Source organism: Clupea harengus, chromosome 3 (genome assembly GCF_900700415.2).
Source record: "Clupea harengus chromosome 3, Ch_v2.0.2, whole genome shotgun sequence".
Taxonomy (NCBI): domain Eukaryota; kingdom Metazoa; phylum Chordata; class Actinopteri; order Clupeiformes; family Clupeidae; genus Clupea; species Clupea harengus.
Genome location: NC_045154.1, coordinates 16253738 through 16397602, shown reverse-complemented (window position 1 = coordinate 16397602; position 143865 = coordinate 16253738). Strand labels below are relative to the sequence as shown.

The following is a 143865-nucleotide window of genomic DNA, read 5'->3' as shown; positions in this document are numbered from 1 at the left end:
TGGTAAGATAGGGGCAGAAGTTAAAGTGGGTGATGTTTGGAACATGATTAAAAAGATGGGAGGCATTAGAAGGGAATTCTCTATACCTGTGATTAAAGATAATGATGAAGAGGCAGTGACTAATCAAGAGAAAGCTGAGATGCTTGCAAAAGGTTTCGTCAAGGTTCATAGCTCAAAAAACCTAACAGCTGAAGAATTATCTTGGAGACTTAAAGTAATGGAGGAAAATAAAGGAATATTAGGAAAACAGGCAAATAGTGAGAGCGTACTTGAGAAGGAGTTTACTTTATTTGAGCTTAAGAGAGCATTAAATGGGGCCAAGAATACTTCACCAGGGAAAGATGGTATATGCTACAAAATGATTAAGGAGATAGATGACGTGGCTAAGTATGGGATTTTAAAACTTTATAATAAGATTTGGGAGCAAGGGAAATTGCCTTTGTGTTGGAAACACTCTGTAGTGATTCCAATTGGAAAACCAGGAAAGGACAGAACTGAAGTTAAAAGTTATAGGCCAATTGCATTAACATCTAATTTATGTAAGCTGATGGAAAGAATGATTGTTAGAAGGTTAATGTATGAGGGTGAAAAGAAAGGTCTATTCTCCAACCATCAGAGCGGGTTCCGTAGTGGACGGACTACAATGGACCCTGTTGTATGCATGGAAAATATAATAAGGAAAGCACAAAATAGCAAGGATTTAGTTTTGGCCACATTATTTGACATAGAAAAGGCATATGATATGCTATGGAAGGAGGGGTTGTTAATGAAGTTAAATAGGATGGGCATTGGTGGGAAGATGTTCAATTGGATCAGGGACTTCTTAAAAGGAAGAACTATAGAACTATAGAACCTGGGAGTGTGGTTTGATGTAAAGTTAACGTTTAAGGAACACATTCAGAAGATGATTGAGAAGTGCAAGAAGGGTATTAATGTCTTGAAATGCTTAGCAGGGTACAACTGGGGAGCTTCAGGAACGTCCCTAAAAAGAATTTATATTGCTCTGATTAGATCCGTTTTTGATTATGGATGTATTGTGTACAGATCTACATCAAAGACACGCCTTAACGAACTTGACAGAATGCAGGCTAAAAGTCTCAGAATATGTTGTGGTGCATTTAGAACTTCTCCTGTACCAGCGCTGCAAGTAGAGACAGGAGAAATGCCATTACACCTCAGGCGTCTAAAATTGAGTATGGCTTATTGGGTCAATTTAAAAGGACATAACGCATCTCATCCTACTAAGGAGGTCCTTAATGAATGTTGGGAATATGGCAGGTCTCAGATCTGTAGCTTTGGCTGGGAAGCTAACGGATTAGCAAGTCAGTTGGAGATAGAGGACATAACATGCAGTAAGACTTTGCCTCTGGCCACAACCTCACCTTGGTTATTTAGTTCCCCTAGGGTGATTATAGAAACTAAAGAAAATGTAGGGCAGTATCTGAGTATGTGCTACAATACAACAAAAATATATACAGACGCATCAAAAGATTGTGAGGGTAAGACTGGCATAGGGGTGTATATTCCTGAATCGGATATATATATTAAAAAGAGGGCTACTGATCAGTTATCCATTTTTGCAGCTGAAATGGCAGCCATCATAACTGCATTGCAATGGCTAGAAGAGACTAGGCTCCCTAAAGCAATCATTTGTTCTGACTCAATGTCATCTCTCAGTTCTATTCAAAATGGAGAATCAACATGTAGACAGGATCTATTGAATGAAATAAATCAAACCATTTTTGCAATTAATCAACAGGGAAGGACAGTCCAGTTTGTGTGGGTTCCAGCTCATAAAGGTGTTGAAGGGAATGAGGAAGCAGACAAGCTGGCAAAAGAGGCAACGAAAGAAGAGGAGGTTCAATTAAGCATTCCACTCAGTAAGTCAGAGATCAAGGTACTCATCAAACAAAAAAATAATACAATGTGGCAGTCTGAATGGGATAAGGAGAAAAAGGGTAGGCATCTTTACAAATTACAACAAGAAATCGTAGGGAAAAAGAATAGTTATATAAACAGACAGGAGGAGGTATGGTTCTACAGAATGAGGATCGGTCACACTGCTCTTAACAGTAATTTATTTATCATGAACAAACATCCATCTGGAAATTGTGAGGTTTGTGGAGTAAGAGAGGATGTAGAACATGTTCTGCTAAGTTGTGAAAGATTTTCTAGACAGAGAGAAAAACTGAAAAGGACGGTTAGTGCAGAAAAAAGAGTTTTCTCCTTGGAAACGTTATTGGGTGAGCCAAGAGCAGGAAGTATTACTGGGTCCATAGTATCATTTATTAAAGAAACACAATTAGCGATTAGGATTTAGAACTCTTGTTTTGTTTTGATTGATTTGGTTATACTGGTTTTGTTATATTTTATTTTTATATTTTATTTGATTCAATTTTCTTTAAAGATCCCCAATGAACTGCACCTCAGTCCAGTAGATGGCGGTAATACACGTAGCTTGTAAACCGCCATAAAACTCTACAGAAGAAGAAGAAGTGTATCACCATCAATTCGGCTTCATTTCCAGTCAAAGACTGTTTGGCATCTGTCGGCAATGACCGCTTAAGAGCTTCCTTATCGTCGTTGTTGTCTGAAATGTGTATTGGATATGCCATTATTTATTGTAGGTTATCCGAAACGGCGTGACTCGGATTTGAACTTTAATGCTAAAAGCATTCACTAAGCCTACTCTGACTGACTATGCCATGAATTATTGGTCTATTTTAGTCACTGTACTAAAAATCTTTGCTGGCATGTGTTGCCTGTCTCTCATCTCGCGGAGGTTCGCTTTTACTATTTCGTAAAATGCTTTTTCATGTAGGAATGAAGACATGCGGAATTTTGCTGTGACTTTGCTAAATGTGAATGCAATTTCTTTATCGATTACGTTTTTAATCTGACATTGTTACGGATTTCATTTGTGAAAGAGACTATTTACTCAGTGACCAGATTTTCAGATTTGCAAACTAACTGAATTGTTGCCCCATGAACATGTCAGATGACGCTCAGTATAGCTGCCCGAGTTATTCAGGAAGCGCAATGTCTAAAAGCAATGACATTGTGAGATTTTGATGTCATTTCCGTGATAGCAATATTAACAATACATTACTAAGTAAGATTATGGTGGATATATACCTGCATATCAATCCTGCATAACATAACGCTAGTTTTATAGATGAAATAAAGACATTTGGCACCTTTCATCTAACTGTGAACCATTTCATTGAAATTAGTTGAAGTTGTGTCTAAAAGGCTTACAAGAGAAATCTGTGTTGATTCACACATTAATGTGCAACGATGTCCACATTACGACCAAGCAAATCCAACAAAATATGTTTTAAGTGCATGTAACTTATACCATAAGACACAGCGTGGTGAGGGAGCAACAGATCCCTACAAGGCTGGAAAAAGCAGACACGATCTCTCTCTCTCTCACTGTCCTTCACACACACGCACACACACGCTTTGAGAAATGGTGAAAGATTAGGCTATGCCTCTATCAGGGCTCGCCCCTCCATGCTTTCGTCATACGTAATGGACGTAAAAGCGTATAAGAATGTCATACAGCTTCGACCAAGGCATATTCTGTCGATATGGCTAGTGCTCAGTGCAACAACTCAATTCTTTCTTTGAAAAAAACTCCTTTCGGTCGGCGTACTAATGACGAAAAATTGGCAACAATACAATTAGGACCTCCTAGACCAAATGTATCCATTCAACAGGTTTTCTACAAAGGGGGGGAAATCCTACAGTAAAACCCTCTGGGATGCCAAGCAGGAGTCAATTAAGTTTTTCTCAGCACCAGAATCAGTCAAGGCTGAGACAGGGACATTCCTCACCTCTGCGGATAATTGTTTATCGTCGGAGTTTAGACAACCCGCCTGGTCGTCCTCAAAATAGGAGCCTGCATGTGTTATGTGATAAACTGCAACTTGCAGAGGCCTTCTGCTGTGAGGTTTCTGTCGCTGTATTATGAAATATTTGACAACAATTGTTCTATTCAATTGAAAATTCAATTATACTATATCAGAAAACAATTGTATTTGACAGAGGCGAGGCAACGTTATAAGGTGCCGGATTCTGGGTGTCATGGGATCACAAACTAGCAAGATTTGATCAGTACTTGTGGTGAGTTCATGAGCAACTGGGAAGTTGCAACATCTGTCGACCACACTTTCATAGGCCAATTCATAGTCCTTGTAACAATCCTCCTTGTCAACTGGTTCATTCTGATCATCATACCTTATATGTACTTCTTTTCTTTGCATCATCATTTGGTGATGTTTGTGTGTGTGTGTGTGTGTGTGTATGTGGGTGTGTGTGTATGTGGGTGTGTGGGTGTGTGCTTGCTTGTAAGTTTGCCACAACTATCCTCCACCTTCTGCCTTTGTCATTTTGCCTTCCAAAAGTTTGAAATGTAGGCAGTGAAAAGTTAAGAATAGAAAGTCATCTGCAAGGCTGGGAAGTGTAGTGTTTTTTATCTGTAAACACGGAGCAGTTCTAGTGTGTGAAGCAGGGGCACTCATACTGAGACCGACTGATGTTAGACTGAAAGACAGAAGTGAAACAAATTCTGATTGGCCAGGGCAGCCACCTGTCACACACACAAAATTATAGGAGGGGCAGAGGCCTCTGAAACATCCTGCTCAGCACACACACACACACACACACACACACACACACACACACACACACACACACACACACACCGAGATGCTTCATGAACCACCTCCATTGCTGCACGAGACGACAGCAATAAACTTCAGATCTACACATCCAGCCTCCTGACTCTTCGAGACTTACAGGGGTATTTCAGACACAACAGAAGCTATATCTGTTACCTTGTGCTTCTTGCTTGCAGTTGGAATATTGATTTTGGAATTTGCCAGTACTGCTGTTTGCTGTACTGGTACTCAGCTCAAGACTCAAAGAAGCTCGGTTTGGGCTAGGCACATGGTTTCAGCATGGCCCCATTCAGTTGCAGTCGAAAGGGCCTCTGGCTGGCGATAGTGCTGGCTGTTCTCACGCTGTGCTGGTTTTGGATTCAGGAGCGGAGAGTTGACTCGAGTAGGCGCAAGAGTTTTGTGCTCATGAGTAAAATCATTTCATTACTTCAGCTTCAGCCACAGTGGAGGAGGAACGTCACAAACAGCGAGGCACTCAGGTAAGGTCTCGTCACGAGTGTGAACATGATCATAGTGGTGGAGATATGGAGGTGATTATGTAACCCTGCCCAATGCAAATGCAAAGTAATGTCATACTGCTGAATTTAAGAAAGTAGATTTTTTAAGAATTACAATCCTCTCATTCTGTGGCTGCAAACCTCAGCTTTGTTGAACTTTTACCTGCACTATGTGTGTGTGTGTGTGAGAGTGAGTGAGAGAGAGAAAGAAACAAAGAGAGAGAAAGAGAGCCTAGCCTCTCCTTTTAGATGTGTGTACATTCTACCTGCCTAAACAGTATTGCGGAGACAGGTACACTATCAAGGCAATTGCATTTCCTTAAGGGCAGTAGCATAACATGCGGTGCAAACCTGTACAAATTGTTAGGGATGGTGCGAGGAACATGATGAATAGTTCAAGGTGTTGCCATGGCCTCCAAATTCACCCATTTCATCCACTGAAGCATCTGTGGGATGCTGAGGAACACGTCTGATCAATGCTGGCTTCCCCTCACAAGCCACCTTACAGGATTTAAAGGATCTGCTCCTAACCTTACAGGATTTAAAGGATCTGCTCCTAACTTTTTGCTGCCAGCTACCAGAGGTCACCTTAAGAGGTCTTGTATTGTCAATGCCTTGGTATATTGGACAGGTGGTCACAATATTGTGGCTCATCAGTGTATATTACGTGTCTCTGTCTGTGTGTTTTGTCCCTGACAGGAGGAATTTGAAGGAGTGTTGTGATGCAGAGAGGCTGTTTGCAGTGACACAGCACAATGCTCCTCTTGGCTCCGTACTTCAGTTCGATTTGGACAGCTCCACCTCACACACTGTCGACGCACACACCTATTCGCTGTTTGTGAAGGTAAACTTTCTCTGTCGACGTACACACCTATTCGCTGTTTGTGAAGGTAAACTTGCTCCCACTCTCCATTGGTTTCCTCTTGAAGGATTAGCCTCTTTTGAAAATTCAGATTCCAGAGATTTTTGTGTGATCTTTTGAGGAGTGTGTATTTTTTTCATCCCACAATTACACTGTAAAGATCTAGAATTTACATGAACTGCCATTTATTACGGTCGCTTGCGTTCATTATTACATCATCAAATGTGACCTTCAGTTAACAACATTCTCATCACATATTTGTGATTGTATTCGTCAAAGGGTTAAGTTTGATACCTACTAGTATTTTGGAAAGGGTATGAACGAATATCAAATCAAATCAAATCAAACTTTATTTGTACGGCACATTTCATACCAGGAGGTAACACAATGCGCCTCACAGAAGTAAAATGGGGGGTGGGGGGGGGGGTTACAAACACTTGTAAAGAGACACAGATTTTCCAAAGATACAAAACAGGAAGTTACGTACTAACAACACACCACATTTTTGTTTGTCAATGTCTTGCACAAGAATTGCTTTTCATGCCTTGATTTCATGCAGAGTTTAACTGCTCAGGGGTATTTCCCCGAAACTAACGTAGGTAAATGATAGAGAGACTACGTTTAGAACACTCTCTCTCTCTCTGGTTACCATTGTGGTTGCTGAATGATGCTTCAGTTCAATACTGGGGGTCTGCAAGATAGAGGCTGCAAAAGGCTGTAGAATATGTAGACTGTGCACAGCCTCCTCGATACAGACATTTCCCCTCATTCAAAGTCCCCTAGTAAAAGGCTCCTTCCAGCATCTGTGAGGAGATGCTCTTGTGAGAGGTTGTTCAGAGTGTTGCGCCCTCTGCAGGACACAGATGGCTCAAACAGGCTACAGAGTCTTACAAACAAGGAAACTAAAGAGTGCAGGTGGATGGCAGGAGAACTGATTTGCCTGATCAAAACTGATCAAAAGGAAAAGGTATTCTTTGCTTCTCTTGTTTGAAAGTGTGCCACTCTTTCCAGATGTTTCTCTTAGTGAATCCTCCAGTTGCTTGAAGGAAATGGTTTAAGCCTAAGACAGTCAAATGAAATGATGCCAGGGAATGTGCTTGTTCACCCAACTGCCTCTTCAGACACGTTACTGCCATACATACTCAGTGGTGCTTCTGCCCTTCACCACAGAATAAAGACTGAGGAACCATTGGAACCATTGTTCCACTGAGGAACCATTGGAAACCAGCGTTCCACTCATCAGCGTTCTTCTCTTGTGCTCCGGCTCCACCATTAGTAATGTCCTCCATCTCAGCTGTGTACTTGCCCTCTGTCTCCTCATAGTCTGGTTCACATTTAGAAAGTGTTGTTGTTGCTTCAACATCAAGAGTGTGAATAGATGAATGTATCTGGAATCAAACCATTATGATATTGTTTGCCTACAAATGCAACTTTAACTGATACGTGTGTTGTCAGTTGGACAGTAAACGGAATGTGATTGTGTGTGTGTGTGTGTGTGTGTGTGTGTGTGTGTGTGTGTGTGTGTGTGTGTGTGTGTGTGTGTGTGTGTAGGAGCCTCCCCTGCCACGTCGTCTGAGCTCCTGTGCAGTGGTTGGGAATGGGGGCATCCTGAAGAACAGTGGCTGTGGCCAAGAGATCGACCGAGCCCAGTTCATCATCAGGTACTACGAGTCCACACACACACACTCTCTTTCTCATACACACATACACACCACCTCCACAATCAGAGAGGTCTGAATGACCAAACATCACATCTGATGATAAATTGTGTGTGTGTGTATATACAGTAAATACTGTATATATACTGTATATATACTGTATATATATGTGTGTTTGTGTGTGTATATAACACACAATATATAATGTATTCCTATTACACCTGTATTTCCCTACGGGGATTAATAAAAGTTCCCTGAAGGGAAATGTAGGTGTAATAGCAGCAAGGTAATAGCAATACATTATATAAATAAAAATAAAATAAATAGATAAGTACAACGCAGCTGGCGTATATTAGATAAAAGTTATTATGTGGGGGGTCAGTCCTCGGTTAGTCTCTGATAGTCTGGACACCCTCTTTGCAACATGAATCGCTAGCCACTCTGATAGCCTGGAGACCCACTTTGCAACATGAATCGTCAGCCACTCTGAACGCTAGCAGTATAAGTACTGCTATAAGTAGTAGTAGCAACACTACATCGAATAATTGAAGCTAGAGCAAGAAGAATGTACAGTGCCCTCCACAATTATTGGCACCCCTAGTGAATATGAGCAAAACAGGCTATAAAAAAATATGTCTTTGCTGTTTATCCTTTTGGTCTTTCACTCAAAATATTCACAAAAATCTTACCTTTTCAATGAAGTAAAACTATTGAAAGAAAAAAAAACTGTTGACATTAAATAAATATTTTTCCCCAAAACATGTGTGCCACAATTATTGGCACCCCTTAATTTAATGTTTTGTGCAGCCTCCCTTTGCCAAGATAACAGCTCTGAGTCTTCTCCTATAATGCGTGATGAGGTTGGTGAACACATGGCACGGGATCTGAGACCATTCCTACATGCAGTATCTCTCCAGATCCTTCAAATTCTAAGGTCTACGTTTGTAGACTCGGCTTCAGCTCATTCCACAGATTTTCTATGGGATTTAGGTCGGGGGACTGTGATGGCCATGGCAAAACCTTTATTCTGCGGTCGGTGAACCATTTTTGTGTTGATTTTGAGGTGTGCTTCAGATCACTGACCTGCTGGAAGGTCCAACCACAGCCCATTTTAAGCTTACTGGAGGGGGCTGTTAGGTTTTCATTTAATATCTGCTGGTATTTGATGGAGTCCATGATACCATGTATCCTAACAAGATGTCCAGGGCCTTTGGAAGAAAAACAGCCCCACAACATCAAAGATCCGCCACCATACTTCACATTGGGTATGGGGGTCTCTTCTGTATGGCTATCTTTCTGTCTACGCCAAACCCACCTTTGATGTTTGTTGCCAAAAAGCTTTATTTTGGTCTCATCTGACCATATAACTCGCCCCATTGAAAGTCTGACTTACATTTGGCAAACTGTAGGCGCTTTAGTTTGTAGTTGATTGACAGCAGAGGCTTTTTTCTGGCAACCCTCCAAAACAACTTGTGGTGATGTAGGTCGCGTCTGATGGTAGTTTTGGAGACTTTCTGACCCCAAGACTCAACTCACCTCTACAATTCTCCAGCTGTGATTCTTGGAGATTCTTTTTCCAGTCGAACCATCCTCCTCACGGTGCGTGGGGTCGATGTACACACACGTCCTCTTCCAGGCTGATTCTTAACATCTCCTGTCGCTTTAAACTTCTTAATTATTTCCATGATAGTGGAAATGGGTATTTTCAACTCTTTAGAGATTTTCTTGTGTCCATTTCTTGATTTGTGCAGCTCCACAACTTTCCGTCGCACATCGTCATTGTGTTCTTGGGTCTTTCCCATAGTGATTAATGACTAATGGAATTTTGTTTGTGTCACCTCATATTTGTACGCCAGTGGAACAGGAAGTCATGGTTGACCTCTTAAGAGTTCCTTATCAAACAGGTCAACTTAAAAATTTAAAACATGACTGGAAATATACTTCAGTTAGATTTTAATTATAAGATTTTTCTAGGGGTGCCAATAATTGTGGAGGGCACTGTACATGTATTCATCAAGGGCAAACACATTGTTTCCTTACTGCCACAGGGTTTGGGAAAAGGCTTCAAAAACTTGCACCGTTAGTGGCGAAGTAGGAAGTATAGCAATCTCATAGCAGTCAACGGCGATTGGTTAAAGGCTGGTCCAATGGTTTCAAAATGAACCTGAAGTCTACGTCCATCAACAAATGGAAACGATCCCCTATGGAGCGTGGCCAGACCCTATCAATCACCTATGGAGGGTGGCCAGACCCTATCGATCCCCTATGGAGCGTGGCCAGACCCTATCGATCCCCTATGGAGCATGGCCAGACCCTATCAATCCCCTATGGAGCGTGGCCAGACCCTATCAATCCCCTATGGAAGGTGGCCAGACCCTATCAATCCCCTATGGAAGGTGGCCAGACCCTATCAATCCCCTATGGAGCGTGGCCAGACCCTATCAATCCCCTATGGAAGGTGGCCAGACCCTATCAATCCCCTATGGAAGGTGGCCAGACCCTATCAATCCCCTATGGAAGGTGGCCAGACCCTATCAATCCCCTATGGAGCGTAACCAGACCCTATCAATCCCCTATGGAGCGTGGCCAGACCCTATCAATCCCCTATGGAGCGTGGCCAGACCCTATCAATCCCCTATGGAAGGTGGCCAGACCCTATTGATCCCCTATGGAAGGTGGCCAGACCCTAGTTCTGGCTATTTTGGTTGTAGCAATGCAGAAGCCATGTCTACGGTCTTTCTCTTGTTTAGCTGTTGATTTTGTGTTTCTAAAGCTTTAAGTTCCCAATTTAAGGATGGAGCGTGGCCAGACCCTATCTATTCACAAAGTGAATTTGGGTCTGGTTAGACCAGGCTACACACCCAATGCCTGTTCTTTCCCCCGTGTGTTTATGTGCGTGTGTGCATGTGTGTGTGTTTGTGGATAGGTGCAATCTTCCTCCCTTGACTACAGATTCTGGCAAAAGGACACACATTGTGACAGCGAACCCAAGCATCATAGACAAAAGGTAGATAGACTCACACACACATACACTCGCTCATGCTCTCTCTCTTTCTCTCTATTGCACAGCATAAACACGAGTGCACTGGCACACAACATAATAACATGATTTGTTTTGTCAGTACTTTAATGTGAACGTGCTCCCCGGTCAGTCAACACCTTCAAGAGACACTCTGACATACAGTATAACCCTCCACACCGCACTGAGCCACCTGGAACTCAGAGGAACCTATGTAAGAATGCTCTTCATAGACTACAGCTCAGCATTCAATACCATCATTCCAGGCATACTAGTCAGCAAACTAACTGCACTAGCCCCCCCCCCCCCCTCCATCTGCACCTGGATAAAGGACTTCCTCACAAACCAAACCGCCCACAAACTGTGGAAATCATTGCACGCTCCCGCAACCTTGGCAGGGCCAATAACATAATGAAAGACTCCTCTCACCCAGGCCACCACCTGTTTACTCTCCTGCCCTCGGGCATATGGTACAGGTCCTCTAGAGCAAGGACCACGCATCTAAATGACAGTTTTTTCCGGACGGCCATCAGAACATTGAACACAGACATGCACTAAACATAGAATTTCATTGTGCATTATTAATACACTAATCACTTTATTGACTGCAAGTCACTTATGCCATCTCAGTCACCTTACACATGTGTATAAACAAAATGTTACTGTATTTATTGTAAAGCACCTCAGGGAAGTACTGTTTATTGTATTTATTGTTCCTCAGGGAAGTACTTTAATCTATACCACCGCACTTTGCTGAACTCTATTTTTACTGTTTTTTTTTTCCAAATTTGTTTTTATTGTTTTCTTGAAGTAACAAAACATGAAAACATAAAATGAGACGGATTATTTGTACTGTTTTTAGCTAGTTGTGTTGTGCTATATGTTGTTGTAGTTGTGTTATATGTTGTCCCTCGTCACAACAACAGGAGCAGCGCTCCAAATTTCGTTGTATGCGAATACAATGACAATAAAGGCTTTTCTATTCTATACGAACACACATTATGCACACACTAACTTTATCTGTGTGTGTGTGTTTATTTGTTTGAGGTTCAAGGATCTGAAGGGTTCCAAGCTATTGGAGTGCTTGAGTGTGTATGACAGAAGCTTCATCTACATGCCAGCCTTCTCTTCAAGTATCGGCATAAAGCCATCCTTTTGGGCTGCTCAAACAGTTGCTGATGCTTCAGCCAATCAGACAGTCCTGTTCGCCCACCCGGAGTTCCTGCGGCGTGTCAGTGCCTTCTGGGCGGCCCGGGATGTCAGTGCTCAGCGACTCTCCACCGGCCTCTTCATGGTGACACTCGCCCTCTCCCTCTGCGACCAGGTGGACGTCTACGGCTTCTGGCCCTTTTCACACGGACCGGACAACAAGACACTCTCTCATCATTACTATGACAACGAACCTCCCAACAGTTACCACGCCATGCCGCAGGAGTTTAAGCAGTTGACGCAGCTGCATGACAGCGGAGTCATACGACTGCAGCTGGGAAACTGTGGAGGCGTTGAACATGAACTGAGTCATTGACTACTACTGCAACAGTCACAGTAATTATGTCACAGTCACTGTAATGATGCGTTTAACCTATTCTTAGGTCTTACACCTGCAGCAACATTATGCAGGTTTTTACCATTTCTTGTTTGAGTAGTAGCTTGCATTCTCAAAGTCCTGATGGTACATGGTCATGTTCAGTTAGAGCCAGTATTATTTCTGATGTAAACGCAGATGGCCTCAGAAAACACTGTAAAAAGATGCAACCATGGGAAATGTCACCTGGATCACATTGATGGATCTTTGTAAGACTGTCACTGAGTGCAACTCCTCCACCTCATGTATTGACCCTGTACCTACAGCATTTAAGCGGGTGTTCGACAGGGTTTCAAGTCATGTCCTGAAGATTATAAATACATTTCTTCAAACAGGCATCTTCTCAGATGCAGGGATGGATTAACGAACGGGCCTACCGGGCCCAGGCCCAGGGGCCCATGAGCTCAGGGGGCCCCTAGGCCAGAGCCTCTGTGTGAAGTCGCTGTTATGTATCTCTTATTTGTGGTTGAAAAAGGTGTTTTTATTCATTTGCTAATGGCTTTAATTGAGTGTACCTGTGCTGTGTTAGAAAAAGCTAGTATAATGCGACAGTGATAAAGCATGATTTTTTTGGGACTACAAAGGATACCTTATGCTATACATCCCCTCAAAATAGCAAACCTGTCTCTGTCATGGTTTTCATCATTTTTAGGGGGAAATCGTCAGTAGCAATCTATAACAAAATTATATGCTTATCGTACATACACTATAGAAACTATTAAAAAAACGATTCAATTAAATTAATAATTTCTTATTTTCTTTGTTATTTTTGTCATATACAGATATGCAATGATGATTGCTGGGTAATATGTATCTTGTTGTCCAATGTCAAGTCTCTATTTGATCATGTGATGAGACGATACGATATAGCTAGTTTAGGCGCAGAATCTGAAAGTCAAGACCTACAAGCAGGCACAGTAGGCTACACCTGCCGAACGACGCCTTTCAAACATAAAAGTGGTAATGCATGATTTGATTTTTCAATGGACAGGATAGCCAGCCCATTCAGCCTCTCCTGCCCCATGCTGCCCCTCAGGTAGGTCTTAATCAGTTTCAATTTGGAAAAGAATCACTCGGCTGTTGCCCTGTCACATGTAATGTCAGAAACAATAGCAGGGCAGTGCACACCTCACCGAAGGTGGATGTTACGGAGTAAACTTTGACCTGTTTACTTTCCCAATACAATAGCCAAATCTAATCTATATCTAATTCGACCGTAAAATCCAACACATTGGTTGTGTTTGTGTGTGTTTGTTTTTTCGCGGAGGGTGCTCAACATGTCCAGGCCCAGGGGCCCGTGGTTTCTTATTCCGTCCATGCTCAGATGCCTTCAAAACAGCTGTTGTAAAACCCTTACTAAAGAAACCCAACTTAGATGGTAATTCACTAACCAACTATAGGCCAATTTCCAATCTTCCATTCATTAGTAAAATACTTGAGCGAGAATATTCTGATTGGCTGAGCTTAGATTAAATGTATGGGTTTGAGAGAATATTCTGATTGGTTCAACTTGGATACGTTTTGGGTTTTTGATTGGTTCAATTTGGATACGTTTTAGGCTTTTGATTGGAAAAGCATAGTGACGAAATAAGCCATTTAAAAAGTTAGTGCACTGGTTATTTGGCTGAGCTGCTCCATGGACTACCACTCCGATTGAATGAAAAGTCTGCAAGAGTAAATAAACTTCAGTTTATCGCATTCGGTCTTCTTACTCTCATTGAAGTATCAACTCTAAGATTTGAAGAGGTTGTTTTCGCTACAACAACACCTACCCAGGCAGCCTCTCTCTCTCCCTCTCCTTTTATATCACATTGCTAATGTCTATATTAAAACTAATAAAATGGCCATATTGCTTACTGTTAATTGACTACCTAAAAGTATCTCCTTATCTGTTTCCCAATGTTCTCTCTTCCTTATAGCATGATCCAATTGCTGATGGATGTGGCAACATTGCTCCTCACCACCACTACTCCTCATCTACGCATATGGACAGGCAAACTCTACCCACTCACTCTGTCTTTTCTTTCTCTCCTAGTCTAGACTATTTTCGCTATGGGACGCTGCTGTAGTCTCTCCACCCGATCTACCTGTAGCACCCTCGGCCCACTGCACCCATCGGCACCGTACTGCCGTACACTTACTCTACCCCATACTCTATGCTACCATTTATATGCAATATATATTATTGCCACCACAGACATGTTTTTCTGTTCCTACTCTCCTTACCCCTGTAACAGTAACCCTATGGGCACAGTGTATACCAACTAAGCTGTTTTTGTATGTATCATGTATATACCACCTGATGTCTGTACGTATATTATGTACATCTACCAAATGCATGCTGTGTACAACACTTGCTGTTTCCCTTCCCCTTCTGCCACACAACCCTCCCCCCTTCCCCCCTTCCCATCTCCACCCGGCCGACCTCAAGCAGATGGGTCCCCCCTTATGTGCCGTGGTTCTACTTAAGGTTCCTTCCTGACTAACAGGGAGTTTTTCCTTGCCCCTGTAGTCATTGTTCTTGCACTAAGGGGGTCCAGGCTCTGGGCTCTGTAAAGCGCCTTGAGACAATTGTATTGTTCTGGCGCTATATAAATCAAATTGAATTGAATTAATACCTCTTTAAATAAGGTATTTTGGAGGAATGTCTTCTATCGTTTTTGGCAAGTAACCGTATAATAAGCGGGATAATGTATTGTCCGTCGCTCATTATCCAAAAATAAATCCCTTCAGGACGAAACAACACCCCTCCGCTGCGCGTCGGGGTGCTGTTAGCCCCGTCGGGGTTTATTTTTGGATAATGGCCTCCGGACAATACATTATCCCTTACATAATGTCACCGTACATAACTGGTTTCTACCAACTACTGTAGTAAGTTACCGAATTAATAACTTTATGAAATTACGAAATTAATGAAAACACGATTTATGGCCACACTATTTTTATGCAATAGCATGCCATGCTAACTCCGCCTGACAAATGTATTCCCCCAACTGCCTCTGCCACCTCTTTCCAGGCATGATTCCTCCAGTTTGTGTCCCGGTAGATATACAAACTTTGGTTGTACAATACAGGATTGTTACCAACCACAATAGAAGGGGCAATACTAACAGCAATACTGAGCAAAGGGTCTGAATACTTATGACAATGTGATATTTCAGTTTTTATTTTTTAATACATTTGCAAACATTTCTACATTTCTGTTTTTTTCTGTCAAGATGGGTTGCTGAGTGTACATTAATGTGGAAAAAAATTAACTTGTTCGATTTTAGCAAATGGCTGCAATGAAACAAAGAGTAAAAAATGTAAAGGGTTCTGAATACTTTCCGTACCCACTGTACATAAATATTATACCTTGTGCCATCCGGCGACAATATGACATTTTTACCTTCGTCGAAGAACACTTTGGCACCGTGGCGGTAGCAGACTTCACTGAGAAGAGTTCTTGGGGGTACGAGGGGATGTAGAGAGCGTTCTTTAAAGTCACTGCACACCGGCGCTCCTCGCGGTTTATGAGGCATACCTGTGCGTCTCCCCTGCCTTGCGCCACCCCGACGGTACGCTTCCTGTCTGCCAGCTCCATGCTGTGTCTCTCCGGCTTGAAGGTGCTGTCGAAGCGCTTGAACTTGCTCCTGTCATTGATGATGTGGGACGACGCGCCCGTGTCCACGATCAGTCCCTTTCTCTGGATCTGCAGCCGTTGCCCTGAGAGGCTGGCATCTTCTGTGTGTGCCCTGAAGGTGCGGTCTTCTCCTCCCGCGGCTCCCCGGGCGGCATCTTGTTCACGACCTGCTCTCCAGTCACCGTCGTCGCCGCCATCAGGGACACACGCACACCGGGCGCTCCGTTCCCGCTCCTTCTTTGAGCATGCCTTGTCTCTGTGTCCCCTGCTTTTGCAAAAACTACACCAAACTTTCTCTGTGCAGTCATCCCTTCTGTGGCCCTTTTCTCCGCACCGCCAACACACCATCTCCACTGGCCCGGTCTTTTTCCTTGGCGCCGCTTGGGCCCTCAGCACCCTTTCTCCCGCCTCTTCTGCGACTGGGTCTGAGTCTTCTGAAGCCTCGAAGTTCCTCAACTTTGCCTTGAACTCTCCCAGCGTCATGTCTGCTGAACCATGCGTCACCATCAGTGTGAACGGCTTGTACTTCTCCGGTAACCCCCTCATGATCATCGCCATCATCAGTCCCTCACTCGGTGCTTCACCTGCACCCCTGAGTGCCGTTATGATCTGCTCAGCTCGGATAACGTATTTGTTTACAGTCTCGTTGTCAGCTTTCTTCAGCGCAGTCATTGTTATGTACAGCGAGACAATCCGGGGTCTACCTTTTCCGATGTAGTGTTCTCTTAACACTTTGAGGCTCTCTCGGCCCTTGTCCTTCGTGTCTCTGAATATCAGTCCCAAGCTCGTATTGTCAAGTAGCGGCGCCAATGCACAATAGGCGTCAGCATTCAGCTTGTCATCATTAGCCTTTTCTCTAACCGTCAGTGGTCCACTGGGCTCTGTGAGGATCGTCTGCTTCAGCCCCACTCCGTGCATGCAGCACAGCATCCTTTCTTCCCAGAGCTCATACTCCTCTGCTCTCCCGTCAAACGTGGGCCACTTGCTTCTGTTCATCATGGCTTTTTCTGTTTGTAGCTCAGTTTAGCTCCTTTTCAGCCTAGCTTTAGCTTCCCGGTACTCCCGATGCTAAACTAGCTCTTTTGGATAATCCTACTTCTGTATGCTAGCGCAGTCTTGCTAGCTATCTACGCACGTGTCCGTCAAACTTTATCATCATTCTCCGTTAGCTGGGCCCATAACCTGTTAACAGGTAGGCTTATACCTTCTGCCTACCTGCACAGCGGAATAATGATTCAGAGGAATGAACGGACGTTTAGACGTTTGTGTCTTTAGCCATCAATGCGTGGCATTATTTATTAAAAGTACAACATGCTGCTCTCCGTGAGAGTCAGGTAACAAGTGAATGAGAGAGGGTGAACATCCCCCTTTATAAGATCATCAGTCACACGTGATGTGCAACAGTGCCTCCTGCTGGACAAATATAATTACATACATACATTCATACACTTATCCACTCTCAACATAAATGAACGAAACTTTGTTCTTGCAGATTGCATTGATACATCCATTAGTTCCAAAAAAAAAAAGTTTGACTCACAGAATCGTAGTGTCTTTGCAGCCTGGTGTCGCCTTCGCACATCGTCTCAAAGTTCGCACTTCCCACAGAGCTTTATGCACGATATCAGCCTCCCCAGTACATAACGATTCTCCTCCGTCTGTTTGTTGTGTTCTAAAATGTTCCGCTGATATGCACTATCTAGCTGTGCCATGATGTTGACCTGCCCCAATTGCAGGGCACAATTGATTATGGGGTTTACAGCTTTCGTGTTTCACTGTTCTTTCTGCCAGATGCTTCAGGTCTTTGAATCCATCCGTTGTCCAAACTGAGTCTGCATTAGTACCAATTCCAAAAAGAAGGCATGGGAAACAGAACAGTGCTCGTTTTGATGTGCTAGCTGTTAGCCATGTCTTTCTGTCATACCATTCCGTCTTGAAAGTTCGAGTCGCTTTCTGACCAGGCTGCAGCAGGATCAAGTCGTCTGGTCTGTGTGGTCCCAAACGTTTGATTTCTAATTTTTCTTCCAGCGGCAATGTACTAAATTGCACCCTCAACAAATAATCTACTTTATTCATTGTATGAATTAAAAAAACACTTCCAAAATAGTCAAAATCTAGCGATAGCTAACTAGCAGTGCCGTTACTGGCATTGATCTGACTCACTGTATGTTTTTTTTTTCTTAGTCACGGGGTACAGGTCTCGCGGTTTTCGCATTTTTCCAGTCTAGTTGCCAGGCAGATTTCGTGGGGCACATCTGAAAGTGCCCCACTGCTCAATGTTAACTTTGGCCTGTGTGGTTCACGCTCATTGGTGTTTCCATAGTAACGGTGGGGCAGCGTGGGCCGTTGCCCCACCGGAAAGGGAGGGACAGCTGAGAGCAGCATTTCACAGAGCAAGCACACAGACAGAAAAACACACGAATCAAATTACTCCAAAACAAGACTATAATGCTTGTGAGTCAAGTTTATTCACACACATATTCACGCTACTTTGCATAAAAGAAAATATATATATATATTTTGCCGCGAAGTACGAATGTATTGCGCTTTCTGCACAACAGCGTCATCTGGATCTGGTGGGGCAGTGCCCCACCTGCTCCTAATGTAGAAACGCCACTGCTTGTGAGTAAAATGTTTCACTCCTGCAGCCACCCACACTGCTTCTGCTGTCTCACCTGCTGCCGCTCACCAGTCGAACTGCATCAGGTAGCCAGTGCCGGATTAAGCCTCGGCTGACCCTAAGGCACATTTTGAAATTTTAGAGAATGGCCTGAACAATTAAAATTAGATCTCGGGCTCATGGAAATAGACCCCAGACAAAAGATGAACCTATTCATGAACAAAATATTTAATACAAAAAAGACAAATATTTAATGTGAAAAGAAACTACTTTCAAACTAGTTTAGTCTATACAATTTGCAGTGTATGAATATATGCATGGCAAAACACGCACAGATTTGGCACTTATCTTTACATTTGACTACAGTCGGGTGATGTAAAAGTGTAAAAGATGTACAATGGGTTCGTTACACGGGTAGGCAGTCCAGTTACAGTATTCAGAATCAGAATCAGAATCAGAAAGGTTTTTACTGCCAAGTAGGTTTTCACCTACGAGGAATTTTTGTGGTACGTTGGTGCAAACAATAAACATACACAATAAACAATAAACAATACACATATTAAGTTACAGCAGGAGTGTGCAAATAAGAAATCGGGATTAGAGTCCGTGTTGGGGGGCGGGGGTCCCGGGCCTTGTTGATGAGGCCAACCGCAGACGGGAAGAAGCTGCTCAGGTGGCGTGAGGTTTTGGTCCTGATGGACCGCAGCCTTCTGCCGGAGGGGAGTGGCACAAGGAGTTTGTGTCCAGGGTGGGAGGGGTCGGCCATAATCTTCCCTGCACGCCTCAGGGTCCTGGATGCATACAAATCCTGGAGAGATGGCAAATTGCAGCCAATCACCTTCTCCGCAGAACGAATGACACGCTGCAGTCTGCTTTTGTCCTTGGCAGTGGCAGCAGTGTACCAGATGGTGATGGAGGAGGTGAGGATGGACTCAATGATGGAGGTGTAAAAGTTCACCATCATTGCCTTTGGCAGGTTGAATTTCTTCAGCTGCCGCAGGAAGTACATCCTCTGATGTGCCTTTTTGGAGAGGGAGAGGATGTTTAGCTCCCACTTGAGGTCCTGGGAGATGATGGTGCCCAGGAAGCGGATGGACTCCACACTGTCAACTGGGGAGTCACTCAGAGTGATGGGGTTGGGAGGGGCTGGGTTCTTCCTGAAATCGACAACCATCTCCACTGTTTTCAGCGCGTTGAGCTCCAGATTGTTCTGTCCACACCAGGTCACCAGATGGTCAATCTCCCACCTGTAGGCAGACTCATCACCACCAGAGATGAGCCCAATGAGGGTGGTGTCGTCCGCGAACTTGAGGAGCTTGACGGACTGGTGACTGGAGGTGCAGCTGTTGGTGTACAGGGAGAAGAGAAGAGGGGAAAGAACGCAGCCTTGAGGGGAACCGGTGCTGATGGTCCGGGGGTCAGAGACATGTTTTCCCAGCCGCACGTGCTGCCTCCGGTCAGACAGGAAGTCTGTGATCCACCTGCAGATGGAGTCAGGCACACTCAGCCGGAGAAGCTTGTCCTGTAGCAGAGCCGGGATGATAGTATTGAAGGCAGAGCTGAAGTCCACAAACAGGATCCTGGCATAGGTTCCTGAGGTGTCCAGGTGCTGGAGGATGGAGTGAAGGGCCATGTTTACTGCATCGTCTACAGACCTGTTAGCTCTGTAGGCAAACTGGAGGGGATCCAGTAGAGGGTCAGTGATGGCTTTGAGATGCCGCAACACAAGCCGCTCAAATGACTTCACAACAGAGGTCAGAGCAAAGGGTCTGTAGTCATTAAGTCCTCTGATCTTTGCTTTTTTGGGGACGGGAATGATGGTCGAGGTTTTGAAACAGGCTGGTGCGTGGCATGACTTCAGTGAGGAGTTAAAAATTTCTGTGAACACCGGTGACAGCTGTTCAGCACAGTGCTTTAGGATGGATGGAGAGACAGAGTCTGGCCCGGTTGCTTTGCGGGGGTTCTGTCTCCTAAAGAGTCTGAAGACATCCCTCTCCATAATGGATAGAGTCGTCACTGTGGTGGGGGAGAAGGGGGGGTGCTCTGAGGTGGGCAGCTGTGGAGAGGCGTAGGCCTCTGCTGTGGTGGGGAAGGTGAAGCTGATGTAGGGTGACCAGCAGTGGCGGTTCTACACGGAGGCCTGGGGTGGCCCGTGCCCCCGTAGACATGTCCCTGTCCAAATACAAACATGACCAAATACAAAAATTATGAATTTATTATGATTTTACACCCGAGCGCCAAAAGCGGAACTATTGCGTATATATTAAAACGGCGCACCCAAACACTGTAGTCTGCCAAGTGTGGTGCTCTTCGGTGAATGAGAGCTCAGCAACTACTATTCATGCATACCATGTGACGTGTGTCTAATATTATATATATATTTGTTTCCAACACGGACACAGTAGTCTAGCTGTGCGTCGGTCACAACCCACAGAAAGTTCAAATGCCCGGGATATGTTGTGCTGTTCGATGCGACAACTGTCGCCAAAGAAACCCAAATATACAATTTCGTTCTATTCCAAAAGATTTAGGGAATGACTGACCTGTTAAGTGAAATGCAGCACATTGATACAATCGTGAATAATTACTTACATCACCTGTGATCACATACATATTTTTTGTCTCCAGATGCCATATCTTGGTGTCGTTCACCCATCCTGCAACTGCATAGGCTATTGATAGGCATTTGTAGCCTACTCTTGAAATCTCCGGTGTATGGGGATGGATTATGTACAAGACAAATGTAAATGTCGGGGAAAGAAAGTTGGGGCAGACACTTTGCAGACTTTAAGGGGCAAAATAAAGTTGAAGTTAATAAATATGGATCGCAGTCAATAATCAATGCCTTTTCCAAATATCGCTGTCCTTCTGTCTCATTTAGATGTGCTATCAGCTACAGCTCCCTAGCTTGCTCAGGATAGTTTAGGTTTGATAAGACAGTAATTATTCACGATTGTATCAACGCAAAAAACAAATCCTAAAGGAGACATCACATAAAAAAAGCACATGCTTAGATTTGAATAGCAGTGGCGATTTTAGCCCGAAATTTCTGGTGGGGCAATTTTGTATGATATATTCGTTGTCATGACTGTGTTTGCCAGCTAACCAACCACTAGAATGAGAAAATACTACATTTAAAAAGTCTAAATTTGAAGAAACTAAACAGAAAAAAATACTATTATAATATTGTTATTATAATTATTATATTATTACTATATATTATTATATATTACTACCTAGCTACTATTGGTTACAAAAATCTTATAGTTTTGATGTGCCCCTCTGGTTAAACACTGGCCCCTCCTTGGCCCCCCTAGTAAAAATTATCTAGAACCGCCACTGGTGACCAGACGTCCCGGTTTGACCGGGACAGTCCCGATTTTGAGTTGCGTGTCCCGAGTCTCGACAAAAACCTGTCGGGACGCTAAAATGTCCCAGTTTACACCAACCACTATGAAATTGTCCCGGTTGTCAGCGATTACATAGCCGATTTGGTCTTATTATAGCCCGATATTTAACTATGTAGAAAGACTAATAAAGCGCCCAGCGTATGATTTGAACAATGTGTGTGTGTGTGTCAGTCAATCGTAGCGGTCTGCGTCTGCATAATCTGTGCAGTCAGCGTTACAATGTATATTTGTAAACATTGTTGCAAAGCCTCTTCTTATCTGTCTCGTTTTAACGGTCAGGCTATATCAATAGCTAGGCTGCACTATGACAATGCCGAAGAGAAAGGCCAATTATGCTGACACCTGTGCGCAATTTCACAGCAGGCTTTCAGCCAATAAAGTGATACTTCATCAAATTCACCCCTCTGACAAATATACGGAATGAATGTTTCCAATAGGGTGTGTGTGTGTGTTGTTGGAATAACATTGGTAACACTTTACGCTAAGGGTACAGGATACAATTATCATGAATTCACGCATGAATTCATTGATGTAGTATATGTATTATTATGCATTATGTCATTAATGATTTATGTATTACTGCATTCCTTAATATCCCATGAATCATCAGGAACTGACGTGTTCATAGTATGTAATTCGTGACCTCATAAATGAACAACACAACTAAAGCATTAGGTACGGCACATCATTATGAATTATGATTTAATAAGTTTGATCATGATTATTTATTTTTATGCAAAACAATGTGGTCATCACTGCGCAAATTCTGATTTGAACACAACTTGTGCATAATAATGTACCCACCTAATGCTTTAGTTGATGTGTTGTTCATGCATGAGGTCATGATGAATGAGAGGCTATGAACTCATGTCAATTCCTGATGATTCATAAGATATAAAGGAATGAAGTAAAGCACAAAAAGAATTCATAATTCCTGTACCCTTACTGTAAAGTGTCACCATAACTTTAGTTCAAGCCTGTGGCAGCAGTTCAAAATAGTTCATTTATTGCCATGCAATGAAAAATAATGCTTTAATTCTAAAAAAAAAAAGTTGGTCCCACACAAAACTCACTCAATGTCTTTTAATATTATTTCTTAGATATGTAGGCTACATAGAAAATGCATGAATATTAACTGAGATACCCCATTATGTTGTGAACAGTAGGCCTACGTGTGCTGTTGGCAAAATCCATGTCTATGTCTGACCTGGGCTGGCATATGTTCAGGATAAAAAGCTTGTGCGTGCACGAGCATTACGGTCACGCGCAAAGTGTCCCGGTTTTAGGTCCAGGAAATCTGGTCACCCTAACTTATTAGTGGTTCCGTTTATCCTGTAATAGTGAGTTAAGATTAGTTAGATAAGAACCCCACCTTCACGAAAAAGATATCAGAGGAGTGGTCCCCTCCATAGCTCTGGATGTTCTTCTGGACCCAATTTTCATTCCTCAGACACTTCAGGAAACTCCATTTTATTTAGGTTTTGTGAAAAAGTTATAGGTTAGGGTTAGATGAACTGTAGGAACATAGGGCCTAATTTTGTAATGAATATTAGAAATGTGGCAACATAAGACCTAATTTTGAAAAAGCTCTTAAGTAGTCTTTAGAGGAGGGTATGTGTCATAATTGGAGTAATGAGGGATCATAAAGGTCATAAAGGGTTATTAATATGACAAATCGGATGGATGGTTAGTTTTGATCTAGCTTTGGGTGACAGCTTGCTTGTCATATTGGATGGATGAGACCGGCCCTCTGCCCTTTCTCCCCCCTCCACACAGGCAGTTGACCCCCACAAATGGTATGAATCATTTTGATAGTAAGGTGTTATCTGAGAGGGTGAGATTTCCCGGCGTAGCAATGGTGTTTCTGACCAGGATCTATCCTGTTGGCATAGCAGGGGTCAGGATGACTGGCTGCTCTAGGCGTGAGCACGGGGTTGATAACAGAAATTTGGTGGTGAATGATGTCGTAAACCGGTGTTACCCAAGTAAACCATATGACTTATCAGGCGCTCAAGCATAGCAAGGTCTTGTCAGCCTGTGAGATGGCATTCTTTCACTCTATTATAGGAAACTTTAAGATGATATATACATAATCCCTATGGTCTAATGGTAATGATACCGGCTTATTCAAGTTTAAAAGACTTAATTTTGTAAGGCTTGACCCATAAGACATTTGTTCATGAGATGGTAGCTCAACAAAAGAAGATATACTTCAACAGCACACACACACATGCATGCACGCACGCACCCACAGATACAGACACACACATACACACATACAAACACAGAGACACAGAGACAGATACACAGTATACTAATAGTTATATTATAAACAATAAAACAGAGGTATTGTGTAATATGTGACTATATTTTAGTTTAATCCCAAAACAGCGTGATACATTGAAGACATACAAACACACACACACACACACACACACACACACACACACACACACACACACCCACACTCACAGTAAGAGATGAGAAAGGTGTTAAATCCACTTTGTTAAGCAACGGTGTATACACAACACATTCGGGACCTACTGGAATGACTTCGATAGAACAAAAAAAAAAGAAAAAAGTCACCCCATTAGTTGATGGTAGAAAATGGATAGAACATTTGAAAATTATACAAAAAGGTAACCTAAATTCTGAACAAAAAGCCTTAAATGCTCAGTTGAGAAAACAAATTGAATACAAAATTGAAATACCTCAAGAACAAAAAATGATGTGGTGTAGATGGAGGGTACAATCAAATGCTGAAACACAGCACACCTAAATTAAGAGAGAAAATCTTGAAATGATTCAATTTAATCCTGTCGTCAGACCCCTTTTCCAGAACAATGGAAAGGTGAGCCCAGTTCATAAAAAAGGTGACAAACATAAACCTGATAACTATAGAGGCCTCACACAAGGCCGCAATTTAGGGAACTTATTTTGTGCCATCCTGAACAACAGAATAACACAATTTTTCCAGAATAATAATATCATAAATTCATCCCAGATACGTTTTTCACAAAATAACAGACCAACTGTTCATATATACACATCCCATACACTCATAGAGGAACATGTACAAAATGTTAAAAAGGTCAAATATTTGGTTGTTTCATAGACTTTAGCAACGCTTTCCACTCAGTATGGCATGATGGACTTATGTTGAAACTAATTCATAGTGGAATTGGAGACTAAATGTATGACATCATTAAACACAGGTATAAAAAACAATAAATGCTGTCTAAAAATTAACAACAGAATAACTGGTATTTTGACCAGACAAAAGGAGTTCGACAAGGCGGTTGAGTAAGGCCAACCTTATTCAACATATAGATCAATGATTTGGCTACAGAGCTTGAAAGATCTATGGCCCCAGGTCTTATATTTCTAAATGAAGAAATGAAAGGCCTGCTTTTTGCTGACAATCCTCTCCTACACTCCCCTAGTGTAGAGGCGCTTCAGGAAAGTCTAAATATTCTTAACTAATACAGTCTAACAAGGCCTCCCCTTCCAATTAACCAGGATAAGTCCAAAATCATGATATTCCAGAAAAGACACACCATACTTAATAGTGTTTATAGGATCACAACTGGCGAACAAAAACTTGAACAGGTAAAAATATATTGTTATTTAGGATTAATGATTTCATCTACAGGACATTTTGATGATGCAATAAGATATTTAACTGAAAAGGCAAGAACAACATACTACATGCTAAGGAACTCATCACTAAAATATAACCATCCTATAAAACACTGCTTACACATTTTTGATTCACTACTGAAACCAATACTATGTTATGGTAGTGAAGTTTGAGCAGAGGGGGTGGACACCCCGAGAGAGAGCCTATCTATTAAAAAAAACAGGGGCTCAACTAAAAAAAAAAAAAAAAAAAGATTCAACCATTGCTTCAAAACTGAAACAGCTAAAAGAAAGGAATAAAGAAAATTACATTAACTACGGGTTTTCCCTTTTTCTAACTGTCCATTACGTGTATCTGCTATATGTATATCTTATGAAATTTAACTTTACTTAATTATATTTACTTAATTATTATTATTACATTTTTCCCTGTATTACTATTATTATTGTTGTTACTGCTTAAGTGCTTGGGTAATGTTGTATTGTACAGTCATGCCAATAAAGACAATGGCATTTAATTGAAATGCAGAGAGAGAGAGCAGAGAGATGCAGAGAGAGAGATATACAGAAGAGCGAGAATCAAAGAAATGCACTCCACTCTGTATAAAAAACAACAACAAATTCAATAACTCATATTGCAGCATGAAACAATACGAATCCTTTGTAATTAGTCAAGGGAACGTCCAAGGGTTAAGATCATCAGCCTTTGGACTAAAAAGTAACGAGTTATTTAATGAGTTCAAGGGGAGGGGGAGGGGGAGGGGGAGAGAGGGACACTTACACCAAATGGCTGCCCTGGAGTGACACAGGGAACGACCTCAGGGATGGAATCCTTATCTGGTTTAAAGCTAAATATACAAATTATATTGAACTTGTTAGAGGAGGTGAAAATTATATATGGCTTAAGTTAAAAAAAAAAAAAAAAAAAAAGACCTGAGCTCCAATACCCAAAACATATTCCTATGGACAATCTACATCCCTCCAATTGAATCACCCACTTCCAAACCCAGGGAAACATCCTAATTGTAGGTGATCTGTATGCACACACAGCTGAAGAAGCACACACTACTAGCACAAACAGAGACAAATACATGAATAACAAAACTCACACCAGTCTTACTCTTCCATTAAGGAATAACTATGATAAAATTAACAAATAGAAAGGGGAAAGAACTACTGCAGCTCTGTTGGTCCCACTGTCTGTACATAGTCAATAATTGCCTAAGAGGGGGCTCCTTTGGCCGCTACACCTACAGCGCCTCTCAGGGCAGTAGCACAGCAGATTACGCATTAACATATTTGGACCCTTTCTCGCTCAGAGCAGTCACAGTCAGGCAACAACCCCACTTTTTCAGACCATAACCAGCTCAGAATACACCTAAAAAGACTCCACTCTAACCAACCATGTTCTAACTCCAGTAATTTATATAACATAACAACTCAATAAAGATGGGCGCAAAGCAGAATACCTGAATATCAGGAAGCAATGAGTAGCCATGAAACTCAAGAACAGCACTAAAGAAGGAGTAAACATAGCCACAAAGCACATCTTGTGGCACAACAATCAAACTTATCTTTCCAAAAACCAAACCTACCCCCTAAAAAAAAAGAAAATGCAAGAAAAATGGTTTGTAAAAGACATTAGGAAAAACTAAGACAATTATCCAGCCAAAAACACAGGCCTCCAGACAAGAAAAGTCTGGGCCCCGGACTGCATTCTAAATGAGATGCTTAAACATGCAGACTATGAATTCAAATCAAATCAAATCAATTAAAACAAACTTTTCAATTTAGGGCTTAGAACCGGCTTCTTTCCTGAAGTATGGAATGAAGGACTGATAACACCCATATTTAAAAGTGGAGACAAGACAGATCCACAAAAGGGGGATCTATATAAATTCAGGTGTAGGAAAAGTCTTATGTAGCATCCTAAATTCACGAATCATAGACTTCATCACAGAACATCACACAACACTAAATTTAGAACTACACATCATAGCTTCACATTAAACACAGTAATTGACAATTAAGGGCACACAAATAATGCAAAGAGTTAGGCCTGTTTTGTGAATTGTCAAAAAGCCTTTGATTCAGGCTGGCACAGCGGCCTTTTCCTATAATTACTTGAAAGTGGTATCAGAGGGAAAACATACGATCTGATAAATTCAATGTACACTAATGGGTAGTGCTCAATTAAAGCTGGAACAAAGAAAACAGAAGCTTCCTTTCAGAGACGTGGAGTAAGACAGGGCTGTAAACTTGCACCTCACTAAATTAAATTTCTTCTCTTTGCAGACGACTTGGTTTTGCTGTCCCCATTAGCAGAGGGACTACAACAGAACCTGAAGCTCATACACATGTTTTGGCAGACTTGGGTCCTGACCATTAAATCCCAAAAAAGAAAAAATACTAACTTTTCAGAAAAATCCAGAGGTCAGGGAAAGAAATTCACTATGCAGGAACATTTTAGACAAGTGTTGTGCTCCTGAGCAGCACTCAGGGAACTTGGAGGCCCGATTCCAGCCCAAATCATCTGGCAGAAAACTGCATTTTGTATCTGGAAGTTGAACTGTTAGTGAAGAATAGATCAGATGTACTAAATGTTTAGAGTTTCAAATGTTAACAACAGGAAGAAAGAACAACATAAACTCGAAAAACACAAATGAGAAGTTTGAATGTATGTCAGTGGCAGAATAGGAGGTTAACAGTGTGAAATGGAGCGCCGAATATTGAGACTTGTAGTAAGGAGGATGAGAGACATTTTGGTCACAGCACCATAAATACGATTTCTAAGACTAGTCTTTTTTCCTTTGTGTATTCATTTTAGAAAACTCAATGCACTGATTTCCTGTCCCCCCTATAATGCTGCAGGGGCCGGGAGCAAAATATTATTTTGTAGTATTTTAACTGGGCATTTGTTCATTCATGTAGATGGGGTCATCTAAAAGGAAAAGCTGTATGGTTTGTACAGTGTTCAGTAATTGTAAGGCTCAAAATATTCCAACCAGTCATAGAACTAATCGCAAGATATGGCAGCAAACATTTAGGTCCTCTGATGTATAAAGGATTCGAAAATGGAGACAACAACCAGTTGAAACCTCGGTATACAGTGATTTTGTTATACTCAAGTTATAAAGGAGTACCCATAACAATGCATGCAGGGCTGAATTACGCCAGTACCCTTTATCAAATAAAACTGAAAAATGATCCATCAAATTCTGGAAACATATACAAGTGACCCCAACTCCTATTGTTTTAAAACCCTTGATAGCCAAGAGATGCGCAAAAACACTGCCTTTTAGTGCTAAGGCTCACACAAACTAACACAAGAAACGAGCACAACCAAACTAATGTGACTAACAACCAGCATTAGATCTATGCCATCCTTGCACCACCAAACCAAATTGTGAACAAAGAAAGAGAAAACTACATTACATATTGAACTGAACAACAAAAAGACAAAACACACTTCAATGCTACACTAAAAAGTTGATCAATGTACTTAAACTAGTTATGTCAACATTTTCCATATACATGAGTGGTGTTCAAACTATTTTAATACTATTATTACAGAGGAAATAACTAACTTAAGTGAAACCAACAAAACTTTAGTAAGTCATTTAAATATTTTCTGGTCAAGTCAACCTTAATTGATCAGACAGTGTTCATCTAACTAAACAGACATCCATTACACTGACCAAACTTACATATGTAATTCTTACTCAAATGCATGTACTTACACCACCTGAACAACTCCTTGAAGTTCCAACTTAACTGACTTGGATAAGCAGTACTTAAATAGTTTTCATTGTTGTAAAGCTAGTGAATTCACGTTGGACTTACTAAACCTAGTTATGTCAACAAATTCCACCCCCATGTAGTTAAGTAAATTCAAATCACAATACGTTGATTCTATATTATTATTTGTTACCACAATCACAAATATTTAAAAACCACAAGCTTTGAACTTGTTTACCATAAAAACACTAATGGTAACATGGTTAGTATTACAAACGTGAGTAATACCTTAAAAAATGTCCTGCATATCAAATACCCCATTTTACAACATGTATAGTTTATATTTATCTCCCTAACCTTAAATATAAATGTGTAGATGACCAATTAAAGAAGGACAAAACTACCTGACATTTTGAACTGAAACAACAAAAAGACAAAACACCCTTCAATGCTACACTAAAAAGTTGATCAATGTACTTAAACTAGTTATGTCAACATTTTCCATATACATGAGTGGTGTTCAAACTATTTTAATACTATTATTACAGAGGAAATAACTAACTTAAGTGAAACCAACAAAACTTTAGTAAGTCATTTAGATATTTTCTGGTCAAGTCAACCTTAATTGATCAGGCAGTGTTCATCTAACTAAACAGACATCCATTACACTGACCAACCTTACATATGTAATTCTTACTCAAATGCATGTACTTACACCACCTGAACAACTCCTTGAAGTTCCAACTTAACTGACTTGGATAAGCAGTACTTAAATAGTTTTCATTGTTGTAAAGCTAGTGAATTCACGTTGGACTTACTAAACCTAGTTATGTCAACAAATTCCACCCCCATGTAGTTAAGTAAATTCAAATCACAATACGTTGATTCTATATTATTATTTGTTACCACAATCACAAATATTTAAAACCACAAGCTTTGAACTTGTTTACCATAAAAACACTAACGGTAGCATGGTTAGTACTACACCTGGGAGTAATACCTTAAAATTACTCCTCCATACCTAGGTTTTAACTGGTTGTTGTCCCCATTTTCGAATCCTTTGTACATCAGAGGACCTAAAAGTTTGCTGCCATATCTTGCGATTGGTTCTATGACTGGTTGGAATATTTTGAGCCTTACAATTACTGAACACTGTACAAACCATACAGCTTTTCCTTTTAGATGACCCCATCTACATGAATGAACAAATGCCCAGTTAAAATACTACAAAATAATATTTTGCTCCCGGCCCCTGCAGCATTATAGGGGGGACAGGAAATCAGTGCATTGAGTTTTCTAAAATGAATACACAAAGGAAAAAAGACTAGTCTTAGAAATCGTATTTATGGTGCTGTGACCAAAATGTCTCTCATCCTCCTTATTACAAGTCTCAATATTCGGCGCTCCATTTCACACTGTTAACCTCCTATTCTGCCACTGACATACATTCAAACTTCTCATTTGTGTTTTTTGAGTTTATGTTGTTCTTTCTTCCTGTTGTTAACATTTGAAACTCTAAACATTTAGTACATCTGATCTATTCTTCACTAACAGTTCAACTTCCAGATACAAAATGCAGTTTTCTGCCAGATGATTTGGGCTGGAATCGGGCCTCCAAGTTCCCTGAGTGCTGCTCAGGAGCACAACACTTGTCTAAAATGTTCCTGCATAGTGAATTTCTTTCCCTGACCTCTGGATTTTTCTGAAAAGTTAGTATTTTTTCTTTTTTGGGATTTAATGGTCAGGACCCAAGTCTGCCAAAACATGTGTATGAGCTTCAGGTTCTGTTGTAGTCCCTCTGCTAATGGGGACAGCAAAACCAAGTCGTCTGCAAAGAGAAGAAATTTAATTTAGTGAGGTGCAAGTTTACAGCCCTGTCTTACTCCACGTCTCTGAAAGGAAGCTTCTGTTTTCTTTGTTCCAGCTTTAATTGAGCACTACCCATTAGTGTACATTGAATTTATCAGATCGTATGTTTTCCCTCTGATACCACTTTCAAGTAATTATAGGAAAAGGCCGCTGTGCCAGCCTGAATCAAAGGCTTTTTGACAATTCACAAAACAGGCCTAACTCTTTGCATTATTTGTGTGCCCTTAATTGTCAATTACTGTGTTTAATGTGAAGCTATGATGTGTAGTTCTAAATTTAGTGTTGTGTGATGTTCTGTGATGAAGTCTATGATTCGTGAATTTAGGATGCTACATAAGACTTTTCCTACACCTGAATTTATATAGATCCCCCTTTTGTGGATCTGTCTTGTCTCCACTTTTAAATATGGGTGTTATCAGTCCTTCATTCCATACTTCAGGAAAGAAGCCGGTTCTAAGCCCTAAATTGAAAAGTTTGTTTTAATTGATTTGATTTGATTTGAATTCATAGTCTGCATGTTTAAGCATCTCATTTAGAATGCAGTCCGGGGCCCAGACTTTTCTTGTCTGGAGGCCTGTGTTTTTGGCTGGATAATTGTCTTAGTTTTTCCTAATGTCTTTTACATTCTGAGTCAAACCATTTTTCTTGCATTTTCTTTTTTTTTAGGGGGTAGGTTTGGTTTTTGGAAAGATAAGTTTGATTGTTGTGCCACAAGATGTGCTTTGTGGCTATGTTTACTCCTTCTTTAGTGCTGTTTGAGTTTCATGGCTACTCATTGCTTCCTGATATTCAGGTATTCTGCTTTGCGCCCATCTTTATTGAGTTGTTATTTTATATAAATTACTGGAGTTAGAACATGGTTGGTTAGAGTGGAGTCTTTTTAGGTGTATTCTGAGCTGGTTATGGTCTGAAAAAGTGGGGTTGTTGCCTGACTGTGACTGCTCTGAGCGAGAAAGGGTCCAAATATGTTAATGCGTAATCTGCTGTGCTACTGCCCTGAGAGGCGCTGTAGGTGTAGCGGCCAAAGGAGCCCCCTCTTAGGCAATTATTGACTATGTACAGACAGTGGGACCAACAGAGCTGCAGTAGTTCTTTCCCCTTTCTATTTGTTAATTTTATCATAGTTATTCCTTAATGGAAGAGTAAGACTGGTGTGAGTTTTGTTATTCATGTATTTGTCTCTGTTTGTGCTAGTAGTGTGTGCTTCTTCAGCTGTGTGTGCATACAGATCACCTACAATTAGGATGTTTCCCTGGGTTTGGAAGTGGGTGATTGGAGGGATGTAGATTGTCCATAGGAATATGTTTTGGGTATTGGAGCTCAGGTCTTTTTTTTTTTTTTTTTTTTTAACTTAAGCCATATATAATTTTCACCTCCTCTAACAAGTTCAATATAATTTGTATATTTAGCTTTAAACCAGATAAGGATTCCATCCCTGAGGTCGTTCCCTGTGTCACTCCAGGGCAGCCATTTGGTGTAAGTGTCCCTCTCTCCCCCTCCCCCTCCCCCTCCCCTTGAACTCATTAAATAACTCGTTACTTTTTAGTCCAAAGGCTGATGATCTTAACCCTTGGACGTTCCCTTGACTAATTACAAAGGATTCGTATTGTTTCATGCTGCAATATGAGTTATTGAATTTGTTGTTGTTTTTTATACAGAGTGGAGTGCATTTCTTTGATTCTCGCTCTTCTGTATATCTCTCTCTCTCTGCATCTCTCTCGCTCTCTCTCTCTGCATTTCAATTAAATGCCATTGTCTTTATTGGCATGACTGTACAATACAACATTACCCAAGCACTTAAGCAGTAACAACAATAATAATAGTAATACAGGGAAAAATTTAATAATAATAATTAAGTAAATATAATTAAGTAAAGTTAAATTTCATAAGATATACATATAGCAGATACACGTAATGGACAGTTAGAAAAAGGGAAAACCCGTAGTTAATGTAATTTTCTTTATTCCTTTCTTTTAGCTGTTTCAGTTTTGAAGCAATGGTTGAATCTTTTTTTTATTTTTTTTTTTAGTTGAGCCCCTGTTTTTTTTAATAGATAGGCTCTCTCTCGGGGTGTCCACCCCCTCTGCTCAAACTTCACTACCATAACATAGTATTGGTTTCAGTAGTGAATCAAAAATGTGTAAGCAGTGTTTTATAGGATGGTTATATTTTAGTGATGAGTTCCTTAGCATGTAGTATGTTGTTCTTGCCTTTTCAGTTAAATATCTTATTGCATCATCAAAATGTCCTGTAGATGAAATCATTAATCCTAAATAACAATATATTTTTACCTGTTCAAGTTTTTGTTCGCCAGTTGTGATCCTATAAACACTATTAAGTATGGTGTGTCTTTTCTGGAATATCATGATTTTGGACTTATCCTGGTTAATTGGAAGGGGAGGCCTTGTTAGACTGTATTGGTTAAGAATATTTAGACTTTCCTGAAGCGCCTCTACACTAGGGGAGTGTAGGAGAGGATTGTCAGCAAAAAGCAGGCCTTTCATTTCTTCATTTAGAAATATAAGACCTGGGGCCATAGATCTTTCAAGCTCTGTAGCCAAATCATTGATCTATATGTTGAATAAGGTTGGCCTTACTCAACCGCCTTGTCGAACTCCTGTCTGGTCAAAATACCAGTTATTCTGTTGTTAATTTTTAGACAGCATTTATTGTTTTTTATACCTGTGTTTAATGATGTCATACATTTAGTCTCCAATTCCACTATGAATTAGTTTCAACATAAGTCCATCATGCCATACTGAGTGGAAAGCGTTGCTAAAGTCTATGAAACAACCAAATATTTGACCTTTTTAACATTTTGTACATGTTCCTCTATGAGTGTATGGGATGTGTATATATGAACAGTTGGTCTGTTATTTTGTGAAAAACGTATCTGGGATGAATTTATGATATTATTATTCTGGAAAAATTGTGTTATTCTGTTGTTCAGGATGGCACAAAATAAGTTCCCTAAATTGCGGCCTTGTGTGAGGCCTCTATAGTTATCAGGTTTATGTTTGTCACCTTTTTTATGAACTGGGCTCACCTTTCCATTGTTCTGGAAAAGGGGTCTGACGACAGGATTAAATTGAATCATTTCAAGATTTTCTCTCTTAATTTAGGTGTGCTGTGTTTCAGCATTTGATTGTACCCTCCATCTACACCACATCATTTTTTGTTCTTGAGGTATTTCAATTTTGTATTCAATTTGTTTTCTCAACTGAGCATTTAAGGCTTTTTGTTCAGAATTTAGGTTACCTTTTTGTATAATTTTCAAATGTTCTATCCATTTTCTACCATCAACTAATGGGGTGACTTTTTTCTTTTTTTTTTGTTCTATCGAAGTCATTCCAGTAGGTCCCGAATGTGTTGTGTATACACCGTTGCTTAACAAAGTGGATTTAACACCTTTCTCATCTCTTACTGTGAGTGTGGGTGTGTGTGTGTGTGTGTGTGTGTGTGTGTGTGTGTGTGTGTTTGTATGTCTTCAATGTATCACGCTGTTTTGGGATTAAACTAAAATATAGTCACATATTACACAATACCTCTGTTTTATTGTTTATAATATAACTATTAGTATACTGTGTATCTGTCTCTGTGTCTCTGTGTTTGTATGTGTGTATGTGTGTGTCTGTATCTGTGGGTGCGTGCGTGCATGCATGTGTGTGTGTGCTGTTGAAGTATATCTTCTTTTGTTGAGCTACCATCTCATGAACAAATGTCTTATGGGTCAAGCCTTACAAAATTAAGTCTTTTAAACTTGAATAAGCCGGTATCATTACCATTAGACCATAGGGATTATGTATATATCATCTTAAAGTTTCCTATAATAGAGTGAAAGAATGCCATCTCACAGGCTGACAAGACCTTGCTATGCTTGAGCGCCTGATAAGTAGGGATGGGTATCGTTTGGTTTTTATCCGATACCGGTACATAACCGATACTTTTAAAACGATACCGGTGCCTAAACGGTGCCTGAACCGATACTTTTTTTTTTTAAAGCACAAAGCGACGATTGACGACATTAAAGAAAGGCTTTTTTTATTGCCAAGGCAATTTTTTTTCTTCAAATTGAACAATATATTAACTGTTTAAAGTATAATATAAATATAAATACATACAAAACACTTGGCTTCCAACTACAGCTTCAAACATTTTAACTTCAAACTATGAACATTATATTAACTGTAAACAACAGTTTATAGTATACTTAAATACATATAAATAAATACAAAAAAACAGCTTCAAACTTCTTTTGCAAAACTATGAGCATATTTGCCTTTGGAGTCAAAAATGTATTATTTTGTTTGCATTTATTTCATGAAATTTCACCATTTTATGATTTGTTTATACCTATCTTTTCTATCTTGTTTATAGTTAATCTTGTTACTTGAACACACTGAGTATGAGAAAATGTGTACTGCCCCTTTAAGAGACCACCGTTGGTATTTTAGCTGTCATCTCCGTTTATTTTTCAGTCTTCGGTTGCTGATCTGCCGTTGACTCTTGCCTTCTCTCCCCTCTTTTCACGCAATTATTTTGTTGCATTTGCTGCACGTCGCGATGTTTGAATCTTTTTGTGCGAAATACAGCCACACTTTTGACCGTTTACCTTTCGGTTTTTTTCTCTGTTAAAAGGTTGATGGCTAGTTCTGTTTGTGCTTGCCTGCGCTTCACTGTCATAAGACTGTTGCTATGAAAACACCAATGAGCGTGAGCGACAAAGTTTACATTGGGAGCTGGGGCAGTTTTACATGTGCCCCACGGAATCTGCCTAGCGACCGTGTTCAATTGGCTCAGGCACCGAAATGAAGCACCGAAATCTGCGTTGCATTTCGGTCCGGGTAGGTACCGGTTGTATTGGAACCGGTTCCATATTGGTACATCATTCACCACCAAATTTCTGTTATCAACCCCGTGCTCACGCCTAGAGCAGCCAGTCATCCTGACCCCTGCTATGCCAACAGGATAGATCCTGGTCAGAAACACCATTGCTACGCCGGGAAATCTCACCCTCTCAGATAACACCTTACTATCAAAATGATTCACACCATTTGTGGGGGTCAACTGCCTGTGTGGAGGGGGGAGAAAGGGCAGAGGGCCGGTCTCATCCATCCAATATGACAAGCAAGCTGTCACCCAAAGCTAGATCAAAACTAACCATCCATCCGATTTGTCATATTAATAACCCTTTATGACCCCTCATTACTCCAATTATGACACATACCCTCCTCTAAAGACTACTCTCTTAGAAATGTGGGAACATAGGGCTGTGGGAACATACAGTAGGGCTGTGGGAATATAGGGCTGTGGGAACATTGGGCTGTGGGAACATAGGGCTGTGGGAACATAGGCACGCTCCCAAATAGGCTAGCCAGTCTTCTTAAAGAGAAATGTAAACTAATGACTGTAGAAACAATAATTGTTTACATTTTATTCCCCCGTAGGATAACATTGAGAAGACGTTTTGTCTAATGTCTACTCAAGTTGCTTGTTATACCGTTTTAATACTTGACCGATTTCTATCGTTTTTGTTCGTAGTTAAAAATGCGACCAAAAACATGGGAAAATTGGCACTAGGTTAAAAAATACAGAAGTCTGCTTGGGCTCTAAACTTGCTCATTACATACAACTTACAAGACATTTAATATTTAAAAATGACCTTGAAAAAATTTGAATCTGTCAGCTTTTGTTAGTTAAATGTTGCATTGTAGGGGCAACATCAATGTCCAGCAGAAGGAAAACCAAAGGGTAATGTCATTTTTAAACTTAATTTCTAATATATAACCAACACTGTTTTACCCCTGTCAAAACACACTCTAATACTCAAGGTCACATTGAAATGATGCAAGAAGGGTTGTTAAAGCAGACTGGGTAATCTTATCATTAAATGATGTTGTGCCAGGAACAACAAAAACCCAAGAGGATCAGGAAGTGTAATGAACAACACTGTTCCACCCATAACCCTAAGTGATTCTCATGTTGTGAATGAGAAAGCACAAATGCAAAGTGAATAGCATTGATCACAGTAATGTCATTAAGCCACCTCATACACAGAGAGGTCTGTTAGCAAACCAATGACTCACAGGTAGAACTATTCTCTTTTTAAAACAATGATAAAGGAAATGTAGGCTACATCCACAGGATCACCTTTTGACAGCTTATGGTACAAAACACTTATTACTGTAATGATGGCAGCTAAATTCCAACATATATAAAAACATACAATGAAAACGAAAGTGTAAGGGGAAAAGTCTCACATATAGAGGGACAGAAATGATAGTCAAGGTATTTTATGTATTGAGCACTTCTTTATTTTCAGTCCATTTAAAACTCAAAACAGAAAAAATGATCACCCATGGAAATATTCAGTTTGTTCAACACCTTAATAACTGCCACTGGTTTTGCAGGGCTAAGTTGAACCCAATCGCTGCACAACTCTGCATCTACAGTACTATTCTTATTGTTAGGGGTTTGAATAAGCGCAATTTGTGGAATTGTGTCACTTGGTTTACTTTTTACAGAGGGTACATTTTAACCTCTTCAAACAATAAAAATTGTTTCACTGATGAATTATCACACTACATCATTTATGAATCAGCCGTCTACAGCTCATCGCTGCGCTGCTTCTTCTCCTGGATCTTCTTGGGAAGTGTCTCTGTCCAGAAGGTGAAGCGGTCGGCCCTTAGATGGTTTCCCACCTGCTGCTTTAGCCCAATCTCCAAGTACTCTCCCCCTGCACCGTACATAGGCCAGTGGGTTAACCCAGCACCATTGGGAGATCTGAAATAATGACACACACACACACACACACACACACACAAATACCAGAATAAGGATGTACACAGGCAAAGAATATACACAAAGTACACAAACACACACACACATATGTACGCTTTCCACAAATTGCAACTGAGCTAAGGTGAAACATGTCCTGGCAGCACCACACTAGGATGAGCAAGGATGACTTTTCTACGAAGGTGCTGTCAGAAGCATCATATCATAAACATTGTCTAGCTTACATTTCAAAAATGTCTTTGAAAAAGAAATGCTGCATTTTATTGCTTTTAAGGATGTAATTGTGTTTCCTTCTCAAAAGGTGGAGTTGAATTACCCGGTGCGTGCAAAGTTGCCCCAGTAGGACATGACTGTTCTAGAGAGCTCATCTTCCTCCTCTGTGAAAGTGCCTGTTTGAGGGTAAAGAGACAATATTGTATAATATAGTGTGTATAGGTTGAGGAAACTTTCTGTTCATTAAAAGTACACATTGCTAAGGTAGGGTAACAGCAATGTGCAGCCAAAATCATGGACAAAGATAAATTACCTTTTATCTTGACATGACTTCTCATGAAGGTGTTTCCAAAGACATATAAAAGGTCATCTGAATGGTCCACCTTGACAAAGCTCGGACGCTTGTCCAAGAGTATGCTTGGAGTGTGCTGTTGTAAGGTCTGTGTTCTGTCCGTGTCTAATTTCTGTGTTTGTCTCCCTTGTGTGGTCGCATGTTTGTTCCCGTGTCTAGTCCTCGTGCTTCCTTGTTCCCGCCATGTGCTTTCCCTGTGTTTGTTTGTCTGTGCCATGTGCCCTCTTGTTGTTGTCCGTGTCTCCACCCCTCACCTGTTCCCAATCTCCCGGGTTGTGTGTATCATTGGTTTCACCTGTGTCCTGTTGGTTCCCCTTGTTTAGTCCACCTGTGTCTTTGTCTGCCCCGCCTTGATTGTTCTCACCTGTTCCTCGTTATCTGTTGCCTGTGTGTATATATAGTCCTTGTTTTCTTGTTCCTCGTTGTGTCGTCGTAAGTTTGTGTTTGATGGTATGTTCCTTGTGTTTCCACTGCTCCTCGTGTATTCCTAGCGTTTAGCGCTTCTGCCTTGTTCAAGTGATTACTCGTGCTTCTGACCTCTGCCTGCCCTACTACTATTCTCCTGCCTATTCCCTGTGTGGATTTGTTTGCCTATTTTTGGACTGCCTACCTGTGTACCGAACCCTGCTAGTAAACGTTTATTCTTCTGAATCTACCCCTGTGCTGAGTCGTGCGATTGAGTCCTGCACAACACCCACCAGTCGTAACAGCTGTAACTCGTACTGGTAAACTGGTGCACCAGAATCTGTGGGGGGTGAAATTGAAATGTTCATAGATAGGTGTTTTTTGTCTGTGTGTCTCTAAGTCAGAGCAATGCCTTGTAAGTATTTCATTTCCAAGAATGTGTTCCCCTCAAAGCAGAATATCTTCAATTTCAGTGAATAAGTAGAGCAGTTATGAACTCTTGTTTTCCTTAATCATCTGTGAATGCATATATTAACTCTATGTTTTTTAATATTTATTTATTTATGCATTGCAGAGGTTTTATCCGAAGCGAATGACAGTACGGTACAGATTTACATGGCTATCAAAGCCATGACCTTGGAGTTAGCACCTTGTTAGAGCTGTTGAGCTAAAGAAGCACACACAGCCATATTGCCCTGGACTCAAATCTGTAGCCCTGAGGACGGGCTGATCATGTGAACAAAGATGCTACAACACATCGGTGCCACCGTCACTGACCTCTGTCACAGTGTACAACTTGCTGGCCTCTGTTACACTTGTCTCTTACCTCTGTGATCATTTGACAACTGGATGGCAGGAACAATGAAGATCATGTCTGCGGTGAGCTCTCTGAATCCATCCCTGTTTTTGATGCTGTCCTCCCCACTCCCCAAATACTCATCCAAAATCAAGTCAATGGCCCAGTCTTCTGCCTTTAAATATACATTTGCATGAATGAAGTACAAAGCATCAGGAGATCAGAGGCAACACACCTTCATGACATTAATGTTCAAAAACTAGGCTGGTTGTACTAGATGATAAAGAGGAGCATGAGTAACTGTGCTTACGATACGGACAAAGGGGGTCAGGACTTTTTTGACCGTCTCACGATTCATTCCCTCTGTCCAACCAGGTGGAGAATGAAACTGAAAACCAACCAGATTACCAACTCACTACCAGTAATGCACATAGTTACCTGTGTTTGAAATCTCTGATGCCCAAAGAGTGCATGTGCTTACTCACCCCAGGCAATAACGACCCGCATTCATCACTGGTGACACCATTAATTAACGGTACTTTGTTGAACTCCAAAGACTTATAAGTGTCCTCTAAACTTTTTGGAATGAAATATTCATCCTTTGTAAGCCCATAGATCCAGCTCGTACTCTGTGAAATAGAGGACATTGTGAGGAACAAGCAAACCTACCGATTACACAAGTGCGTTGGTCTGTGCTGAGGTTTGGGTCATTACAATCAATATGTCCATGTTTAGACAAGATTTTACAGATGTGTGTGGAGATTAAAGGGATATCCTTGTTTGTTCAAAATGACTGGAAGTACCCAATGAAGTCAGAAAAAGGCTTTTGAAGAGTGAATGAATGTTCCAAAGTCCATAACTACTCACCTTGATGATCTTTAAAATATCCTCAGTCGACATCTGCATCACAGTCAACAATCTGGTGTGGCTTGGTGCCAACACAGTTCGATACATTTGCCACAATCTAAGGGAACAGTGAAAAACATCTAAGAAACATGGGAAACCACCAAACACTTCAGTATTACAATGCAAATCAAGGTGCAGATGGTGCAGGATGCCAACCATAGCTGTGTCCAAAGGCTGAAGGTTGGTGAGGACTTCCATGAATGCAGCCCCACTTTCTGCAATGGCGCGGTGGAAAAGTCCAGTGCTCAGTGGTGAAAGAACCTGAATCAGATGATACTAGATAATGTCAAGGTCAACGAGAAACTGAATACAATTTAATTTTTTTGTTTTGTTTAATACCACAGTTGCAGTATTTACACAGTTTATCTAGATGTCTACATTATTTGATCTTTCTTTTTGAAGGGTTCTGAAAATGACATTAATATTTTAATGGCAAACATCAAGCACCTAAGCACAGCACCCACATGCAGAGACACGCTCACTCCACCTGCTGACTCTCCGAATATGGTGACAGAGGAGGGATCCCCTCCAAAGCTCTGGATGTTCTCCTGGACCCACTGCAGTGCAGCCACCTGGTCCAGGAAACCCATGTTTCCTGGGGCGTTATCATCTCCTGTGCTGGTAGGAGACAGAAGAAGAGAACATGCTGTGGCTGTGAAATTAAACTAAACAAACTGTAATAACTATAGTAACTGCAAACTGTAATAGCTTACAGTATTTTGTGTAGCATAACATTAATAGTCTGTAAACTCTGTGGCACCAAATTACCTGAACTATTTAGGAATCGTACTTTTCAAAATAAAGTAAAGTCTATTTTCATAACTGCAACCTCACCTGAAAAAGCCCAGCATTCCAAGTCTGTACTGAATCTGCACCACAACCACATTCTGATAGGCTGCCAGGACAGATCCATCATAAAAGGAGGCGGAGCCAAAGACTAATGCTCCACCATGGATCCACACCATGACCTGAAGGACAGCAGCACATTACCTCAGACAGACACTCTGATGACTATGATCAGACTCACAAAATTTGCTCATAACAGCTCATAACAGAAGTTCAACAGAATACAAGCAAAAGCTCAAAAACACAAGTTAAAGCCGTGGCCAGTGCTGTCACTCGGTACCGGAACTTACAGGTAATTTAGCATCTTCAGCAGGTTTGGCAGGAGTATAAATATTCAGATAGAGACAATCCTCGGACACCTCAGGAATCTCAACAACCATGCTAAGCGTTTTCGCAAGTCCTACAGATGCATGTCGATCCTGTAGACACCTAAAAGCAAACTGGAAATTAGGCTGCACTTTCTTAGTTTGGTACATTTTGGACATTGTTTGAGCGGCAAGAACTCATTCTTTGAGACACCAGTGTTTTACTGTATCATATTTCTATATATATGTTTATTCACATATTCATGTACTAGCCTCATAGTGGTCAGAATGGACTGTATCAAATTGGGCTCAGACAACACACAGGACACACATTTTGTACGCACATGTTGTTCTTCTGCAACATTAAGTAAGGAGCATTGTTCTCTCTGGATCACATTTTGACACATCTTCTCAAGTCATTGGACTGGTTTAGAAATTTAATTTAGCATTTCATTCTTTCGACTCCCGTTGAAGCCAAATCATCTCAATGGTTGTCTTTAGACTTATGTCTGGATCAGCCACGCTACTCCCAAGGCTACTGGATCTACTCAGGATTGTGTCCTTACCATGAAACATCTTCAATAACAATATACTGGAATGATCATTCAGGGACTTAATCTCCACAAGGCATATGAGTGATACCATAAAGGATCATTCTGATACTTTGGCCCCTCATAAATATTGAGAGTATGACCTCATTAACTTACATATATGGCTGCTTGGTGGCATCCCTGATCCCCTCCCATCCCTGCACAGGTTGGGGACGGGCCAACCTGAGGGGTCCCACAGGTGGTTTAGCGAAGGGCAGGCCCAGGTATGAGTGGATTGCTGTTGTCTTTCCTCTCACGCGTGTGTATTGGCCTCTAAGGGCTCCCAGCTTGGTGTGGATCAGTGGTCCTGTAGTTATCCAGACAACAAGACCATGTAGTGATCAGTTTTTTTAGAAACTAAACAGAAATGAATTATTGAATACAATGGCATCTATTACAGGCAAAATAGATCAAATTAATATTTTCATGTTTCTTGCTTTCCGTTGAAGTTTCTGACAGATAAATCGGTAAAGTGTAGTAGCCCTGCTTTGCAATGAAGACGATGCAACAGAGCATGGCTTGAACGTACAGGAGAACTATGCTGCCGTTTTTGTCCTCCACCTGCCAGGGTACACTTTCCTTCATGCGCAGTGGATGAACTCAAATATATAACACTAGGTAGCATTCCAATGACTCACAGGCAGAAACATCTATTTTAAACAACGATAAAGAACTACATCCACATCAGGAACACCATATGACAACATACAACAGCATATGATACAAAACACTGTTATTACTGTAACAATGGCAGCTGAAATCCAACATATACAGACTTTACCATTGCAGCTGGGGGTTCACTTACTTTTGCACATACACTAATTCCATGTTTCATGTAGTTTTTAGGCTACTCACACAATTCCCTCTAAACAAGTACATGCAATTGATAAACATAAACCTGACATTTCATATATGGAAACTGGTGATGATAAAATAGAAAAATCATGGTAAAACAACAGAAAACTCTAAACTGCTCAAGGGGTTCACATACTTTCAAGCAGCACTGTATATAGATAATACAATGAAAAAAAAGTGTAAGGGGAAAAGTCTGTCACTGTTTCGACCAGGCTCATTAGCCACAACATAAATTGGAGAAAGACCAGAAAGTATACAAAAAAATGTATTCCAATAACACAAAAATAGAGAATAAAATAGCGACTGCAAAGCACCAAAAATCCCATAGTGCACTCCAGCATCAAACACATGATGAGAATGCCTTGCCTCTTCTGAGGGCTAACAGGCAAAACTCTGTTAAATATATTGGCATCTATTACAGGCAACATTAAATAAGATTAAGATAAATCAGTACAGTGCAGTAGGCCTGCTTTGCAATGAAGACGATTCTGTCTATTCCTGAATAGTCCTGTTATATTGCAACAGAGCATGGCTTGAAATGTTAACGTCCAAGACGGGGAGAACTATCCTGTCCTTTTTTCTCTCCACCTGCCAAGACACACTTACCATCAAGCGCGGTGGATGAACTCAAATATATAACACTTGCTGCGAAAAGTAGCTGTAAGAGACGTTCCATCGTAGCAACAAGCGATCGTCTGACTGAAATGCACTACAGGTTTTAAGCATTTTATTGAAGGACTTCGGTTTGAACAGTGGATTGCGCAACACTGCTCCGCCCATACCCCTTGCTCTACATAGCAGTTGGTCGGTTGGTCGCTTATTGCATGTGAGAAAGAGCGAAGACAGAGCGACGCTGTACGTATTAGTGCTCCCGTATATCCTGTAATAGTATATTTATTTACCTTTTTCGCAGAGAGATATCTTTTAAAATCCAATCATAGTTTTGGCATGTAGCATTAGCATCGTTATTAATATTATTGTTGTTTTGTTGTGGTCATACTTGATGGTTTTACTTCAATATTATATTTAATATTGTAATACACCTTGTTGTTGCATTGTTTTCACAGTTTTGTAGTTAGTCTGGGCAAAAGTGTCTGCTAAAAACTTCAGAATGTGACACAAATAACAGATTATGTGAGATGATAACCTTAGCTGTTCTCATAGGTTCAAGGCTGATAAAGGTATCTATAGTGGTGGCACCCCTCTCCAATGGCACAGTGGAAAAGGCCAATGCTCAATGAGGAAACAACCTATCAAATGAAAATAAAGAATATCAAGAAAGGTTGGCCGGGCAACTGCCCATCTGCCCTCCTCTACTCAAGCTGCCCCTCCGAGGGGGAAAAAAAACAAGTTTTAAAATAGTATAACGGCTGCAGACTTTCATGTAAACCTAGATTAAAAAAACACCACCCGAAACATTTCATAAAGTAGCCTATGGGCAACGAGATTGAAGTGAGTAGGGGCAGGGTAAAGTAGCTAGTTTGCGAAAGCCCCCTACTCTGTTTACGGTACCTGCGGTGCTGCACGCGACCAGCACCTGAGAGCCTGCATTTTTGCCTCGAGAGACGGTCACGGTTGTCTTGTGTGACTTAATCGACCGCTTTTGACGTAGTAAGAAAAGGTGAGTTTGAAGTTGTAGAAATGAATAACAATATCAAGTTATATGAAATGTATTAAAATATTCATAAATCCAGCTCAGTTTGCCACGTTTTGCCTAAAGAGTCAGGCAGCTAGCTTGCCTACCAGACAACCAGCCCGTTACCACATGCACATTTTTTAGTAGGAAAACTAAGTTACATGTCTGCTGATGGTGAGTTTCTAACATTTCGTTTTAACAAGAAGATGGAATGCATCACATGAATCATTCCATTCAAAATGGTTAAATGCCTAAATCATATCACTGCTTTGGTTGTTGTTAAGTGTAGAGTGCGGTGAAGTTAGAATGCCTACGGAAAAGAGAAGGATTCAGGAGAGAGAAGCAGCTAAAGGAGACAGCAAAGGGGAGCACATCTTTGCAGAGTTGGTTACAAAGAAGCAAACCAGCAGGTGAGACAGAGACATTGCATTGTGATAAAGATGGCAATGTGTAGGCTAATTAATTACTGTGCTCATATTTTCAGACTCATATTTTTAGCATACTAATGGCAATTTATTATAATTACATTACATTTAAAATGAGGAGAAACCACAAGCCTCCAGACCAGAGGAAAATGTGGACCAGGAAACACATGGGACAGGTAGTGCTGATCACCAAATATGAGATGAAGCTATTTGAGAGATCCATTCAAAGATATTGCCTGAGCAGAACAAAAATAACATACCACTGCTTCTATTGGGCCTTATAATAGTAATGATAATGGTAATAACAATAATATATAATTGTACAGATGACGAGCCAAGTACATCAACTGCAAACAAAGACAAAGACAAAGAGCCAGACCCAGATGGGAACAGAACAGACTTGGAGAACAGGGAAAGGAGAGACGACACAGAAAGTCAGGACAGGATGCCAACAAGGGAGGATATTGAGATGGAGAGTGAGGCATAATCCATGAATACAGAATTTAGTACAATCAGGCCATCCTATTGTGAAGTTCCCAAAGAATGCAGAAGGGCGCTCTTTTCAAGCCCACTGGTATGATTCTGGAATTTTCTCCACAGAATGATGCCATGCACAAATGAATTGCTGTATTCGAGTGTTCTATGTATTACTATTAATAAAGACCCTGTTCTTCTCAGTTCTCTATTCAGTCCGGGGGGGGGGGGGGTTGCCCTTTTTTCCAGGTCAGAGCAATGTCCTCCTCCCTCCACTTCAGGAAGCTTGTTGTTTTCTATGTTCTGTGAAAAAGTTGATATAAGTTGTACAATCTTTATCAGAATACAACGTGTTATATTCAAATAGACTCAATGTCAATAGACTCAATGTCAGCAAAAGGGGAACCACATTGTGAAAAGCATTGAGTCATTATGAGTCACAGGTAGGCCTATTCTCTTTTTAAATAATAATAATAAAAAAGTAGGCTACATCCACATCAGGAACACATTATTGACAGAAATAATTGTGAATCACTGTTATCAAAGAATGTATTAATCAATGACTTAGTATTAATTAATACCTTTGTACGAATCATATGCCTCTGTGCGCTGGAACAAGGCTTTTCTGTGTTCCTAGGTGTAACCTAGATTCTTGAGTGCTGGCGCCTCTTAGTCTGTACAAGTGTGTAAACAACTTGCACAAAGAAAGGGACCTTCTGTGCATGCGCATGTGTGGATAGGGCCGGAGGTGATATCAAGGGACAAACGGTCCCTCTCTTGCCATACCTGGCTTACGTGTTTGCATGACAGAAAGCCCCACAGAGACGACACAAGAGAGGCCTCTGACCTCCAACCTAATAGAGTCAGATAAAACTTAACCCTGTGCAATGTTTGTGAAATTGCTTCACTCTCATCCTCGAGTATGAGTCAGCCCGACATAAATATGAATAAATATAAATATAAACTCCGGAGTCCTGAGGTAATTTGAGTGAATTTTCACCTAACAATTATGACAACAAAGAAGCACATGATACAAAACACTGAACTTACTGTACTGATGGCAACTAAAATTCAATACATAAAATAATACAATGAAAAAAAAAAGGGTAAGGAGAAAAGTCTGTCACATGTTGAGTGACAGAAATGATGGTCAACGTATTTATCACTTCTTTATTTTCAGTCCATTTCAAACTTTTGTGACGTCAAGTCTGTCTTTTAAAAAATGAACACAAGTGAGGCGTGCAGTTGGAAAATCATTTGTGATTTTACCACATGAAATAAAATGAAAAATGAGATGTATCCCACAGACTGACAAGTAGCCTATTGTTATGAAAACAAATAACAATAAAAGGTTTGCCTATTGTTATGAAAACAAATAACAATAAAAGGTTTGGCACATTTTACTTGGCTTGAGGAGGTCACATCTCAAAACAGAAAAGATGATCACCCATTGAAGTATTCACAGTTTGTTCAATACCTTAATAACTGTCACTGGTTTTGCAGGTCTAAGTTGAACCCAATCGCTGCACAACTATGCATCTACAGTACTATTCTTATTGTTAGGGGTTTGAATAAGTGCAATTTGTGGAATTGTGTCACTTGGTTACATTTTATCCTCTTCAAACTATAAAAACTGTTTCACTGATGCACTATGACACTACATCATTTATGAATCAGCCGTCTACAGCTCGTCACTGCGCTGCTGCTGATGCTGGTGCTGCTGCTGCTGCTGCTGCTGCTTCCTCTCCTGGATCTTCTTGGGAAGTGTCTCTGTCCAGTAGGTGAAGCGGTCGGCCCTTGGATGGTTTCCCACCTGGTGCTTTGGCCCAATCTCCAAGTACTCTTCCCCTGCACCGTACATAGGCCAGTGGGTTAACCCAGCACCATTGGGAGATCTGAAATAATGACACACACACATACACACACACACACCAGAATGAGCAATACGCCCGCACACACACACACCTAGGATGCAACCTTCAGCTTGACAAGCGATCATACAGTGTGCTCAGTGAGATCAGGGAAATGTCCTGGCAGCACCAGACGAGGATAAGGAAGGCAGCTTCTCCGTTACGGATGCTGTGAGTAATATATCAGTCAGAGCTCTAAGAGGGCTTAACTATGTTATTGCTACTGTTAAATGTTCTGATGTTTTGTGTTCTGTCCTTTAATGTACTTAAGTGCCTTCCTTATTTTCTGTTTCTTTGTCTTCTGATGTACACCAAAATCTTCTCATCACTTGGTCATCAAGTGTTATTCCTTCTTAATACACATTTGATTAAAAATAAAAGTGCACTGTTCACAATAATGTAAATTACCCAGTGCGAGCGAAGTTGCCCCGGTATGACATCACTGTTCTACAAAGCTCGTCTTCCTCCTCTGTGAAGGTTCCTGATAGAGAACAAAGAGATAGGCTGTGTGTTAGAATATCAGTCTTAGAATAAAACCACCAACCATGTAGCTAAAGCAGTCGACGAAGCTAGAATGTGAATACAGTTTTTTAAATGTAAAAGTAGTGTAGAATACTGTATGTGGCCTAATTTAATGGACTATAATGTTTTATCTCAAATGTATTTGAGGAAGAGTGAAAAGTATTCTGCATTAAATGTATTCCTATGAGTAGCTACAATTTATTATTATTAAGTACATGTACAAGTAAACAAGTGTGACTACCCACCTCTGCATAAACCTTACCATTTATATTGACATGGCCTTTCGTGAAGCAGTCTCCAAACACAAATGGAAGTTCGTCTCCGTGATCTGCCTTCACAAAGCTTGGGCGCTTGGGCAAGAGTATGCTTGGAGGATGCTGGAACTCATACATGTAAACAGGTGCACCAGAATCTGTGGAAATTAGTGATGACTTAAAGGGTTTGTTTATGTGTGTGTGTGTGTGTGTGTGATAGACATCCTGCAGTGGACAGGGATCGAACTTGGGTCGTCCACTTAGAGGGCGGTGTGTGTATGTATTTTGCTACCACATTTGCTACCACGTCAACTCATTGAAAGAATCCCGAATGGAGATGTTTCTGTCATATCCTCAAGCAAGACACTCCTGGGTCCACTAGATGGTGCCAATGAGCTGTCACTACTCAAAGTCTGGTCTTTTCCAGCTTTGACCCAAACACCACAAGCTAACCTGGAAACCTTTACCTATCCAATGAGTATTTAACATGGTGGGCTGTATCTCACAGGGCCCTGCCCTTGTAGTCTTATTTATAAGAGGATTCATGCCCAGTGTGTCATTCACAGTAAGTGCTCAAACCGAAATATGACAGTGCTTGTAGTTTGAGACGCTTAGTTTGAGAACTTTTTTGAGAGAAGCACAGACTCTGGACTCACACCTAGCCGTGTGCATGGGAGGCTAGCATTCTGTCGGCGGGGAAAACGCATTTCCTAAGGAATGCGTATTGAAACCGGATATCGTCACTTTACTCCGGTCTCTGGTTGGATAAAACTTGTCAACAGAAATGGACAAGGACCTTTGATTTATTCTTTAGGAACCATGCCGATGCCTGACTTTTAATGTTGTGTGACGTTGTTGAAGTTCAAGTTCAACATTAATAGCGATTGAATTACCCTTGTGTCGTGTAATCGCTAGCGGTAAATAAATGTTAATAACTTGAATGACTGATTAAGGATATATTTTACACATCACAAACACACGTAATCGATGGGTTTTGGGGGAAATGAGGTAATTGGTTAGCTTAAATTGCAGTATCTTAGGCGAGCTAATTGACCTGGCTAGCTATAGCGGAATTAACAGTGCTAGCTTTGTGTTTGGTCATATAGCTTTGTAAAAGTTCGGTTAACAAGTCACTTGTGTGTTTAGTTGTATGACTTCGTAAAAGTTCGGTTAACAAGTCAATTGAGCATTAAGCCACCTGACTATAATGGGTCTATTCATATCAGCATGCTGACGTTAGCGAGGCTAGCTAGCTACTATGTGTTCCAATGGACTGGCCTATGTACGGTGCATGGATTGTTGTCCAATGGCGTTAGCTTCAGTTAAGACCTACAATACTCTGCAACATTCGTGTACCACATGAACAACTAACCGAGTCAATGTGGACATATAAAAAGTTGTGTAGATAGCTTTATTCACATAAGCCGTATAACTTCACAAAAATAATAATAATTTAAAGAAAACCGATCGTTTGCATGTCAGGCGATCAACACAACTTCTCAACTAAAAAGTAAAGGTCCTAATCAAACGGAGTAAAGTGACGACTTCCGGTTTCAATACGCATTCCCCGCCGACATTCCCCGCCGACACATGCTAACTAAAACCCGGTAGTGCTAGTGCCAGTCGTTAACAGCCCGTCTCTTAAAGCCTCAGGGAGTGAAGTTAACCCAGTTAACCCAGCACACAGCTTAGAATGTGAAGTTAACCCAGTGCACAGCTTATAGTATGTGAAGTTAACCCAGCACACACCTAAGTATGTAAAGTTAACCTAGCACACAGCTTAGTATGTGAACTTAACCCAGCACACGGCTAAGTATGTAAAGTTAACCCAGCACACAGCTTAGTATGTTAAGTTAACCCAGCACACAGCTAAGTATGGGCTGGCCTATCTTACACTGTTCTCTTACCTCGGTGAGCATTTGATAACTTGATGGCAGGAATGTTGAACATGATATCCCCAATCAGCTCTCTGAATCCATCCCTGTTTTTTACCCCATCCTCTCCTGTCCCCAGATACTCCTCCAAAATCAGGTCAATGATCCTACTGTCTTCTACCTAAAAGCAGAAATTTGCATTTGTTGCTGTTGATATAAAAAACCTTCATGCCATGACACTTGGTCAACTATGCAGATTACTTGATGCAGAGCCTTACATTTGGGAAGAAGAAGGCGACAGACTGTTTGATGGTCTCAGGATCCATCCCATCTACCCAGCCAGGTGGGGCAAGAAACAAAAAAAACACACATCATCCCAAGACCCAAGACCAATTCAGCTTAATTAGCAATACACTGAATGATGATTATGGTTCAATCATGTTTTCTTATGTAAATGGAAAATCTGATTTACCACACAATCTCCAAGGCATACTCAATGCTTGTGCATACAATTTTACACTCTACTCACCGCAGGCAGTAACCATCCACATTCATCATTGTTGATGCCATTAATTAATGGTACTTTGTTGAACTCATGGGATTTTATAAGGTCTTGCGCAGGTTTGGGTAAAAACATTTCGTCGGCTGTTATCCCAAACATCAAGACAGGATTCTGTGAAATCAGGGACATTGTAAAAATAGATGAGAAACATCAACTCATTACACAAGTGGCCATGGCTTTAGGTAATTACACTCATACTATATAACCTTAGACCCATTTTCAGACAGGATTATACACATGCAGGAGATTAAGCATCTTTAAACAGACGGACATCTTTCTTCTGGGAGCTCCATTTTTCTCCTCTAGAAGTTAAGGACCATAACGTCTCACCTCTGCAATTTTTAAAACATCCTCGGTCGACATCTGCATCACACAGTCCACTATCTCATGTGGTTTTGTGCCAACACAGTCTGATGCATTGGCCACCATCTAAGGGAACAGTGAAAAGCATCTAAGGAAAATGGGCTATGATCTGAGGTACCCACCCAACACTTCAGCATCACAATGCAAAACAAGGCACAGATAGTGAAAGGTCATCACCATAGCTACGGCCAATGGAAAACAAGGTACAGATAGTGAAAGGTGATCACCATAGCTACGGCCAATGGCTGTGCGTTGATGAGGAAATCCATGGCTGCTGTACCACTTTCAGCAATGCCCCGGTGGAACAGACCAGAGCTCAAGGGTGAAAGAACCTACAAGAAGTAATTCAATAAACATAATTAATGCCAAGGTCATTGACCAGTGCATACCTGTATGTGTAACTTGAGTTTCATGTGTAAATTGAGATGAATGTCACGGCATCACAAGTCCTTCAAATTATTTTGTAAATAAGCAAATATACTACACACAAATACATTGGCAAAATACTGTAGGTGTGGTGCACTGACAAACAAACATAAATATTGCACCACTTTTAACTAAATGACAAAACAAAAACGCTGAAATCCAATTTCAATATGTAGCCTAGAATGTATGATCTTTCTTTTTAAAGCTTCTTAAAAAACGAGAATCATATTTTCATGGCAAACATCAAGCACCTAAGCACAGAACCCACCTGCAGTGACACGCTCACTCCCCCTGCTGACTCTCCGAATATGGTGACAGAGGAGGGATCCCCTCCAAAGCTCTGGATGTTCTCCTGGACCCACTGCAGTGCAGCCACCTGGTCCAAGAGGCCCATGTTTCCAGGGGCGTTATCATCCCCTGTGCTGGTAGGAGAGAAAATAAAAAGCATGCTTTGACTCTGAATAAACATGACACTTTAGGACTGGTGTAAAGAAGTATCCTACACACACGTTCATAATGACCACACTGATATTAGTGACCATGCGCATGTGTCTCATTGGCACATTCTGTCTACTGACTGACTAAGAATATAAAGGACCATGTCTCTTCCAGGACACTGACTACAATCTCACCTGAAAAAGCCCAGCATTCCAAGTCTGTACTGAATTAGCACCACAACCACGTTCTGATAGGCTGCCAGGACAGATCCGTCATAAAAGGAGGCGGAGCCAATAGCAAACCCTCCTCCATGGATCCACACCATGACCTGAAGGACAGCAGCACATTACCTCAGACAGACACTCTGATGACTATGATCAGACACATATCAGCACATTACCTCAGACAGACACTGACAATCAGGATCACATTACCTCAGACAGACACTGACAATCAGGATCACATTACCTCAGACAGACACTCTGATGACTATGATCAGACACATATCAGCACATTACCTCAGACAGACACTGACAATCAGGATCACATTACATCAGACAGACACTGACAATCAGGATCACATTACCTCAGACAGACACTCTGATGACTATGATCAGACACATATCAGCACATTACCTCAGACAGACACTGACAATCAGGATCACATTACCTCAGACAGACACTGACAATCAGGATCACATTACCTCAGACAGACACTGACAATCAGGATCAGACACATATTAGCACATTACCTCAGACAGACACTGACAATCAGGATCACATTACCTCAGACAGACACTCTGATGACTATGATCAGACACATATCAGCACATTACCTCAGACAGACACTGACAATCAGGATCACATTACCTCAGACAGACACTGACAATCAGGATCACATTACCTCAGACAGACACTGACAATCAGGATCACATTACCTCAGACAGACACTGACAATCAGGATCACATTACCTCAGACAGACACTCTGATGACTATGATCAGACACATATCAGCACATTACCTCAGACAGACACTGACAATTAGGATCACATTACCTCAGACAGACACTGACAATCAGGGTCAGACACATAGCATTTGTCATTACATTTAAGAACCTACATACATTTAGCAATTCATTGGAAGGGGATCTGGACATAATTTCAAAGACCCAGATCAAAGCTATGGCCTGTGCTGTCATTTTATGGTTGAACTCACAGGTAACTTGGCATCCTCAGCCGATCTGGCAGGAGTGTAAACATTGAGGTAGAGGCAGTCCTCAGATACCTCAGGAATCTCCACATCCATGCCGAGGCTTTCTGACAAGTTGAGAGACATCTATCGGTTTTGTACACACCTAAAACACATCAGAAAAGAGACCACCCTTGCTCATAATCGATGATTGTGGACACACAATACGGTTTGTGTAGTTCAGTTATAAGTGCGAAACCCAAACAATACCTAATGTTTTAGTTTTGAATGTTTTAGCTTTCTACTAGGAGCACAACTGCAGAATTTGACCTTCACCATGTTACAATAATTACTATACATACATGTGAGGGATATAACAATTGTGCTATCTTTAAAACATTTGATTTGGGTGTTTAGAAACGTGTGTGCTAGTCTGACTGGAGCCTGAGCTGACTTTATCTGTGCTCCATCTTTGCCCCATCTGTGCTCCATCTTTGCCCCATCTGTGCCCTATATCTGTGCCCTATCTGTGCCCTATATCTGCCCTATATCTGCCCTATCTGTGCCCCATCTGTGCCCTATCTGTGCCCTATATCTGCCCTATCTGTGCCCCATCTGTGCCCCATCTGTGCCCTATCTGTGCCCTATATCTGTGCCCCATTTGTGCCCTATATCTGCCCTATATGTGCCCCATTTGTGCCCCATCTGTGCCCTATATCTGTGCCCCATTTGTGCTCCATCTTTGCCCCATCTGTGCCCTATATCTGTGCCCTATCTGTGCCCAATATCTGCCCTATATCTGTGCCCCATCTGTGCCCTATATCTGCCCTATATCTGCCCCATCTGTGCCCTATATCTGCCCTATATCTGCCCCATCTGTGCCCTATATCTGCCCTATATCTGTGCCCTATCTGTGCCTGTGACACATTACACATGTGAGGGATATAACAATGGTGCTCTCTTTAAAACATTTGATTTGGGTGATTAGAAACGTGCCCCATCTGTGCCCCATCTGTGCCCTATATCTGCCCTATCTGTGCCCCATCTGTGCCCTATCTGTGCCCTATATGTGCCCCCTCTGTGCCCTATATCTGCCCTATATGTGCCCCATTTGTGCCCCATCTGTGCCCTTAATTATAATAATAATAAATACGAGAATATTTGTATCATAAACAATTACGTTTCACATTTATAGTCATGATTCTACGAGGCATCATGATGTCCTAACATAAATAAAAGCACTACACGAACACTGCAAATGGCATTGAATAAATAAATAAGCACTAAACTCAATTGCGTGGATATAGCCATGGTGGAATAGCATGGACACATCTACATTCTGCAACAGTACCTCCACCTCTGCACCGGTGAAGTTAGGTTACATGTTGAAAGTCACTCCAGTAAAAATCAAGCAAAACCCACGCTGACCGTGTGAGAGTAGTATTTTAAAATGCACTACACGACATAACAGACAGGTGTTCGCTTTCCACTTTGGCAAGTTGCAAAGGAGCGTATGGGAGAGAGAGAGGGAGATAGGGCCAGACAGCAATCCCCCCCCCCCCCCCCCCAGGAATTACTCTCTGAAAATTCTACTATTTATTGTCCCCCCAACAATGAAATGGGATCTCCGCCCCTGTGTTTGGCACTTCATATACATCTACTAGATTATGTTTACTGTTCTCAGGTTTGAAAAGAAAATACACTGATGATCGTTAAATGAAAGGACACGTTTTATGGCAAACCTTCACAGTCTTAACATAACAATCAATCAAGTAGTAAAGGATGATTGTAGTGGCAACAATGGCCCCTCATAAATATTGAGAGTATGACCTCATTAACTTACATATATGGCTGCTTGGTGGCATCCCTGACCCCCTCCCATCCCTGCACAGGTTGGGGACGGGCCAACCTGAGGGGTCCCACAGGTGGTTTAGCGAAGGGCACGCCCAGGTATGAGTGGACCACTGTTGTCTTTCCCCTCACGCGCAAGTATTCACCTCTAAGGGCTCCCAGCTTGGTGTGGATCAGTGGTCCTGTAGTTATTCAGACAACAACACCATGCAGTGAATTATGTTTACTCTGCAGAATCTTAATACTATGGACAAAAATCCATTATTAGAGAGAATACAAGTCAATTCACTATTAAATGCTGTTTCATTGAGCCTTATAGAGGTCTTCACGTTTAATTACGTCAATATGTTAACTTTACGGCATCCATATTAGGTAAGCCTATAGCTTATGAATTATGCAGCTAAACATTCAGAGTTTAAGGCCATATAAAGACGTGCTTTGTAATATAAATCTTGTATTTCTTACAATATTTACAAATCTTTCCACTTATGCAAAGAAGGGACAAGGTGTTTTACAACAATAATGTTTTACAACAGTTCAGCTAAACTTACCATCATGCGCTGTAGACGAAGTTACAGATGCAACACCTGCTACCAAAATGAGCTGAATCAAGAGTTTCATTGTTGCCAGAGTCCGTTGTGAAATGAGAATGAGCTTCATCGCGACTTGCGACTCATAAACTTTGCTCTGAAGTGGTGTTGATCACTCTGTACCTTCCACGCCCATACCCTTCGCCCTAGAAAGCAATTGAGCCCGAGGCGTGTTGTAAAAGGGGAGGGATGAGCACAGTGCGAAATGTCATGCATGACAGCCTCGTGGAGTTTCTGCACCTTACTCCACGTGAAGGGAAATTGGGGGTCCACAGCCAACTAGTCAAATATGACCAGTGAGCAAAACCAGATTAAGAACACCAAGGGCCCTGTATAAACATGATTCATCTGGTTAAACTTATTTATCTACTTGCTACAGTAAATCAAATACTATAAGACACTTTGAGACCTGTTTCCTGAAAATGTATGGTTGCGCAAATAAACAATATGCCTCTTAATCCTTCATCAACATTAAAGCCTCTTTCCTTGACTGACAGCCCATTTCAATAATGTGGTCTTTAAAATCCAGCATGCTTCTTGATGATGTTCATAAATGGGGTGGATCCGTGTTTTTTTTTTATTAATTCAGGTAGCCAATAAAAGAGCTTCATTGTCATTAATCCTGAATTTGACCAAGCACCTTTAAACACATCTGAATTTAGATATTGTCGCTACACAATGGTAGTCCTTTGGGGGATAGTAGTCCCTCACATTGCGCATGCGTCATTTTGCGACACTGTCGACAGCGAAGCCGTGCATGCGTCACAACGACAGATCTGTTTTCAATCATGGAGAAAAGCGACGAAAGCCAGTTTTTTGAAAACATGACCATTTATTTAAAAACAAAGATGTTGTCACAGTGGACAAAACAGATGAGGTGGAGGATCAAAAAGTCTCTCCCCAGTTTCGTTTCATATGTTGACGTAGAGCCTTATGCTGTTAGTCGTTTACAACATAATTAAATATAACATTAAATATACCCACATTATGCGTTAAGACAAGTCCCATATGTTGATGTTTAAACCGTTTACAACATTATTAAATATTACGTTAAATAAACCTACATTATGCGTTAAGACAAGCCAGATATTTTGATGTTGATGTTGAGCCTTATGCTGTAAACCGTTTTGTTGTCTGAGCATGCGCGATTATGTTGAGCCTTATGCCATAAACCGTTTGTGTCTGAGCATGCGCAATGTGAGGGACTACTATCCCCCAAAGGACTACCATCGTGTAGCGACAGATATCCACTAGGCGCCCCTTTAAACACATCTGAATTTAGATATCCACTAGGCGCCCCTTTAAACACATCTGAATTTAGATATCCACTTAATACCTTTTCACAAACTTTTTCACAAGTTCAGTGGGTACATTTTCCAAAATAATGCTTTAATTCTGAAAAATAAAGTTGGTCCCACACAAAACTCACTCAATGTCTTTTAATATTATTTCTTAGATATGTAGGCTACATAGAAAATGCATGAATATTAACTGAGATACCCCATTATGTTGTGAACAGTAGGCCTACGTGTGCTGTTGGCAAAATCTATGTCTATGTCTGACCTGGGCTGGCACATGTTCAGGATAAAAAGCGTGTGCGTGCACGAGCATTACGGTCACGCGCAAAGTGTCCCAGTTTTAGGTCCGGGAAATCTGGTCACCCTAGCCTTTCCCCGAGTCCGGTTTATTCCGTCCAGAAGCCATTTCTCAACCGAGCATTCAATAAACTGTTGCTGATACGATAAAATAAGTATAAAATGGAATATTATGCCAAAATTAATTACATATAGTCACTTAGCCTCGGAGCACTGAAGCACACGTCTTACATGTTCCGTATCCACGAGCGCCCCCCTAAAGTTTATTTACTCTTGCAGACTTTTCATTCAATCGGAGTGGTGGTCCATGGAGCAGCTCAGCCAAATAACCAGTGCACTAACTTTTTAAATGGCCTATTTCGTTACTTGCTTTCCAATCAAAAGCCTAAAACTTATCCAAATTGAACCAATCCAAAACCCAAAACGTATCCAAGTTGAACCAATCAGAATATTCTCTCAAACCCATACATTTAATCTAAGCTCAGCCAATCAGAATATTCTCGCTCACTTGTTGCGGAGAAACATTTTAGGACAACGGTAACTTGTGAGAGCAGGTTGGTGTCCTTGCCAATGTTGCAAAGAGCCTGTTTACAACTTTTTGGGAGCTTCGCTTGTCCTTGACTTGTCTGCATCTCTTATCCCGAGACCCCATGCTTGGCTGTTTCCACCAGCCTGCACCTGTAGGCCTGTTTTCGAAAACAAGTCTCATTCCGGGAAACAGGGGTACGTTCGTCGTAGGATTGAAGCTAAGTTAATCAATTGGCCTTTTAGCCCGTTAAGATTAGCGAGCTGATTGAGAACAGCAAATATCGGTTCGTTAACGGCTGACCCGCATCCTAATCATGTGGTTAATTTCAAGCAGGCTAAAGTTATCATGGCATTTGCGCGTGCACGTCCTACTTCAAAAGGCAGGAAAGGTCGATCACCAAAACCATGATTTTCTAACGGTATAATGGTTCTAAACTCAAAGAAAAGGGCTCTTTTTTTCTCCGCTGGCGAGTAGGAGATGAACATGAACGCTTATGAAGAATACAAGACCATAATCATGGCAAAATTCAACACCACCACCGCTGTGAGAGCAAGGTGTGTTAGGATGTTTATAGGGTGATATCTATGTATGAATACCTGACAGCAAGTGTCAGCTGGTACAGAGGTTACCTCTACCCATGGACGGATTAAGAAACCACGGGCCCCTGGGCCTGGACATGCTGAAGGCCGCCCCCCCCCCCCCCCCCCCCCGAAAAAAAGAAATTGTGCGCCCGCAAAACACGCACGCACAACCACACAACCTATGTGTTGGATTTTACGGTCGAATTAGATACTTTGGCTATTGTATTGGGAAAGTAAACAGGTCAAAGTTTACTCCGTAACATCCACCTTCGGTGAGGTGTGCACTGCCCCACTATTGTTTCTGACATTACATGTGACAGGGCAACAGCCGAGTGATTCTTTTCCAAATTGAAACTGATTAAGACCTACCTGAGGGGCAGCATGGGGCAGGAGAGGCTGAATGGGCTGGCTATCCTGTCAATTGAAAAATCAAATCATGCATCACCACTTTTATGTTTGAAAGGCGTCGTTCGGCAGGTGTAGCCTACTGTGCCTGCTTGTAGGTCTTGACTTTCAGATTCTGCGCCTAAACTAGCTATATCGTATCGTCTCATCACATGATCAAATAGAGACTTGACATTGGACAACAAGATACATATTACCCAGCAATATCATTGCATATCTGTATATGACAAAAATAACAAAGAAAATAAGAAATTATTCATTTAATTGAATCGGTTTTTTAACAGTTTCTATAGTGTATGTACGATAAGCATATATTTGTGTTATAGATTGCTACTAACGATTTCCCCCTAAAAATGATGAAAACCATGACAGAGACAGGTTTGCCATTTTGAGGGAATATATAGCATAAGGTATCCTTAGCAGCTCCAAAAAAGTCATGCATGATCACTGTCGCATCAATCCAGCTTTTTCTAACACAGCCCAGGTACACTCAATTAAAGCCATTAGCAAATGAATAAAATACACCTTTTTCAACCACAAATAAGAGATACATAACAGCGACTTCACGCAGAGGCTCTGGCCTAGGGGCCCCCTGAGCTCATGGGCCCCTGGGCCTGGGCCCGGTAGGCCCGTTCGTTAATCCATCCCTGCCTCTACCGGTTAGAAGCTGCATGGTTGCTAGTTCAAATCCCCTAACCTCCTTCCTCGATGTAGTTTTACATTTCCTTGGAAGTCGTTTTGAATAAAAGCGTCTGTTAAATGACTAAATGTATTAATAACAAATACAATAAATTGAAGCAGTGAAAATAAATTGTCTGTATTTCTCTCTATTCTTATCATGAGTCCACCGTAATCATTTTCTACAATAATGATATGCTATGGTGTACTAATAACACTCATATAATTATGAGTGCTTTGTTCTCCGCATCACCGACACTACAAAAATGTACCACTCGCAAAAAAGCGCAAGACAGTCAATGTGGTGTTTGCAATAAATTACTCGAGAAGGTCTTGTAAATTAATGATTCCTTGTCGGCTGAATCGGTAGCGCTCATACAAGAATAATGGATCTTGGCGATCGCAAAGAACTCTCTCCCTCCGCTAATCTAACTCTAATATCAGTCCTTGGTCAATGGGATCCCTCCTTTTTCCGGGGGTGTGGCAAGCTTATCCAGCTACACTTAAGTTAGCCTGCCCTGGAGCAGGTTAGTGCTAATCGATATGTAACTATGGTGATTTATCAAAAGTTGCTTCCACGAACCAAAAAGAGGGGCGTTTTTTATCTTAGCCTGAAAATTAGCTCGCTAAACCGTTTAGCGAGCTACGAAGAATACCCCCCAGGCCTTTCTGTTTGACCTTACAAAACACTCACCTCTGCACATGGGCCTCATGACACTTGTTGTTGCAAAACTGCTTTATGTTCACCACACCACTGTATTACAGCCATTTCTACAGTGTATGGTAATATTATTTAGCATTTAGTTTTGTTATGTTTAGTTATGGTTGGCTGACATGGTGCATGCATATTTTAGTTAGGATGGCAGGATACACAACAGTGCCTAACTGGCTATTACTGACCTTTTTTTCTCAAACTGTTTAGAAAACTATAACAGCAGGACTTGCTTGCCAAAATCAAGAACAACACACCTGACACTCATTAAAGGTAATTTACACTGATGTATTTGAGTGACATTTCTCATCCACAAGGATTGGGTTAAGGTGGTTTTTCTTTGACTCTCAAAAAAGAATGGAGGCTAGTGGGAACGGCAGTTGTGTTTATCTCTCCTTCACATAATAATAATAAAAATAATAATAATAATAAACTTTATTGGTATAGCACCTTTCATACAACACAATGCAGCTCAAAGTGCTTAACAGCAAAGAAATTAAGTGCACAAAGAAATTACATGCACAGTGATCCACAAAAAAATAGACATTAAATAAACATAAAACACAAAAACTAGGGTAGAGTGCATAAAATAAAATAATATGAACATAAAAACAGGGATAGAGTGCATAAAGTTTTAAGATCAAAAATAAAATACATAAAATGCATAACATAAGATAGAAAATAAAACTCTGCAGAGATATAGTTTTTCTAACCCCTTAATATCACATTATATCACAATGAAGATCAAAGTAAAACACATTAAATAAAAAAAAGGAAAGAAAAGAAAAATAAATGTTAAATATTTATATACAGTGCGAAGTCGTAGCTAGTTAAAGGCTAAGGTGAAAAATACGTTTTTAGTTTCCTTTTAAAAATATTTAGCAAGCTGGCTTCCCTGATATCTATAGGCAGTATGTTCCATAGCTGTGGGGCATAATTGACATTGTGGACAAAGGCTGCGTCCCCGATTTTCTTACGGCTGTTAATGGGAACCTCCAATAAACCAGCATTAGATTATCACAGTGTTCCTGAAGGCAAGTATTTGACAAGGGAGTTTGCAATGTAACTTGGTCCTAGCCCATTAAGGGCCTTGTATATAAGGAGCTTGAAATAAAGGCATGAATCAGTTTTTCAGCATCTTTTTAATTTATAAATGGTAGTACTTTAGCTATGTTTCTAAAGTGGAAAAATTATGTTTTCGTCACCTTGTTAATGTGAGACTTGAAGCTTAGATCTGAATCCAAGATAACACCAAGACTTGTAACCTCAGATTTAATCCAGGGAGTTAATTTCCCCAATTTTTGTTTTAGGGCCGACTAGTAGGATCTCAGTTTTGTCCTCGTTTAACTTTAAGAAATGATTGCTCATCCACTTATTTATCGCCAAAAGTCAGGTAGTAGCCTAATGGAGTTTATAGCTGCAGCATTATTTGGTTCAGCAGAGATGTACAGTTGCGTGTCATCCGCATAACTATAGAAACATACATTGTGTTCTCTAATGATGTCCCCAAGTGGCAGCATCTATAGCAGGGGTATTCAATTAGAAACCCAAAAGATCCACTCGCCAAATTTCCATTCAGTCCAGGGTCCGGAACAGTGACGGTAAAAATCCAAAAACATTCGAACTATGCACAAAAGGTGATGTGGTCTGGCCTTATTTGTGTGAAAGGTGACACTTTTTTTGTGGTTTAAACTTGGGCATAAAAGGTGTGAAGGCCAGGCGGAGGCACTGATGTAAGTGTTCATTAGTGAGTGTGCTCCTGTATTTGTTTTTCACCATATTCATGGTTGAAAAGGCAGACTCACAACAGGCACGCTCTTGTTGTGTGGCTGAACTAACTATTACACACTGCATGTTGCTTGGTATCAGTGCTGGTAAAATTAGAGGTGGGTAAACTATACATTTTGGGATCAGACAGACCTCGACGCAATGTAACACGACGCGATGCAACACGACGCGAAGCAACGCAACACAAAGCGTCGCGACTCTGTAAGGCTGTCCTGGCTATATTCCATTATGATATCAGTTAAAGTCATATTAAATCAATGACAGTGAATAGATGAGTTTGTAGTTTATTAAATTTCAAGAAAACAGTAAAGAAATGTATGTGTAGGCCTCACAAAAATGAAGGGGGTGGTGGGGGAGACAAAAGAAAGGACCTCTATAGGACCTAAAAAAATGAAGGCCTCTGGAAACAGGCCCAGGGTGATACACCTGAAAAGTTTAATATAAAAAGAAACCATGCTGCAATTAAACACTTCCCCTGTGGAGAAACCTGCCTTGCCCCTTGTTCTGGGGTTCTTGGCTCTCCTGTGCTTCACCAGCCAGGACTTCACATACTGTGTTGGATTGAACAAGCATGTTTTTTTCACATTAAGAAATGACTTGTTTTCAAATATGACTTGTTTCCAGTGTATTTCGCTTACAGGCTACTGTACACCTTTCATGACTTCAAATAACGTATTGATTAAGCACATAGGCCTATTCAGTGAAGCAACAGCTTGGCTCCCCGCTCACGTTTCTATGCGAGAGCAAGGACGTGCGGTCAGTGGAGGCAGAGCCTCACCTGTCATCATGAAAGTAAAAAACGATAAAATAAATATTAATATTTTAATTAAAATCGCTGAATTTGCGCATGTCCTGTTCAAACACACAGGAGACCGCGAGACGGTTAGGCAGCGACGAGCTGTGCCTCATCTCAGATTGCGCAATCCCTCACAAACTGGGTTGAGCGCATGCGTAAAATCTATTTAGTCTTGTTGATCTGACAAAAAACCTCGAAGGGGAGGCAAACAGTACCTCTGCCTCAATGAAGGGAGCGTGCGAGAGCCCACTGGTCGGGTTTATGCTTGTTCTGCTGTTGCTCTTCTTCTATCTACACTTATATTTTACCTTGACCGCGAAAATGGAAGATTCTATAGCTAAAACATTTCACTTAGCTATGTCTAAGTGTCTAGCTATGTCTAAGTGTCTAGGTTTTCACTTTCCTCCTGGACACCGACACTGTCAAAATCATTGCACTCTGTACAATAGGGTCAGACCCTTTCCTGTACCTGGAAACACACTATGTTCTCCCTATGTGTATGTATATGTGATTTATGTATGTATGTCGGTGAGGTGTATAAGTGCATAAGTGTATTTGTGTATGTGTATAAGCTACTGGATGACCTAAATTTCCCTCGGGATTAATAAAGTATCCATCTATCTATCTATCTATCTATCTATCTATCTATCTATGTCTAACTGGCTTGCAAATAATATGTCTACAATTTTCAATGAAATAGCCTTATCTGCAGCGATTTGCGTGAGGATAATTACTAATGCATCTTCGATTGCTGAAATAATTTACGTTTTATTAGGCCTACTTAGATGGAACAGCGAAGGCTTGCTTGTTACCTGCATCGTCGTATTTGAAAGCACGTTATTAATAGCGTTTGTCCCTGTCTTAATACGATGTTGTTCGAACCAAAACAACGTTTTAAAATGTGAATTGATCTTCTTCAGTCTTACTTTGTACGTGAGGCCTTCTGCGGGCATCTGTGTGAGTGAAAGCACTTGATGGTCTCTTCAAAAATCGCCTGATATCCATGGCTAATGAATTCATTCTGAACGGGTAGTCAGGCAGGCTAATCCACAACGTGTATGTGTTTACATACTTCCTGGATCCTGATTGGTGTCGCCGCCACAGCCGCAAAGCACTGATTGGAGGGCCACAGACCATAATACAGCGCAGATGAAAATGATTCAGATTACGGCGTTTATATTTTCAACAATATGAAATTTAGTTTTAGGTGATTTAAAATTACACCAAATGTATTTCATATTATTGTAACATGCCGGCATAGTCGCCCCATAATGCCGTGCGGCGGGCGCACACTGTTGTACTGTATGTGTTATACCCTATGTGATGCACTAACGCATGTTCCCTAACGATGGTCCTTATGGTTCTAAGTACCTGTTGTTGTTATGTGTTGGGACAGAGGTTGTGCAGGTGTGTGACTGTAGCACAGTCTGATCGTGGTTACTTGCACCAGGGCATAAAGCCCGTGCCATTTTGTCAGTGTGTTGTGTTTAGTGTTTAATAAATAAGCCATAACAAAGATTCCACGTTTCCGTGATTTGTTACTGTGGGATATTTTAATATGATTCAGAAGGAAGGTCAGATAATTCATTTAATTAGTTTGATGATCAGATACACTCTAAAACACGATGTTAGAAAAGGGGTTTGGCCCACCGGGTAGAGGATGGGTCATGATACACATTTTAAGCTTTCTGATTGGATGGAGTCAGGTTAGGGGTTAAGGATGTGATTGGACATAGGTTCGGCCAGTAAAGGCTGAAGTGGGAGTGTCAGAAGAGGTTTAAATGGCAGCGCGAGACTTTAGGCAGACAGAAATATTCCTAGGACTTTTAGTCCAGGCAAAATAGCGTTTTACGACAGACTAATTGTAAAATAATTTTTTTCAGCATAGATCATTTCTATGAGGTGTCCAGAACAACATACTAAAAGTCCTAAGAAATCCTAGTTGAGGAAATATGTTTAATTCTCATCAATCTGAGATGTGTGCTAATAATGCATGGCAAAAATACACCTCAAAATTTTTTTTTTTCCTTTACTCCTATCAAAATGAAACTTTACACAATGAAAGTACCCATGAAAAGTAAAACAATTTGTATTACAAGTTTCTTTTGAAATTAATTTGTATATGCAAATGATCTATACACTAATCGAATATGCCCAAAATACATCCAAATAGGCTTATTTTTTTCCTTTACTCCTACCACAATAAAACTTTACATAGTAAAAGTATACATGAAAAGTAACTTTTTTTGTATTACAAGTTTCTTTTGAAATTAATTTGAATATGCACATGAGCTCCACACTTATTGAATATGTCCATAGGCAGAAACACCTTCATATGTATGACAAATACATCGGCCCAATCTTCATCCAATCATCCTACTGCCAATGGGAGATGGCAATGCTGCTTTTAGACTGGCCTCTAACCTGAAAACTGCCTGGCTTGGTAGTACCTGCCAGGGGTATAGTGTTTCTGCCTATGCAATTAGGACATATTCAATAAGTGTGATGCTCATGTGCATATTTAAATTAATTTAAAAAGAAACTTGTAATACAAAAAAAGTTACTTTTCATGTATACTTTTACTATGTAAAGTTTTATTGTGGTAGGAGTAAAGGAAAAAAATAAGCCTATTTGGATGTATTTTGGGCATATTCGATTAGTGTATAGCTCATTTGCATATTAAAATTCATTTTCAAAGAAACTTGTAATACAAAAAATGTTACTTTTCATGGGTACTTTCATTGTGTAAAGTTTCATTTTGATAGGAGAAAAGGAAAAAAATTACATTTTTGAGGTGTATTTTTGCCATGCATTATTAGCACACATCTCAGATTGATGAGAATTAAACATATTTCCTCAACTAGGATTTCTTAGGACTTTTAGTATGTTGTTCTGGACACCTCATAGAAATGATCTATGCTGAAAAAAATTCTTTTACAATTAATTCTATTATTGGCTCCAAAAAGGGTTAATTTGCCTGGCCTATTTCTCTTATTGTGGTTAAAGATCTGCATTAAACCCTGCTTGAAGAATTCACCATCTGCTGTTCGACTCCTGCTTAAATGGGACCGCGTGTGTGTATATTTTAGACACGACAGTTACATTATTCTAACGGCAGAATACAAGGCGCAGGGAACTTTGAGCTGCGTAAACGCCACTTAGAGGTGCGTAAACGCTATTTCCAAAATTCCAGAGGTGCGTAAACGGCGTTTACGTGCGTTTACCCTCCACTACAGTCCTGCTTGGTATGACTGCAGATGGTTTATTTTTCTGCCCCTTACCTCAGAGTTCTGCGGGTATTTTTGTTCGAAGTGTGCATGCTTTGTTTCATAGTGACGTTTCACGTTACCACTTTTGACAAGGGCAACCGTCTCATTGCAGATTAAACACATCGGTTTTGTGCTCCCCACAGGCAGCACAAATGCATACTTTTCAGTCCACTCTGTCTTAAATTAGCGATTTTTGGAATCAACGTTTAGTTTTTTGTCGGGTTTAAAGCACGCCTTGATTTTCGTTTGCTGAGAAAAAGTTACCGTTCACAAATCTATCTGCCCGCGTTGTTGCCATTGACACACAACCTGCGTGACCCACAGAGCTTGCGGCCAACATTGAGTGAGTGAGTTGTCATAGTGATGTTGTTATTACAGCTCCTGATTGCACCTCTGGATTGGACACGGAAGATAGAAACCACATCGAGTAGGAAAAAAATATATAGCGCGAAATCACGCACCAATGAAAACTCGCTTGGATCATGATTAAATTAGAATGTTAGTTTTGACTTCGGTCCAAATTTGATTGCCTCTGGGTCCGATCCGGACCACGGTCTGCCTATTGAGTACCCCTGATGTATAGTGACAATAATAATGGACCAAGGTAGCTCCCTTGTGCAACCCCAAAGCAGATGTCATGTTTCTTAGACACATGATCTCCAAGCCTGACGTAAAACTTTCTCCCTTTGATGTATGTTCTGAACCAGTTTAAAGCAGAGTCAGAAAGCCCAACTAACTTTTCAAGACGATTGATTAGGATGTCATGATCAATCAAATCAAACGCTGCGCTTAGGTCTAAGAGGACAAGGATTGAGACCTTATTTGCATCCAAATTTAGTCTGAGGTCGCTGATTACTTTAGTAAGAGCAGTTTCAATGCTGTGGCATGTTTGAATTGAAGCCTGATTTAATTTTCTCCAGGATTGTTTTCTTTAAGAAAGGAGTTTATTTGCACTGAAATTATCTTTTCAAGTATTTTACTAATGAATGGAAGATTGGAAATCGGCCTATAGTTGGTCAGTGCATTGCCATCTAGGTTGGGTTTCTTTAGGAAGGGTTTTACAACAGCTGTTTTGAAGGCATCTGGGAAGATGCCTGTTTGAAGAGATGTATTTATAATCTTCAGGACATGCCTTGAAACCCTGTCGAACACCCGCTTAAAAAATGCTGTAGGTACATGGTCAATACACGAGGTGGAGGAGTTGGACTCAGTGACAGTCTCAGTGACTCTTACAAAGATCCATCAATGTGATGCAGGTGACATTTCCCATGGTTGCATCTTTTTTACAGTGTTTTCTGAGGCCATCTGCGTTTACATCAGAAATAATACTGGCTCTAACTGAACATGACCATGTACCATCAGGACTTTGAGAATGCAAGCTACTACTCAAACAAGAAATGATAAAAACCTGCATAATGTTGCTGCAAGTGTAAGACCTAAGAATAGGTTAAACGCATCATTACAGTGACTGTGACATAATTACTGTGACTGTTGCAGTAGTAGTCAATGACTCAGTTCATGTTCAACGCCTCCACAGTTTCCCAGCTGCAGTCGTATGACTCCGCTGTCATGCAGCTGCGTCAACTGCTTAAACTCCTGCGGCATCTCGTGGTAACTGTTGGGAGGTTCGTTGTCATAGTAATGATGAGAGAGTGGCTTGTTGTCTGGTCCGTGTGAAAAGGGCCAGAAGCCGTAGACGTCCACCTGGTCGCAGAGGGAGAGGGCGAGTGTCACCATGAAGAGGCCGGTGGAGAGACGCCGAGCGCTGACACCCCGGGCCGCCCAGAAGGCACTGACACGTCGCAGGAACTCCGGGTGGGCGAACAGGACTGTCTGATTGGCTGAAGCATCAGCAACTGTTTGAGCAGCCCAAAAGGATGGCTTTATGCCGATACTTGAAGAGAAGGCTGGCATGTAGATGAAGCTTCTGTCATACACACTCAAGCACTCCAATAGCTTGGAACCCTTCAGATCCTTAAACCTAAAACAAACAAGCACACACACACAGATAAAGTTAGGGTGTGCCTAATGTGTGTTTGTATAGAATAGAAAAGCCTTTATTGTCATTGTATTCGAGAGATGGCATAAGTGACTTGCAGTCAATAAAGTGATTAGTGTATTAATAATGCACAATGAAATTTTATGTTTAGTGCATGTCTGTGTTCAATGTTCTGATGGCCGTCGGGAAAAAACTGTCATTTAGACGCGTGGTCCTTGCTCTAGAGCAGTGTTTCTCAAACTTTTTCAGACCAAGGACCACTTAGCCAATAAAAAAAAACTCGCGGACCATCTAACTGAATAGTATATCCCCGGAACAACAGGCCTCCTACCCAGACCTGGCACCAGACAATTGTTAGCGGCACGTGATTTTCGCGGGTGGGCACTTTTTTTTATCGGTAGGCTAGTTATAGATATGACAATGCGCTAGGCAAAGCATCTGGAACCCTGCTCCATGCGTGACTTGGTTAAGTTACAAACTATAGTTCGCTCACAGCCTCATACTCCCATCACACACTCAGACACGCCAATGTATCACTAAACACCAATAAACACAACGATGCGCATACCGACCACGCGACCGCAGTAATTCACTACCAACTGTAGGCTAGCCGACTGGCATTAATATAGCCATCCTAGTAGTCAACTTTTCATAATTATGAGTTGTCATTATCCAACGTCACACAACACAGAATAATGTTATCATCTTGCTGTCTCCGCAGAGGGAGAACAAAAATGCTGTTTGAATGCAGCTCCGCGGCGGGAGTGACCCTTCTCCTTGTTTGTGTCAGAGGCATTCTCATTTAATTTTCTTTTCATTGTCCCTGTCTTAAGCCACCGATCCATGACCTTCTTAATAGTTAAGGATACTTTTTAATAGATTAGGCTTCTACTGACTGTGTTCTCTTCGTTCTGAGTTGTATGTTAGAAATGTCGCAATAATTTACTTGTGGCCGTCGCGGACAACTACGGGGCACTTGCGGACCACCAATGGTCCGCGGACCACACTTTGAGAACGACTGCTCTAGAGGACCTGTATTATATGCCCGAGGGCAGGAGAGTAAACAGGTGGTGGCCTGGGTGAGAGGAGTCTTTCATTGTGTTATTGGCCCTGCCAAGGTTGCGGGAGCGTGCAATGATTGTGGGCGGTTTGGTTTGAGAGGAAGTCCTTTATCCAGGTGCAGATGGGGGGGGGGGGTATTGCAGTTAGTTTGCTGACTAGTATGTCTGGGATGATGGTATTGAATGCTGAGCTGTAGTCTATGAAGAGCATTCTTACACAGGTTCCTCGGAGTTCCAGGTGGCTCAGTGCGGTGTGGAGGGTTATACTGTATGTCAGAGTGTCTCTTGAAGGTGTTGACTGACCGGGGAGCACGTTCACATTAAAGTACTGACAAAACAAATCATGTTATTATGTTGTGTGCCAGTGCACACAAACACACACACATGCACACACGCACATAAACACACGGGGGAAAGAACAGGCATTGGGTGTGTAGCCTGGTCTAACCAGACCCAAATTCACTTTGTGAATAGATAGGGTCTGGCCACGCTCCATCCTTAAATTGGGAACTTAAAGCTTTAGAAACACAAAATCAACAGCTAAACAAGAGAAAGACCGTAGACATGGCTTCTGCATTGCTACAACCAAAATAGCCAGAACTAGGGTCTGGCCACCTTCCATAGGGGATCAATAGGGTCTGGCCACCTTCCATAGGGGATTGATAGGGTCTGGCCACGCTCCATAGGGCAGGGGTTCTCAAACTTTTTGGGGCCAGGGACCCCTCAAAGGGTAGAACATTTTCCGAGGACCCCCTCATAATCGCATCCCAAATTAAACCATATAGGCTTATAGCTATTTGTAATGTTTTATGCTTTTGGACTCTTTTACTCTAAAATCATATAGTAGCTACTAATATTACAAGAGTTTTAGATAATCATTGTATTACATTTGGCATTACTTGACAGCATGTAGGATAGATTTGTAAATTATATTTTGGAAAATGTGCTGAGAAGCTAAATAATGTTTACCTTACATAAAAAACAAATATTGATGGAATACATTTTTTTTATCAAAGCAGATTGTAGGGTTTTCCAACGGAGATGATTCTGAAGATTTATTTTTAACAAAGACATTAACAAACATGAAATATCCACCTAATGTTATCAAAAACTGGTATCCCCGACTGACACTCCGTACAAATCTCTGTACAAAAAATATGATAAACTATTTTCAGTGGTGGTGTTGTATGATCAATGAGAAGGGTGTTCCTGTCTCTCAGCATATAGTTTGTCCAGTGCAGTTTATTGACCCGGTCTTGTTGTCACTGAACGATGGCAACCTTTGGAAGCCAGATATCTGCAGTTGTTTTATGGCTGATGTGATGAGCACTTGTCTGTATTAGCGTTGTCACGAACACTTAACAAATGGCATTCATATTAGTATTAGCCTCCAGCAAGATACTAATGAAAACAACATGGTGACATCACTGCATTGATTATACACGTATAGCGTTTTCTTTATAGAGGTTCGTTTTGACAATGAACTGGGCTACGTTCTTGCAGCCAAATTGAAAGCTAGATCAACGTCTAAACGAGAATAGCTACATGCAATAGGGCCATCCGATATGCCTTCGGTTAACCTATGTTTAAAGAAAGAACCTTCTGCAACGATAAACACGACCCGTACTGATGGAAGATTAAATGCATCACTTGCAGATTATGGCATTTAACATTACTAGCGTGAAAAGTGCAGTTTAGTTACGTTAACCACACTGCATTATGATCATTGTACTACGCATAGTCAAAATTCTGTGATGGGGAAAATCGATTGTCGCTAAACTAGGCTAAGGCTACTCGTGCTAGGCTGTATATGGGTGACCTTGGGGGTGTTCATGTTTATAATCACATTTGCTAACCTGTCGTTCTTTGAACTCTGAAAAGTTCGGGGATTCTGTCTGAGAGGTCCTTAGCCATATTTGACGTGTTACTTCCCTTTGCCTGAGTGGCTTTGAAGCATGTTTTACAGACGGGTCTCTATGTGTCGATGGGCTTTCCTTCACAGTCTGCTTCGTATCCAAAGTACCAAAGTACCAGATCTCACTTATTTTTTTAAAACAAGCCGAGGACGGTCGGCCAGAGCTCCTGCACATTGAGGCCATGTCTCCCCTGAGATCACTCGCTGTGAGTGAAGACTGCCTGTTGCATATGTCAGAGTTGGGCAGCCCCGCCCTTGCAGTCAATGCGTGCAGGCAGCCTGACAGGGAGCGGAACAGTGAGTGCGCCCTGATTGCGTGCTAATTTAATGAAGTAACTATACGTATACCTTTCAAAACGTTTCTAGTATCGGTACACCGTGTAACATTAGTCTACATGTTTTGTATACTGTATTGCAATAAATAAAAAAAAATAAAAATAAAAAAAACCTTTGGAAGCCAGACTTTTTCGCGGACCCCCAGGCAAGGCGTCGCGGACCCCAGTTTGAGAACCGCTGCCATAGGGGATTGATAGGGTCTGCCCACCTTCCATAGGGGATCGATAGGGTCTGGCCACCTCCCATAGGGGATCGATAGGGTCTGGCCTCGCTCTATAGGGGATTGATAGGGTCTGGCCACGCTCCATAGGGGATCGATAGGGTCTGGCCACCTCCCATAGGGGATCGATAGGGTCTGGCCTCGCTCTATAGGGGATTGATAGGGTCTGGCCACGCTCCATAGGGGATTGATATGGTCTGGCCACCTTCCATAGGGGATCGATAGGGTCTGGCCACCTCCCATGGGGGATCGATAGGGTCTGGCCTCGCTCCATAGGGGATTGATGGGGTCTGGCCACACTCCATAGGGGATTGATAGGGTCTGGCCACCTTCCATAGGGGATCGATAGGGTCTGGCCACCCTCCATAGGTGATTGATAGGGTCTGGCCACGCTCCATAGGGGATCGATAGGGTCTGGCCTCGCTCTATAGGGGATCGATACGGTCTGGCCACGCTCCATAGGGGATCGATAGGGTCTGGCCACGCTCCATAGGGGATCGTTTCCATTTGTTGATGGATGTAGACTTCAGGTTCATTTTGAAACCATTGGACCAGCCTTTAACAAATCGCCGTTGACCGTGTCCAGACTATCAGAGACTAACCGAGGACTGACCCCCCACATAATAACTTTTATCTAATATACGCCAGCTGCGTTGTACTTATCTATTTATTTTATTTTTATTTATATAATGTATTGCTATTACCTTGCTGCTATTACACCTACATTTCCCTACAGGGAACTTTTATTAATCCCCGTAGGGAAATACAGGTGTAATAGGAATACATTATATATGAATGTATATATATATATATATATATATATATATATATGAATGTATATATATACACTGTATACACACACACAGACACACACACACACACACACACACATATATATATATATATATATATACTGTATATACACACACACACAATTTATCATCAGATGTGACGAACAGTCTGTTGTGACGCTTTAGCAAGGGATACATGTGTTTTGTCTTGTAATTTTCTTTTGTGTTTTGTTTTTTCAATTTTTATTTTGTATGTATTTGTCGATTATTATGCCTGCCTAAATAGATTTTCATTCGTGGTTGCCATTTACAGTAGCCTACTTAACGTGACTCAGTTTTTCAAGTCCTGTTTATCAAACAGTGATTCATGCCACAGTCTCATAGGAATAAGTTGAATTTTGTCAGCTGGAATTGTAGGGGACTAAATGCACCAGTTAAACTTAGCAAAGTCCTGAGTCATCTTCGTAAATTAGAGGCACACATCATTTATTTACAGGAGACACATCTAAAAGTGATTGACCACACTAGGTTGAGAAAGAACTGGATAGGTCAAACATATCACTCAACATTTCAGGCCAAGGCCAGGGGTACAGCTATTCTCATACATAAATCAGTCCCCTTAATTTGTTCCAATGTCCTAGCAGATCCAAATGGGAGATATATTTTTGTTACTGGGAAAATTCATAGTATCCCCCTCATTCTCGCAAATATTTATGCACCTAATTGGGACGACTATCATTTTTTTTAGAACTTTTTTCTCCAAGCTCACAGATATCGGAACACATTCTCTCATACTTGGAGGAGACTTTAATTGCTGGATTAACCCAACCCTTGATCGATCATTAACCAGAGCACACTCTCCATCTAAATCAGCAAAAACAATTCAATCCTTCATGGAGGAATTTAACATATCTGATCCATGGCGTTTTCTATATCCAAACAGTAAACAATACTCTTTTTTCTCTAATGTCCATAAAACATTCACACGTATTGATTATTTTTGAATAAACAACAATTTATTACATTTACATTTACATTTACATTTAGCAGACGCTTTTATCCAAAGCGACTTACATATGTGCGACTTACAATGTATACACATTTTACATTTACACTGATGGCACACTGCACATCAGGAGCAATTAGGGGTTCAGTGTCTTGCTCAAGGACGCTTCGACAGGGAATCGAACTAGCAACGGAACTTATTACCTTCTGTTCGGTCCGTAACATATAATCCCATAGTAATATCCGACCATGTGCCGATCTCTCTGACAATAGGTTTTGATGGACCTAATTCAACGCGCCCTCCTTGGCGCTTCAACACTCGCCTGCTATCTAGTGATGTCTTTGTCCAATCCATCTCCAATTAGATCAACACCTTTATAGAGATTAATAAAACTCCTGATATATCTGCATCAACCCTATGGGACACATTGAAAGCATATCTCAGAGGGAGCATTATTTCATACACTGCGTTTGAAAGGAGGACAAGGGAGGCAGAATTGTCTGGGCTAATGCAGAAAATTGGTCAACTTGACACAATATATGCAGCCAACCCCTCCCCTGATTTATATAAAGAATGCCTTGCCCTTCAAGCTAACTTTAATATTTGTTCTACGCATAAAGAGGAAGAACTTTAAGGACTACTACAGCTCATTATATGCATCTGAGCACCCTCCCGATTCTACTGCTTTTGATCTTTTTTTTTATTCATTGGACATCCCAAAGGTGGATGAGGAGGCTGCTACCAGACTGGATCAGCCTCTGTCTGTAGAAGAACTTGGGACTGCTATGGCCTCAATGCAGTGTGGACGGTGCCCTGGACCGGATGGCTACCCGATCGAGTTTTACAGAACATTTTTTCCACTATTGGCCCCAGTGGCGGTGCGCTACAAGCTGCCCACTGCTCCTGGGGGGTCCTTGAGGAAGGACGGTCCAGGATGGGAAAAAGCAGAAAATAAATTCACCGCGACCTCAGGCCTACCTGCGTGTGTGTGTCCTGTGTCGCCTCCATATATGCACGTGTGTGTCCTGTGTGCCATTAAAAACCTGACAAAGGTCTTAATTATTATTATTAAAGCACTTCAACGATAAATGTAAGAAGCACGAATCTTGCCGCAGCCATCTAACTAACAGCCTGAAGCTAAGCCTCTTTGGAAGACTGAGTATAGCAGAGCAGCTCGACTAAGGGTACCGAATTGGCATTCGAAAACACAATGAAGAAGTAAGGAAAAACAGACACATTCTCTCAAGAATAATAGACTGTGTGAAGTTCTGTGGTGCATTTGAGTTGGCCCTGCGTGGTCATGATGAGAGCGAGAACTCGGATAACCCAGGGATATTCCGTGGCTTGGTGGACGTCGGTGCCTCACTTGACAGTGCACTGAAAGAGCATCTCGAGAGCGCGACTGTTTAAGGAAACATCCAAAATAGTCCAGAATGAACTTCTTGACTGTATGCTGGCTGTTGTGAGGGAAAAGTTAGTGAGATTTGCCAACTTGAAAGAGAGGAGGGCTAAATTTCTTTACAAGTAGTGGGGCCTACTCTTGTCAAACACTCAATGTAAAATGTGATATCTCTTTCTGAATCTCTTGTGCTCTAAACCTCTCATGTGAGGGTGTGGGCACCTGTTTTATTCTGTAAACCTCTGAAACCATTCTGCTCTGAACCTCTCATGCCCAAAGTTACAGTTTGTTGATGGTTGTTATTGGATAGTGTTGAGCACTGTGTGTTCTTGAAATAAAGCTTTGTTTTTTTTTATATTCTACTCAAACTCTTTTCTTATTGTGGAGTGCTATTTTAACCGCGCCGCCCAACTGCGCCCCCCCCCCAAAAAAAAATCACCAGCCGCCACTGATTGGCCCCCCTACTGGTCGATATGTATAATGAATCATATACAAAGCTTACCCTTCCATCAACTCTCACTCAAGCCACCATATCTTTGATTCTTAAAAAGAACAAAGACCCTTTGGACTGTACCTCTTATCGGGCTATTAGCTTGTTGAATGTGGATTTAAAGTTACTTTCTAAATTATTAGCACTTCGCTTAGACTCTATACTGCCGACCATCATATCCCCAGATCAGACAGGATTTATTAAAAATAGGTATTCATTCTACAACCTAAGACATCTTTATAATACAATCTATAACCAACCCTCATCTAATACCCCTGAAGCCTTGATCTCCCTTGATGCGGAGAAAGCATTTGAACGGGTGGAATGGGCATTCCTCTTCTATACAATGCAGAAATTTGGCCTTGGAAACAAATTTATCACATGGGCTCAACTATTATACTCTGCTCCAAAGGCCTCAGTCAGGACTAATAACAACTTTTCTGAATACTTCTGCTGACACGGCTCCACTCGACAAGGATGCCCATTGAGCCCTCTTCTATTTGCTATAGCAATTGAACCACTGGCTGTTCTCCTTAGATCCACTCAGGAAATTACAGACGTATTTAGATCAGGTATAGAACATAAGGTGTCGCTTTACGCGGACGATCTTTTACTCTATGTATCAAACCTGTCCACATCTATACCTGCAGCACTTAAATCTCTTGCAACATTTGGCTCTATTTCAGGCTACAAATTAAACTTGAGCAAAAGTGAGTTGTTCCCACTAAATGCTGCAGCTAGAGCATATCCTACCCATTCTTTCCCATTTAAGATAGCAAACCACATATTTACCTACCTAGGAGTACAGATCACAGAAAAGTTCCATGATTTATACAAATTCAATTTTGCCAGTCTGCTGTCCCGTGTACAGAAAGACTTTGAACGGTGGTCTTTACTGCCCCTATCACTGCCAGCTAGAATTAATTATGTTAAAATGAACACCCTTCCTAAGTTCTCCTACCTTTTTCAGAGTATCCCCATTTTCCTTCCACAAACATTTTTTCGCAAGATTGAGAGTCTGGTCACAGAGTTCATTTGGAATAGGAAGCCACCTAGAATTCGCAAATCATTTCTCCAAAGGCCCAAAAAACTTGGGGGCATGGCATTACCAAATTTTCAATATTATTATTGGGCAGCCAATATTAGAGCTTTACATTACTGGCTGCATTCAGACATACTCAGTCCCCCCTCTACTTGGTTGCAGATGGAAGCCTTGTCGTGTAAACCCACATCTTTGAAGGCCTTAATGTACTCCCCCCTCGGATTCCCTCTGTCCCCATATACTAAAAATGTATGCGTTAAAACATCATTGAGAATATGGAACCAGTTTAGAAAACATTTCAACCTAAAAGCTCTTTCCACCCTTTTTCCTCTTACTACAAACCCTCTTTCCACCCTCCTTGATTGACGGAGCCTGGTCGGTATGGTCGGTATGGTATATGTTGGGTATCAGGACAATTAATGACTTGTATATAGATGGCTTATTTGCATCATTCCAACAACTGTCTGAGAAATACTCACTGCCCAAACCGCAGTTCTTTAGATACCTACAGATACGTAGCCTTGCTAGATCCTTGTATCCCTATTTTCCTAACGCACCACCTGCCAGCCTTACTGACTCCCTCTTTATGCCCCTCCCAAATATTAGAGGAATGATATCTTATATTTATAATAGTATGTATACCTTACGACCAGTGAGTCTCAACTTAATCAAAAATCAATGGGAGGAGGACCTGGGGGATGAGATCTCAGACGAACTATGGGAATCAATCTTACACCGCGTGCATTCCTCATCAATATGCGCTAAACATGGCCTGATTCAGTGCAAGATTGTCCACCGTATTCATTGGACAAGGGTCAAATTAAGCCAGATTTTCCCAGATGTTGACCCCACATGTGAGCGGTGTCACTCATCACCTGCATCCTTGGCACATACACTCTGGTCTTGTCCAAATCTACATGAATACTGGTCCAAGGTTTTTTTCCTTAGTCCATCGGATGTCTTGGAACTGACAATTTCTCCCTCTCCTTTTACTGCTTTGTTTGGTGTTCTCCCTCCTACAGTACCCCTCTCTTCATATAAGGCTGACTTTGTTGCATTTATCACACTTGTGGCAAGACGTCTAATTTTGCTGAGGTGGAAGTCTTCAAATGCCCCTTCATTCAGTTCCCTGATTAAAGATATTCTTTCTTTTATGAAGATAGAAAAAATAAGAAACACAAGGGCTCTACCCACAGGTTCTATAAAACATGGGGATGTCTTTCTAATTACATAGACAATTTGAACCTTCCCTCTGTGACAGACTAGAGCTGGGTACACACTGTTTAATTTAACATTGCTCCTCACCACCACTACTCCTCATCTACGCATATGGACAGGCAAACTCTACCCACTCACTCTGTCTTTTCTTTGTCTCCTAGTCTAGACTATCTTCGCTATGGGACGCTGCTGTAGTCTCTCCACCCGATCTACCTGTAGCACCCTCGGCCCACTGCACCCATCGGCACCGTACTACCGCACACTTACTCTACCCTATGCTACCATTTATATGCTATATATATTATTGCCACCACAGACATGTTTTTCTGTTCCTACTCTCCTCACCCCTGTAACAGTAACCCTATGGGCACAGTGTATACCCACTAAGCTGTTTTTGTATGTATCATGTATATACCACCTGATGTCTGTATATATATTATGTGCATCTACCAAATGCATGCTGTGTACAACACTTGCTGTTTACCTTCCCCTTCTGCCACACAACCCTCCCCCATCCCCCCTTCCCATCTCCACCCGGCCGACCTCAAGCAGATGGGTCCCCCCTTATGTGCCATGGCTCTGCTTAAGGTTCCTTCCTGACTAACAGAGAGTTTTTCCTTGCCCTTGTTGCCATCGTGCTTGCACTAAGGGGGTCCAGGCTCTGGACTCTGTAAAGCGCCTTGAGACAATTTTATTGTTCTGGCGCTATATAAATAAAATTGAATTGAATTGAATTAATACCTCTTTAAATAAATGCATTAATCACTGTGGTGTAAGGAGCGCAAACCCCAGCGGAGATGAACTGATGAACCTGTGGTTACTCACCTCTGGCTGAGTAGGCTATTGCAAAGTAAGTTTTGTCAGCTGTGTTAATGTTTCTTTGCTTGTTTGTTAGTGGAAGAAACGTTTTAGTCGTGTGTTTAAATTGTTTTTGTTCAGTGTGCTTGGTGATGAGATGTTACCTTATTTTGTTATCTTATTTGGAGACATGCAATATGCTCATTAAAAAGTTGATTTGACCAACTAAAGAGGTATCATAGCCTAGGCCTTAACTCATACATGAAGTCCAGAAGGTTGTAAGCAGTGAAAGAAGTTGCAAGGAGAGGGGGGAAATGACATCACTCACTCGCGCCAAGCTGAAACTTGTGCCTGATCTCATTGCCTATAGGTGGTGCCCGTTTTAAGAGCTTGGTGTGATAAGTTGCGCCTTTGCTGCTGGACATGATTTTTCCTTAGCTCGTGCTACGTGTCCGCCCTCTCGTGCGTGTGCGCATCCGTCCTGTCCCGATTTCCACTCCTCCTCCTGCAGGACAGGCTTGGGAATCTGGCGTGGCAAGATGGGGGAAATACGGCTGCCAATTCAAGCGTTCCTTTGGTGCATGTCTGCCATCTATATGTTTGCCTTTGCTTCCCTATACATACAGATTCCAGGTGATTGACACGTTTCCTTGGATAAACTGTTCTGAGCCTAGGTTGTTTGCAAATTCCTGTTAGCATACAAGGGCTAGCACTAATGTTATGCTAACAGCATGTTTCAGTTCAGCATTATTTTACTTTTCATGCTGTGAATGTTTAGATAAGTTTACAGTAACTTAAATATCACGTGCATCTTATTATTACTATAGAGTAACTGAACTGAACGTTGATATCAACATTAACATACATTTAAATTTGACTGATGCTTGTTTCTAGCAAATCTAGCATTCAGGACTGTTAGTCTTTAATGAGAATCTTGTTTGTTGAAGATGATTTCGGGTATTTTGCCTGCAGAATGCAAGTTTAAACAACGCATACCTTGTGTTCGTAATACTCTTTCTAGACCGATGCTAACATGATGTCAATGTTTCTTTTCAGTGATCAAGAATGGTCAGTTCTCAGAAACGCCTTACTAAAGAATGCATGTAACGGCAGGTACTTTGGTGGACCTAGCAAGTTAGCTAGCTAACTTTAGATACGAACTAGGGAACACTACGATATCATAAGTAGCTAATGTTAGCTACAAGTTTGGGGCCACAAACGTGATTTGGCGTGCATTGATTGCCGCTTCGTTTTCATTAGTGTTTGAGATCGCCTTCGACTCTATGAAGTGTTTAAACGAAATACTGGTAATGGTCTTCAGCTAGCCCAGTGAACTGACAAGTTTGATCACGCCCCTCTTTTCCGCCATAGGTCTCTATGGCAACGACGGTTTGATGCCAGCGCGATGGACGCTGCGCTACACAGGCAAAGGAATCTGGGAGCAACTGAGAGATTCTCCCACCCTCTTGTGGCTGGGTCCCAAACTTGGGCTGGATACCCAACAGGGCATGGAGCTTATAGCCCTGATGGGGATCGCACTCAGCCTCCTGTCAACTCTGACGCACAGGCTACGGGACTGTCGGCTCTACCTTTGCCTCTGGATACTGTACCTGTCACTTTATCAGGTAACGAGGTCCCTCCTCAGTGCATACATACACACACTTGATCATCTCTCGCCCATACATGTATGCAAACCTGAACACTGTTACAGATGACATCTTGTGGCTAGCTTTGTTGTGGTCATTGTGCCATCAGGAGGGGAAGTGGGGTTTCAATTGAGGCTGTTGTGCTGACAGTGTCAGACACGCACGCACGGATATACGCAGACACACACGTGCGGATATACGCACGCACGCACGCACAGACATAGGCACACACGCACGGATATACACAGACCCACACGCACGGATATACACAGACCCACACGCACGGATATACGCAGACCCACACGCACGGATATACGCAGACACACACACACGGATATACGCAGACTCACACACACGGATATACGCACACACGCACGCTCGCACGCACGGATATCCACCTTTTTCTGTCTCTGAACTGGATATTTTTTTGCCTTTACACAAAACAGGTGGGCCAGGTGTTTCTCTACTTCCAGTGGTGAGTGGTATTCTGTGTGTGTGTGTGTGTGTTTTGTATGAAGTTCAGTCTCATATCCCCAAACGTTGGTAAATAAAGTAGCTGGAGAGTGGGTATAAAACGGGACAGGAAATGAATTCAGTTGATAGATAGATAGATAGATAGATAGATAAATACTTTATTAATCCCGTGGGGAAATTCTGGTGTCTTGCAGCTCTCTCATATTTACAATAATTACAAACAATATATACAGACAATACAAACAAACAATACAATACAGTTATGTACAGTGTAGGATGTAGAATGTATAGTGCAAAACAGTGTAGTCATATAGTTATATTTAGTTGATGTTAGATGCCATGCTTTAGCAAAGTCCTCTGCAGTCTAATATTGACACTTGACTTTTAAAGAGTGAAGGTAAATGCACATTTATTTCTAACTCGCTTTGTCTCTCCCTCCCTCCTTCTCTCTCTCTCTTTTGCTCTCTCTCTCCCTCTCCCTCTCCCTCTCTCTCTCTCTCTCTCTCTCTCTCTCTCTCTCTCTCTCTCTCCCTCTCCCTCCACAGGGATAATCTGCTGCTGGAGACGGGGTTTCTGTGTGTGTTGGTGGCCCCTATGTACTTGCCCTGGGGCCGTTTGCGGGGTTGTTTCAATGACAACATGACGCTGTGGCTGGTGCGCTGGTTGCTCTTCCGGCTCATGTTTGCCTCCGGGGTGGTCAAGCTCACCAGCCGCTGCCCCACCTGGTGGGGTCTTACAGGTGTGTGTGTGTGTGCGTGTGCGCATGTATACATTGTTCTTTCATTTGTATCTGTGTGGGTCTGTCTTTCTGCCTGCCTTCTTTTGTGTGTGTGTGTGTCTGTCTGTTTGTCTGTCTGCCTACCTGTTTCTGAGTGTGTGTGTGTGTGTGTGTGTGTGTGTGTGTGTGTGTGTGTGTGTGTGTGTGTGTGTGTGTGTGTGTGTGTGTGTGTGTGTGTGTGTGTGTGTGTGTGTGTGTGTGTGTGTGTGTGTGTGTCCGTGTCCGTGTCCACAGCGATGACCTACCACTATGAGACTCAGTGCATCCCCACCCCTCTGGCCTGGTTCGCTCACCAGCTCCCCGTGTGGTGGCAGAAGTTCAGTGTGGTGGCCACCTTCCTCATCGAGATCCCTGTGCCCTTCCTCTTCTTTAGCCCCATACGACGCCACCGCCTCGCCGCCTTCTACATGCAGGTGTGTGTGTGTGTGCAAGTGTGTATGGAGAATTGGTATGATAAACAACCAGGTAGTGTAGTTCTCACTGGTGAAGTCATTTGTAAGAATGTCAGTCTTAAAAATAGTGAAGTAGCAGAGCGTCAGGATTTGGAGGGTTAGCTTCAGCCAGTTAGCTTCAGCCAGTTAGCATCCAAATTGGCCGCAGACATCTTTAAAATTGTCGTCCCATGGGCACTCGCTTCCACACACATTTGCTCACACACACACAGCTCGCACACACACACACACACACACACACACGCACACACACACACACAGGCACTCGCTTCCACCCACATTTTTATGAAAAGCCTATTAGGCAGCACATAAGATACAACAACAGGCGTTTAAAAAGTAGTGTGTTGTCTATGCTGATTGGTGGATGTTGAAAACTAGCCATGATGCTCAAGAACCCAATCTGGAATGTGGTTGGCTTGTCGCAGTGCAAGTTTATATCTGGCAGGGTAGCATTTTATAGGACAAAAGTAATTAAAGTAGGCTTGTACACCCAATATGGAACATTTCAGTTTGGTCAATTTGGTACTTTCTGGGCTGAAGTAGATAGCATAGCATATGCCATTGAAGTTAAGCTGGGTGATCCTTCCCCGCTCTCTCCAGGTCTGTACAATACCTCCATGATGGGTAGGTAGAACTGTTACTGCAACTTCAGTTTTATAATCCGGTTCTGGTAATATACAGTGTGTCATTGTACTTTATTCTGTTGGTGAACAAAGCCATAAAGTGTGTGTGTGTGTGTAGGTGTTGTTGCAGGTGCTGATTATCCTCTCAGGGAATTATAACTTCTTTAACCTGCTGACGCTCGCACTCTGTTTCTCCCTGCTGGATGATGAACACATCAACTTCCTGCTGCGCAGGACCTCTGCAGACACCCGCAAACCACAGAGTATGACGCGTGCAGACACACACACACTCACACACACACACACATACTCACAAGCACACACTCTCACACACACTCACACACACACACACATACTCACAAGCACACACACACACATGCTCACACACACACATGCTCACACACACACACATGCTCACACACACACACATGGTCACACACACATGTGCATTATGAGTGGCAAGATCTAGGTGTACAAAGTAAACACCTAAACAGGCACAGGCACAAATTTTGCAAATGCAATGACAATACAATGACAATAAAAGCTTTCAATTCAACACACACACACACACACACACACACACACACACACACACACACACACACACACACACACACACACACACACACACACCTAAGAATACATGCACACTAGGGTGTGGTAATTGCAAAGAGGGATAAGAGGAGAGGTTTCACAAAAGTTCATACAAGCTTTCGGAGAGGCATAATTTGTTTCCATAATGTGTGTGTGTGTGTGTGTGTGTGTGTGTGTGTGTGTGTGTGTGTGTGGTTTGCACCAGCAGGCACTCTGGAGAAAGCGTGGTCATGGGGATGTGTGTGTGTGGAGCTGTCTGTGTATATCCTACTGGCCTACTGGGCCAGCCTTCACTTCAGCCTGCAGATGGACTGGGAGAAGAAGGAGGTCTTGTCAAAGACTGGTTGGTTTCCGATTCCTATGTAAACCATCCAGTGTGCTTCTGTAAAATGTGATGGAAAACTTCCAGTACTGTACAAATTAAAATTGTATGTACTTTAGTGTACTTTACATTCAGTGTTATGTCTTAACTTGCTCTTCAATCAGATGGTAGTTAATTGTGTGTGTGCGCACGTGTGTGCGACTGCCTACACACATATGTACTTGTGTGTGTGTGTGTGTGTGTGTTTGTTTTCCAGCCTTCACATATCACCAGTTCATGGCACTTCTGAAGGATGTGTTGATTCCCAGCATCTGGATTGGAGTTCTATCCCTAACCTGGGAGATTATCAGGGCAATGATCAAGTGAGAGAGTGTGTGTGTGTGTGTGTGTGTACTTTCTCTTTCTTCTGAGTGTGTAAGAGGCCTTTGTGTGTAACTCTCTGTCTCTCTCGTGCAGGTGTGTGTGTATGAAGGGTGTGTTGTTGCGCTTCTGGAGCACTCTCCAGTGGGGTGTGATGGCTGCTGCAGCTGCAAGCATGTTCGCCATCAGCTTGGTCAGTAACTATTCTCCAACGAGTCAGTAATTAAACTTGCGTGTGTGTGTGTGTGTGTGTGTGTGTGTGCGTGAAGGAACCCTTTAATAATGGTGAGATGTACCACACAACTGGTGCTGCAGATGAACATAACTGTTTACTTTTATCACTGTGTGTGTGTGTGTGTGTGTGTCTGTGATCCCAGGTGCCCTTCACATTCCTAGACTACGATGCTAACAATGCTCTTTGGCCGGGCGTAAAGCGGGCGTTTGAGGTGACGGACCGCTACCAGCTGACAAACTCATACGGCCTCTTCCGCAGGATGACCGGCGTTGGAGGTCGTCCAGAGGTCATAATCGAGGGCAGCTGGGACCGGAAGACCTGGACGGTCAGAGGCACACACACACACACACACACACACACACACACACACATACACGTAGAAATATACACACACATCAGACCTCCTTTCTCTTGTTCTCCTTTGTCTCACTCAATTTCTTTCCCTCTTTCTCTCACTCTCTCTTTCCTTCTCTCACTCCATTTCTTTCCCTCATTCTCTCACGTTCACTAATTTTCTCTCTCCCTCTTTCACATTCACTCTCTCTCACTCTTTTTTTTTTCCCTCTCACTCCATCTCTTTCCCTCTTTCTGTCTCACGCTCTCTCTCCTCTTCTCTCTCTCTCTTTCCTTCTCGCTCTCCTCTTCTCTCTCTCTCTCTCCCTCTCCCTCTTTCCCTCTGTAGGAGATAGAGTTCATGTATAAGCCGGGGAACATGAGTGCACCTCCACCCTTTCTGACTCCCCACCAACCCAGGCTGGACTGGCAGATGTGGTTCGCTGCCCTAGGGCCTAACCACCAGAGCCCCTGGTTTAGCAGCCTGCTCTACCGACTACTGCAGGGGAAAAAGGATGGTGAGTGTGTGTGTGTGTGTGTGTGTGTGTATGGATATGGATATGGATATGGGGCCCTACCACCAGAGCCCCTGGTTCACCAGCCTGCTATACAGACTACTGCAGGGAAAGAAAGATGGTGTGTGTGTGTAGCTCTGTGTGTAAGGGGGTGATGAACATAAACTTCTTTTGCTACTGAGACCAAGTGTGTGTTGGTGCAGACCTACTTCAGTGATGAGGTGTGTGTGTGTGTGTGTGTGTGTGTGTGTGTGTGTGTGTGTGTGTGTGTGTGAGAGATGTGTGTTTGATAGAGATCAGCTGACTACAGACTGATGTGTGTTAATATAATGTTTGTGCATGTCTATGTGTGTGTGTGTGTGTCTTTGTTCCAGTGATCCGGCTGATTCAGGCCGACGAATCAAACTACCCGTTCAAGGATCAGCCCCCTACCTTCCTCAGAGCTCATCGCTACAAGTACTGGTTTACCGGACCCAAGGAGGACGGGTGAGAACACTGCTGCCTTTAACCGCACTCATCGCTGACTTTAACCGCACTCATCGTTGACTTAAACCGCACTCACCGCTGACTTGAACCGCACTCATCGATGACTTTAACCGCACTCATCGCTGACTTTAACCGCACCTACTGACTGCAGACTGTACACCATGTGTACCAGCAACACATATCAGGCTCTAATTTGATAGGGCGACAAGCTGTGCATTATGTGTGTGATGTAATGATGGTGTGCAAAGGGCGCATCAAGAAGTGGAGGCATCTTATAAGACCTTAGAGTAGTGGGAAGCGTTTGAGTTTGTGGGTGCGTCAACAGGAATTCTGACATGTGCTGTGATGACAAGCCACTTATCATTTGTTTGGTTTGTTTGTTTGAAGTCCAACAGACATCAGGGTATGTTATGAACATATTTAAACTGTTAAATTGGCATTGTGAAACGATATAGGTCGTGTTGAATTGATAAAAGCCCAGTACAGTTCAAACCACCAAAGTGTAATCAGTGCCGTGTTCTTCATATTGTTCGACACATAGGCCTGTAGGCCCAATAAACACGCATGAAAGGGAAAATAGTATATTAGTATATATAAATTGAGCACTTCTACTAGAATACAGTGGGATACTTAAATTATATATACAGCACCTCTACTAGAATACAGTGGGATACTTAAAGTGTATATAGAGCACTTCTACTAGAATACAGTGGGATACTTAGAGTATATATAGATATAGAGTACTTCTACTAGAATACAGTGGAAAGGGAAGTGAAGCAGTTAGTAGAGATGAGTACCGGAGTAAAGGTAGGGGAGTAGCCTCATTTCTTTAGGGGAAAAAGGCCCATTAGCACTTATGATGTGGAGAAAAGAAAGCGCTCTATGCCCTTATCAGTCGACACACCAAAACCATCAAGGTCATCTTTAAAGCATTTGTTCACAAAATAATGAAATACTCAACGTTTTAATAGCAAAACAGTCCTAGCCACACTCCAGCAGAAGAACAAGAGAAAATGATTGATAGCATAACAATCAATACTCTAATTTCCAGACTATGAACTGCAATTTATACGTTGATTTTGCAGAATTTCTGCAGCCCTGCGATTGCGCAGTGTCCTTTGTTGCACGTAAGGACCCTCTATTAGGGCCCAACTGTGTTCAAAAGACACTGTCAAATGAATCGTGTGTGTGTGTGTGTGTGTGTGTGTGTGTGTGTGTGTGTGTGTGTGTGTGTGTGTGTGTGTGTGTGTGTGTGTGTGTGTGTGTGTGTGTGTGTGTGTGTGTGTGTCTCTTTGCAGGACGTACCCCATTCGGTGGTGGCGGAGGGTGTATGTGGAGGAGTTCTATCCCACAGTGCAGTTGGGTGACTCTTTCCTAGAGAACATGCTGAGTCAGGGTGGACTAAAGGTAACAGCAGTGTGTGTGTTTGTACGTGTGTTTGTACGTGTGCGTTTGTTTGTGCATGCACGCTCAGTGATGATATTATTATTATAATAATAATAATACCTTTGACTTATATAGCGGTTTTATAAGTACTCAAAGCACTTATGATATGAAAAATGTTTGTGTGTGTGTGTGTGTGTGTGCGTGTGCGTGTGTGTATGTGCGTGTGTGTGTGCGCCCACCCATAGGAAAAGGCTCCAGCAAGGCGCACCTCTAAGGCTGCATTGGCCCAGGTCCTCGCGAGTGTGCGTGAGACTGTGTGTGTGCTGCCCGCCCCTGTGGTCATCTGGTCCCTCTTCATCGCTGTGGCCGGAGCGTGTGTGCTGAAACAGCTTCTGTCACACACACACACCCCCACTCACAGGCATGACGAGGCCAGCGAGAGGGAAAGACACAACGCTAGACAGCAGAACAGCCAGACACCACCTGGACACACACAAGAGAAACAGACGGAGGAGGAGGAGGACAGGAGAGGAGGTGGGGACGTTGAAGAATACACGATGAAGAAGGATGAAGAGGAGGAGAAGGACGAAAGAGAAAAGGGCATGGAGGAGAGGAGTGATGAGGAGGAGGAAGGAGAAGAGAAGGCGAATGGAGAGAAGAGAGCAGAAGAGAGAGAAGAGGAGGAGGAGGAGGAGGAGGAAGAAGAAGAGAAGATGAACAGAGGAGGAGAGAAGAGAGCAGAAGAGGGAGAAGAGGAGACGAGTGAGGAGGAGGAGGAGAAGGGGAACGGAGGAGGTGATTAGAGAGCAGAGGAAGAGGAAGAGGAAGAGGAGGACAGCGCTGACTCTCTGAGGAAGTAATTCAATCATAGGATTCTCACCTCTGATGACACTTTCACCCTTTTGGATTTTCAACTGAGCATTTGTGTCTTAACACACACACACACACACACACACACACACATACCATTCCACACCACACACCATGGCAGAATGGTTTACGATTCTATGATTCGTATCTGTTGGTTTAGCTTTGCACTGAAGCTGTACAATGTATCCATAAAGATGTAAACACACACAGGCAAATACAGTGTTTCCATAAAGATGTACACTCTTATCACTTTTTGTACAAGCGCATACACTCTTATCTAACCTTCCTTGCCTCTCGTGTTTTTTTTTTTTCATGTTTGACCATTCACTGTTTTATTTATGGATTCTCTGTTGTGTGTGTGTGTGTGTGTGTGTGTGTGTGTGTGTGTGTGTGTGTGTGTGTGTGTGTGTGTGTGTGTGTGTGTGTGTGTGTGTGTGGTGGTGGTTTGTCTTGGTCTTTAATGTTATGCTTTCATACAGCCTTGAGTTTGATCTTTAAACTTGTTTGTTCTCTTATGTTTTTGCTCTTGTTCCCTTGCTCTTTTGACTGTGTGTGTGTGTTTGCATTTTTGTGTGTGTGTCTGCGTATGCGTTTGCTGAACTAGCAAAAAAAACAGAGAGAAACTTTTATGACTTTTTCAAAGTTTATAATAAAATGTAATCCTGTGATTTGACAAATGCTTCCCTCATCCCTTCACAGCACTAATCACAATACCACTATGACCCCATCAAATCAATACCGCCATGACCCCGTCAAATCAATACTGCCATGACCCCATCAAATCAATACCGCTATGACCCCATCAAATCAAGACATGTATACAGTCCTAGAATCAGGATGAGTGATGAAATAGTGACGAGGAATCAATATCGTTGTGATACTTGTAATAGATGGGCAGGTCAGTTCTTTTTAATTTCTCTCTGTGATGAGCATAGTGTGATTGATCAGAACTAGTGTGTGTGTGTGTGTGTGTGTGTGTAGCACCAGTGCCAGCCTGTGTGCGGAGGTGTGTGTGTCACCACTCTAAGACTCCTGGACAGTATTTGTCAATGAGAGACTGGTAGTAGGGCCTCAGGGATTCCACGTCAGGCAGCTCCTCACTCTTGGTGTACAGGTCGAACTTACTGTGGGATCAAGACGCACGCATACACACACACACACACACACACACTCTTAGTGTACAGATCGAACTTACTTTAAGAATCAAGATGCATACACAAATACAAACACCGTCAGTACACGACTGCAGAATGGGCAAAATTCATTCGCACACACACACACACACACACACGTCTTGACTATTTACTTAAGTGCAAACTTAAATACAAAGGGGTTGGACCATTTTTCTATGCGTTCCTTTCTGTTTCTGAATGTGTACTTTGTGTGTGTGTGTGTGTGCGCGCGTTCCGTACTTGAACTCCTTGACCCAGGACAGCATGCTCATGTCTTTGTCAACACACAGGTGCGTGTAGCTGTTCCCGCAGTGCCAGGGGTAGAAGGAATGGAACCGGATCATGTACAGACCCTAGAACACACATGTGCAAATCAGAGTCTCATGTACCGACCCTAGAACCCACATGAGCAAATCAGTCAGAGTCTCATGTACCGACCCTAGAACACACATGAGCAAATCAGTGAAAGTGTCGCAAGTTAACGGGAAACTTAAGGATTTTTCAACTGGGCCCTATTTGGGAAAAAGCCCTAGGTTTCCCATTAACGCACAAAAACAAACAACAAATATAGCTGCAAGCAGCGATGCGGATTCCTCCAAAGATTGCGAAACCAGGGGGAAATGTATATTCTTCACAATTTTGGAAAGAAGAGTAAACGAAGGAAAGAAGAGTGGAAGAAGGAAAGAATAGAGGAAAGAAGAGTGAAGAAGGGAAAGAAGAAAAGAAAGAAGTGTCTTGCTAAAGAACACTTTGACAGAGAATTGAACTGACAACCTTCTGATTACTTAACGCCTTCTCTACCCCTGCAACACTGTCACCCAGGTTTATAGCTCAAAGATTTGCTTACATATTACTTCACTTCCTGTTTGGCGGCTTTTCTGCTGAATTTGAGTGGCTGTACCGGACAAACGGTTGTGAGGATCAAAATTATGTTGGCTTGGTCTGATGATCATCTCTGGTGATTTTGAAGAAGATTTGACAAAAATTGTAGGAGGGGTAGGCTTTTCAAAGGTTTTTGAGAAAAGCGCAAATATCGGAAAATCTATACAACCGAAAATTGGCGCCATTGAACGTCGAATTCGTCTTGATCTTGATCTTGATCCAAGGAATCCAATGGTACCTCATTTTTGAAAATCGGTCAAACGGTTCAAAAGTTACAGTGTTAACAAAAGTCCAACTTTGACCCGTTGGTGGCGCTAGTGTGGTCTAGTGGGATACATGAAACTTGGTGTGAGTAAAGAAGGGACTGTCCTTAATGAGTGTGCCAAATTTCAGAAAAAGTTACCATACGGGATTTGAGAAAAATTGTAGGAAGTGTAGGCTTTCAAAGCAGTTTGATAAAACCAGAAATAGCGGAAAATCTATATAACCGAAAAAAGGTCAATGCCCGTTGTGTCAGACCAGATCATCCTGAACAGCCGAGTGAAGCCGTCAAGTGCTACCCCCGGTCAAAGTGTCTCTCACCAGCACACAGAGCACACAGACCGTCCTGAACAGCTCTGAGTGAAGCCCAGAAGCTCTACCCCAGGTCAGCATGTATCTCACAGCACACAGTGGTGTTACTGATTGATTATTTAGGCACCAGTCAGCTGCTCAGGATCTATGGTTTGGCAGTCATGTTGTTGTGTCTACGGTTGGGCAGTCATGTTGTTGTGTCTATGGTTGGGCAGTCATGTTGTTGTGTCTATGGTTGGGCACTCATGTTGTTGTGTTTAGCAGTTGTAGGCTACAGACAGCGCATGTTGTACTGTGAGGGAGTGCCCTTACGGATCCCGGGTATGCGGTGTGTGTTGCGGCTGTCACCAGCCAGTTGTGTGTTGTTGTGTCCTGCTGCTCAGGATCTATGGTTGGGCAGTTGTTCTATTGGTTAGGCTACGTTGATGGGTATTGTTGTATGGACTACTTCAGTGTGACAGTGAGAGGATTGGCCGCTGTGGGAAGTCCCCAACCAATAGCACAAGGAATTGAACATCTTTTCCTGTATATAACTAAGAAAAATGTGTATAGTTTTTTTTTCACCTCCTCAGGAAGGGTGCACTTGTTAAACTTCATCACCTGGTACAGGTACTCTGCAATAGAAAACCAGTCAGCATGTGCACACAGACACACACATGCACACACACACTCATTCACTCACTCATTCATTCATTCACACACTCACACACTCTCTCTCTTTCTCACACACACAGACAGACAGACACAGACACACAGACAGACACAGACAGACAGACAGACAGACAGACAGACACACACACACACACACACACACACACACACACACACACACACACACACACTCAAACAGCTCATGAAAATGTCATCTCACCATCATGTCCCCAGGACATCAGCACGTTCTCCAGGCCACATTTAGGCTTGTAGATGCCACACTCGGTACTACACACAAACATACACACACATATACACACACACGCAATAGAAAACCAGTCAGCATGTGCACACAGACACACACGCACACACACACACACACACATATACGAACACACACATATACACATACACGCACACACACACACACACACACACACACACATAGGGAAGCAAATGGGGTGACGGTATCAAGTTATGAAGTGAAATTTACATAGGTCTAATTGGTTTTCACAGTTTATTAGATGTCTTACTCTGGATAAGTGTGTGTGTGTGTGTGTGTGTGTGTGTGTGTGTGTGTGTGTGTGTGTGTGTGTGTGTGTGCGCATGTGTATACCTGCGCACAGAGTCAGTGTTGTCTGGGTTCTGTTTAAAGGTTGTGTCTCTGAAGACGATGGAGTCCTGAAATTTGCAGCCAACTGGGAAAGTGTCCCCAACTACAGCCCACTACAAACACACACACACAGACACACACACAGACACGTGCACACACACACACAGACACACACACACACACACACACAGACACAGACACACACACACACACACACACACACACACAGATATAGTCAACACAAGACTGTGGTAGATGGGCAGTATTCTTTCGCATGAACTGACTGAGTTGAGAAGGTAGTAAGTACCTGAAAAGATACTTATCGCCCTCCTATATCGCCTATGAAGAGATACATATCGCCCTCCAGTCCATAAGATTCTATATCGCCTATGAAGAGATACATATCGCCCTCCACTCCATAACGTAATGTATTGCCTATGAGGAGATGCATTTCATTGGTCCACATCTCCGTCACTCACCTGAGGCTCCCCCCACAGAGCCATCATTTTTCCGACATCATGGATGAGCCCAACCAGCTGGAACCAGTCTGAGAAATGAGAATTACGTCACAATCACATAACCACTGTCTCTGACCCCGAAGGCTGACCCATTTGACCCCCGGCTGACCTTCGTCGGGGTGCTGGGCGCGGATGCCTTCGGCCGTCTGGAAGGCGTGGTAGGAGTTGGGGAAGTCCACGTCCGGGTCGGACTCGTCTACCAGCTGGTCCAGGGAGTCGACGGCCTGCATCATGGTCATCTTAGCGTGGGTGCAGCCACTCCACTCCACATGCTGCGGGGGGGGGAGAGAGGAGGAGGGGACGGAGGGGAGGAGGGAGGGAAGGAGAGGAGGATTGGAAGAGAGAGTGAAGGAAGGAGGGAAAGAAAGGAGGAGTGAGTGTGAAAGAAGGAGGTAGAGAGAGAAAGAGAAAGAGAGAGAGAGAGGAGGAAGAGCAGTTGAGTGGCAGGAGAGGAGGAGGGAGAGAGGTTACGATGGAGGTGCAGGAGAGGAGGAGGGAGAGAGGTTATGGTGGAGGTCAGGACTGAAAAGCAGAAGCACAGATGCTGTGAGTGTTGTGTAGCTTGAGAACACTGATGCTGTGAGTGTTGTGAAGCTTGAGAACACTGATGCTGTGAGTGTTGTGTAGCTTGAGAGCACTGTCTTCAGTGTGAACTCCCACTCCGACCAGCTTTTAGGTGTTGCCGGATCAGTGTGATAAAAGACAGCTATCTCTCCCAACCATAGCATTAGCAACAGTAAAGAAAGAGGCTCTGTGTTCGGAAAAATTACTACTACTTCCACTCCTTCCAACTGTCCTTCCAATGTTGGTGTTCATTAAACTTTGCTGACAGAGTGTTCAAGTGAGATTCATCAGTGTAGGTCAACTCAGCTACACAAGGTCAAAGTAGACACACCTCTCAGATAGCAGCAGATGTACAATTCTATTACTACTACTGCCACTCCTTCCAATTCTGTGCTCCCAACATTCTAAACCCAATTTTAGAATGCTGGGAATGTTTAGTGTTCATTGAACTTTGCTGACTGAATGCGGAGCCTTAAGTGTTCAAGTGAGCGTCATCTGTGCAGGTCAACTCAGTTACAAAAGGGTCAAAGTATAAACAAGCAGTTGTACAATAACAGATGTTCTCTGAGATGTAATTACTCTTTAATAAGACCTGTTTACAAAGTTCTTAACATGACTAGGAAGTTCAGCAAAACATTAACTACTTTCCTCGTAAACGAGTGTTCCAGTAACTGTGTGTGTTTGGATTTGTGTGTGCATGTGTGTGCAAGGGCAAAATATTTGGGCAGAAGTTTACTGACCTTTCGTTTGACAAAATCCAGGGTCTGGTGTGTGTGCATCAGTTTGTATGTGTTGTATACACGGTCAAACAGCTCGCCACTCTGAGAAACACACACACACAGATATGAATGACAAACACACACACATAGACATGAAAGAGAAACACACAGACATGAAAGACAAACACACACACACAGACATGAAAGACAAACACACACACACAGACATGAAAGACAAACACACACACACACAGACATGAAAGAGAAACACACACACATAGACATGAAAGATTTACCTCAGGAGTTATCAAGGTGAACATGAGACCTTCTCAATATTGAAAGGAATTGTGGCGTGACACTTTATTGACACAGAGTTAATTACAGTGTACTGCTACGCAATTGTGTTCAACAATGCACTTTAGAAAACGACATTATCTGGTTCATCAGTACTATAAGTGAGAATGTAGTATTTTTCAACAGGGGTTTTCATAGAATTAGAAAAAAAATGTCCCTTGTTGATGATGTAATACATATTTGGGTGAGGTTCTTGTACCTCAAAGTTCCTGAACTCTGTCTGGGCCTTGCTAGTGACCGGCTGCTGGTCTGGCCGGTAGGCCAGAGAAGGATCTGGACCCTGGAAGAGAAACGAGTTACAGATCACTTCTTCAGCACACACACACACACACACACACACACACACACACACACACACACACACACACACACACACACACACACACACACACACACACACACACACACACACATAAAGATAACACAAGCAAGGTCACACTAATTGAAGAGAATCCACTAAGAAATCATGCTTTTTTTCTGCAATCTAAAACATCAATAAAGAAAACAAAATGCACTTTACTCTGTTTGATTGATTTATTGTAAGCGTATAAAATGACGGATGTGTTTCAGCACTAAGTCATCTTCAGCGTCTTATAAAGAACAAGGAAGCCTATGCTTTTTTTAAACTACAGACGGGCCATGTGATGTCAGCTAATGAACTACACGAGCCCAAACAAAGCATAAGGGGAAAAAACATCCCTGTTTTAGAGTCCAAACAGAAAATCCATAGGTTGACTCCATGGCCTCCATCAGCTCAATAATATCTCAGTGTTTGGTTTGTATTGATGCATCAGTGTGCATGACTCCTTACTTTAAAGGTTTCATGAATGTCTGTAGCAGCCAAATATGTAAACACACAGATTGACATATGACATGCTCAGACCATGCACTTAAGTGCAAATTTTTGCTATGATTTGAAGAACGAATCACAGACTCACACACTCACATAGACACATGTACTATACCAGGTTGACACGCATGTTGTAAACTGGAAGGATGAATCTTCTCTGTCTCTGTCTCTCTCTCGTTCACTCACACACACACACACACACACACACACACACACACACACACACACACACACACACACACACACACACACACACACACACACACACACATACACACAGGTACTATACCAGGTTGATGAGACGCATGTTGTAAACTGGAAGGATGAATCTTCTCTGTCTGTCTCTCTCTCGTTCACTCATTTGCTTACACTTGCTGTTTCTCTTTTAAATCGTAACTATTTACGTCACAGAGTGGCCAGACATCTACCCTCCCCCAGAACTACTTGTGTGTGTGTTTATGTGTGCGTGTGTGTGTACATTGGGGTCCACATGGCTGTACTCCAGGGCCAGAGTTTGCTTTGCTCATCAGTCTTAGCACATCTTAACTGCCCCAAACCAGATCTATTCCCACTTTCTCAGCACACACTTGGTTAGCACAGTCAGCCAATCCAACACCAATCACTAATCATTCATCCTCCTTTTTGCTGTTGCCATGCCCACTGAATGAGTTCAACAAGTGCAGGGGGAGAATCAAATCATCTTCTACTGGCTAGGGTGTCTATGAGAGAACCGTGTAATACATTTTTTTTTTTTTTTTGGCACACTGATTGAGGACAGTCCCCTGATTCTTTTCACCAAGTTTGGAGCACTTTAGGCACATCACTTTTAACCAAATGCCCAGTTTTTAAAAATAAGGTATCCGATACTCTATTCTCGATAGTCAAATACTACTACAGCTGTCAAAAAGTTGAACTCCTTCAAAAGTAAAAAATGAAAATGAGGTGCAGTGCAGTGGTGAGGTGAGGTGCAGTGGCCCGGACATTACACTATCTTTACCGTAATTTCCCTACTATTAACTGCGGTTTATGCATTGATTTTGCAAAATGTCTGCAGCCGTGCGGTTAATCCTCGGGTGCATCCTATACTCGGGAATGTCTTTTCTTTTGTCTGGTAGTTAGTAGCACGCACAGTAACTCTGCGTGAATGGGTCTCTCTCTTTGTCCCCTTTTTAGCTATGAATTGTCAAGCCCCGTCCTGTTTCGTATTTCGTCTGTTGTCCTTATGTTGTCATGTTTTCAGTTTTGTGTTTGTTTACCTTTGTCTACTCGTGTCTGACTCCTAATGCCCTGCTGTTGATTGTCAAGGGGTGGAAAAAACTCTGCCCAGCAAAAATAAATAAATATTATTATTATTATCATTTATTTATTTTTTTGCCGGGCAGAGTTTTTTCTCCCCCTTCTATATCTCCAACCAATATTTTGAAATTAAAAAAATCTAACAACAGGGAAAAATTAGCCAAAAATCGAAAGAGGTAGGGGTACCCAGCTACGACTATTTTGGAATAATAAAAGTATGCCAGGCTGTCCAAATACACCAAAATGCTTAATAACTAAATAATATCTATTTTACAATATATAATTTTAATTGAAAGCAAATTTGCATATATTATTTTATTGTTTGTTATTATTATTATTGTTTGTTAGCTAAGTTGTTAATTTGTTTTGATTCTTTAGTGTGCACTTTGCATTTCTTCTTAGCTCTTGTTCTTGTAATAAATAAAGGTGCAGTACTTTACTGTAGAACGTTTTATTTTTTTGGGGGGGGGGGGGGTGAAGCTTGCCTAGGGCACCAAATGTGCTAGGTCCGGCCTTGGGTTTTGTGTTTGTTTAACTTTGTCCCCTCTTGTCAGACTCCTCACGCCCTGCCCTTGTGTGTGCCCTGCCTTGATTGTTTTAGCCTGTCTCATTATCTGTTGTATTCAAGTTCTTGTGTTTTGTTTTCTCGTTGGGTTCATGTGATTGTTTTTTCACTATGTGTTTCCCCGTTAGCAATCTTTGTTATCTTTGTTATTTTCCTTGTTATTTCTCCGTATTCCTCGCGTTTCCAGTGATAGCTCTATGTTAATTGATTTAGTCGTCTTTCCGACCTCTGCCTGTACACCCTGTGCCTCTGCCCCTATCGGATTGTTTGCCGGGATATTGGACTGACTATACGCGTGTAACGAACCATTGTTAAGTAAACGTTTATTCTCTCTACATCACTGTGTCCGAGGCGAGTGTTTGAGTTCACCACCATCACACTCCGTTGTTTAATGAATCCCATTATTGTAAAACAACATGTGGTAGATAACCCTCCAGTGGGATTTTACTCCAGGTGAAATCCCAGTTTCCTTCTGTCTCTTTACTCATCTAAAAACTAAAAGTAGCCTACAGTGATGGTTGCCTTGGGAACGGAAGACCGCCGGTCAGCAACCACTCTAGAAATGCGTGTCACGGGAGGTCCTCTTACTGCCAAAATGGTGTAGGCTAATTCTGAGCAAGAATGCAAATAGAAGGTTAAATATGATCTTGCTTATGACTTAAACTTGTTGGAGGGCTTGCCCACTTGAAGCACATATAGGCATTGATGCTACAGGGACCATGTGGGTCTTCAGGATTTGTCATCTTTGGTTGTTTAGAAGTAAAATTGTGCCGTAAAAACCCCACTGAAAATGTAAATCTTACTAACTGAAACTGATTATGATGTGGCTTATTTAATGTAGGCCTAGGAGTAGTCTGTTAATAAGTGTAAGGTTTTTATTATGTTTAGCAAACACGTTTATCCAAAGTGTCTATTTATATTGTTAAGTCGTCGTTTTTATTAGCCAACTACTTGGAACATAAGCTGGGTAGCTTTAGTTAGTTTTGGTTACTAATCAAAAATAATTTTTAATACGTGAATTTAATTGAAAACCAATCCATTTCTATGGATCTGACACACAAGAAAGAGAACCGTGTTCAAGACTCTGGCGTCTCTTGACGCCTGCTAACACCGCCAGTGGGTGTTGGCCCTGACAGTTTATGATTTCTGATAGTTCTATAGGCTTATCTTTCATTAGGCTACTTCATGTATGTCAGAAAACAATCCGTTTTTAGTGAATGTGCCATACATCTCATGACCAACATTTTATCTGTGTGGTTATTTATAAGTATTGAAGTAGTTCTGCATTTAGATTCATTAAAAAATATTTTCAGTTATTGAACAAAACAGGTTACGTTTGTCTACTTAGTTATAGAATCTTTATGACGTAGTAATGTGTAGCTTTGGCATAATGGAGAATTGCTCAAAGTTCTATTGGCGTCATGGTGACCATGGCAACATTTTATAGGAGATGTCAAGAGCTTCAGATCTTCATTCTACAGAGATCAATCAGTGAGTACAGGTTAGTAATTGCTCAACAAGAAAATATCTTAAACAAAAATATGTTTTAGCAGTTACATATGTGAAAAGGTATAGCCTACTCTGAAAATATATTAAGGATCAACTAAATAAGTACATAAAATAATAGAAGTGATGTATGATCATTTATTATATGGCAACGACAGTACGAGCGTTCTGATTGGCTAATGAGTGAGTAGTCATGCCAGCCGCGTATTGCCCTCCTCACCGGTCAACACGGATCCGTATTGCCCTCTGACGACATTTTCAAAATGAGCGTAAGCGATCAGTCTGAGTTTTACTATCCAGACGAAAATGAAAACATCAACAGACGCTGGACTCCTTTAAAGCTAGACTAAAAACATTTTTATTCAGGAAGGCATTTCTGGCCTTGTGTTAAATCAAAGTTTTCTATTATGCTTATGTTAACTAATTTTTATTTTATTGTACTATTATAGTTAGTTTCTAATATGTTGGCACTCTGAGATTCTTCTGAATGAAGAGTGCGTTACAAATAAAATGAATTATTATTATTATTAACAGCCATGAGGAAATTCAAAAGAAGCGAAGATTTGTTATTGAAAGTTATTGAATGATGAAGACTATAGTTTGAATCACTTGTGTAATTACTTTACTGTACATTAAAGCCATTAGCTGAGCCGTGTTGTCCGTCTTCTATTGATCATTGTAACTTGAAGTTAGCAAGAAATTGGTTGCTACGCAACACCTGAAACACATTGTGTCGTGAGAAAACTTGATAGATGAACAAAACGACATGTTTTCTATTTACAATTACCATTTCTTTTCATTCAAGGAGCGAAAAATGCCATATAATAAACAACTTACTAACCTCGACCGTTCGGTCATGCCGGGAAATATCAAACTTCGGCTTTGGCCGTTAAAGCCTCAGTTTGATATTTCCTGGCATGACCTCACTCTCGGTTAGTAAGTAGTTAGTATTACTAAAAAGTATCTATATGTGTACAAATCAGTTAACATAAGAAGTGTAGTTCAGTGTCAAATTCAATTCTAAATTAAAGATATGTTTCATTAGGTGGTTGGTAAGAGCAGATCTGTGATTGGACAATTGTTACTGAACATTTAATAGTGTCCAACATGTCATAACCAAACATCCTCACCTGGTTCCCATGTCCCTCCTCTACAGGACAGTGTTAAAGATACGTCAGGCATGTCAGGGTTCCCCCGTAGAGCCCAGCCGCACCTCGGCTCACAGGAGGGGAGGCTGAGGCTGAGGCCGCTCCTCGACAGGAGGCAGCTGGAGAGGCAGCAGGAGGAGCTCCAGAGAAAGATGGTGGAGAGTGACAGGAGGATGGAGGAGCTGCACAGATCATCAAGAAAGGCTCTGGAGAGAAAGGCAGCAGACAGGAGCGACCCGGGGGAGAGAAGGAGAGCCTGGGAGAAAACCGTAACGGAGCCAAGGACACTCAGAGGAAGCTACCACCTCCTGATGATGAACAACACGGCTCAGGAATCCCATGGCTTGATGCTGCTGAGGGAGTAAGGGTGGCACTTTAATATTTTAAAATCTCACTGTGTGTACTTTTACTGAAACTCTCACTAATCAGGATTTATGCTTTTGAAAAAGGTCCCATGAATATGAATAGAAACATCTATACTTGTATTGTATATTTAAGATCGTTCAGTTTCCTGAGCATGTCACTGTAACTCACAGAGCCATCTCTTGTTTCTCAGCAGGCATGCTGACATGGTGCAGTTTATAAAGACTGTGAATCCTGAGACCAGGGTTCAGCGTCTCCTGAAGGACATGAGGAGGAACCAGGAGAGATGGATGGAGCAGGACAGGGGAAGAGAGGAGCTCTGGAAAGACATAGAGGAGAGAAAAGAGAAACAGATGGAAGAAGAGAGAAAGAGAGATGAAGAGATGGCGAGGCTGAGAGAGCAGGAGAAAAAGAAGAGAGAGATTGAGGAGAAAGCCAGAGAGCAGGAGAGAATAATGAAGGAGATGAAGGAAAGCACAAAAGAAGAAGAAAGAAAGAAGACAGAGATGGATAAGGAGAAATTAAGGGGGGAGCGAGAGAGGGAGTTTACGACAGTAGTGGAAGAGATAGCAAAGAAGTGGACCTTGGAAAGTGAAACTGAAAGTGAGACAGACTGACGATCCTTGAATGGACGAGGAGGAGAAGGAGACGATACTTGAGGGACGGGGAGGAGAAGGAGATGATTTTTGAATGGACGAGGAGGAGGAGATGATCTTTGAGGGACGAGGAGGAGAAGGAGACGATCCTTGAGGGACGGGAAGGAGAAGGAGATGATTTTTGAATGGACGAGGAGGAGAAGGAGATGATCTTTGAGGGACGAGGAGGAGAAGGAGATGGTCCTTGAGGGACGGGGAGGAGAAGGAGATGATTTTTGAATGGACGAGGAGGAGAAGGAGATGATCTTTGAGGGACGAGGAGGAGAAGGAGATGATTTTTTAATGGACGAGGAGGAGAAGGAGATGATTTTTGAGGAACGGGGAGGAGAAGGAGATGGTCCTTGAGTGACGGAGGCAATGGGAGCAGATGGATGCAGAGAGAAAGAAATATGAAGAAATGGAGAGAAAGAGAGATGAAGAAATTAAGAAATGGAGAGGCTGAGAGAGGAGGTAAAAAGGAAAGCGAGAGGAAAGAAGAGAGGAGGAGAAAGATGGAAATGGCAAGTCTGAGAGAGGATGAGAGAAAGAAGAGAGAGATGGAAGAGAAGACCAGAGAGGAGAACAAGAGGAAGCAGAGAGACTGTGAAGAAGAGACTGGAGAAGAGGTGAAGTCATTAAGTGTCTGAAGAAGAGTCTGGGCTTTAGGAGCAAAGAGGGCAAAGAGGTACATGAATGGGGAGCGTGATCATATACACTATGAGTGTGTGTGTGTGTGTGTGTGTGTGTGTGTGTGTGTGTGTGTGTGTGTGTGTGTGTGTGTGTGTGTGTGTGTGTTGTGTGTGTGTGTGTGTGTGTGACGATGCGTCCCCAGTAACTGCACTTATGTGTGTTTTCATCTCATCTTCCAGTGATCGGGCCATGCAAGAGGACAGTGGCTCACCCACTGTTCCAGCCCTGTCACATATTCACCCTTTCCAAGTTTGATACAAACGCACACAATGAAAAAGGCCATGCACACACACACACACACAGACACACACACACACACACACACAGGCAAACATATATACGTACCCAAAATCTACTATTGTTGTAATTATTATCAATAAAGATTACATATTAAAGCAATTTGTTTATTCAGTGGATTTATTGTGGATTTATTGAAATGTAAGAGATCCTCAGCAGGACACCAACCCACATAGACAGAACTATCAGAGGGCCCAGAATTCCTATCTCCCGGGAGTGTGTTTTGTGTGTGCGTGTTTCTGTGTGTGTGTGTGTGTGTGTGTGTGTGTGTGTTTGTGTGTGTGTGTGTGTGTGTGTGTGTGTGTGTTTCTCTGTGTGTGTGTGTGTGTGTGTGTGTTTCTGTGTGTGTGTAATTTTAACTAATTTTAAATTAATTGAATATGAACTTTTGTTAATATGAAGATGCACATGCACCCTTGGGGTTTCTACCTTTTCCTATTATAATTTTATAAGTGATTGTGAAAGAAATGTTTCTTTTTAATTATTATCATGATGTGTTTTAGTTGATATTAGTTAGTTAGTTAAATGGAGGACTAAGCTCTTTCCATTGTTCTGTGAAAGGAAGTTTGAAACTGTGGGAAGAGAAGCTTGGAATTCAGACTGTCATGAAATGTTTAGGTTAAGACTGATTTATTGGTCTAAGACCCATAGTCAGGGTTTTTGGGGGTCTTAGGTAAACATTCTTGTGTTTTGGAACCAGGCATGGGAAGACAGAGCCATGGGTGTGTCATTGTCTTTGTTCTGTGAGATTTTCTTAATAAATGGTCAGGCAAGTTACTCAAGGGGCAGTGTATGTGGGGACAGCGTTCTGAAACCACTACTCTCCTCTGGGCCAGAGTAAATGTCTGTTACTTGATTTTATTCTTGGTTGTGTGTGTCTTAATAACTGAGGTTTAATACAGTCCTTATACAAAGGGTGAAATAATTCCCTGACAGTTTGGTCCTTCGAGCCGGATCTCAAGAAAGGACAAGATCGACCGGGAGCAGAAACACGGAAGCCGTACGTCGGATGCATCGCCCTGCCCAATAGTTGGATAGGTAAAGTCCCTTCGCGTTGAATTCGTCGTTGGGGCCCGGCTGAAGGACTTCTGCCCCCGGGACATCTGCCTTCTCGAGATCCAGATCCAGATGAGACGCACAACAGAATAATAAGTGAGTAGCCGGGGGTTACTTAATATTCAGACCAAATAGCTATACGGAGATTTGGGATCTCTTGAGGTCTGGGACCTCACAGAAATATTTCTACCCTAATCTGGATTGGGGAGTGTGAATAGGTGTACACCTGAGTGAATGAGAGAGTGCCTGGAGTAAGAAAATTAAGCAAAATTAAAACTTTGGAAACTATCTGAGAGCACAAAACTCCCGGGGAGGTCCGGATTGATTTATCAATCTAGAAGCTCGGCCTCCGGATATTTTCATAGACTCAAGAGAAGTATTTTGCTTAATTCAAAAAAAAACTCACCATAATTAATGAATAGAATGGAGGTTAGAGAATTGCTGAACAGGAACTTTGTTGATTTACCTACATCTGCCCTTCCAGCTTTTAAGACTCAGGCAAGACATGTAGAGAAAGTGACGCAGGCAAAGACAAAGATTCGTGAAGGAACAAAGGACAGCTGAAGTTTTTGTTCAAGTAGTACAGACGGTAATGGGAGATGGACAGAGAGGAAGGGGAAGAAGAGGTAAAAACAGAGGGCAAGGCAATGGGCGCAGACAAAACAGAGGACAAAGTCAAAGTAGGGGAAATAAAGAAGGAAATAAAGAAGGAAAAAGTAAGGATAAGTGGTTATTCTTGCGGAGAAAGAGGACACTGGGCTAGAGAATGTCCCAATAGCGAAATTCAGACTAGCCAGAATCCAGCAGAAATAAAAGTAGACATAAAGAGAAAGAGGGGTAAAACTGCAGGCTTGATAAACTGTATAGAGATTTTACTGTGGCCACGTGAAGACTCTATACATTTTATCTGCTTTGTTCATTTGCACGCACTTTTTAGTCTTAAGTGCGTGAAGGGGGAGTTACTAGAAATTATGTAAAGACATAAATAGAGTGAGCATTTGTGAATGAGAAATTGAGATACTGGCATAGACAGACACTGCGCACGCGCGCAATCCATGTGTCTCATTGAAATAGCCACCAGTGACTGTGGCTGAAAATAAACACAACTGTAAGAGGTTGAATGCTAATACTTCCGGAAGGATTATGACCCTTTGTTTCAACGGATAAGTGGCTCATTCAGAACTTACTCATTGTGTTTCATTAACCTTGTTTGTGAGTCAGAACGTGCTTGTTTCAATTGGTTGAATCCTACGGGCCCTCAAAAAGGCAGGGGTGTGGTTTTTCCAACAACCCAAGATAACCGGTGGTTTGAATTAATTAATTAAGCACGTGACAAGCACACAAGGCAATAATCAAAACAGAGGGAAGAGGTCTTATTGGATATAAAAGACCTTACATTGTACTAATTTGATTTAACAGCACAGGTGGGGAAGGGACACATTGGAATTGTGATCATCATTGTGTATCATCTAATTATCATTGTATCATTATATGATAATGATGGCGATACTGCTTAAATAAAATAATACAAGTGCAGATCGATTTGAGGATGAGGAATTTTGGTCTGATTCAACTAAAAAATCTCTATCCAAATAATCGAATTGCATGAATAGCCGCAGGGGTAGAGGCCCGGAGTTAAGATTAGATTAGATTCAACTGTATAGTCATTGCACAGAGTACAAGTACTGAGACAACGAAATGCAGTGTAGCATCTATAATGAAGAATAAAGGAGTGGGATTCAGAAGAATCTCAGAGTGCTATAAATATATAGATATTATAGTAATGAATGGAAATAATTCCAGTGTTGCAGGAATTGTATTTGCAAAAACGAGTTCATTTGTTTCATTAAGAGATTGTTTGGTGCTCCGAAGCGAGACTAAACGAAGATTTGACGGTTTGATGATAGGTCAAGTCCTGTGGGGTAAATCGCAAATGTCCGTGTATTTTTATTCAGGGTGTGAACCTGATAGATGAAATGACGAACTTAGTTGCGTTGATGTGGGCATTCAGTCATTGGAGCAAGATTATTGATCGGAACCTAACGTTTTAAATTGATATTTAAAACTAAAATAAGCAAGTGACCAGTTGTTGGCATAGTTTACTTGAAGGTATTTTGTGTAACATCTGTGAAGAGAGAGCATTTAAAATTGCTGAGAGAGCGACGCACATAAAACGAAAAAGATCATATTAAACTTTCTCTCGTTATCTTAGATCAGATAGTGCGCCGTCAGAGGGCATAACAAGAGAAAAATGGAAATACGAGATTGTGATGTGTTGTGAGCTATTGTATGTGCCAAAGTACTGAGTGACTAAGATAGCCCGGAATTATTGTAGATTGTTTTTTAAGACGTAAAATCGCTTACGGCAACTTCGACTTTTTAAACAAGCCTGTGTGGTTGGCTGTTCAGACGGACAGAGAAGCACACGGGTGGGGGCTGTCAGGGGGAACAGAGGGCTCACATTCTCACACACACACACGCTGTATTTTAAAAGGAGAGGAGATGAGAAGAATTGTCAACTTACACATATTAGTGTGATTTTATATAAATGGGCAGCGATTAAGAGTCATGGTGATACTTATGTATCAACTGGGGGAATGGTTAGCATAGTACATGAGCACTATACAACATATGGATTAAAAACCTATTAAAAAAAATTTTTTTTTTGTATGAAATGTGAGATATGTATTCGGCATAACTCAATTAAATTTCACAGTAGCAAAAGCACTGTGCAAAACAATAAGACCAACTTTTGGTGTGTCACAAATTATACTACAAACTAGGAAATGTAAAGAACCAAATACTGTTCGAGTTTTTTTTGTGTCTCCACAGATACAAGGCCAGGTGAAGGTGAAGGTGACTGGGTGTTCATCAAATCATCAGATGAAAGAGCTGGTCTGACGACAGGGGGGAGGAAACATATCAAGTGCTACTGTCTACCCCACTGCCGTTAAAATTGCAGAACGCTCCACCTGGATTCATCTGTCACACTGTAAACTTCGTTCATTTTTTTTAGGATGCACCACTAGCGTTGAGTAGGGTTTCGTGCCTACTTGAGGGGGTTGAGAAATATAGCTCTTTTCCGTCTTAACGTCACCTAACCTCCAGGGAGCGCCCTGAGGGTTAGAGATTCTGGTCAACATAGTAGAGGTGTATCTGTGTTTATTGTTTTTCTTGTTTATTTGTGTTTATTGTTTTTTCTGTATACATTATATAACTTGGGTAAAACAATGTTTAAACTGTTTACTATTAATGATTACTTCAGGGGTAATGTTGGGTCTATGGTCCTCTACAAGTGTAATTGAGAGAATCCATAAGAGGTGGATTTCATATGGGGAAATTAGACCATGGGGAACGTTACTCATCTGTATTTTACTAATTCATGGTATAGATATGCATCTTTGCAAGCGAACAGACTTGATAAGACTAATTGCTATGTATGTACCTTAATGCCAACATCCTACTTTCACCTAGACTTAAATCAAGGCTACTCTCATTCCAAGCAATGAGCTGTGTTGGAGAGAAGTGTGCCCCAGACAACTGGGGCTACAGTAAGCCATTTTATGATACAAACGATACCAGGTGCAGGATCTGTGTAACAATACCCACCCACTAGCAGAACTAAAAAACATGCCACAACCTAGCTGTCACCTTAAGTGGCAGTCCATTCCATATTCCTAATGTGTTTTTCTATTAGAGGAACAACGAGAGTAGGCTCTCTGAGACGGAAACAGTGTAATGAAATTGTCATCGATTACTGCTATACTGTCATCAAACACTGCTTCCTCAGCCAACGTCGTACCCTGTCCATAGGAACAGGTCCTTATGTTGAGGTTGGAATGCAGGGCATTGCCACTCTGACAAGGGTACCCCTAAGGTGAGAGAGGTATTGTGGTTGTGTGGTAGTATATGGTACAGTCATCTTCTTCCACACTGGGGTGGGCGTAAGCGCCCCCGCCCAGGTCATGGACCATTTTTGTGTTGTTAGTGCTATCTCGCAGGCAGAGTATCTCGTAAGAAGAGATTTGCTGTTGAGAAGCATGACAGCGTGTGGGGGACTGATGTGCTGATGACTAAAAGATTTGGACCACCAGCTCCAAGGTTATTTTGTTTCTGTTTCAGGCCCTATGAGTAAGAAAAGTCATGTTAAGAATGGAAACCCTTAACTATAGTTTAGGATTTTGTTAATGCCAACTTAGTTAGTGTATTTACTCACTGCTGCTAGTGGGGGAGTTTTTGTGACTGATATCTGTGTATTTGGATATTGGATTATATTCATAGTGTTTCTGTGACTGAAGCCTTACAGCAAATGAAGGTTGTTATGTGATGCTTTATTACAAGACAAAGTGGTTAATGTTCCGTGGTGAAATCTGGTTGCTTGGGTTACATCTGGTACATGGTGGTAAATGATGTTGAAAGGTCTGTTCTCTATTGTAGCAATTTGTATACTTTTTGTATTTTTATGATGTGTATTTCTACATGTTTCTAAGTTCTCATGTCTAGTCTTGTATGTACTTCTGTGTGGAGTGAACTGTTGTTTGGAACCATCAAGATGATGATGCTTTAGTTTAATGATGTTTAGACTAGTATTGTTTTCATGATAAACAGGAGGGAAATGTGAAAGAAATGTTTCTTTTTAATTATTATCATGATGTGTTTTAGTTGATATTAGTTAGTTAGTTAAATGGAGGACTAAGCTCTTTCCATTGTTCTGTGAAAGGAAGTTTGAAACTGTGGGAAGAGAAGCTTGGAATTCAGACTGTCATGAAATGTTTAGGTTAAGACTGATTTATTGGTCTAAGACCCATAGTCAGGGTTTTTGGGGGTCTTAGGTAAACATTCTTGTGTTTTGGAACCAGGCATGGGAAGACAGAGCCATGGGTGTGTCATTGTCTTTGTTCTGTGAGATTTTCTTAATAAATGGTCAGGCAAGTTACTCAAGGGGCAGTGTATGTGGGGACAGCGTTCTGAAACCACTACTCTCCTCTGGGCCAGAGTAAATGTCTGTTACTTGATTTTATTCTTGGTTGTGTGTGTCTTAATAACTGAGGTTTAAATACAGTCCTTATACAAAGGGTGAAATAATTCCCTGACAGTGATCATAGCTATAATTTAATTTTGCTATAATTTAATGCAAATGGAATCGTTTATAGTTATTTTAAAGTTGACTTAGTAAGCTAGTGTAGCAAGACAACCATAGCAACCATTAAACACCGTTTGCTGCAAAGTTTGTTTTCTCAAAATCATCGCACCATTAAAAGGCAGTGTGGGGTTCAAAGTGAGCACGACCACTTGCAGACTGGAGAAATAATGGTACATCAAGCGAGCAAGGGCTTACTCTGATATCAGTGTATGTAACCTTAATGAATGTATTGGCTGTTCGATTAGAACTAACCCCATTCTCTAACTTTTTTCTCAATCCTAACTTCTGTCTCTCTCTCTCTCTCTGTGTGTTTGTGTGTGTGTGTTTGGCACCACTCCCACTCCTGTGTTTGGCACACATACACACACACACCTGCACCTCAGGTGATATTGAAATGACTGAAATTACAACACATTTGTTGTGTTTTACACAGACAAACAAACACACACACACACACATACGTAAGCAGGTCTGCATACACAATAAATATTGACCCATTGGGCCAATATTTTTAGCCTGCTCAGTCTGTCAGGGTAGATTACTTTAGGGTAGCAGCACAGCATGTCTCTGTAAACAGTGTGATTCCTGTGATTTTTTATTTACCAAGAATTATGTGGTACGTCATAATTCCTTTGCCTGTTCATATTGATTGTGTTGTTGAGGTAGTTTCCTCTGATGTGTGATCTAATACTGATGGTGGTAACTGTGTAACTGTGTAACAGGCTAACTCAGGATTTCACTTTCCAAAGTCAGTAACTATTTCATTTGTCTAACTTTCAAAACAATCGATATTTAAACTACTACAACAAATACTTCTGGGGGTCTTTTGAACATGAGTTTACCATCCCTGCTTGTCCTTCAGTGAGGACCTGACCACAGTTACCGAACAGGAGCTGGACCTGACCACAGTTACCAATGTTGAACAGGAGCTGGACCTGACCACAGTTACCCATGTTGAACAGCAGCTGGACTGGAGCTCTGGTTGCTATACATGAGTGTTCCTGGTATTCAGACTGTTCCTAAATTGATGCTCAAGTGTTCATTAATCCTATTTCTCAGGATGAGTAATTATCTCCTCTCTCATCCCTCCCATTCATGACCTACTTGTTTTATTGCCATCGTAGGTCTTAGTCACCAGGAGAAGCAAATGAAAGACCTTTGCTTCTGTTTTATACGTTTAAACCACAAATATGCCGTATCCACATACACTAGTCAGCAGGAGTACCTTGGTCACACAGCGAGATCTGTGAAAAACAGTGCTCTCTAGTGGTCAACATGGGTCATGGGAACACAAGTTGAAAAGTTTTTCTTGGAACTGCAAGTCGTTCAAAGAGAAAGGTTTGAAAAGGTGGAGACACCCATTGTTATATGTTCTGACTTTGTGTGTGTATATGAGGGATTCTTTTTAGTTTCTGATGTTCCTGGTTTGTGTGTTTGTTGATATGTGCATCCATTTCTCATCATGTGTGTGTGTGTGTGTGTGTGTGTGTGTGTGTGTGTGTGTGTTCCTCTTCATTCAATGGGAGGCTCCTTCAGTTTTGTTACCTGTATCATTTTCCTAGCCCTACCACCTAATACAAGGAGGCATACACACACACACACACACACTTTATGAATCTGTCCCTGTCTGGATCTGCCACATATGACTGGTGTTTGGGTGGAGAAAGGAAAGACTGTGATAATGTGTTATTACAGTATACTGCTATACGGTGACAATACAGTATACTGCTATACGGTGACAATACAGTATACTGCTATACGGTGACAATACATTACAGTATACTGTTATACGGTGACAATACATTTCCATTAGTGCTGGACACCACACTCATATAACCCCCCTCAACTCCCCCTCTCACACACACACACACACACACACACACACACACACACACACACACACACACACACACACACACACACACACACACACACCTCAGGCATATCAAGAACTTGATAATCAAAGAGAAAAGATTCGGAATGAAATCTGGAGTTTTTGTTGAACGTTGTTATGTATGTGTGTGTGTGAGTGTGTGTTTCTCTCTCAAGCTGAGCTGTTTGTCTGTCTGTATGAGTAAGGGCTTGTGGGTTTTTGTGTGTACACATGTACCAGTGTGTGTGTGTGTGTCACTGGGTCTGAACTGGACATGCAGGAGATCCCCTACCCTACTGCTTGTGAGTGGCGTGAGGAACAACCATCAACATGCATGTTAACCCTAACCCTAGGAACGGGTACGTTGCCAGATCTGCTTTGTGAATCTGGAATGCTGGAATGTACTCAGTGAGAGGAAAACTTAAAACACAGACTTCCCCTAGCACCTATGTGTATATAAACATAGTGGGCAGCATCTGTGCCTAAAGGATCAGCTAATATGTTTTCCCCTGACTGATGCATGTTAGCTCACTTGCCTCTGACTCAGACTGAGTTTGAAAGATATGCTCTTTCTTTCTGTCCCTGAGGTCTTATGACTGCAATATGCATTTTGGTGCATACACAAATTCTTTGTTGCTTGTCCCTTGTGGTGCTTGTAACTTTCCCCAGTGGCGTGAATAAAGCTGCAGTCTCACACCTGTATTGCCAGAAAGTTTTAACCACAATAGCCTATTACCTGTTTTCAAAAATAATAATAATTTAAATAATCACAGATACCCGCCAGCTGTTACATAGCTTCTCTTAAACATGTCTACATTTGAACAGCTAACATTTTCTATTTAATTTCAATCAGTTAAACTTGACTATTTGATTCAGTTATTTGATCAGAGCTCTTCTTTAAAACGAATTGAATCTGGTCTGATCAAATACGGTTTATTTCATTATCCATTCTTTGGATTTCGACAAATGTTTTTTTTTTTTTTAATCCCTCGTTCAGACAGCAGTGTAACATATAGTTGTGCAGATACACTTCAGGGAGTACCTCCCTTCCTAATTTGCACCTCTACTAGTAGCCTACTTAACTTGTACTTACAGCAGTTACATTCCAATACTTTTTTTCTATTTCTTATGTAAAATAGTATTTATTGTTACACTAGGTCTCTATTGTTCGTAGTTTGATTGTTCTCACCCTTGTACGTCGCTTTGGATAAAAGCGTCTGCTAAATGACTAAATGTAAATGTAAAGATACAAACTGATAGCTGTGGAGACAGGAAAAATCTCTTAATAGTCCCTTAATGCCGGAAAACGACACGTACACTTCCGGGATTTGTTGTGAGCGATTTTCACCGGCTTCACCATTTTGGTGGCAAAGGTTAAAGGTAACTGAAAGGGTCAAATTCAGTGTACTAGCTAATCGCTACCTACCCTTTTGGCGGACGTGCTACCATAGTATAATATACGTAGCTCTAGTGAATTGCGTTAAATCGTAAACGACAGTTTAGACAAAAAACACTTAACTAGTGTGTAACGATAAGATTTGGCTGTGGTGATAGTTCGCAAGCTAATATTTGTTAGCAGTTAGCTGTCTTGCTGCAGACATTGCAGTTGCTAGCTAACCAGTCAAACAAGCTGGCTAGATGCTTGTGTAAAGTCAACCATCAAAGTTGCCAAGCAAACATCTCGAGTGGATGAGGCAAATCAACGCTTGCTAGATTCGTGGCATTTGGTGGGGTAACTTTTCCCTCAGTCGCAAGATTACGTTTAACTGGTTTGACTATTTTCGGTTTCTAGCAAGCTACTATAAAGACACTTTGTAGTAAGTTACCAGCTAACATCATTTCCTGGTGACGAGCTAGCCAAACAGGTCGGACAGGCTAACTTAAATTAGCTAACATTTACTGAGTAGGTGCGGTTGAACGATTTGTAATCTGCGAAGATGTTACCTCGCCTCAACAGACAATCAATGGATCAGTGATTTTCACCTGTGTTATTGATCTTGATTGTACATTTTAATGGGAGGCGAGCTGCTTTGCGGTGCAACCCGTGGGCGCTACTTGTGGAAACGAAGGAAGTGCCACTGTCCTGAATGGAGTCGCTGGCCGGGTATGTTTACAAAGCGGCTAGCGAGGGCAGAGTCTTGACATTAGCCGCACTGTTGCTCAACCATTCCGAGACCGAAACGCGGTACTTACTCAACTATGTAACCCATCTCGCCGGCCAGCGGTCGACCCCGCTCATTATAGCTGCCCGCAACGGCCATGAAAAAGTTGTGCGTTTTCTTCTGGATCATTACAGAGTGGACACTGAACAGACGGGCACAGTAAGATTTGATGGGTTAGTATTTGTAGTATTCACTTTCCTTGCTAAGATAAATGTTATGTTAAGCTTTGTAAGGATTTTCCCTATGTAAAATGTGTTTGTTACTTATTCCATACACGTCCATGGGTAGTAGACTACAGAGGTTAAGATTACTGCTTTGTGTTTGGTGGCGGCTGCCTGATTGACATGTCTGTGTGTGTCAGGTACGTGATTGATGGAGCCACAGCCCTGTGGTGTGCTTCAGGGGCGGGGCACTTTGAAGTGGTCCGACTGCTGGTGGCCCACAGCGCCAACGTCAACCACACCACCGTCACCAACTCCACCCCACTGCGAGCTGCCTGCTTCGATGGACGTCTGGACATCGTGCGCTACCTGGTGGAGCACCAGGCGGACATCGGCATCGCCAACAAGTACGACAACACCTGCCTGATGATCGCCGCCTACAAGGGCCACTCGGACGTGGTGGATTACCTGCTGGAGCGGGGCGCCAACCCCAATGCCAAGGCCCACTGCGGCGCCACCGCCCTGCACTTCGCTGCGGAGGCCGGCCACCTGGACATCGTGAAGGCGCTGGTGCAGCAGCACGCCTCCATGGTGCTAAACGGCCACAACATGACGCCACTGAAGGTGGCGGCCGAGAGCTGCAAGGCGGACGTGGTGGAGCTGCTGCTGGAGCACACGGACTGCGACGCCCAGAGCCGCATCGAGGCGCTTGAGCTGCTGGGCGCCTCCTTCGCTAACGACCGCGAGTACTACGACATCCTCAAGACCTACCACTACCTGTACCTGGCCATGCTGGAGCGCACCCGCGACCCCGACAGCCTCATCGGCAAGCCCCCGCAGTCCCTGGTGCCGGCCTACGGCGGCCGCCGCGAGTGCCAGAGCCTGCCGGAGCTGGAGGCCATCCGGCAGGACCACGACGCGCTGCACATGGAAGGCCTGAAGGTGCGCGAGCGCATCCTGGGCTCGGAGAACATCGACGTGTCGCACCCCATCATCTACCGCGGCGCCGTCTACGCGGACAACATGGAGTTCGACCGCTGCATCAAGCTGTGGCTGCACGCGCTGCACCTGCGCCAGAGGAGCAACCGCAACACGCACAAGGACCTGCTGCGCTTCGCCCAGGTGTTCTCGCAGATGGTGCACCTGAAGGAGCAGGTGCGGCCGGGCGACGTGGAGCAGGTGCTGAGCTGCAGCGTGCTTGAGATCCAGCGCAGCATGTCCCGCATGGAGAACACGCCGGAGGTCGAGCTGCACGCCGCCACCGACAACTACGAGTCCAACATCTTCACCTTCCTCTACCTGCTGTGCATCTCCACGCAGACGCAGTGCAACGCACTGGAGCGCGCCCCCATCAACAAGCACGTCTACCAGCTGCTGCAGCTGGACCCGCGCTCCCGAGAGGGCTCCTCCCTGCTGCACCTGGCCATCAGCTCCAGCACGCCCGTGGACGACTTCCACACCAACGACGTGTGCAGCTTCCCCAACGCACAGGTCACCAAGCTGCTGCTGGACTGCGGGGCGCAGGTCAACGCGGTGGACAACGAGGGCAACAGCCCTCTGCACATCATCGTGCAGTACAACCGGCCAATCAGCGACTTCCTGACGCTGCACGCCATCATCATCAGCCTGGTGGAGGCAGGCGCACACACGGACATGACCAACAAGCAGAAGAAGACGCCACTGGACAAGAGCACCACCGGCGTGTCCGAGATCCTGCTCAAGACGCAGATGAAAATGAGCCTCAAGTGTCTGGCAGCTCGCGCCGTCAGGCAGCACCACATCACCTACCGCAACCAGATCCCACGCACACTCGAGGAGTTTGTGGAGTTCCACTGACGCAACTTGACTGTTTTATACAAGACCACGTTTCCCAGCGTTCCACTGACACACAGCTGAGACTCTCTCTTTTATACGAGACCACATTCTCCAGAGGTGCTGAGGAGGGGCGTACTCTCCCGTCTCCCGTTCTTTTTGCCATACGTTTGTAGTGCACACACACCGGGCTTGTGTGTGTGTGTGCGCCAGAGGGCTCCTGCTTCGGAGGACTGAGCCGGTGGTATGTCTGTAGTGGCAGCTTCTTGCCTGATGCCCATCCAGATGAATGGCAGCTTCTTGCCTGATGCCCATCCAGATGAATGGCAGCTTCTTGCCTGATGCCCATCCAGATGAATGTGTTCTAGCTGGAAGTCCGTCTGCACATTTCATCCTGGGCTTATTGGTGTGTCTTTGAAAGAAGTGTGTGTCCTTAAAAGGTGTGTGTGTGCCTCTCATGAGAGTGTTTTGTGCATATCGGAGGTGTTAGACTCCAAGGTAAATGGGGTTGGGTGATCTAGTTTGTGTGACCCCTGACCCCTACAGCTGATGGACACTACACCAGAGAACACTACCATGCCGATAGCCTAGGCAGGCTGCACTTTGCTTTTAATAAAAGGTTTTATGATTGTCCTTTTGGTATATTTTAAATACTTACTTTTCAATATTTTATTTTTTAAAAAGGTCCTATGAAAGTATAGATTTATTAGAAAATCAACTATCGGACAAAAAACATGAGTTGCCATGGAACGTTTGCTTTGTGTGAATGAATGTGCCTGTGACTCCCTTCCTCTCCTCTCTCTCCTCCTCCTCCTCCTCCTCCTCCTTCTGTGGCTGACTGCTGATTCTCCTGTCAGTCACATGCTAGGCTTGTGTGTGAGAGTGCGTTCTCCTGGTGAGCGTGTGTGTGTGTGTGAGAGTGCGTTCTCCTGGTGTGTGTGTGTGTGTGTGCTTCTGAAAAGCAGCCTCTGAGAGGCATCATCCTCCATACTGCAGAAGCGCGGGGGCGGGAGTGAGAGTGTGTTCATGTCCGTATGAAAATCGGGGCGTGTTTGTGTGTGTAATGCATGGCTTTTGTGGGATGTGAATGTCAAGGCTTTCTTTTCCTGTTTCTGTTGCGCTACCCTGTTGCTAGAGATTGAACAGCATGAATGTTTAATGCTGAAAGTTAGGAGGGGTCTTATTTAACAGGAACAGAGACCTCTCCCTCCTGTGATGTAACATGTCTCCAGATGCAGCAGTAATGTGTTTTTTATTTAATGCTAACTTTTTGATTTGGTTTGTATTGCCTGGTCTTGACTACTTTTGTCTTTTTGGGACCCTGTAAGTAAGATGCTACAAATGAGAGATTTTTAATTAATGGTTTGACAACCAAAGGACTTACATTGTTTATATAAATTATCCTTACATTGCCAAACTCCCATCAGTTTTCAAGTTTGTCATGAAGCGATTTTCATGTTGATATGTTTCTGTACTGTGTCCGGGGACTTGCTCACTGTTCATCTGGGACAGTGCAGATGCATTGTGACACTACAGATGTTTCTTCTGAATAAACAAGACCTCATCATTGGTGCCCCTCTCATTTTCAGAACATGACCCCTGAACCCTCAGAGGACCTGTGTGTGGAGAACACCTCTGTTCCTTTACCATCCGCCTGTAGGGGAAACTAGACGTAAATGGCAGAAAGCTCACTGAGACTTATCTCCAACAGCCATCTTAACAGCCATCTGTGCCTTCTTGAAGCCCCTGGTGAGTTTTTAGACTGAAGGGGAAGACTCGGAGACAGATCTTCTATATGAGATTGGGTTTGCCTTAAAACAAGTTTGAAGTATAACATTCAGCAGCAGGATTGGTGTCATATAAATCCTTGTCTAAAACGGAATGACTACTTCCTTTGAGAGGGTATGTTTTTCATTTTCCATCATACCAATTGTGAGAGACAAACAAGCAACATCCAGACGTCAGGAATAGTCCTTTATTTAGACGTGAAGATGTAACGAATGCCAGTAAAATAGTCCTTTATTTAGACGTGAAGATGGGGCGAATGCCAGTAAAATAGTCCTTTATTTAGATGTGAAGATTGAGCGAATGCCAGTAAAATGTAATTGGTTGTTAATCTGCATATAGTATTTTGCTCAGCCCTTGTGAGAGCAATAACTTGGTTAAAGATAACTCGGCATATCTGCCAAGATATCTGCCAAAACCTTAAGTGTCATCATCTCCTTTAATGGAGATGAGATTCACCTCAAGCCTTTAGCTTGCATGCCAGCTCTCAGGGTCCATCCTACGGTGCTGCAGCTGTAATAGCTAGTTCTCAATGCTTTCACTGCTTATCTGCCATCTGATCTAGAGTGTTCGCAGTTTTAAACTAGCCCCTGCAAAGCCTTTCCTAATCCATCCACACACATGCATACACAGGCATGTACAAGCGCACGCACACACACACACATGCATGTACTCAGGGTTTGTACCTATGGCATGTATGTGGTGAAGGGTATACTGCTACGTGGCCATGTGCTAAGCTGCATCATATTGTCCACTAAAAGCACACGGTCGTAGTTTTGTAATGTAGTGATGTTTGTACAGTTTAATAATAATGCCTCTCTTTGTGAACTGTGCTTTCCATTGTGTGGTAGTGGGTAAGGCACTACGAGCTATTTACAAACTTCAAGTTTATCTGTAATGTACATTAGAAAGTGCATCAACATGTTGACAAATACAGTTCTGATAGGATAATTCACGTAGTCAGTTATGTAACCCCCCCCCCCCCCACCTCTGCATATTAAGCCACCAAACACAACAGATCCTAAGCCAAGTTGACATACTGTAATTTAACTTTCAGCAAAGTACTTTTGCTGTATTTATAAAAAAGCAAGGTTACATGATAGCCCTCTGGGTTCTGGATCCTTCTGGATGATGGGTGAAGTTTCACTGTGACTCGGTCTCATGGTTGACTGAATGAGGTCTGGTTAGACGGCCTACTGGATGATCATGGTGTACAAAATAATAAATGTAGTCTTATTGTGACTTCCACATAAAATTATAATTCTGTTCAAACGCAAGGGATAGGATTATAATTATGTTCAAACCCTAGGGTTAGGGTTATAAATATGTTCCAACACATATGGTATATCAGGGTTAGGTTTATATCAGTGTTGGGTGTGCTGGTTATTCCCCTGGTGGAAGCTAACTGGAGGCCAAGAGATGATCACTCACACAGGAAACATACAGAGCTTCCTGTCCACTCCACTAGCCTCACTACACCTAAAACTACAATTCCCCACATACAACATTTATCTTTGAACACTGATTTGTTAGGCATGTCTTTCAAGTTCTTCTTGGCAGTCACTTCAAACCATTGGCAAAGTTTTTTTTTTTTTAAGGGAGGCAGCCCTCTGCCAACAGCTATGCCATCACAGGCATGCAGTGACTGTTTCTCCTCTGAGGCAGGTGTGTAAGAGCTGGTGACGGTTGGGCCTCCTGTATCTCTTGAATGAAGCCAAGGTTGAGGCAGGGAGACGGTAGAACCTAATTGGGCAGGATCAGCAGGGCTTGACAGGTGCTGATTGGCTGTGTGATCAGCAGAGGCCACACCCATGTCCACAGTTTCCCATCTGTATACCTGAGCCATAGAGAGGCTGTGTGGTCACCAGGGTTACCGCTGTTCAGGTGTCTTCTCATCGGTCAGCTGGTTTTCCTCCTCTTTATCGCGTTTCCGCCGGTGGAAGAAGCCCAGCTGCAGAAACAGAGTGAGAACATGACTTCACAAACTCAGAGAACGTGAGAACATAACTTCACAAACTCAGAGAACGCGAGAATATGACTTCGTAAACTCAGAGAACATGACCTCACAAACTCAGAGAACGTGAGAACATGACTTCACAAACTCAGAGAACGTGAGAACATGACTTCACAAACTCAGAGAACGTGAGAACATGACTTCACAAATTCAGAGAACGTGAGAACATGACTTCACAAACTCAGAGAATGTGAGAACATCACAAAGTGGTCTAGTCTGCTGAAGCGTTATGTATGGAGGTGATGAAAGCCCAGTGAGGTGAAGTAGTCTCTCGGTTAGGGTTAGTCCCTGGGTTAGGGTTAGGGTTAGTCCAGCTTCACCCTGATCTCAATGAGGGCTGAATATGCAAACATCAGGTCAATTACTGAACTGGTGTCAAAGGGAGGACTCCTTTTTACCTTGATGTGAAAACAGGCTGGAGTTTCTACTCAATAATGCTGGTCAAAAGCAACATATGACTCCATATTGGAGTAACTGTATATGAAACCATGAGTTACAGAATGCAATGCACGGTCCGTTGTCATGAGTTACAGAATGCAATGTCACGGTTTGTTGTCATGAATTACAGAATGCAATGTCATAGTCTGTTTGTATAGTAGCCCACCAGTGACAGATCTAAAATACCATGGCAGAGTCCTTCCAACAGGTTGCATCATCGCTGGGTTGGTGGAAAAAAGTTAAATGAGTTATAAAGACTGTCAACAAGCCTTTACCCAACTGAGTTATACAGTCTGTTAGCTAGCTTTAGCTTTTAGCCTACATTAATGTGAACAGATGTGGCAGCTCAGTAAAGAAGCACTTTCTTCGCAGTGTTGCACTTCCTTCAAATACCTTAGGTCTTCAATATTGGTTATATTAAACTTAACATATGACATAACAGGCCTAGAAAATAATGTAGTCAATTATTTATTACAATACAGGATGAGATGTTTTTTCACAACAGCACTTGACCTTGCTCCAACAGACCGTACCATTACTTGAATACAGTACCAGTCAAAAGTTTGGACACACCTTTAAAGTGTTTTCTTTACTTTTATTATTTTCTGCATTGTAGATTTATACTGAAGACATTTAAACTACGAAAGAACACATATGGAATGATGTACTAAACAAAAAAAGTTTTTTGGTAGAAAATAATAAAATCAAAGAAAAATCTTCTCAAAAAATGAGAAGGTGTGTTCAAACTTTTGACTGGTACTGTATGTTTGAGTGATAACACCTGAGGAACAGCCCACCTTCCACAACGCCAGGACCAGCAGCGCCAGGAGCAGCAGCCCTCCCAATGTACTCCCGATTATAATCCAGATGGGAATGCTGTACTCTTCCTCTTTTCTAATCTCCAGGATTATCTGAGGGGAGTCAAAGCAAATGACAAACTCAGAAAACAGATCAGATCAGGGATTGGTCTGAGTTACCACAGCAGAGGTTCAGCACCCCTGGAGGTTATTTGCCCTCCTGTTGTGGAAAGCCTGCCAAGGATTACTGTAGCCATGATGGTAGTGGTGATCCTGAACAGCAGGGGGCGATGTCAACAGGAATATCAGAGCAGCTCCACCTTGGACCACTGAGGTCTCCATCCATAAAGCAGATAAACTACGTGCTTAATCAAACTTAAACAGAAGAAAAGTGCCCTTGACTGAGCAGATGTTCCTCCTGGTGTCCCTCCGACCTGTAACCATGGTCACACTTACTTGTCGCGTGGGCCGAGCCTCGAACAGGAAAGTGGAACTGGCCGGGTTGAGCTCCACAGACGCGATCGTAACCAGCTCCAGCTTCCTGAACTCCACCTGCACAGGAGCATCAACAGCATGGGGTCACTGCTATAGAGACAGCTGAAGCCAGAATATAACCATCATGGGTTCACTGATATAGAGAGCTGAAGCCAGAATATAACCAACATGGGTTCACTGCTATAGAGACAGCTGAAGCCAGAATATAACCATCATGGGTTCACTGCTACAGACAGCTGAAGCCAGAATATAACCAGCGTGGGTTCACTGCTGTGTGAGTGTGAGCGGGCGGTGGGGAACTCACGGCCAGTAAGGCTTGGAGGTGAAGCCACCCTCCTATGGTCACGCTGACCTCTGCCAGGGCAGGTAAGCTCACGCTGCATTGCACCGTCAGGGCCAGACTGTTGGAGCGGTTCTGGTGGATGATCAACAGAAAGGTGGTTTCAGTAATGTGGTAATGAGGTAAAATAGGTGTACTGGTAAAACAGCTGCACGGGTCAAACAGCTGCACAGGTAAAACAGGATGTACAACACCTGGTTTCTAAAAGAGCTACCATGTAGAGCCAGGAAAACAAGATGGGAGAGAGAAATATGAAACAAATCCAGGTGAAACCATAGCAGGGAGGACACTTGTCATCACCAGGTGTGGCGTGAGAGAGACAGGTGTCCCAACCAGCTGTGGTGTGAGAGACAGAGACAGGTGTCCCAACCAGCTGTGGTGTGAGGGACAGAGACAGAGACAGGTGTCCTCACCAGCTGTGGTGTGAGGGACAGAGACAGGTGTCCTCACCAGCTGTGGTGTGAGGGACAGAGACAGGTGTCCTCACCAGCTGCGGTGTGAGAGACAGAGACAGGTGTCCCAACCAGCTGTGGTGTGATAGAGAGACAGAGACAGGTGTCCCAACCAGCTGCGGTGTGAGAGAGAGACATAGACAGGTGTCCCAACCAGCTGCGGTGTGAGGGACAGAGACAGAGACAGGTGTCCTCACCAGCTGCGGTGTGAGCGAGAGGTCTTCAGGTAAAGCTCGTGTTGGAGGGATGGAGCGGGAGGGTGCGCATTGTGAGTCTACATTCTGACAAGAAACAATAACGTAAGCATGGACTCATTAGAATTTAAATATAAGACTTGTACATAAAGACAGGATACTCATACACACACACACACACACACACACACACCAGAATACAGCATACAGTTTGTATTTGCAGTGACTGAGAACAGGCTGTGTAGTGTGTCCTGCCTGGTCTGTGTGGTAGTGTGTTAAGAATGGGTGTAGTGTGTTAAGAGCGGGTGTAGTGTGTTAAGTACAGGTGTAGTGTGTTAAGAGCGGGTGTAGTGTGTTAAGAATGGGTGTAGTGTGTTAAGTACAGGTGTAGTGTGTCCTGCCTGGTCTGTGTGGTAGTGTGTTAAGAATGGGTGTAGTGTGTTAAGAGCGGGTGTAGTGTGTCCTGCCTGGTCTATGTGGAAATGGGTGATGTGCAGGAGCTGATTGCCACTGCTGGTGATGGCCGACATCTCCACGGTAACCTGCAGCTCCTCTACTGGGTACAGTCCCAGGTTCTGGATCTGTGTGTTAGACACAAGACAGGAACTCACACACAGTTCTCACAGCTCTTATACACAACTTAAGGTTTAAACTTTAAGGTTTAACAGGACATGACAACCAATGATGTCTCTAAATATCTAAGGTGTATGCAAGGTGTGACTAAAGGAGTGATGATCAATGGATAAGTGATCAATGGATAAGTGCAACATTCTGAGAGGTTATCTCAACCTGATACGAGAAGATCTCCCACCTGGTATGAAAGGTTAAAGGTCGGTCCTGCGCCACCAGGACGGGTTTTAGAAAGTTCTGGTTTAATTTCAAAGCGGGTGGGGTTTGAGTCTCTATGAAGAAAACGCACCTGTGTCAACGACTCACATATTCAACGACTCACATATTCAACGGCTCACATATTCAACGACTCACATATTCTCTGGATAATATCAGGGGCAGTTCTGAGCACCGGCCTGATGAACATTGCACCAGGTTTACCTTGTGAAGAGAAGGTCCCCCTCATATTTGACAGGGTGGTAGAGGTCATTGGAGTTGTCCTGTGGACTCCACTCATCTCCCTCACTACAGCAGATGGACAATAGAGCTCAAAGACACACATTTTGGGCAGGCAGACATCTGAAGAACCTTTTCACTTTTTTGACATCTGCATATTATATATAACTGATGGACATCATGTATGTTTGATATTGTTCAGGTAAAAAGGTCACATGGGTATATGTCAGGTGTTGCTATGGCGACAGACTCACCTACGGGCCTCCAGGATGACCTGCACATGGTCAAGGAAGACGGACCTGCTCAACTCAAACTCTACACGGAAAAACACCTGTGTAAGACAAACATGAGGCGTTTGCTAAGGTGTGTGTACGTCCACATCCTTTGCACACCAACCTTTCCTCTCTGTACATTTCACTTCCAGTAGGCTAGTGTACAAGGCCTGAGAGTGTTAGTCTGAATTTCCCCACGTTGGGTCATGTTTTCAGGTTGAGTTTGTGCAATTTCTGTATGCATCTTTTTATTTTAGATAAAGAGTGCTTTCAGGACATTGGTTTTAAACTGGGAGATAGCAATGTTGAGTCTAAATGGTTCTCATATATGCTTTATCATTTTGTATGCTGCAAAGCTTTAGAAAATTGTCAAGATAATGCCCTTGATAATTAAATTATGCTTGTTGACATATGATCCTGTAAAAAAAAAAGCATGTATATGTCATCTCCGTATACATATTTCTGTTGCTATCCCTCTGCTAACAGGGAAAAATAACAGACTACATACTGCTTTGCTACTGTGTCACCAATTTTGAGTGAGCAGGCAGCAGAAGCTAACCTCAAATAAATAACCAATCATGATCAATCATGATCAATCATGATCTGCACGCATAAGCAGACAGAAGAAGGAGAGCGTAACTTCTTGGCAAACCTGACTTTGGGATTTCATGTAGGGGCAAACTCACCTGACTTTGGGATCTCATGTAGGAGCAAACTCACCTGACTTTGGGATCTCATGTAGGGGGCAAACTCACCTGACTCTGGGATCTCATGTAGGGGGCGCTGACGTTGCAGACTCTCCGGTGGCCTTGATCAGATACACTGGCACAGTCGATCTGGATGTCTGAGGAACCCTGTAGCGTGATAGAACAGACAGTAGACGGAGTGTGTTGGTGTGCAGTACAGACAGTAGATGGAGTGTGTTGGTGTGCAGAACAGACAGTAGATGGAGTGTGTTGGTGTGCAGAACCGACACCTTTAGCACCAGGCTGGAGAAGCACAGGTTGGGGCTGTAGGAGATGCTGAGTGTGGTTCCGTACGCGTTCTCCCCACGGTTCTCTAGACGAGCATCCACAAACATGCGTCTGCGCGTCGCCTCCACCACACGCTCCGCACCCTGCAGCGCCACCTGCGGCTCACACAGGGTACAGCCAGAGCACTTCCTCTGGCCACAAAACTGCCTGCAAAGATAGAGACAGGAGAATGAGAGATACAGGAAATAGTTAGACTGTGTGTGTGTGTGTGAGAGCGAGAGAGGGAGAAACAGACTGTGTGTGTGTGTGTGAGCGAGTGAAAGAGAGAGACTGTGTGTGTGAGAGAGAGGGAGAGAGAGAGACTGTGTGTGTGTGAGAGAGAGAGTGTATTACTGGTGGTCCAGCAGGTCAGAGTGGCTGTTCAGGATGAGGTTGGGGATACAGCGCTCGTCCTCCCCACAGCCATTCCAGAAGGGCAGCTGAAATGAGAAGGAAAGAGATGAGCAAAGAGATGGAGAGAGAGAGAGAGGGAGAGATGGAGAGATGTGTGTGTGTGTTCTATTGTGTGTGTGTGTGTGTGTGTGTGTGTGTGTGTGTGTGTGTGTGTGTGTGTGTGTGTGTGTGTGTGTGTGTGTGTGTGTGTGTGTGTGTGTGTGTGTGTGTGTGTGTGGACGAGACCATGGTGTGGAGCTATGAATGTGTGTGTTAGATGACCCCCAAATGCAGAATTGCACGCATAATTACAGATTTACAAATTACATTTCATAATAAATGCACAAATTACATTTCATAATAAATACCCCAAAAAATGACAATGTATATATTTACAAATCGATATTACTTTGTACAAATCATACTACATTTATTCAAAGGATAACTTAGTCACAGAAAGGAGTTCTGTATTTGTGGATAGAAAAACACATTTGTAAATGATTATTATTTATATTATATTGTTATATTTGTGGATCATGGTCCATACATTTACAAGTAACTCTGAGACATTTTTCTCTCCATATGTATGTGTGTGTGTGAGTGTGTGGACCAGGCCACAGCGTGTTCTAGTGTGGTGTGTGTGTGTGTGTGTGTGTGTGTGGTGTGTGGACCAGGCCACAGCGTGTTCTAGTGTGGTGTGTATGTTTGTGTGTGTGTGTGGACCAGGCCACAGCGTGTTCTAGTGTGGTGTGTGTGTGTGTGTGTGTGTGTGTGTGTGTGTGTGTGTGTGTGTGTGTGTGTGTGTGGACCAGGCTACAGTATGTTCTGGTGTGGTGTGTATGTTTTTGTGTGTGTGTGTGGACCAGCCCACAGCGTGTTCTAGTGTGGTGTGTATGTGTGTGTGTGTGTGTGTGTGTGTGTGTGGACAGGCCACAGCGTGTTCTAGTGTGGTGTGTGTGTGTGTGTGTGTGTGTGTGTGTGTGTGTGTGGACAGGCCACAGCGTGTTCTAGTGTGGTGTGTGTGTGTGTGTGTGTGTGTGTGTAGACAGGCCACAGCGTGTTCTAGTGTGGTGTGTGTGTGTGTGTGTGTGTGTGGACAGGCCACAGCGTGTTCTAGTGTGGTGTGCATGTGTGTGTGTGTGTGTGTGTGTGTGTGTGTGTGTGGACAGGCCACAGCGTGTTCTAGTGTGGTGTGTGTGTGTGTGTGTGTGTGTGTGTGTGTGGACAGGCCACAGCGTGTTCTAGTGTGGTGTGTGTGTGTGTGTGTGTGTGTGTGTGTGTGGACAGGCCACAGCGTGTTCTAGTGTGGTGTGCATGTGTGTGTGTGTGTGTGTGTGGACAGGCCACAGCGTGTTCTAGTGTGGTGTGCATGTGTGTGTGTGGACAGGCCACAGCGTGTTCTAGTGTGGTGTGTGTGTGTGTGTGTGTGTGTGGACAGGCCACAGCGTGTTCTAGTGTGGTGCGCATGTGTGTGTGTGTGTGTGTGTGGACAGGCCACAGCGTGTTCTAGTGTGGTGTGTGTGTGTGTGTGTGTGAGGTTGTTCTTACCTCCACCCGTAGAGACGTAGGCCAGTCCTCATCCATGACAGGCCCGTGGTCTGGGTCCTGCAGAGCCGCCTCCGTAGTGAAGACTACAGGACGCACATAATCTGAGCTCTCCTGCAAACACAGCCCAGACAGTGAGCCCTGCAGAGTCTTACACACAGACACACGCACACACATACACATACACTCATATACAAACACACACACACACAGACACACACACACACATACACTCATATACAAACACACACTTACACTCATATACAAACACACACACACACACTTACACACACACATATATACAAACACACACACACACTTACACACACACACACACACACACTTACACACACACACACACACACACACACACACACACACACACACACACACACACACACACTCACACACACACATATACAAACACACACACACACACTTACACACACACACATACTCACACACACACACACACATATATACAAACACACTCATTCTCTGTAAAGCCTTTCAGACAGATCATGGTGATAATATAAAATAATTATATTTCTACGAGTAGGGTGTAATCTATCAGTGATTAGCTAATCAAATGGTTATTTTTCTACGAGTAGGGCGTGATCTATCAGAATTGATTAGCTAATCAAATAGTTCTATTTCTACGAGTAGGGCGTAATCTATCAGAGTGATTAGCTAATCAAATAGTTCTATTTCTACGAGTAGGGCGTAATCTATCAGAAACATCAAGGGCTCTCTGGGTTTGCTGCATCCAAACCAAGCTGATATTGACAAATCATATTGACGATCATATTTGTCCAGTCATTCTTTCTGGAAAAATTCCTAGCGGAAACCCTGATATACACATACTTACACAGACACATACATGCACGCACACACCCACTTACACTTACAGACATATACATACACAAACACACACACACACACACAAACACACACACACACACACACACACACACACACACACACACACACCTGCACGTGGAAGGGGAGGCGCTGGCAGTACGGCGTGTCTGGCTGCACAGTGATGTTGGAGTGGAGCTGCGCCTCATCATCCAGCACAGCCCTAGGGGAGAACCTCTGCCCATCCATGTGCACACTCCTCCTCAGAGCTATAACACACACACACACACACACACACACACACACACACACACACACACACACACACACACAGACACACAAACTTTAGAAAACCTCGGCTCATCCATATACAGTACATACTCCTCAGAGCTGCCACACACACACACACACACACTCTTTATGAACCACAGGTCACTAGCTACTGTCTGAATGCTTTATACAGCAGCAGGTCACTGGTCTCTGTCTGAATGCTTTACAGCAGCAGGTCACTGTCTGAATGCTTTATACAGCAGCAGGTCACTGTCTGAATGCTTTATACAGCAGCAGGTCACTGGTCACTGGTTACTGTCTGAATGCTTTTTACAGTAACAGGTCACTGGTCACTGTCTGAATGCTTTATACAGCAGCTGGTTACTGGTCACTGGTCACTGGTCACTGTCTGAATGCTTTACAGCAGCAGGTCACTGTCTGAATGCTTTATACAGCAGCAGGTCACTGTCTGAATGCTTTATACAGCAGCAGGTCACTGGTTACTGTCTGAATGCTTTATACAGCAGCTGGTCACTGTCTGAATGCTTTATACAGCAGCAGGTCTCTGTCTGAATGCTTTATACAGCAGCAGGTCACTGGTCACTGTCTGAATGCTTTATACAGCAGCTGGTCACTGGTCACTGTCTGAATGCTTTATACAGCAGCTGGTTACTGGTCACTGGTCACTGGTTACTGTCTGAATGCTTTATACAGCAGCAGGTCTCTGTCTGAATGTTTTATACAGCAGCAGGTCACTGGTTACTGTCTGAATGCTTTATACAGCAGCAGGTCACTGGTCACTGGTCACTGTCTGAATGCTTTATACAGCAGCTGGTCACTGGTCACTGTCTGAATGCTTTATACAGCAGGTCACTGTCTGAATGCTTTATACAGCAGCAGGTCACTGTCTGAATGCTTTATACAGCAGCAGGTCTCTGTCTGAATGCTTTATACAGCAGCAGGTGACTGGTCACTGGTCACTGTCTCCAGCAGGTCTGGATTGATTACAATCTCCAGTGGAAACACAAGAGTGAGAAGCCAACAGCAAAGTGGGTGCAGGACATATTTTATTAACGTTTTGTTTGTGGTGAAGTTAATTTGCTGCGGCGTGCAGCTCAACCCCAGGAGTCAACCTGACAGAGTTGTTGCCTATTGAGTGAGAAGAGACTGGGCTGGGGTCTCTTTCCTCACCATCCCCACCTCTACCTCTCTTCGTGTGTGTGTGTGTGTGTGTGTGTGTGTGTGTGTGTGTGTGTGTGTGTGTGTGTGTGTGTGTGTTATTGAGTGAGAAGAGACTGGGTTGGGGTCTCTTTCCTCCCCATCCCCACCTCTACCTCTACCTCTCTCACCCTTTCTCCCTGCCCTCCCTCTGTGTGTCTGTGTCTATGTGTGTGTGTGTGTGTGTGTGAGTGTGTGTGTGTGAGAGTGAGTGTGTTTGTGAATGTCTGTGTGTGTGTGTGTGTGTGTGTGTGTGTGTGAGTGAGTGTGAGTGTGTGTGTGAGTTTGTGTATGTCTGTGTGTGTGTGTGAGAGAGAGAGTGTGTGTGTGAGTGTGTCTGTATGTGTGTGTGTGTGTGTGTGTGTGTGTGTGTGTGTGTGTGTGTGTGTGTGTGTGTGTGTGTGTGTGTGTGTGTGTGTGTGAGAGAGTGTGAGTGTGTGAGTGTGTCTGTGTGTGTGTCTGTGTGTGTGTGTGTCTGTGTGTGTGTCTGTGTGTGTGTGTGTGTGTGTGTGTGTGTGCATGTCTGATGTAAACCAGATGAGGGGAGTGTGTCGGGTGGAGGGCTCACACACTTTAAGACGGTTTCCATGGCAGTGGTTGTGAGTGACGCACTTTAAAGAGTTTCCTCTGGCTCGGAAGAAAGGCTTTCCATCTTAAAAGGCCTAACTCTCTGAGCCACATCTGACAGGAATTATGCACACACACGACACAAGGGGGAACACCACGGGCTCCTGCAGCAGTCACCACACACACCACAGCACCACGGGCTCCACACACACTACAGCACCACACACACTACAACACCACACACACTACACACACTACACATACCACACACACCACACACGAGCTCCTGCAGCAGTCACAGACCTTCAACAGCTCACAGCCAATCTCCCAAATCTACTGGAAGAACAGCCCTTCAGCACACAACACACACCACAGCACCACACACACTACAACACCACACACACCACACACACTACAACACCACACACACTACAGCACCACACACACCACACACACACACTACGGCACCACACACACTACAGCACCACACTCACCACAACACCACACACACACACACACTGCAGCACCACACACACACACACTACAGCACCACACACACACACACTGCAGCACCACACACACCACAGCACCACACACATTACAGCACAACACAACACACACCACAGCACCATGCCAACACCACACACACTCCTTGATCCAAATCAGTCAGGCTTTAATTGGCCACTCCACTAAAACGGCGCTGTTGTCTGTGACAGATGTTACGGCCCTACTAATAAGGCCAGGGGCTCCGCCCCTTTTGTGTTACGGCTGTTGTCTATCTGTCCTGCAGGGTGCTGAGTGCCGTTAATGGGCTGGCCTATAAGAGGCTGGGGTTTTGCCATCGACGGTCTCTCTCTGCTCCAGACTTCTGCGTTGCCGGTGTAGGGTGCGGATTGTTCCAGTGGTGAGAGCCTGGGAGAAGACGTCCGGCTACGGAACTCCACACTCAATATTTCCTCCGTCCTCGTCGCGTTTTACACATTTGTTTGTTTACCCCTAGACACATTGCACGACACTTTCCGTTTAATACATTATACTGATTGTTTTCCCTATTGTAAATAAACCCTTTTTAAATTATCACTACGGTGTGGTCGACCCATTTTATGTCAGGGCTGCCTTGAGCCAGGCAGTCGTGACACAGAAGCCCTGAGGGCAGCTAGTGCTCGCTCACACACACACACACACACACACACACACACACACACACACACACACACACACCTGTATCAGCTCACACACGTATAGCACACACCTGCAGCAGACAGGTGTCTACACTCTCACAGGGAGACAGTGAGGATGTGGTCATGACTGCCTCAATCTCTCTACAACCCTCATCACACTAATGACACACCACATGACTGCCTCAGGTGTGTGTGTGTGTGTGTGAGAAACCTGACAAACAGCAGTAACATATATATAAATACAGACAGAGTACATGACATGTACAGACCTACGCCCTGTGTTGGGGGCATGGGGGTCTGCGCTGTGACCCTCACACACACGATGGCTGCCATGCAGGTCACGTCCTTCCCAGCCCGGCGGCATTCTTTGTTGAACACATTGATCTTTGAAGGCTCAAAACTCACACTTAGGTGGACACGTATGACAGTCCGAGACCTGAGAAAGAGGAACAAAAAGCTCTCACACACACACACACAGAAACATCCTGTTTTCTCCAGGACTTAAGGACGTGGAAAACGATGTTTAATGGATTGTGTCATAGCATTACTGATTGAAGTGTGTGTGGGTGTGGCCACTCCTACCATAGCAGCACCACAGCACCCAGTGAGCCCACGGCCAAATCCACCAGACCGTCTCCGTTAGCATCCATGCTCCCATGGACACTGCAGCCCATGTACCGCAGCCCAGGGTCCAGACCCAAAGCCGCTATCCTCTGAGGAAGAAAGGGCCAGCCAGGATTATTCAAGGCTATTCAATATCAGGAACATCAGGGCTATATGCTGCATAAGGGCTATATGCTACATCAGGGCTATATGCTGCATAAGGGCTATATGCTACATCAGGGCTATATGCTGCATCCGGGCTATATGCTATATGCTACATCAGGGCTATATGCTACATCAGGGCTATTTGCTGCATCAGGGCTATATGCTATATGCTGCATCAGGGCTATATGCTGCATCAGGGCTATATGCTATATGCTGCATCAGGGCTATATGATATATGCTGTGTAGTTCTACCTGTCTGTACTTGGGTTGGACCCCATCCTGTCGGCCGTGGAAGAGGTAGAGGGCCCCCCTGTGCTCGTCCTCCAGAGGAGCGCCCACCACCACATCACTGTAGCCGTCTCCATTCAGGTCCGGCACAGAGGCCAGGGCGGAACCGAACCGCGAGTTCTGGGCCTGCTCCCCCGTCTCCAGTGAGCCCGCCAGGATGAAGCGGGTCTGAGTACCTCCTCTACTCTGTAAACACACACACACACACACACACGTGTTCTTACCTCCTCTACTCTGTACACACACACACACACACACACACACACATACATACACACACACACACACACACACACACACACACGTACGTGTTCTTACCTCCTCTACTCTGTACACACACACACACACACAGACACATACACACACACACACACACACACACACACACACACACACACACACACACGTGTTCTTACCTCCTCTACTCTGTACACACACACACACACACACACACACACACACACACATAAGTGTTCTTACCTCCTCTACTCTGTACACACACACACACAGACACATACACACACACACACACACACACACATGTTCTTACCTCCTCTACTGTACACACACATACACACACACACACACACACACACACACGTGTTCTTACCTCCTCTACTCTGTACACACACACACACACACACACACACACACACACACACACACACACACACACACACACACACGTGTTCTTACCTCCTCTACTCTGTACACACACACACACACACACATACACATACACACACACACACACCCACGTGTTCTTACCTCCTCTAGTCTGTACACACACACACACACACACATACACACACACACATACACACACACACACACACACACACACACACACGTGTTCTTACCTATTCTACTCTGTACACATACACACACACACACACACACACACACACACACGTATTCTTACCTCCTCTACACTGTACACATACACACGACCCTTCTCCCAGCCCTTGCTGAAGAACATGGGAGCTGCCACCAGCAGGAAGTCTGTCACTCGGTCCCCATCCACGTCGAGCGGAGTGATCTCACTGCCAAAGTACGAGCCAATCTACAGCACACAGACACTCAGTCACACAAACATATCCTGTGTAAACTTTAGAATTGACAAATAAGACAGACGTCTTGTTGGGATATTCACTGATGTTCAAAGATACATGCAAGGGATACCAGCACGTTTTACTGGTATATCTCAACTTGCACGTGTAAGCTTGCATGTGTCGTGTGTGTATGCATGCTTACATGTGTGCGTGTGAATGCCACAGGATGATTCTGTATGCTTGCATGTGTGTTTGCAACTGTGTGTGTGTGTAAGCTTGCATGTGTGTGTGCAACTGTGTGTGTGTGTGTGTAAGCTTGCATTTGTGTGTGTGTAACTGTGTGTGTGTATACGTGTCTCTGTGTGTGTAAGCTTGCACGTGTGTGTGCAACTGTGTGTGTTTGTGTCTTTGTGAGTGTAAGCTTGCATGTTTGTGTGTAACTGTGGGTGTGTTTGTGTGTGTGTGTGTGAATGTAACTGTGTATGTTTGTGTGTGAGTGTAAGCTTACATGTGAGTGCGTATATGTGTGTGTGACAGTGTAATGCATATGATTATGCTGCATAGCGCCTGGGTTAAAGGTTAATTGTGTTAAAGGTTAAAGGTTAATTGCGTTAAAGGTTAAAGGTTGATTGTGTTAAAGGTTAAAGGTTAATTGTGTTAAAGGTTAAAGGTTATTTGTGTTAAAGGTTAAAGGTTAATTGTGTGTGGTTGCATGTACCTGCTGTCCTTTAAGGGCGTGCAGGATGGTGAGGTTCCCATCGTTCTTCAAGGTGAAAATGATGACCTTCCCCGTGTGGTTGAAGCGTGGGGCTCCAGACACATACAAGCGGCCATTTTGAGCTGATATCACTGAGGTGACCGTGTAACCTTGTCATACAAACAGAGGTCAAACTATGAGCAAATGGACAATCATTATATATATCCTCCATCTCCCAGCACATCTTATGCAGGCAGTTAATAGGCCCGTCTTGTGTGTGTGTGTGGGGGGAGTGGGGGTAATGTCTTACCTAGGTAGATCCATCTCGTTTGAGTGTGTGTGTGTGTGTGTGTGTGTGTGTGTGTGTGTGTGTGGAGGGGTGTTACCTGTCTTACCTAGGTAAGCCCCATGGTTCTTCAAGCTCTCAGGAAACTCTTTGCTGTAGGAGGACTTGGGAGGGATCACATTCCCATGACCAGTCTCTTTAAGAACAGCCCCATTCCAGTCATATGCCCCCACTGCTCCGACCAGGACCCCATCCTACACACACACACACACACACACACACACACACACACACACACACACACACACACACACACACACACACACACGCACACACACTGTGCTGTAGTTTGTTGCTTTAATAGAAGTGTTTGTGCTGTAGTTTCCTGGTGTTTGTAATCTACATTTACCTATACATTTAGTCATTTAGCAGACGCTTTTATCCAAAGTGACGTACAAGGGAGAGAACAATCAAGCTACGAGAAATAGAGACCTAGTGTAACAATAAATACTATTTTACATAAGAAATAGAAAAAAAGTGCAGGTGCAATGTTAAGTGCAAGTTAAGTACTAGTAGAAGTGCAAGTTAGTAGCTCTCTGAAGAGTTGGGTCTTCAAGAGCTTCTTAAAGGTAGAGAGGAACGCCCCTGCTCTGGTAGTGCTAGGCAGCTCGTTCCACCAACGTGGAACTACGAAAGAGAATAGTCTTGATTGCCGTACTTGCACAGAAGGCAGTGCTAAACTACGCTCATTAGACAAGCGCAGCATCCTGGGGGTAACATTTGCCCTAGGTCTAGGTGTTTGTGCTGTAGTTTATTTGTGCTTGTGATAGAGGTGTTTGTGTTTCGTTTTATTGTTTAGGACTCGTCATCAGACTCAGAGATTTGTCTTGACATGCCTTGGTACAATTACTTCAAACTGGCTTTTGCTATTTTGGTTTTGAGGTCATTTTTACTCAGTCAAATCTATTGTTCCATTGTGTAATGGCTCCATAAAAAAGCTCCTATTCTTCACTCCTCTCCTCCCACAATCCCTACACTCCTCTCCTCCCTACACTCCTCTCAGAATGTTCCCCGTCCTCGCCCAGGGTATGTAATCTCATGTCATTATTTCTACCATGTCAACTGGCAGACCGACACCAGTGCTATAACTGGCGAGAGTGGAGCCACTGGCTCTCCACCCTGAGGGGAAGATATTTGTACGACTTAAGAGTGTCCACAGAAAGCACACGCTGTGTCTTTTCATTTCACGCTGAATGTACTAAACCTGCGGCTGATCGCGTAACCAACGCATGTCACCGCCCTCTAACTACAGCACTCGGAGAGGAACTGAGAGGAATCACGAATGGAATCATGGAGCCGCTGACCGAGATAATAGATATATAGATAGATATACATGCTAGTGAGGTGTCATCAAACAGAGAGATATTACAGGACCCTAATTCTGCTAACAAATACTGTACCTTTTTGGGCAGCCATAACAAATACTGTACCTTTTTGGGCAGCCATAACAAATACTGTACCTATTTGGGTTAGGGTTAGGGCTAGGCCATAACAAGCAACATCAATGCTATAGCAGCTATACAAACGGAAGCAGATGAAGTGAACATGACATAAAAAAGCAAAAAGGTTGTTTTTAACACGGTGCACATCTCCCATGTTTTCCATCACTCCTGTAAAATGTTTTGAGCTCTCTGTGAACGCCTGAAGAACGGCAAGATGTTCTGGTCACTAAAGAAGAGAGAGAAAGCTGCAGGTGAGACAACTCTTGGAGCAACTTAAGAAATAAGTCAGGGACCTCAGTGGAGTTGCATAAGACAGACTTCACTGGTACAAAAGCTTGTATACTGACATCATGGATTAAAGCAGGCCAACACTCCTCTCATCATTAAATCAAGACATGGGGCTGTTGCTGGACCGGCCGGGGCCAAGTATTTGCTCACTGTCGACGTGGACAGCTTGACAACCAGCCACGGCAAATTCACACAATATCGCCTCCATCTGGGATCCATTACTGCTGCACATTTGCACTACAGGTACTTTCTGACTTCGCATTTGAACTCAGACATTTAACATTTTGACAAAAGTTTATTATTAAAATAAGCAAATTATAGATCTAGTCTGCAAATGCCAGGTACACACCCGCAAAGCCAAACCTCATGGATGGACCTCATCTGACAGAACTGCAAAAATTTAAAGGAATAACTATAAGACTAAATGAACAGGAAGAACTATAAGACTAAATGAACAGGAAGAACTATAAGACTAAATGAGCAGGAAGAACTATAAGACTAAATGAACAGGAAGAACTATAAGACTAAATGAACAGGAGAAATGAAGATGCCGGGCAGCTCATGAAAAAGGTCTGAGCCAAACCAATAAACATTTACTTGAAATTTAATTTCATCTGAGTCCATTTTATTTGCACCAAACTCAAGTAACTATGCTCTCATTTCTAATAAACTATACAATACGATTCTTAAAGTTATAACTACATGCCAATAAAGAGTCTTAAACACAGTCACATGAACAGTCATAGAACTGGGACACCAGTGCACGTGTGCGTGTGTGTGCACGCGCGTGTGTGTGCGTGTGTGTGTGTGTGTGTGTGTGTGCGTGTGTGTGTGTGTGTGTACGCTTCTACAAGGAAAATTCAACAAAACCATATGTGCTCACTGGCCTGCCTGTCGTCTTCAAGGCGAGGGGAAAATAACTTTCCACAGTGTTATCGTCCAGCGTGCTCCCTCTACCCGTGAGATGGGCCTCAGGCAGGAATGTGCTGTTTGTCCCAGCTCCCATGGAGCTCACAGGCTTACCCTAACCCCATTACCTGCATCACATGGGCACGTCTAACGCCAGCTGCTCTTCAGGTTGGCAACGTAAACACACATCTGTATCATTCTTATCCAGCCTGTCCAACAAGGGCACTTTCAGGGACTACTGAAAGATATGTACACTTCATTGGGCTGAGTGGACGGATGGACAGCCAGCAAGACAGACAGACAGACAGACAGACAGATATACAGACAGATAGATAGCCCTGTCAGTCAGACAGAATGACAGACAGATAATTAGATAGACAGACAGATAGATAGATAGATAGATAGATAGATAGATAGATAGATAGATAGATAGATATATCTGACTTCAGTGGTACTGTGTGTGTGTGTGTGTGTGTGTGTGTGTGTGCGTGTGTGTGTGCACATCTCACCTCCATTATGTGTGTGTGTGTGTGTGTGTGTGTGTGTGTGTGTGTGTGTGTGTGTGTGTGTGTGTGGGCGCTCTCTCATCTCACCTCCACTATGTGTGAGGAGAACCCTGCCTGGGACATCTGCAGTTCAAACGATGTCGTGTTTTTGTTGGTTCCTGAATGCAGAACAGACACCACAGTGGGGAAGCACCCGTTTACCATGGATGATTAAAACAAACCTTTTCAGCAAGCAGCAGTCATTATCTCCTTACTACAAGCAGTGGACACACACACACACACCCTCGAGACTGAAGATCTTCTCTCCCAGGGCGTCTACGATGTCTTTGAGGGCCGACTCGTCCGTCACGCTGAAGAAGTGTTCGTCGGGGTCGGTGGCAATGAACTTGATCTCTCTGAGGAAGGCCTCGGGGTTGATGCCTCGGCGGTTGTAGTAGCCCAGCACCTGATAACCAGAGCACAGACTCAGGCAGAGCGTCTGATGGCCAGAGCACAGACTCAACGATATTCGCGATACTCACAGCTATGGCGTACAGCGTGATACTCACAGCTATGGCGTACAGCGTGATGTTATCCTTCTCACTGTCCTCAACAGCCTTCTGCAGGTCAGGACTGTCATGAGACTCTCCATCTGTGATCACAATCATCACTTTTTTGGCTCCTTCTCGGCTGCCGCGCTTGAAGGCCAGAGACCTGTGAATCCACACCAGCACCGGGGGACAACAGAAGAACTCCATGAACGCAGAGCAGGTGGATTTGGCCAACATCACTCAGAGTGGCAACAACACAGCAACTAGCTGAGACATCCACGATTTAGATACCTTAATATGCAAACATACAGTAGTGTTATCAAGGGGGAAGACAGTTATTGGTTGGAGTTAGGGTTGGTGGTTCTGGTCATTCTGGTTGTCATAGAGACTGGTTGCTGGGTTAGTGGTCCGCATAGTGTTATTGGTTCTATTGGAATTGGGGGTTCTGTTAAAGTTGTAGGTGCCTTTAGAGTTGGCAGTTCTGTTTGAGTTTGTGGTTTTATTGGGATCGTTGGTTCTATCAGAGTTAGCAGTTTAGTTAGAGGTTCAAGTGTTTCTAGTTCTGTTAAACCGAATGGTTCTGTTAGTGTTAGAGATTCTGTAAGAGCAGGCGGTTCTGTTAGTGGTTCCTGTTCTGTCGGAGTTGGGTGATTCTGGGTACCGTGCGTTGCTGATGCCCAGGGCGGTGCGTGTTTCCTCTCCGCCTCTCTGCTCGATGTTCTTGGCCGCCCTCACCACCTCCTCCACAGAATGGTAGTCGTCCAGGGCAAACTCCTGCACCACCCGCTGCCCATACTGCACGATGCCCACCTGAGGGCCCAGACGACACAACACTATTTGCACACTCAACAAGACTCCTCACTACTCCTACATGCACAAACATAACCATGTCACAAGACTCCTCACTACTCCTACATGCACAAACATAACCATGTCACAAGACTCCTCACTACTCCTACATGCACAAACATAACCATGTCACAAGACTCCTCACTACTCCTACATGCACAAACATAACCATGTCACAAGACTCCTCACTACTCCTACATGCACAAACATAACCATGTCACAAGACTCCTCACTACTCCTACATGCACAAACATTACCATGTCACATTACTCCTACATGCACAAACATAACCATGTCACAGGCGGAGGGTGTCAGGTATGTCAGAGGTGTTTAGGTGGAAGGATAGCCAGAGTATGAAACTGACCTGTGTTTGACCCGACCCAACGCAGAACTTCTGCAGTACATTAATAAGAAAGTCCTGCACCTCATACCAGGGGTATATAGAGTTGGAACCATCTAGAACTATCACTATGTCCATGAACGTCTCACATCCTAGGGAGGACAGTATGGATAAATAACCAAACACATGTTGTGAATACATAACACATGTTGTGAATACAAAACACATGTTGTGAATACAAAACACATGTTGTGAATACAATACACATGTTGTAAATACAATACACATGTAATGAATACAATACACATCTTGTGAATACAATACACATGCACACATACATAATACACACTGAGTGTAACGTGTGTGGAAGGCAGAGTGATATCTGAGTGTCACTGGAAGGCAGGTTGATATCTGAGTGTAACTTACGCTGGAAGGCAGGGTTATATCTGAGTTTCACTTACGCTGGAAGGCAGGGGCGATGCTGTTTGTGAACTGGAAGGAGCTGTTGACTCTGGAGCAGATGCCTGTGCTGTAGTACGCACTTCCACACTCATAGGACCACAGAGGGCCGCAGGCCTGGGGAACATGGTAGTTAGTACACAAACCCACATACAGTACTAACTACATACAGGGCCTGGGGAACATGTTAGCCCACACACACACCCACGCGCATACTAGGGCAAGGGAACCTGATTGTCATGATCCCACTCAAACACAAATAATAAATCATCCATATGTATGGACTTAGCCTTTCAGCTTGCTGTATACTATCTAAAGCCAGTATGTTGGCATGTTAAGGCTGTTTGCACTCACCACAAAACTCTGATCTTCAGGGTTGGTTGCCAGTGACATTCCAATTCTCATGTTGTCCGGACGCTCTGATACATAGCTCATAGACTCGCTCCCTGACAGAGGACCCGCACAGAGACACACATGGTAACTTAGTTTAAATAGCAATAGCAGGGGTCAGGTGCATTCAGGACTGCAGAGAATATGTCATGACAGCTAAATGTCACCCAGCTCACACCTCTCCCAACGCAAACCACTAGCTTCCTGCTTAACAGAGAGAGCAGGAAGGCTAGCACGGCTAAAGCTAGCACGGCTAAAGCTAGCATGGCTAAGGCCAGGGCTCTAAGCCCTATCAGTACACGCAGCACACTTTAACCATTCTAAATTAACACTAGGAGTCCGAACTACTATCCTATACTAACTTCTGCTGCCCAAATAAAACCGTTGCCCATACTTAGTCACATACAAACAGTACCTCTACCCAGAACCTCTAAGCAAACTACTGTAAATCACACTGATAGAGGTATCAGACAGGAAAATCTGATAAAGAAAAAAACTTTACCTTGAGTTGAGTCTTATTAATATAAGGTGTTTGACATCAAAAGCTGCACTTGTAAATGAGATAATAACGAACAAACAAATTGAGATTTTCTTCCTTGTATTAACATATGGCTTAGAAACTGACCACCTATAGTTCTACCTCAAAATACTGCCCTTTCAGATCATCACCTCATTACATTCAACATGCCATTAGATCTCTGTGCAAAATTGGAATAAACCCCTCTTCTGCACCCAGTATTTATTGACTACAACAGAATTCATGTCAAACCTACCAGACACACACAGTCAGTGTGAAGGGAGCTGCTCAGGAGAGGCAAAGGTACATGTAAAGCCAACAATACAATCTCTCACATACTAAACTCTCACATACTAAACTCAAACTCTCACATACTAAACACACACTCTCACATACTAAACAGGTACACATACTAACTCTCACATACTAAGCAGGTACACATATTAACTCTCACATACTAAACAGATACACATACTAACTCTCACATACTAAACAGGTTCACATACTAAACATACAAGGCATCTTTCAGTCTGAGTTACTCAGGATTTGTGCAGAATCCATTCATCCATCACTCTAAGGGGTAGTACCCAGATTGAGCCTGGTGCAGTTGGCATCAGGGAGGGGGTCCAGCGGGCATCTGTACACATCTCCAGTCTGGTGCTGACCGCTGCTTTCAAAGGGAGCTCCCACCAGCAGCCTGCAGCACAGTGAATAATGATACATAATATAATATATATATAATATAATATAATATAATATAATATAATATAATATGTATAATATATATACACACACACACACATAACAGGTATATAGAGTACAGTACTGTATCCATATTATCTCTAAGCATCTTATTACATTGGTACAGCAACACTCCAGGAGCCACAACAGTGAGAACAGCTAGCAGGTCAAGGGTAGAGATGACAGCAGAGAGGTCAAGAGAGATCAAGGGTAGTGATGACAGCAGAGAGGTCAAGAGAGGTCAAGAGTAGTGATGACAACAGAGAGGTCAAGGGTAGTGATGACAGCAGAGCGGTCAAGAGAGGTCAAGGGTAGTGATGACAGCAGAGAGGTCAAGAGAGGTCAAGGGTAGTGATGACAGCAGAGAGGTCAAGGGTAGTGATGACAGCAGAGAGGTCAAGAGAGGTCAAGGGTAGTGATGACAGCAGAGAGGTCAAGAGAGGTCAATGGTCATGATGACGCCAGAGAAGTCAAGGGTAGTGATGACAGCAGAGAGGTCAAGAGAGGTCAAGGGTAGTGATGACAGCAGAGAGGTCGAGGGTAGTGATGACAGCAGAGAGGTCAAGAGAGGTCAAGGGTAGCGATGACAGCAGAGAGGTCAAGAGAGGTCAAGGGTAGTGATGACAGCAGAGAGGTCGAGGGTAGTGATGACAGCAGAGAGGTCAAGAGAGGTCAAGGGTAGCGATGACAGCAGAGAGGTCAAGGGTAGTGATGACAGCAGAGAGGTCAAGAGAGGTCAAGGGTAGTGATGACAGCAGAGAGGTTAAGAGAGGTCAAGGGTAGTGATGACAGCAGAGAGGTCAAGGGTAGTGATGACAGCAGTGAGGTCAAGGGTAGTGACAACAGTAGCTGGGTTAAGTATAGTGACGACATCAGCTGAGTTAACAGTAGTGACGACAGTCATTAGGCTCTGACGAGCGCCTGTGTGTTATGAGGCAGAGGCGAACCGAAGATCTGACCCTTAATGCACTGATGGTTTTCACATTCACATCAAGCATGGCGGGGCTGACAAACCACTTCCCAAACCGCAGTCTGCTGAGTTAATTTGTGTTCACATTCCTCTCGCACACATGCACACTACTGCACACATGCTCACTACTGCCAGGAACATGCACACTACTGCACACATGCACACTACTGCCAGGAACTGGTCATTCCTCTCGCACACATACACACTTCTGCCAGGAACTGGTCATCCATATCACTGCCTAATGTGTAACAACACATCTTTTACTACTGTCTACTGTGTAACAAGACATCTATACTCCTGTCAGAAACTGGACATCCATATCACTGCCTACTGTGTAACAAGACATTTATACTACTGTCAGAAACTGGTCATCCATATCACTGCCTGCAATGGAACATGACATCCATATCACTGCCTGCTGTGTAACAAGACATCTATACTACTGCAGAAACTGGACATCCATATCACTGCCTACTGTGTAACAAGACATTTATACTCCTGTCAAAAACTGGTCATCCATATCACTGCCTGCAATGGAACATGACATCCATATCACTGCCTGCTGTGTAACAAGACATCTATACTACTGCAGAAACTGGACATCCATATCACTGCCTACTGTGTAACAAGATATTTATACTACTGTCAGAAACTGGTCATCCATACTACTGACATATAAAGGTATTAATTTAACGCGAGGCTACCAGCGAGTATGTGTGGATATAGTGACAATATGGGTTATCCCAGATATTGGGAAGTAACCTGTTGCATAAAATGGAAAAGCAGCGGAGACCGGTAGCCTACATGAGTGGGGTATGCCTAAGATATGGGAGGCTGCGAGCTGTGTTACAACACCTGGACCAACCTATGCAATCTCTTGCATTCCGTTGCGGCCAAAAAAAGAGATCTTTTGAGGAAAATGCGCTGTTGTTGCGTGGTTTAGGGTTAGTCTAATTAGACTACAATATGTGAACAGAAATAGACCAGCTGCCCAGGCAGAATAAGCAGTTTCCACCAGCCGTTATCACCGTCAAAATAGGGCCCATAGTGTGTTCCAGAAATTCACCTTTAAAAGTGAAAAAATTACCATAAAAAGAAGATATAATAGTGAAATACTTCAACCACAGTAATTAACTGACTGAGCTGACGTCTTTTTTATTCCTTCCAGACAAACATGCTGTTCTGTCGCTAAGGTTCAGGATGGTAACAGTTTGTGACCCTGGTCAAATAGTTTTGCCTTGCAGCCGTATTATGGTAAACACTCCTGCTGCTTTGGCAGTTTGTTTTCGTGCCTCTTTTATTTTAGTCTGGGACGTGCACTGGAGGGGGAGGGGGAGAGCAGACCACAACACAAACTTTCCAGACGCAAAGAGCCCGGGGTTCCTAGCGGACAGGTTCCTAGACAAACACGCATACTTTCCACTTATTTACCTGCAACTTCAAAGGCCAAAACATTCTGCAATCCAGGGGGACCACCAAATATCCATCACTCCTCCAGATTGAAAACAGGAAAGAGAGCCAAAGTGGTTGAGCAATGTTACCTCAGCTAAATGAGTCATCGCACGTTTGTCTGACTGCTTTTGATCGGTTAAAAAGATGTGCCTGGACCTCGAGGAAAACACTGGCAGACGTCCTGGCTGTCTAGAGCGGTGTTGTTGTTGTTGATGATGATGATGGTGGTGGTGCTCATCAGAAGATGGCCATTGCCAGCACATATAATTCATTCCCACCTTATATTAATTATAAGACCACATTAAATCAGTTTAACACCAACTGCATTCAATTCACTGCTGCTTTGTTTCTCTCAATGTCCTCACAAAACGAGAGACATAAAGCTGACGGTCACTGACAGTCCGATCTTTGCTGACAGAAGAGGAAACCTTTGGAAGACCCCTACTGGCTTGGTGAAGAGAGAAAAGAGGTCTGGAACAGACTCTAGGGGACTTGTCAGCTGCTAGACAGCCTCAATGGTGAGAAGAAACCTTGAAACAGCAGCTAGAGATGAGAAAGTACTACCCAGGGGAAAATGGAAAGAAAGATGGCTAGAAGATTCAATGAAGTTCAGCTGTGGATGTGAGTAGTTTGTAAGATATATTGCAGAACACATTTAATCCGTAATGCATTCTATGCAGCATATTTAATAGGCTATATTAAACCATGAAACTATATAGCTATGAAACTATAATAAACTATGAAAATCTGTAGGGCAGAATGATAGATTTTATATTCCCCTATGTCATCCATTGTTATTTCCTAAGAATGTGCAGCTTCTGGGGCAAAGGCCCAGTTTTAGTGACAGCGAGACATCTGGGGAAATGAGAGCTTGATATAGACCAGGCCTCAGTGGGGAAGAACAGATTTACAGTAATGGGATGAAGGTTATTTTAGTATTTTTTGTGATAGATGACAAATGATGTCTCATGTTGAGTCATTCCTTTTGAAGGAACAGACATGAGCCACAGCACAGTAGACGAGGGGGACATGGGGATTGGGACAGAGTGTGACAGAGAGACAGAGTGTGACAGAGAGACAGAGCGTGACAGAGAGACAGAAGTGGACAGAGTGTGACAGAGAGACAGAGCGTGACAGGGACAGAGCGTGACAGAGAGACAGAGCGTGACAGAGAGACAGAGTGTGACAGAGAGACAGAGCGTGACAGAGAGAAAGAGCGTGACAGAGACAGAGCGTGACACAGAGACAGAGTGTGTGAGGGAGAGGAAGAGACAGACATAAAGAGAGAGAGATAGAGACAGAGTGTGACAGAGAGGCAGAGTGTGACAGAGAGGCAGAGTGTGTGTGATAGATGAAGAGACAGACAGAAAGAGAGAGAGAGAGACAGACAGAAAGAGAGACAGACAGAAAGAGAGAGAGAGGCAGACAGAAAGAGAGAGAGAGAGAGACAGACAGAAAGAGAGGGAGAGACAGAAAGAGAGAGAGAGACAGAGACTCTCACCACTTCTGGCCCTCTGCCAGGTGCTGCTGGACCGTGTACCCAAACTGGGCTTCCTCAGAACCACGGATGATCTTGGCTCTCTTCGTGTCAATGTTGAAGCAGTGGTGGAGTCCTGGAAACGCACACAGGAGAGAGGCTTTAGGGAAAAACACACACACTTCAGCATACCGGAGAGAAGGATCAGGGTCCAAACCAACACACACACACACACACACCAACACACACTTCAACATACCGGAGAGAAGTATCAGGGACCAAACCAACACACATACACACAAACCAGTGTGAAGGGGATAGGGGTCAGGAACAGGACCAACACACACACACACACACACACATCAGTGTACAGGCGAGAAGAGTCAGGGGCAAAACCAACACACACACACACACACACTGTGTACTGGAGATTCTGAATTTAGCAGTAAAAAAGAAAAAAGAAAATCACTAAGCTGATGTGGTGAAAACCCTGTTCCTCTCTGCAGCATCACAGGAACAACCCCTCCCTGTCAGCAGCATCTTCTGAACCTGACAAAGTTGGATTTAATTCATGTGTTGAGATGCGGACCACAGCACGCACACACACACACACAGCACGCACGAACACACACACACAGCACGCACACACACACCTGAACAGCACGCACACTCACACAGACACCTGAACAGCACGCACACACCTCAACAGACAAGAAGAGCTCTTTAGTTGGAGACAGAGGAAGCCGGGAAGACAAACCACTAGAGATCAAAGAACATCTTAGTAATGTGCAGTTTGACCCTCCATATCCTCCCCTCTTCTCTTCCTCTCTCCATCCTTCTCTCTCTCTTTCTGTTTCTCCTCCTCTCTCTTTTGCTCTCACACACACCACCCTGAACTCTCCTTCTGGTCTCACCACACACACTGGGACAGCTGCTGAGTCTGGTTTCAATTTAAATGTTTATCTGGGACAAAAGAATGATGAAGGGAAGGTCATTTCAGACAGGCTTTATTGCTGATGCCAAGAAGACAAGAAATGGCATTGCATGAATGATGTCACGATGCCTCATCACACGTGTGATTTCCACAGCAGGAAATTATGACGGGAGCAGATGAAAAGACCGTCTTCTTGGCCAAGCGCAAAAGGGTCTTTATCTGACTTCCCGCTCAGCCTCAGTAATCAACTGCGAGCAACTTGCATTCACTCCAGTGTGTCTGGTGTGGCTGTGTGTCCATTGTGGGTGCAGTTCTGCTGTGTGTGTGTGTGTGTGTGTGTGTGTGTGTGTGTGTGTGTGTGTGTGTGTGTGTGTGTGTGTGTGTGTGTGTGTGTGTGTGTGTGTGTGTGTGTGTGTCTGTCTTAAGCTCTGCTCTATGGTGAGATTGATGCCTTTGAGAGACAGGGACATCGGTGCTCCAGTTCTACAACACTTCCCGCGGCGAATAGCACCCTGCTGTGGTGGGGATGCAGTTGTCTACTGGCGCTATCTCCACAGAAACCAACACACATTCCATAGCAGACAAGAAAAATAAAAGAAGAAAGTCTCTAAAAGTCTATAACATCCTCAACCTAGAGTCCTGGCTCTAACATCCTCACGCTATGGTCCTGTCTATAGAGTAGAGTCTCTAACATCCTCGAACGTCTCTGTCAGCTACACAATAATTGTCTAATTACTCCTCATTGGGTACAATCTGTTCTTTTATAACTCATCAGGTAAGATCACAGGACAAGTAATTCACCCCTTCGTTATTATGTCAGATACAAGGAAGTGTGTGTGTGTGTGTGTACCTGTATGTGTATGATTGTGTGTGTGCATGTGCATATGTGTGTGTATTTGTATATGTAGGAGTGTGTGTGTGCAC

General features: G+C 42.9%; 9 protein-coding genes and 1 pseudogene across 9 annotated transcripts in view; 4 read left to right on the top strand and 6 right to left on the bottom strand.

Moving 5' to 3' along the window:
* The first annotated feature begins 904 nt into the window (after positions 1–904).
* Positions 905–2491, top strand: LOC116220005. The gene is made up of 2 exons (XM_031564765.2): positions 905–1880; positions 2408–2491. Exons 1-2 carry the CDS (start codon positions 905–907, stop codon positions 2416–2418), a joined length of 987 nt encoding a protein of 328 aa, XP_031420625.1. The 3' UTR covers positions 2419–2491.
* A 1833-nt stretch (positions 2492–4324) lies between these two features.
* Positions 4325–12696, top strand: LOC105892371 (alpha-N-acetylneuraminide alpha-2,8-sialyltransferase-like). Its single transcript, XM_031564764.2, has 5 exons — positions 4325–5164; positions 5882–6026; positions 7596–7705; positions 10629–10709; positions 11769–12696. Exons 1-5 carry the CDS (start codon positions 4965–4967, stop codon positions 12244–12246), a joined length of 1014 nt encoding a protein of 337 aa, XP_031420624.1. The 5' UTR covers positions 4325–4964; the 3' UTR covers positions 12247–12696.
* A 24785-nt stretch (positions 12697–37481) lies between these two features.
* Positions 37482–40145, bottom strand: LOC122129569 (carboxylesterase 3B-like). The gene is made up of 6 exons (XM_042704516.1): positions 40079–40145; positions 39799–39943; positions 39282–39312; positions 38529–38647; positions 38319–38391; positions 37482–37987 (listed from the first exon to the last, which is right to left on the bottom strand). The coding sequence occupies exons 1-6, from the start codon at positions 40124–40126 to the stop codon at positions 37810–37812; spliced, it is 594 nt and encodes a 197-aa protein (XP_042560450.1). The 5' UTR covers positions 40127–40145; the 3' UTR covers positions 37482–37809.
* A 118-nt stretch (positions 40146–40263) lies between these two features.
* LOC105897210 (fatty acyl-CoA hydrolase precursor, medium chain-like) lies at positions 40264–44669 on the bottom strand. The gene is made up of 8 exons (XM_042704513.1): positions 43877–44669; positions 42533–42722; positions 41811–41949; positions 41509–41642; positions 41139–41292; positions 40831–40935; positions 40636–40732; positions 40264–40397 (listed from the first exon to the last, which is right to left on the bottom strand). Exons 1-7 carry the CDS (start codon positions 43944–43946, stop codon positions 40658–40660), a joined length of 867 nt encoding a protein of 288 aa, XP_042560447.1. The 5' UTR covers positions 43947–44669; the 3' UTR covers positions 40264–40397; positions 40636–40657.
* Positions 44670–46961: 2292 nt separating this feature from the next.
* Positions 46962–56474, bottom strand: LOC116219230 (annotated as a pseudogene).
* An 11115-nt stretch (positions 56475–67589) lies between these two features.
* LOC116219229 (alpha-N-acetylneuraminide alpha-2,8-sialyltransferase-like) lies at positions 67590–72004 on the bottom strand. The gene is made up of 2 exons (XM_031562355.1): positions 71874–72004; positions 67590–68118 (listed from the first exon to the last, which is right to left on the bottom strand). Exons 1-2 carry the CDS (start codon positions 72002–72004, stop codon positions 67641–67643), a joined length of 609 nt encoding a protein of 202 aa, XP_031418215.1. The 3' UTR covers positions 67590–67640.
* A 6711-nt stretch (positions 72005–78715) lies between these two features.
* Positions 78716–88208, top strand: lmf2a (lipase maturation factor 2a). The gene is made up of 15 exons (XM_042707421.1): positions 78716–79045; positions 79784–80037; positions 80505–80533; positions 81078–81271; positions 81545–81723; positions 82504–82648; positions 83188–83322; positions 83558–83663; positions 83758–83854; positions 84039–84221; positions 84579–84747; positions 85119–85230; positions 86529–86637; positions 86862–87297; positions 88186–88208. Exons 1-15 carry the CDS (start codon positions 78952–78954, stop codon positions 88206–88208), a joined length of 2265 nt encoding a protein of 754 aa, XP_042563355.1. The 5' UTR covers positions 78716–78951.
* Positions 88116–94827, bottom strand: miox (myo-inositol oxygenase). Its single transcript, XM_012818817.3, has 10 exons — positions 94672–94827; positions 93732–93812; positions 93200–93280; positions 92005–92167; positions 91857–91924; positions 91381–91490; positions 90985–91052; positions 90678–90727; positions 88899–89011; positions 88116–88610 (listed from the first exon to the last, which is right to left on the bottom strand). The coding sequence occupies exons 1-10, from the start codon at positions 94741–94743 to the stop codon at positions 88502–88504; spliced, it is 915 nt and encodes a 304-aa protein (XP_012674271.1). The 5' UTR covers positions 94744–94827; the 3' UTR covers positions 88116–88501.
* A 15477-nt stretch (positions 94828–110304) lies between these two features.
* On the top strand, positions 110305–114656 carry fem1b (fem-1 homolog b). The gene is made up of 2 exons (XM_012818802.3): positions 110305–111289; positions 111478–114656. The coding sequence occupies exons 1-2, from the start codon at positions 111042–111044 to the stop codon at positions 113111–113113; spliced, it is 1884 nt and encodes a 627-aa protein (XP_012674256.1). The 5' UTR covers positions 110305–111041; the 3' UTR covers positions 113114–114656.
* A 143-nt stretch (positions 114657–114799) lies between these two features.
* The window catches only part of LOC105892527 (integrin alpha-11), a 34881-nt gene continuing 5815 nt past the window's right edge, over positions 114800–143865 (bottom strand). Inside the window, exons 2-30 of the mRNA XM_042704489.1 lie at positions 142032–142143; positions 137955–138064; positions 136815–136906; positions 136463–136577; positions 136026–136153; positions 135474–135622; positions 134831–134975; positions 134565–134727; positions 134370–134440; positions 131187–131331; positions 130813–130961; positions 129976–130105; positions 129007–129221; positions 128569–128699; positions 128256–128422; positions 124883–125019; positions 123896–124006; positions 122309–122394; positions 121918–122122; positions 121697–121795; positions 120924–121000; positions 120655–120738; positions 120416–120506; positions 120072–120185; positions 119608–119691; positions 118923–119033; positions 118580–118675; positions 118124–118237; positions 114800–116825 (exon numbers count right to left, since the gene is read on the bottom strand). Coding sequence (XP_042560423.1) covers positions 116745–116825; positions 118124–118237; positions 118580–118675; positions 118923–119033; positions 119608–119691; positions 120072–120185; positions 120416–120506; positions 120655–120738; positions 120924–121000; positions 121697–121795; positions 121918–122122; positions 122309–122394; positions 123896–124006; positions 124883–125019; positions 128256–128422; positions 128569–128699; positions 129007–129221; positions 129976–130105; positions 130813–130961; positions 131187–131331; positions 134370–134440; positions 134565–134727; positions 134831–134975; positions 135474–135622; positions 136026–136153; positions 136463–136577; positions 136815–136906; positions 137955–138064; positions 142032–142143 — 3512 coding nt within the window. The 3' untranslated portion in view covers positions 114800–116744. The remainder of the gene's footprint in view (positions 116826–118123; positions 118238–118579; positions 118676–118922; positions 119034–119607; positions 119692–120071; positions 120186–120415; positions 120507–120654; positions 120739–120923; positions 121001–121696; positions 121796–121917; positions 122123–122308; positions 122395–123895; positions 124007–124882; positions 125020–128255; positions 128423–128568; positions 128700–129006; positions 129222–129975; positions 130106–130812; positions 130962–131186; positions 131332–134369; positions 134441–134564; positions 134728–134830; positions 134976–135473; positions 135623–136025; positions 136154–136462; positions 136578–136814; positions 136907–137954; positions 138065–142031; positions 142144–143865) is intronic.

What these genes read in the sequence shown, in the direction of transcription:
- fem1b (XM_012818802.3), top strand. Translation starts at nt 111,042, where the DNA reads ATGGAGTCGCTGGCCGGGTATGTTTACAAAGCGGCTAGCGAGGGCAGA. An exon ending in GGCACAGTAAGATTTGATGG is followed by an intron (nt 111,290 to 111,477) that starts GTTAGTATTTGT and finishes TGTGTGTGTCAG; the next exon opens with GTACGTGATTGATGGAGCCA.
- miox (XM_012818817.3), bottom strand. Translation starts at nt 94,743, where the DNA reads ATGAGTGAACGAGAGAGAGACAGACAGAGAAGATTCATCCTTCCAGTT. An exon ending in ACATGCGTCTCATCAACCTG is followed by an intron (nt 93,813 to 94,671) that starts GTATAGTACCTG and finishes TTTCTCTTCCAG; the next exon opens with GGTCCAGATCCTTCTCTGGC. An exon ending in AGTGCACCCTTCCTGAGGAG is followed by an intron (nt 89,012 to 90,677) that starts GTGAAAAAAAAA and finishes TGTGTGTTCTAG; the next exon opens with GGTCTGTACATGATCCGGTT.
- LOC116220005 (XM_031564765.2), top strand. Translation starts at nt 905, where the DNA reads ATGATTGAGAAGTGCAAGAAGGGTATTAATGTCTTGAAATGCTTAGCA.
- lmf2a (XM_042707421.1), top strand. Translation starts at nt 78,952, where the DNA reads ATGGGGGAAATACGGCTGCCAATTCAAGCGTTCCTTTGGTGCATGTCT. An exon ending in TCGCCGCCTTCTACATGCAG is followed by an intron (nt 81,724 to 82,503) that starts GTGTGTGTGTGT and finishes GTGTGTGTGTAG; the next exon opens with GTGTTGTTGCAGGTGCTGAT. An exon ending in AGCAGAAGAGAGAGAAGAGG is followed by an intron (nt 87,298 to 88,185) that starts AGGAGGAGGAGG and finishes ATCCCTTCACAG; the next exon opens with CACTAATCACAATACCACTA.
- LOC116219229 (XM_031562355.1), bottom strand. Translation starts at nt 72,004, where the DNA reads ATGGAAGGTGGCCAGACCCTATCAATCCCCTATGGAGTGTGGCCAGAC. An exon ending in CTATCGATCCCCTATGGAAG is followed by an intron (nt 68,119 to 71,873) that starts GTGGCCAGACCA and finishes TGTTTGTTTTAG; the next exon opens with GTTTAAGGATCTGAAGGGTT.
- LOC105892371 (XM_031564764.2), top strand. Translation starts at nt 4,965, where the DNA reads ATGGCCCCATTCAGTTGCAGTCGAAAGGGCCTCTGGCTGGCGATAGTG. An exon ending in CCTATTCGCTGTTTGTGAAG is followed by an intron (nt 6,027 to 7,595) that starts GTAAACTTTCTC and finishes GTGTGTGTGTAG; the next exon opens with GAGCCTCCCCTGCCACGTCG. An exon ending in CCAAGCATCATAGACAAAAG is followed by an intron (nt 10,710 to 11,768) that starts GTAGATAGACTC and finishes TATTTGTTTGAG; the next exon opens with GTTCAAGGATCTGAAGGGTT.
- LOC105897210 (XM_042704513.1), bottom strand. Translation starts at nt 43,946, where the DNA reads ATGGAACGTCTCTTACAGCTACTTTTCGCAGCAAGTGTTATATATTTG. An exon ending in TTCATCCACCGCGCTTGATG is followed by an intron (nt 42,723 to 43,876) that starts GTAAGTGTGTCT and finishes GGATAACTACAG; the next exon opens with GACCACTGATCCACACCAAG. An exon ending in AGCCTTTGGACACAGCTATG is followed by an intron (nt 40,733 to 40,830) that starts GTTGGCATCCTG and finishes CTGTTCCCTTAG; the next exon opens with ATTGTGGCAAATGTATCGAA.
- LOC122129569 (XM_042704516.1), bottom strand. Translation starts at nt 40,126, where the DNA reads ATGAATCGTGAGACGGTCAAAAAAGTCCTGACCCCCTTTGTCCGTATC. An exon ending in GTTGTCAAATGATCACAGAG is followed by an intron (nt 39,313 to 39,798) that starts GTAAGAGACAAG and finishes CACCCCCCACAG; the next exon opens with ATTCTGGTGCACCAGTTTAC. An exon ending in GGCAACTTTGCACGCACCGG is followed by an intron (nt 37,988 to 38,318) that starts GTAATTCAACTC and finishes TCATTATTTCAG; the next exon opens with ATCTCCCAATGGTGCTGGGT.